The sequence below is a fragment of the Martes martes genome, assembly GCF_963455335.1.
Source record: "Martes martes genome assembly, chromosome: 3".
NCBI lineage: Eukaryota > Metazoa > Chordata > Mammalia > Carnivora > Mustelidae > Martes > Martes martes.
In genome coordinates, this window is record NC_137890.1 from 116,428,347 (window position 1) to 116,572,525 (window position 144,179).

A 144,179-nucleotide genomic window follows, 5' to 3' on the forward strand; every position below is an offset into this window, starting at 1 on the left:
CTTTGATACTTATAGCATCTTTTTCACTAGGTTAGCCAAACATGCCCAAAGTTTCATTTAACACATGACATTTAACACAGAGCCTTTTTTTTTTTTTTGGATTAAGGCTTTTCCTCGGACTTAAATTTATCCATAGTTTTAGCCACATTTTTCATAATTTTGACAACTTTAACAAGTATTCTTAACTTGATGTTTCTTCTTCTACTTGAGTTGGAGAAAATTGGAAGTCTCCTTTACCATTAAAAAAAAAAAAAAAAAGAAGCTTCATAAAGAGCATCTGAGTGGCTCGGTTGGTTAAGCATCTGCCTTCAGCTCAGGTCATGATCTCAGGATCCTGGGATTGATCCCCACATCGGGCTTCCTGCTCACGTGTGGAGTCTGCTTCTCTCTCTCCCTCTTCCCCTCCCCACTGCTCATTCTCTCTCTCAAATGAATAAATAAAATCTTAAAAAAACCCACAAAAATTCCTATGAGTACATTATTCTTATATATTAAATATTTAACTACAGAACTATGTGAATCAGAGTGCCTTGAAATCAGAGTGGATTTCAGCTATGAGAATTTGCTTATTCCTATATCGACTTTTAAAAAGATGGATAAAAGCTTTGATAAAAAATTTTACAGCAAACTCTTCTGTTATGTTATAAAAGACAGCTTAAAAACATATAAAACATATGTGGTTTTGATGACATCTGTAAGGATACTTTCAACTTAATACTTATCAATTTAAGCCCAGTGGTAGAATACTTCTGAAAATAGTTTTGAACTGGACTGCCAGTCATTTCTCATCAACTAACATTTTTGAAAAGCTCTGCATCTGTAAGTTTCATGATTTTGTGTGATCCTTGAGATCAAATAATTTGAGGTTATTATAAATGGACTAAATTACTAATTGAATCACTTCATTATCATTAGAATGTAGAAATTCCACCTTACAATCACATCTTTTTCTCTGGAGCTCCCTGATGACCTCACTAACTTTATTAAAATCCAATTTTGTAAAACAACATTTTCTCAAATTTTTCTACTTTAGCACTGGCTGCTGTCAAGAAAATTTTAGATAAAAGAGAAGATGTCACATTCTCCAAAAATTCATGAATCAGCATTTGGGTAGATAATGATGATGACTGACACTCTTTGCTGTTTTGGATTTTTTATTTTTATTTTTTTTATTTTCTAATTTAAAAAAAATTAATTTTTTATTAACATATAATGTATTATTAGTCCCAGGGGAACAGGTGTTTTGGATTTTTTAAACAAGATCTTTGGATTCCAGCAGCAAACATGCTGAAGTTGGATCCATATCACGAAGTAGCACATTAACTGATTTTGAAAAGTTTCTTTTGTCAGTGTACTAGCTATTCCTCTTGTTAAATTTTCAATACTTTTTATGTGCTTACAGATAGAGCCTTTATTTATATTCATGAAAAAATATTTGAGGACTTAGTGACCACTGACCAATAATTTACTTATTGATGGTAATTTATCCACAAAATAACTTTGTCTTTTCTGCAGATTTTCTTTCAAGTGACAGGAGTCATTTTATGCATTTTATACGCAGTAATTAATGTCTTCTAGATGGTGCTTTATCTATAGTTGGATCTTTTTGCTTGGGAGATATTTTATAAACTGATAAAACATTATCTGCAGATGGGAAAGTCTGATTTCTTATATCTGGTATACTTTAATTTGAACCTCCAAATATACCTTTAGCAGTGAACTAATCAGTTTCATAGCTGTGTTGTAGAATTCATTTGAGTGTTATCTCAATTTTCTAACTATTTTGGTGAAAATACCCTCCAAAAACTTAACAGGAAACATCCAAGGGCATTTGTTGGTGGTTGCTTAAGTGCTAACTAGTTACTTTGTATACTTTTTGTCTCTTTATCCTAATGACACACAGGTAATACTAATACCCTTCTCATACCAAAATGCTTATGAAAAGCATTCATTAAAACTTTCTCTTACCCAGTTCTCTATTGGACTTTCTTTTGATCTTAAAATTTTGCTCAATTTTATAAAAATCAACATATAGAACAGTATGTTATGCTTTTAAAACCATTTTATTTCCTAAGGAAAGTAAGCATGGTTATATCAGGTATAAAAACTTCAGTGCTCATCCTGGTGTGGTGGTGAGGAAGATTTGGAAATATTGGTGTTAGTTCGAGAAAACACCTTTGACAGAGCTGAAGATACCTTTGCCAGCATTTTAGATCCTTGTTTGGAAATACTAGTCTTGAGAGTTTCTGTGGATAAAGCAAAAAAGTAATATGGATATTTATTAGACATTCTAATTGAGAGAAGGTATATTACAGAATTGATGATTTAGAATTCAGAAAGACACATTTATACAATACTTTATGGGATTAAAAAAAAATAAATAAAACAGGGACGCCTGGGTGGCTCAGTGGGTTAAGCCTCTGCCTTTGGCTCAGGTCATGATCTCAGGGTCCTGGGATCAAGTCCCGCATCGGGCTCTCTGCTTGGCAGGGACCCTGCTTCCTCCTCTCTCTCTCTTCCTTGCCTCTCTGCCTACTTGTGATCTCTGTCAAATAAATAAATAAAATCTTAAAAAACAAACAAACAAACAGAAAACATTCACAAAGACTCTTTTGATTTGGCCCTGCTAACAGTCTTCTGGGGAAATAGGAAGGAAATAGGAAATAGGAAATTCTCCTTTTTTGAATACTGAATCTTGGCAAGGTCAAATACCTAGCATAAGGTCATATGAGTGGAAAATGGCCACACTGGGAATAGGATCCAGCTTTCTGACTCTGTATAGCATATACACCTACTGTATTCTGATGCTTCTTTAGTCAGGTATGCAAAGAATGTCTGTCTTTATCTAGCAGAACACTCTTAGAAAATGCCTGATGAGCTAAACTTACATGGGAAAATAACTTTCAACTCTGTGCAGTAAGAGTATCCATTTCAGAGTGCTTATGTGCAAGTACAAGTGCGTTAAAATTGGTATAATTTCTCACCTCCTTTGGGTGAATTTTCAGTTAGTTAACTTTAAGTGCTTTTTTTGATATGTGAGGTAACACTGTATAAATAATAAAATATTTTTCATTTAGATTCATTTTTCTACATGACTTATTGAACATATGGGGTCTTAAAGAATATCATATTTTAATTATCACAAAATGACATTTTTACATGTAGACATGTAAAGACAAAAGTGAACATTTATGTACTTTTTTGAAACTTTATGACGGGGCATAAAAACACACATGACAGTAAAAACCAATATTTTCTTAATTCTAATGCATGCCAAAGCTCATGACTATACCTCTTGCCGTTACTTAGAGATGTCTTTTTTGCAAGATAATATTCTATGGTTAAAGCTAAGATAACCTATAGTAAATTTAACTATGAAGAACAAAAAAGCATATTTAGGTTTTTAACCACATAGTTATTAATTATAATAATAGTATTATATATAACATACATAATATATACAAATTATATACATAATATACAATAATAATAATAATAATATAACTATTGTTTTAAAAAATAACCTAAGAATTTAAAAGGAAACAGCCAAAATCTGCAGTGGATAAGACACAAAAGCATGGATGAAAGAGAAAGATGTACATTCTGAAAAAGCAAGATAAATTTTTTACTAACATGATCGAGACATTGTTGCAAGACTTTGAAATTCTCATTGGAGAAGTTAAGGAGCTTCCATTCTTAAAAATTGGTATTCTTATTAAAAATTCAGATTCCTGGGCACCATTACTCAGAGACATTAACTTGGGCAGTCTAAGAGAGGGCCCAGGAATCTGCATTGTTAAAAAATACACTGGATGATTCTAATGCAAAGTAGTTCCTGGAAACACATTGAGGATACTGCCTCAAATATGCATCCATTCTAGATTCCTTGTACCTTGTTCAAGACCAATGGTGGCTAGTATCATAGGTTAATAACATACATGAAGCTCATCCCTACAGAGAGTAGTGAACCCTGTGTTTGTCCTTTAATAGTTCTTTTTGTAACAAAACTATAGACTATCTTTGATCATTATCCAACATGGGGCTCATTCTGATACAGTGGCAACAATATAGAATCGCATTATGGAGGCAAGCAAAAATGGAGGATCAAAGTCAGAAGATCTGTTTTGGGGCCTTAAAAGCTCTCCATCTGTTGACTGTGTAAACTCATGTGATTATTACCTCCATTTTCTGTTTTGTAAATTAGGGCTTTATGATTGACAGAGGGAGAGTAGTATGGTATAGGGGATATATAGACAAGTTTAGTTTTGTCTACAAAACATTTCACAAAGCTTTGAATGATCTGATAAAATTTAAAAGTCGGGAATTTTCACATAAAACTTTCATCTCCAGCTTCTTTTGAAAAAGGCTAAGACTTGAACTGGAAAAGCAAGCAACAGTATGTCAGTGATTGGATTATCATCTCCTCCTTTAGATGGGACACCCCATCTCCAGTGGATCCACACCCCTGCTCAACCTACTTCTCTTGTTTATAGTAACTGTCTGGCTCCCGTGGTATTTGAGTGTATAAATTATTGTCATATTGAATGTGCTTAAGCTTTGAAGTTGGGAAGATCTGTGTTTGAATCCCAGCTCTGCAGCTTATTAGCTATGAAGTGATCTTGAGTAACCTACTCTTGCTTTCCTCTTCAATGACTCTCACTTTCCTCTTTAATAAAATGGAGATAACTGGTACCTAATAAATGTTAGCTCCATTATTTGTTACTTTTGAGGTTAAAGTAAAAGAACTACATAATAAACATAAGAAACTGAGAATGGCCTATAACACATACATATACATAGTTAAGTATATTATTTCAATCTCATTACTCAATCTCAGGTGTCAGTAGTAGAAGGGAGAAACCAGTCATTCCAGGAGGAATGCTAAAGTATAGCACATTTTGTACCTGAAATGAATTCTTTTGAGGAATATGCACTGTCAGTAATATTCTTGTTTCCTTCAAAGATGGTGATAAACTGCCAAGACAAAGCAAATTATATAGTTAGTGTGTTTTGGACACTACACACTAGAGATACCTAGAAATCCCCCAAAGATGTAGTACAACCATTGCATAAATAGCATCTATGCTCTGAAGCCCTAAAATTATTCTCTGAGTCTTAGGCTCATAATTTTTGCCAATTAGGGCACCTAGGATTGACCCTTGTCATAGATGTGGACCTTAGCCACCATTAAATGATGACTAGGCATCTTACGTCACAAAAAAATACTGGCTCTGTCTGCCCCCTCAGTCTTTTGGGTGGATTGAAATAAACAACGAATTATAAATTCTTTTCTGATGCTAGAGATAATGGTAAGTGGGGAAGGAAAATGGATGTTCACTGTGTAACTCCAGTTTGCTGTTATGGAAATCTTAGGCGTTTTGGGGTCTGGAGCAATGAAGTGGCTATGGGGACCTAGTCAGTTAGGGAACATGGCTCAGATACTAGTTTTATTCTGTAGGCCTACATCACCTCTTTGAATGTAGCAGTAGCAATCTTCTCAGAAATGCATAAAATAAACTGAGGTAGGTTGCTGGGCTTCACTGTAAATATTTTATAATACTGGTTATTAAATAAGGGAATCGAAGAGAAATGAATCAAGGCCTAAATATATGAAACATAAAATGTGTTATGTATAGATTATGTAAAGGCCATCAGATATTATAAAGATTTTATTTATTTATTTGACAGAGGGACACAGCGAGAGAGGGAATAGAAGCAGGGGGAGTGGGAGAGGGAGAAGCAGGCTTCCCGCTGAGCAGGGAGCCTGATGTGAGGCTCAGTCCCAGGACTCTGGGATCATGACCTGAGCTGAAGGTAGATGCTTAACAACTGAGCCACCAAGGCGCCCCAAGACCATCAGATATTATAAGAGTTTTATCATAGTTCCTCCATGAGGACTTGAGGCAACTTATTTATTAATATATTTCTGGATGGCTGAGGAATAAAGTGGAGCCATGACTATGTAAAGCACTGATTCTCAGTATTGGCTTATAATAGTTACATGTGGAATTTTTTTTTCTTTTTTAATATGAATCCCTGGGTCCCACATCTCCAATTGAATTTAAATTTCTGAGGATGAGGCATATATCGATATCTTTAAAAAAAATGTCCACACGTGTGAGACTGACTTGAGAATCCCTAATCTAAAAGCAGAGGGCAGATGCCACCAAGTGTCTCAGATGAGTAAGTATATGTAAGTCCTGGTGGAAACATGAATCTTTGCATTAGGTTTAAGAGTATATGCCATTTCTTGATGGAACATTATTATTATCATTGCTTTAAGTTTCTTTCTGAAAATTCCAAAGTCTTGGCACTTGGCATCTCATGTCCTTTCCCTTAGAAGTTGTAGACATTGTCTTATTTCTTTACATGTTAAGTAATTTTGGATTCTGTTTTGGGCATTTAAAATAATTTATGAGATTCAAAGAACTGTTAGTATCCTCTGGAGACGGTTGAGTTTTTTGTCTGTTTTGTTTGTTTGTTTGTTTGTTTTTGGGTTTGTTTTTTTTTTGCTTAACTAGGTAGCTAACCCACTTAGATTCAGACCACATATCCTACCCTGTCTTCTATGGCAGTGTTTCCAATGTAAATTCAATTTCCAAAGCCTCAGCAGTATTTTTTTTTAATCTCTGTGTATGCACCACTATTAAAGCTATAGTTCAAGTTCTCAAAGCCTTTTGTTTATACAAGTTCATGTCAGTTCCATACATGCACAGCTCAGGAGAGACTTTTCAGCAGATTTTTAGGGGATCCTTTTTTGATGATTCTCTCTGATTTTTTTTTTTTTTTAATACCTCTAACACTCATAAGTCCCCTTTTCTGGTTCTATGGCTAAATGCTGTGACTACCCTCCCTGTGTGCTATCTCACACATCCCATAACTGCATCCCTGTCTAGGGTGAAATGACAAAAGACAGCAGAGAAAAAAGTAGATTTCCTTCTAATATTCTTCAGGTTACTGGAGACTTTTCCTATTCTGGTCAGAGGGAAGGATTTTCTGTGAGTTTTAAGTGCCTCAGCAGCCTCTGCTGCCATTGCTGTGTAGCTTCATGTCTGAAACTTGCCTTGAGGCAGAACCAAGGGAGGGGGGGAAAAGTGGGGAAAAAGTGAGCTTCTTCTACTTCCCAGTCCACAGGAACTTGTTCCTAATTTTCATAGGAGAGCAATGGTTTCTCCTGAAGATTTATTCTGCCTATTCTTTCTAAGTAATTCCAGGATTTGAACTGCTCTGGATCTAACTAAACTAGGAGATATGGGGGCAGGGGACAGCAGGAAACTCATAATGGTATTGGTGATTCTTTGAGTTTTTACTTCCTTCCTCAAACTTCAGCTATTATTTATTTTTCAGCATCCTCAGTAGTTGTCCAGTGTTTTTAGTTGTAAAACGAGAGAGATGAGGTAGAATGTGCTTACTCTACCTTACTTCGAACGGGGTTGGATATACCAATTTCAAAGATGTTTCACCATGGAAAAAGCTGCAAGTGAGAGAGGAAGGGCAAAGAGCCAAAAGGGTCCAGCTTAGTCAGGGATTCAGCCTGGCACAAGGAATAGTCTGTAATCAGCTTGTCAGTCCAGAGATTCTCTCTCTGTTATTTCCGAATGATTTTACTTAGAAAATATGGTCTAAACGCAGCCCGAGGTTGTCAAATAGATGTTTATATTCATAAATGAGCATTAGGTTGAATGAGGAACTAGCCCAGCATCTTCGGGATTTGGCATGAATAAGAATTGTAAGATTTGGTTCTGAAACTACTCTATTGGAAATTTCTAAAAAGGATTAAGGAAGACGAAATTTCCTGAGTTTATGGTGGAGAGTAGCTGGGCCATTTGGAAAGCTGCCTTTAAACAATCAGTCTTTAGGAACACAGAAAAATAGATGGAATCTGCACGAATTTTCTGCAAGCCCATTTCCTCTGTTTTTGAAGCTTCTAGTCCCTCCCTGCTTCCTCCAAGTTCCTCACTTGGAGTCTACCTGCCCTAGACAGGATGGAGTGACTCTCTGTAGGGTTTTCTTCAGAGACTGCAGTAACAGAGTTTAGGAACAGAATTGTATGTAGGTGCTAGGGAAGAACAGTGGCCTATTCTGTGCACATATGCAAGGAATAATTTAATTGTAAAGTGAGAATTTTGATTAGGGGATTTTTCCAGTACCATGCACGGGTCTCAGCCAGAGGGAGATACCTGAGCAGGAAGAAACTGTGCATAGGGGTACTCTTTCTGATGTTCCTCAGATCGTACCACCCAAGCCCAGATTTGACCTTGAAAACTGAGCTATATTCAACTGGACCCCATGTATACCATTTATAGTTTATTGAAAAATATTTACCTTGACACTGTTTGAACTCTCTGGTGTTTGCTCTTGAGAAGTTCCTGTTGGGAAGTGGAAAAAAAAAAAAAAAGGAAAAACAATATTTTTTTTGGAGGCATGAATAGTACTGAGACAAACCTGGTCTTATTATTTTTCACCAGAAAGTTCTAGAATTTAGGCAGGTAGAAAAAATTATTATTACTTTCAGTGTATAGACAGTGAGAATAACATGGAAATAGTTAAGATCCCTGGAATTCTGGGGCATGTCTTAGATCTTCCTTTTGGAATTATGAAAGATGAAATATGATTTGGTAGGAGAGGCAGCCTCCATAACTTCAGAGCCACATATTCATGCACAACTACTCAATCTCTATAGGCTTATTTGTTTACATGTAAAATGAGAGATTACCTCATAGATGATTCCAAGGGGCCTTCCAGCTCTAACAGTCTTAGATTCTACATAGCTAATTAAAAGCAGATAATTGGCACTAACAGGAAAATGCTGGTCTTATGAAATAATTTGAGTGAGAACCAGGAGAATTTTGAAGCAATACAAAGAGGAAATCTGGAGGAATTGCTACAGAACCAAAAGTTGCCCAAGTTCCAGGAGAGGTTAGGAAGCCTATAAAACAAATTTAGCCTAAGGAGTTAGAAATGATGAGAAAATTTTTACAAACACTGTCTACTAGGGAGGCAGAAAATCTGAGTCTGAGTTTTAGCTTCATTTCTTAGAGCTGTATGAACATTGGCAAATTGAATCTAACTTATTTGACTGTTTCCTCATTATGTAGAATGTGAATGAGACTGTCTTCCCTGGCTGTCTCACAAAAGGATGCAATGAGATATCTTATATAAAAATATTGTGCATTTTACAGAAATGTAATCATCAAGGGCCAGTATGTGGTCATTCTCTGCATTATCCTTTGGATCAATGTAGGTTTTGGGGAAAAAAGTTTTAGTAGAACTTCCATTAACTCAGATATGAGAGGGACTGATGATTGCACTTATCTGACAATATTGGTAAAATTTTATTGTTGGTTGATAATCTTTTTAAACTGCCTGACTCTATATTGCACATAATGAACTAACTGACTTTTGCTTTTAAATGACTGAGGGTATTGGGTTTACTTCCAGGGCTGTCATTCCAAATGCTAGGTTTTTAAGTTTCTAGGCTAAATGGCTATCAACTTCCCAGCATATACTAGGAATTTGTTTCGATGAAAAGTCAAAGAAAAAAACCCTGATATTTGAGGGTCTCAGGTATTCAGATTTAAGTTATTTTATTGTATATCTAAATGAAACAAAGAATCTAACTTTCTAGTCCTAATCTCTCCATTAAACTCCAATCTTAACTATCCTATTTCTTATATGATACCTCAACTTAAATATCTAATGGGTACCTCAAGCTCAGCATAACCAAAACAGAATTCTTGTGCCTCTCATTTGTTAGTCCCATTGTCCCTCTTATTTTACTAAATGCTCTTCCTATTATATTGCCTATTTTAGGTTCTTGGGAATATAGCTGTAGTCTTCATGGACCTCACATTCTAGAAGGAGAGAGTGAAAAAACAATTAATGATCTGTCAGATAATTATAAGTGCCAGTGAGAAAAATAAGCACAGGTGCAGAATAGTTAGTTCCATGGTGGGAATGAGGCTACAGTGTCAGAGTATGATCAAAGAAGACATCACTGGGCAGGTGAAATTTGAGCAAAGACCTGAAGGTGAGGGACTAGCAATGCAGATGTAGGGGGAGGAGTTCTTACACAAGGATCCGCAAGAGCAAACTCCCTCAATGCCTGGAATGTTTAAGGAACAGCAAGGCCCATGAGGCTGGAGCAGAGAGCCAAAGAGACAGAGATTGAGGAAGTTAGGTAAGGTGGGGGAGGTGATATCCAGATGATGTAGGGTTCTGCAAGCTATCGTGGTTTCTTTGGCTTTTGTCCCAGATGAGATGGGGAATACCTATCAATATCTGGAATTATCTTGTTTATGTCATTACCCTTTGATGCCCACCCCAGGTTACGGTGTAAATTCTATGAGATTAAGGACTTTGTCAGTGTTGTGGGATTCTGGAACACAAAGGAAATGCTCAGTAAATATTTGAATGAATGAATGAATAAGGATTGAACTGGGCAAGTGAAATATTACTGAAGGATGTAAAAATTAAGCATGATCATTGCACAAAATTGGAAAAGAAAACAATAACAACAGTACTGCTTTTATGGTCAGGAGACTTAGGATCCAGAGTTGGCGCTGCCTGAGACTCAGAGTAACCTAGGCAGAACTGCTTCATCATCCTTAGCTTGTGTTTCCTCACGAAAACATGAAGGGGTTTGTATAGAATGGTTTTTGTCTCACTCTAGTAGCCTGTGTTTCAATACTACCGGTATGATCAGTGATTATTGTGACATCTTCTGATTATGGTGTGTTTTTGGAATTCTGGCATATTTATTGCTATTCTAGGAATCATCTTAATTAAAGTAATTTCACTTCCAAGTTGAGACAATTTGTTTTTAAAGTAATTCCTTGAGTGGGTTGTGTGTCTGAAATAGCCAAGGGTAAACCTGTGGTTTGAGTTTTAAAGCCACTTTACAGTCAACATGTCACTCTACCTCTTGTACATATGGTCATTGTTGGAACCACATTGATCCTCTGAGGTTTCAAAAAATAGAGAACCAAAAAGTTCTTAAATGTTCTAAGGAGTAGGTACTATTTTAAAAATACTGAAGTCTATACTAGTCAGATATTAATGTGAGCAAACAAATTTAGGTCTAAAAACTCCCTTCCCCCCACACACTTTTTGTATATTTTGGTAGGACTAAGCACAAAGGAAGTATAAGAAATCATTAAATTCTAGTATAATGGGTTCTGGCTCAGATAAAAGCTATTGTATGGTGCATCCTTATTTTATGAATATTTTTCACAGGAGCATAGTAAATGTGAATTCATAACGTCACACCATTTTCTTGATCAAAATTATTAATAAAATCTTGATAGCAATTCAGCAAAGACAAACTAATTGGTTCAGTGATATAGTACTGGATTATTTTCCAAAAAATAGGTAAATTCCCAGGAAAAAAAAAGCTATCAACCTCAGGTCTGATAACTAAAAATATCATCAAAGCAGTAAACAAAAAGCAATAGCTGAAAAATTCATTAGAGCAGTAAAGCAGTTTTTTGAATGCTTTCTAATTTAAGAAAAATAATAAATCCAACCTTCTAATAATTTGTCACTTGAATCCGAGGTAAAATCTTCAGTCTCACTAAAACAAAAGAAAGAGAACATTTCATTTTCTGTGTATTTATTGAATGAAGAAATTACTGGTTAAGCAAAAGAACAATCTGTCAGTTATTCTTTGTATGGAAGTAAACCTGGAATAATTTATCACTCAGTTCCAAAATTAAATGAAAATGATTTCTAAATTGACTTTTCACTTTTAATTTTGGTTAAATATACATAACATAAAATTTGCCACCTTAACCATTTTTAAGTTCTGTACTTGAGGACATTCTCATTGTTGTGCAACCATCACCACTATCTATTCTCCAGAATTTGTCATCTTCCCCAACTGAGGGTAACTCCACATTATCCTCTCTCTCTCTGTTCCCAGGGGCCACTATTTTACTTTGTGCTTCCATGATTTGACTACCCTAGGTATCTCATGTAAGTGGAATCATGTAGTACTTGTTCTTTTGGAACTGGCTTATTTCATTTAGTATAATGTCTTCAAGGTTCATACGTGTAGCGTGTGTCACAATTTCCTTTTTAAGGCTTAATAATATTCTACTGAATGTATATATTACATTTTGCTTAACCATTCTCTTGAACGACTCTTGAATTGCTTCCAGGATTTAGCTGTTGTTAATAATGCTGCTTATGAATATGAGTATATGAATATCTGATTGTTTTCAAATCTTTTGGGTACATATCCAGAAGTGTAATTACTAGATCATATGGTAACTCTATTTTTTGACAAACTGTCATACTGTTTCCCATAGCAACTGCACCATTTTAAATACCCAACAGCAATGTACAAGGATTGCATTTCTTCACTTTCTTGCCAACATTTGTTATTTTCTGTTTCTGGTTGGTTTTGTTTTCTATTTTGATAACAGCTATTCTGATGGGTGTGAAATAACATCTTACTGTGGTTTTGGTTTGTACTTCCCTAATGATTAGTGATATTGTGTATCTTTTCATGTACTTATTGCCCATTTATATGTCTTCTTTGAAGAAATACCTATTCAAGTCCTTTACTCAATTTTTAGTCAGGGTTTTTTTTTTTTTTTATTTTGTTGTTACTGAGTTATAAGAGTTATTTATATATTCTGGGTAGTAATTCCTTATAGATATATGATTTGCAAGTATTTTCTCCCATTCTTTTCACTCTGCCCTTTGAAGCCAAGTGGCCTTGGCATGCTTATCAAAAATCATTTGGCCATATATGGGAGATTTATTTATAGGCCTTTATTTTATTTCATTTTTTATATATCTGTCTTTATGTCAGTACCATAGTGTTTTCATTACCATATCTTTGCAGTAAGTTTTAAAATCAGTAAGCCTAACTTTGTTCTTCCTTGTCAACATTGTTTTGGTTATTAAGAGTCCCTTGAAAAACTATAAATTTTAGAATAAATTTTTTCTATTTTTGTAAAAAATGCTATCAAATGTAATTCTTATAAAAATACTAATCTGTAGAATACTTTGTGTAATTATTGACATCTTAACAATAGTAAATCTTCTAATCCATGAACTTTTTAATTGCTTTTTAAATTTTTTAAATGTGAGTATAGTTGACATGCAATGTTACAATAGTTTCAGGTGTACAACCTAGTGATTTGACAAGTTTATGCATTATGCTGTGTTTACCACAAGTGTAACTACCATCTGACCCCATACAATGCTATTATAATATCATTGATTATATTCCTTATGCTGTGCCTTTTATTTCTGTGACTTAGTCATTCCATAACTGAAAGTGTATATTTCCCACTTATCTTTACTTCTTTCTCCTTTGGCAAGGATCAGTTTGTTCTCTGTATTATATTTATAGGTCTGATTCTGCTTTTTGTTCATTCATTTTTTTTTAGATTCCACTTATGAGTAAAATCATACGATATTTTTTCTTTCTCAGTCTTACTTCATGTAACATAATTTTCCCATTAATTTTTGTCTCCTTCAATTTCCTTCAGGTATGTTGTGTAGTTTTTAGTTTTCCCTTTTGGATTCTTTGTGGTTATTGTATAGAAATGCAGTTGATTTTTCTGTGTTGATTTTGTATCCAACAACTTCGATGAATTCATTTATTCTAAAATTTTTGTTTCTTTTTTGTGTGGCATCTTTAGGGATTTTCTACATATAAGATAATGTTATTTGTGAATAGAGGACATTATACTTTTTATCTTACAATTTAGGTGCCTTTTATTTTTGTTCAACTGCTCTGACCAGGACTTCCAGCATGTTGAATAGAAGTGGTAAGAGTGGGCAGTTATTTCTGATCTTAGAGAAAAATCCTATAGGCTTTCACTCTGAGTACAGTATTAGTTGTAGGTTTTCCATATATGGCTTTTATTATTTCGAGGTAATTTCTATTTTTAGTTTGTTGAGTTTTTATTATTTTGAAAAGATGTTGAGTGTTGTTAAATGGTTTTTCTGCATTAATTTAGATGAGAATGTGTGTGTATTTTCTTCATCTTGTTAATATGTTGTATTATATTTTTTATATATTGAACCTCCCTTGTACTCCTGGGATAATCCCACCTGAGTCATGGAATAAAATATTTTAATGGGCTGTTGAATTCTGTTTGCCAGTAATTTGCTGAAGATTTTTCCATCAACATTCATCAGGGATATTAATCTGCAGTTTACTTGCAGTGCCTTTTTCTGGCTTTTGGTATCTAAGTAATGCTGGCTCATGAGTTTGGAGATATTCCATCCTATCCAGTTTTTTTGGAAAGAGTTTGAGCAGGATTCATGTTAATTCTCCCTTAAATGTTTGCTGGAATTCACCAGTGAAACCATCTGGTCCTGAAATTTTCTTTGTTAGGTGTTTGATTACTGATTCAGTCTCCTTACCAGTTATAAGTCTGCTCAGATTTTCTATTTTTTTCATAACTCAATTTTGGTAGCCATGTGTTTCTGGGAATTTATCCATTTCATCTGAGTTATCCAAATTGTTGACATATAACTGTTCATAGTACTTTCTTCTAATCCTTTCATTTCTGTAAAATCTGTTGTGATGTTTCTGTTTCTCATTTATAGTTTTAGTTTTTTGAATCTTCTCTTTTTTCCATAGACAATCTTACAATAATTTTGTCAATTTTGCTGGTCTTTTTGAAGAATCAACTCAATGTTTCATTGGTTTTATTTATTATTTTTCTAATTTGTATTTTGTTTATCTCTGCTTATTATTATTTCCTTCCTTATACTAGTTTTGAGTTTGTTTTTCTTCTTTTAGTTATTTAAGGTATAAAGGTTAAGTTGTTGTTATAAGATTTTTTTTTTTTAAAGATTTTGTTTATTCATTTGACAGACAGAGATCACAAGTAGGCAGAGAGGCAGGCAGAGGGAGAGAGAGGGAAGGAGGTTCCCCACTGAGCAGAGAGCCCGATGTGGGGCTCAATTCCAGGACCCTGAAATCATGACCTGAGTCAAAGGCAGAGGCTTTAGCCCACTGAGCCACCCAGGGGCCCCTAAGATCTTTATTAAGAATTTACAGCTATAAATTTCCCTCTTAGTACTACTTTCACTGCACCCCATAAGTTTAAGTATATTTTCATTTTCATTTGTCTCAGATATTTTCTGATTTCCTCTGTGATTTGTTCTTTGACCCATTGGTTGTTTAGGAATACGTTAATTAAAAAAAAAAAGAATATGTTAATTTTTACATATCTGTGAATTTTTTCAGTTTTTTTTCTGGAAAATATGTTGTATTATATATTCAAATTTCATTCCATTGTGATTGGAAAGGATGCTAAGTATGAATTTAATATTTTAGAATTTATGAACCTTTGTTTTGTGATCTATATATGGTCTCTCCTGGAGAATGTTCCATGTACACTTGGGAAAAATATTCTGCTGTTGTTGGGTGGAGTGTGTTCTGTATAGGTTTTTTAGTTCCAATTGATCTATCATCTTGTTGAAGTCCTCCAGACATTCCATCTGGTTCTTCTGTCTACTACTGAAAGTAGTTTATTGAAGACCTCTCTTACTCTTGGAGAGCTAGAGCTGTCTGTTTCTCTCTTCAACTTTGTCGGTGTTTGCTTCATATATTTTGGAGCTTTCAAGTTTGTTCCATATGTGTTTATAATCGTTACATCTTCTTGGTGAATGAACCCTTTTGTCATTATAATAATGTTCTTTGTCTCTTGTTTTTCACTCAGAGTCTCTTTTCCTTGATATTAGTATAGCTAACTCTGTTCTCTTTGGTTTCTGTTTGCATAGGGTATCTTTTCCTATCCTTTCACTTTCAACCTATGTATGTCCTTCTATCTAAAGTGAGTCTCTTAAAGACAGTATATACAGATCTTTGAATTATGATGGGGTCACATCCTAATAAACCCATTATAAATTGTCTGTTCTGGGTCTGTTTTTTTGTTTGTTGGTTGCTTTTTGTTGGTTTGTTTTTTGTTTTCATTTTATTGCTTATTTTAAAAATCATTTTATTTTATTTCATCATGATAAGTGTACTCTTTAATCACCTTCTCATATTTCTCACATTCCCACAGCCTCTCATCTGATAATCATCAGTTTTCGTGCTCTATAGTTAAGAGTCTGCTTCTTGGTTTTGCCCCACCTTTGGTCATTTATTTCTTAAATTCCAGATATGAGTATGATAATATGATATTTGTCTTTTTCTGGCTGACTTATTTCACTCAGCATTATACTCTCTAGCTCTACTCATGTTATTGCATGAGTCTTTTTCTTTTTTCTTTCTTTTCTCTCTCTCTCTCTCTTTTTTTTAAGTAAGCTCTAGGACCAACATGGGGCTCAAACTCATGAACCCGAGATCAAGAGTTTCATGCTCTAATGATTGAGCTAGCCAGGTGCCCCTGATCATGTTACTGCAAATGGCAGGATTACTTTCAATTTTTATGTCTGAATAATATTCCACTGTGTGTGTGAGAGAGAGAGAGAGAGAGAGAGATCTCACCTCTTTTTTATCCACCCATCTATTGGTGGACACTTGGTGTGCTTCCACAGTTTGGCTACTGTAAATAATGCTGCAATAAACATATGGGTGCATATATCCCTTTGAATTAGTGTTTTTGTATTTTGGGGGTAAATACCCAGTAGTTCAATTCCTAGGTTGTAGAGTGGTTTTATTTTAATTTTTGATTAACCTACAAAAAGTTTTCCACAATGGCTACACCAGTTTGCCTTCCCACCAACAGTGCAAGAGAGTTCCTTTTTCCCCACATCCTCGCCAACACTTGTTTCTTGTTTTTTGTTTTTTGTTTATTTTTTTTTATTTTTTTTATTTTAGCCATTCTAACAGCTATGAGGTGATATTCTCATTGAGGTTTTGATTTTCATCTCCCTGATGATAAGTAATGTTGAGCATCTTTTCATGTGTCTGTTGGTCATCTGTATGTGTTCTTTAGAGAATATCTGTTCATGTCTTCTGCCCATTTTTAATTGAATTTTTGTGTTTTGGGTGTTGAGTTGTATCAGTTCCTTATATATTTTGCATACTAACCCTTTATCAGATATGTCATTTGCAAATATCTTCTCTCATTCAGTAGGTTGCCTTTTAGTTTTGTTGGTTTGTTCCTTGGCTGTGCAGAAACCTTTTATTTTTTTTAAATTTTTTTTAAATTTATTTATTTGTTAGAGAGAGAGCGAGTGAGCACAGGCAGACAGAGTGGTAGGCAGAGGCAGAGGGAGAAGAAGGCTCCCCGCGGAGCAAGGAGCCCGATGTGGGACTCGATCCCAGGATGCTGGGATCATGACCTGAGCCGAAGGCAGCTGCTTAACCAACTGAGCCACCCAGGCGTCCCAGAAACCTTTTATTTTGATGTAGTCCCAGTAGTTTACTTTTGCTTTTATTACCCCTGCCTCAGGAGACATATCTAGAAAAATATTGCTATGGCTGATGTCAGAGAGATTACTGCCTGTGCTCTCCTGAAGGATTTTTGTGGTTTCAGGTCTTTAATCCACTTTGAGTTTATTTTTGTGTATGATGAAAGAAAGAGGTCCACCCAGTTTGTTTCTCTCTCTCTCTTTCTTTCTTTCCTCTCTTTTTCTCTTTTTTTCTTTCCTCAGCTGTACAGTTTCTCCAGCACCATTTGTTGAAGACACTGTCTTTTTTCCCATTGGATATTCATTCCTCCTTTGTTAAGGATAAATTGATTGTATAATTGTGGATTTATTTTGGGGTTTTCTGCTGTATCCCATTGATGTATGTGTATATTTTTATGCCAGTAACATACTGTTTTAATTACCACCACTTTGTAATAGAACTTGAAATTTGGAATTGTGATATCTCCAGTTCTGTTTTTCTTTTTTAAGATTACTTTGGCTATTTTAGATCTTTTGTGGTGCCATACACATTTTAAGATTGTTTGTTCTAGTTCTGTTGAAAAAATGCTGTTGGTATTTTGATAGGGATTGCATTAAATTTGTAGATTGCTTTGGGTAGTATAGATAATTTAACGTTTGTTCTTTCAACCCACAATCATGGAATTTTTTCCATTTCTTTGCATTATTTTGAATTTCTTTCATCAGTGTTTCATAGTACTCAGAGTACAGGTCTTTCACCTCTTTGGGTAAATTTATTCCTAGATATAGTATTGTTTTTGAGGCAGTTATAAAAGGGATTGTTTTCTTTCTTTTCTTTTTTTTTTTAATATTTTATTTATTCATTTGAGAGAGAGACAAAGAGAGCACAAGCAGGGGTGGAGGCAGAGGGAGAGGGAGAAGCAGACTCCCTGCTGAGCTGGGAGCCCAATGTGGGTCTCAATCCCAGGAACTGGAGATCATGACCTGAGCAGAAGGCAGATGCTTAGCCATCTGAGCCACCCAGGCACACCTGGGATTGTTTTCTTAATTTCATTTTCTGCTGTTTCATTATTAGTGTTTAGGAATGCAACATATTTCTGTACATTAATTTTATATCCTGAAACTTTACTGAATTCATTTATCAATTCTAGCTGTTTTTTGGTGGAGCCTTGAGGGTTTACTATAGGTATTATCATGTCATCTGCAATGAGAGTTTTACTTCTTTCTTACCAGTTTTGGATAGCTCTTATTTCTTTTTCTTGTCTAATCGCTATGGCTAGGAGTTCTAGTACATTATTGAATAAAAGTGGTGGTGGTGGAAATCCTTGTGTTGTTTCTGACCTTAAGGGAAAGCCCTCAGTTTTTCACCATTGAGTATGATGTTTACTGTGGGATTTTCATATAAGGTCTTTATTATGCTGAGCTATGCTCCCTTTAGATCTACTTTGCAGAGGGTTTTTATCATGAATATATTTTGTACTCTGTCAAATGCTTGTTTTTCATCCATTGAAATGATTTTGTTGAATATTTTTGCATCCATATTCATGAGAGATATCTTCCTGCAGTTGTGTGTGTGTGTGTGTGTGTGTGTATGGTCTTTATCTGCTTTTAGTATCAGGGTTATACTGGCTTCATAGAATGAACTGGGAATTTTTTCTTCCTTTTGTATTTTCTTGAAATAGTTTGAGAAGAACAGGTACTAACTCTTCTTTAAATGTTCAGTAGAATTTGCCTGTGAAGCTGTCTGGTCTTAGACTTTTATTTTTGGGTTGTTTTGTTTTGTTTTGTTTTGTTTTTTAATTACTGGTTCAATTTCATTGCTGGCAATTGTTCTGTTCAAATTTTTCTATTTCTTCCTGCTTTAGTTCTGGTAGGTTATATGTTTCTAATATTATGTTTCTTCTAAGTTGTCTAATGTGTTGGCATATAAGTTTCCATAATATTCTGTTACCATTATTTGTATTTCTATGGTGTTGGTTGTTATTTATCCTCTTTCACTATCAATTTTATTTCTTTGGGTTCTCTCTCTCTCTCATTTTTGTTCTTTGTTTTTTCCTTGCTAGAGGTTTATGAATTTTGTTGATTTTTCCAAAGAACAATTTCCTGATTTCATTTGATTTGTTCTTTTTTTTCTTTTTTCAGTTTCTGTATCACTTATTTCTGCTCTACATTTTATTATTTCCTTCCTTCTGTTGTGCTCCAGGGTTTAAGTTTTGTTTGTTTGTTTGTTTGTTTGTTTTTTCAAACTCCTGTAGGTGTAAGTTTAGGTTGTTTATTTGAGATTTTCCTTATTTCTTAAGGTAGGCCTGTGTTGCTATAAACTTCCCTCTTAGAACAACTTTTGCTGCATGTCAGAGCTTTTGGACCATTGTTTTTGTTTTCATTTGTTTCCCATTTCCATGTAATTTTTAATTTCTTCTTTAAATTCTTGATTGACCCATTCATTGTTTGATAGAATATTATTTAACCTTCATGTATTTGTGGTCTTTCTAGATTTTTTCTTGGGGTTGATTTGTAGTTTGCAGTGGTGTCAGAGAAGATGCATGCTATTACTTCAATTTTTAAAAAAACATTGTTGAGGCTTGTTTTGTGGCCTAATGTGTGATCTATTCTGGAAAGTGTTCCATGTGCCCTTGAAAAGAGTGTATATTTTGCTGTATTGGAATGGAATGTTCTGAGTATGTGTATTAAATCCATCTGGTCCAGTATGTTATTCAAAGCCACGTTTCCTTGTTGATTTTTTGTTTGGATGATCTGTCCATCAATGTACGTGGGGTATTAAAATCCCTTACTATTACTATATTACTCTCAAGTATTTCTTTTATTTTCTTTTATGTTTATTATTAACAAAATTTTTCTTTTATGTTTGTTTTATGTATTTGGGTGCTTCCATATTGAATACATAAATATTTACAATTGTAATATCCTCTTGTTGGATTGCCCCCTTTATAATTATATAGTATCCTTCTTAGCCTCTTGTTACAGTCTTTGTTTTAAAGGCTTCTTTTTCAGATATAATTATTGCTACCCCAGCTTTTTTTTAAAATCATAAATGTTTCTCCATCCACTCACTTTCAGTCTGAAGGTGTCTTTTTGTCTTGAGTGTCTGTAGGCAGCATATGAGTTTTTAATCCATTCTGATACCCTATGTCTTTTGCTTGGAACATTTAGTCCAGTTACATTTAAAGTAATTATTGATAAGTATGTATTACCATTTTTTACTTGTTTCGTGGTTGTTTCTATAGATTTTCTCTGATCCTGGAGTGTCTGGGTGACTCAGTTGGTTAAGCATCTATCTTCGACTCAGGTCATGATCCCAGGGTCCTGGGTATGAGTCCTGCCTTGGGCTCTCTGCTCAATGGGGAGCCTACTTCTTTCTCTCCCTCTGCCTGCTGGTCCCCCTGCTTGAGCTGTCAAATAAATAAAATCTTAAAAAAAAAAAAAAACCCAGATTTTCTCTGATCCTTTCTTCTTTTGCTTTCTTTCATGGTTTGTTGGCTTTATTTAGTGATGTACTTGGATCCCCTTCTCTTCATTCTTTACATGTCTGTTACTGGTTTTTGATTTATGGTTATCATTAGTTTTACGTATAACATCTTATATAAAGAGGAGTGTATACTAAGTTGATGTTTGCTTAGGTTTAATTCCATATTTTTATGCCTCTCCCTCTCATGTTTTTGGTATAAGGTGTTATATTTTACATTTCTTTTTAATGAATCCCTTGATTGTATAGAAATATTTATTGTTACTGCTTTTGTGTTTTTTTACTTTTCCTACTCTCACTTATAGTCTTCCTTTCCACTCACAGAGTACTTTTTAATATTTCTGGTAGGGCTGGTTTAGCAGTCATGTCTTCCTTCAGTTTTTGTTTGAGAAACTCTGTTTGAGAAATCTCTTCTTCTGTTCTGAATGATAGTCTTGCTGGAAAAGTATTCTTGGATGCAAATGTTTTCTTTTCAGCATTCTGAATATATCATGCCACTTTCTTTTGGCTTGCAAGTTCCTGCTAAAAAGTCCACTGATAGCCTAATGGGGGTTTCCCCTTGTATGTAACTGTCTTCTTTTCTCTTGCTACTTTTAAAGTATTTTATCACAACTTTTGCCATACATTAGTAAGTGTCTTGGTGTGGACCTCCTTAGGTTGTACTTTTGAGGGGATCTCTGTGACTCTTGGATCTGGATATTTGTTTCTTTCCCCAAATTAGGGAAGTTTTCAGCTATTATTCCTTCAAATAAATTTTTCTGCTGCCTTATCTCTCTCCTTCTTCTGAGAGCCCTAGAATGTGGATGTTATTATGCTTGATGGAGTCACTGAGTTCCCTAAGACTATTCTCAATTTGCATATTTTTTCCTCTCCTTTTGTCAACTTGATTACTTTCCATTCTCTGTCTTCTAGGTCATTAATTTGTTCCTCTGTTTCACCTAGCCTGCTATTTATTCCATCAAGTGTATTTTTAACTTCATTTATTGTGTTCTTTTTTTTTTAAGATTTTATTTATTTATTTGACAGAGAGATCACAAATAGGCAGAGGCAGGCAGAGAGAGAGAAGGAAGCAGGCTCCCTGCTGAGCAGAGAGCATGATGCAGGGCTTGATCACAGGACCCTGGGATCATGACCTGAGCCAAAGGCAGAGGCTTAACCCACTGAGCCACTCAGGCACCCCCATTTATTGTGTTCTCGACCTCTGATTGGTTCTTTTTGATCTCTGTATTAAATATCTCACTGATGTCTGCCACTTTTTTTTTTTTTTTTTGAGAGAGAGAAAGAGAGAGCAAGTGAGAGAAGGGGGTGGGTACAGGGAGAGAGAATCTTAAACAGATTCCACACTGAGCATGGAGTCTGACACAGAGTTTGGTCTCATGACCCTGAGATCATGATCTGAGCTGAAATCAAGAGTCAGATTCCCAACCGAATGAGCCACCCAGGTGTCCCCAGTGTCCCCAGTTTTTTTTTTTTTTTTAGTCCAGTGAGTATCTTTGTCATCATTACTTTAAATTCTCTATCAGGCATATTATTTGTTTCCATTTAACTTTGGTTTCTTGCCATGGTTTGGTCCTATTCTTTCATTTGGCAGATGTTTTTCTGTCTCCTCATTTTGTGTCACTTTTTGTGTCTGTTTCTATGTGTTAGGAAAAGTTAGCTACTCAGTTGCTCTTAATGATAATAGCCTTATGAAGAAGATGTCCTGTAGTGCCCTGCAGCACAGTATTTCCTGCTCCCCAGGGCCTTGCACTTCAGGGAGTATTTCTTATGTGTGTTGTGTATGCTCTGCTGTTGAGTCTTGGTCTCTTTTTTCCTTAGTCCAATTGTTTGCAGAGGCTATCTTTGCCTATTGTGGGCAGCAAGGTGCAGTGGTCTGCTTACAAAATGAGACCTGCCTCCGCTCCTGCTGGAACTGAGGTCCTGCAAAATACTCAGGGGTCAGGTGATGTGGTGTTGACACGGTTTGAGCTGGTCTTCTGGGGGAGGTGCCTGCAGTACCAGTACTGAGGTGGGCATGACTGAGAAGGGTAAATCTGCTGAAGTATGTGTGTGTGTAGGGGGAAGGTAAGGAGTGTTGGTGCTGCACTGGTTCCCACAGGTGGCCATTGTTTATGCTGGGGATGAAGGGAGGGAAATGATACCTGCTGGCTCCTTTGCTACTGAAGGGGCCTCCCCATGATCCCTGTCTCTCTGGGCTGTACACTGATATGAACAGATCAGTCTTCCTCCTGTCTGTCCCCTGCATTTTTCAAACTGCTGGTTCTATGCTGTATCTGCATGGGCTGTTTGTCATGATATCTTTTTAAGGGCAGGGACTCCACTTCTTAACACCTCTGGGCTCTACCACAGCCAAGCCTACTGATTTTTTAAAATAATAGACTTTAAGTCCTACTGGTTTTAAGAACTCATGAAATTCAGCCCCTCTCACTTTCAAAGGCAAATATTATGTAGATTCAAGCTCCCTATTTGTGAGCTTCCCAGTGTGAAAAGTCTGTTTTTGACCTTTCTCTATGCCATTGGCTCCCTCCTTCCTGAGAAGGCCATTGTCCATTTTGTTCCCAGACCCCTTTTTACCCTTCCTACCCTTTTTGATGTGGCCTCTTCTTTGCCTTTAGTTGTGGAGTTTCTTGTCCCATTCTTCAGGTCATTTCCTGGGTTATTTACACTGGCATGGGTGTTAGCTGTTGTATCCAGGGGACAAGGTGAGCTTTGGGTCCTCCTTCTGCCAACTTCCCAGTTGAACTTCAAGGACTCCCTTTTGTCAGATCTTCTTTTAAATGTTTTATTTCCCAAGAATGCTTCCCATCATGCTTCTTTTCAGGGCCTTCAATATTCATTGTATTCTTTTGCCAGTAATCACTTGCTCTCAGGTGCATCTTGTAGTCCTCTGTGGTTTTCATGCACTGTGGGACCCATCAGCTGCCTTCTGTGATTTCCAGGCATAGTTCCAAACTATGCCACTGTCTCAGTCTATTTAGGTGAAACAGAAACATTTCCTCAGCCAGCCCACAGCTAGCAGAACAGTGCAAGCAAGTTCCAGTCTGCTTTTTCCATCCCAAGGGAGGGAACTGGGAATTGGGCCATTTCTTCCCAACTGTGTCTTGTCATGTTGCAGAGGGGATTGTGCAAAGGCAAGCAAAAATCTGGAATTTACTACCATTTTGAATGTGGCTTTACCTTGATTACACATTCACTTGATTACTGCAAATATTTGACTATTTTTCAGAGCTCATTTAAGGTTATTTGATTAGCCTGTAGTTTTTGTTTGTTTGTTTATTTCCCTGAGGAGACAAGGGCCTGTAGTTTCCTGGTCTGCCATCTTGCTCTAAAATGACTTTTATTTGATATCATCTATGCCCTCTGTCTTCATCATTGATATAAACAATAGAGAGGTGCTCACATTAATAATGTATTTTAAAATAACCATTATGCAGGAAAGAGAGGCAATGATGGGTATCCCCAAAATAATGTCAGAGTCAGTGTCAAAAAGAAACAACTCCATGCTATGTGGAAATAAATGTAACCAGGCAGATTTTTCTCTTTATACCCATTCCTTCTCCTATAATTGAAAATGTTACCTCTTCTGGGTTATGAATATATGAATATGAGAATATTCATAAACTTAACAATTTTAAAAAGTTTTAACTCTCCTAGATATAGTTATTAGATTTCAAGTCTACAGTATACTTTATTGTCTCTGTCATCTGTAATTGCCACACACTCCCGTCTTTGTTCCTATAGTTGTCCAAACCTGAATTATCTTCTTATATAAATGCTCTCTATACTTAGAGGCCCATATCAAACTCCATTGTTTTCCAGACTTCATCTCTGAATGCTCTACCTTACAATGCCCCCTTTCATCTTTGAATTCTTCTTACAGGCATTTATATACACTGGAACATTTAGCTACTGAAGAGAGTTGAGCAGGAACTCCTTGGCTTGATAGTGCAGGTATCATTGTGCCTATCTCCCAGGTTAAAAACCAAAACCCAAACCAAATACACTAGCAAATTCTTGATCCAATACACTGCTATACTATAAAAGATGTAGAAACCAGGTAACTGAAAATGAGGGATCAGGTAAAAAGGGGACTGCCTCAGGAATTCTCCACAGTGAGAAGGTATAGGAGGGAAGAATAAGGAGTGAGGTAAAGTCCAAGGCTGAATACTTGCCCAACCATAGTTTTACCAGGGACCCTATTCTTCCCACAAGTATTATTTTCATCTCAGATTTCTATTTTTGTATTGCTTTAATTTCATATACCTGGTAGATGAAATCAGATCTTCTTGGTTGTATGAAGATGAACTCATGATTCTATGTATGAAGTAATGTGTTGGTTCAGTACTAGGATTCTTTTTTTCTTCCTGGAGAAGTGAAAAACATGTGTTAGATAAAGTCGAGTTTGACATGTACTTTCTCACCTTACTGGCATACTTTGCACTCGAATCTACACCGTAATAAAAAAAAATTCTAGAGATTACTTAAAAGATGAATCTCTTAATTCTAATGAAAAGGTCTCTTTCCAAAAAAAATTTTTTTTTTTTTTTTTGGAAATGACTCAGTGCTGATGATCTATATTTTATATTGGAGTTTGAATAGTTTTTAATATAAATTTAAACAGTATTTGAAGAATATAGTTTTCCATTTCTGCACTTTACAAATATTTTAAATCCTATTTTACTGAGTACAAAAAGAAAAAGAACAGAGACATAACTCTGGTCAATTCAGAAGCTTTTCAAGTCAACCATCTTAATATGTACTCTGTTTGTTGGGAAGTCATGTGATTTCATGGCCATATTTTTTATGAGAATATCTTTATTGTGATTTTTCTTAAAATCCCAAAAAGCTACTATTATTGGAATTATTATTCATATAATCCATTTTGAGTTTTTTTTTTTTTTAAGATTTTATTTGAAAGAGAGAGAGAGAGCACGAGCAGATGGAGGGGCAGAGAGATGGAGAGAACCAGGATCCCTGCTGAGCAGAGAGCCCAACACAGGGCTCCATCCTAGGACTCTGAGATCATGACCTAAGTTGAAAGCAGACACTAAGCCCACTGAGCCACCCAGGTGTCCCTCCATCTTGAGTTTTGCAAATGTTATGCTATAATATTTCTTTAGTTATCTATGAAGCCAGCATTTCTGACTATGAGGCTCAAGAAAATTATTCTGAAGACTGCATCTGGTCATGAAATCACACATAGCTTCCCAACAGATAGATCAGAATATGCATTAAGATAATTTACTTGTTAAGCTTCTGAATTGAACAGAGTTGTATCTCTGTTCTTTTTCTCTTGTTCATCTCAGCTTTTGTCCATACCCAGGAATCATGTCAAGTGGATACTCAATAGAATTTTCTTACCAGGAAATCCTAAATCATAGACCCTTTCCAAAAACATGTTTTGGTACCAGTTTTTGGACAGGGCCATACCCCAATGATCACTGAAATCCAGACCATCATTTGAGGGGTATGATATTAGGGACAAGAGCTATACTCCATGATGATAGTGGAGCTTATGGGCTGGTTATAAGGGTGACATTTAAAATATTTTGATTAGCTTGTTAATTTTGGGCATGTTGTCTAAGTAACTAAATAATGTGGCTATGTAGCTTGCCCAAAGCACACATAGCTATTAAGTGAGAGTCAGGATTTAGACCCAGACAATCTAAATTTGTATGAATCTTTTTTAGATTGTCTGGATATTTACCAGCCAAAATACAAAGGAACTGAAATTTATTAAATTATAGATTTAAATAATTAGCTTGCATTTCTTTTCAATGGTTTCTATTTTATGTTCTCCTTGGGCTTCTAACTAATCTAGGTCTCTTTCTATTATCTGCTTTCCCTCCATTGAGTGTCATGGGTTCATCTGTTAATGATTTCTTTCATACCATAAATATTACTAGGCTTAGGAGGAGACTGGAACCATTTTAGTGTTCTTTTATGGCTAATTAAGATACATTCTCAGACAGAATTTCTGAAGATCTCTACTCTTTCCATTGATATCGGTCACTGACAGCTATGTTTCTCATTCACCTTATTCTGTGGCTTTTTCTCCTGAGAGCCTGTTTCAGTCATGGTTGCTGAGCATGTGGCCATGTCAATCTCAGCAATAGCTCTTTTAACTTTTCTTTCTTTTGGTTCTACTATATGATTTGAGGTTGCTTCAGTACTTTCAATATTTACACTGGATGTGGGCTGACAACATTTGCTTAGAGACAAAAACTTTTTCAGGCTACTTGTGCTTATTGTTGGCTTAGGAGAGACAACTTTGCTTTCTATTGGCTTCATGGCTTCTTTCACTTGGTCTTCAAATTGTTCTCTTAAGCATTCTTCTTGTACAATTTCTTTTAAAACAACTTCATCTTCAGACATTAGCTCCTCTTCTATGGTACTTGCTGAATCTTCTTGATCAATATCATGAGCTACTAACCGAATGATAAGATCTTTTTTGTTCTGAACATCTTTTAAAAGCTCTACCTTGGTGATATCAGGCTTTCTTATATTCTGAAATGAATTTCTGCAAACAGCCTGGAATTGAAGGTACATTGCATATTAAAAACAAATGCCTCAATCAATCTCCTGTGGTTCTATTAGAATTTAACTACTTTAATATGATTTATAGTTTCAGTTTAAGGAATATTATCTTCAACTATTTGTATATTAACAATGTTTTAAAAAGAAGAAACAAATGAAAGTTATGAAAAATATTTGTGGTGTCTAGCATTTCTTTTATATTCCAGAGATCATATTAATCTATCAGAACCTACTCCAAAGTGTAGAGGAACATCTAACACTGGTTTCTTTTCTTTTCTTTCTTTCTTTCTTTCTTTCTTTCTTTTTTTTTTTTTTTTTTTTTTTGCTTAAACTTAAATTAAATTAAACTTAAATTTTGTTGCTTCATAATTTACTTTTTTTTTCCATTGACCTTCAAAGTTTTGGGACAGAATAGACACTATAATCTATTTTTCTAAAATTCTAGATAGGCAATCATAGAGAATCCTAAATGTACATATAGTACATATAGTACATATAGTCAACCAAAAAAAAAAAAACAAGATATTGTCTGATCTTGGCTTTTAAAAATGATGAATAACCAGACTTGTGAAGGTCTTTGACTCCTTAATCCTTATTCTTCCACTCCTGAACCTTTGGTTATATTTTCCAAAAGAATTGTCAAAACAAGTCTTAATTTATTTTATTTACCCTTCTAGTCAAGTCTTACTTTCCATTTCCAATGTCTAAAGACAAATCAAAGAAAAGACAATTGTAGATAACAGAATTTCTCTAATTTCTGTTGTTTTTGATGATGCCACAGAACCTCCAAACTGACTTAATAATCATAAACCTCAACATCCTTTGTAATACTGCGAGCCAGTTTTTCAGACAATGGTGTCCTAAAAGAATATCTTCTGTGGAAAAATATAGAAACAGCTGTTTAAAGAAATTAAAACACAATCAATTTTGATTTTCTGTGTCAGTAAAGGGAATTAGTGGTTTAGAGAATCAAAAATCACCCCATGTGGTTTTGGAATTTATTACTGTACATAATTTTGATATGTATATGCCTAGTGTGTTGGGAATTTATACTACTCAAAACAGAAAACAAAGCCCTGTTACGGAGCCATCAAATGTGTAAGTTCTTTGATTCAATCTACCTTTCTTTTTTTTTTTTTTTTTAATTTTTTTATTTTAATAAACATATAATGTATTTTTATCCCCAGGGGTACAGGTCTGTGAATCGTCAGGTTTACACATTTCACAGCACTCATCATAGCCCATACCCTCCCCAATGTCCATTTCCCCACCACCCTCTCCCATCCCCCCTCCCCCCCGCAACCCTCAGTCTGTTTCTTGAAAAAATCATGTGTCTTAATAGAGTTCTCTGTATCTATTGCTTTAATGTACTTTTTTTTTTTTTAATTTTTAGGATGGCTTTTCTTCCCCTTAAAAAGATACAGGTGATTGTTTTGGTTTATTAAATATTCTCTTTCCTGCTTGGTGTGTTCTATAAATGACTTAAACAAAGAGAGGGAATGACTAAAAGTAAGATTTGTGACAGAAAATTCTACAGATAATTAAAAACCAATTTTGAGTAATGTTATTCTACAGTCTGTTCACACAAATTAAACCCCCAAGGGATTACTTGTATATAAATGAAGACTGCTAAATAATATGCTAATAGAATGATGAGAACACATATATAAGAACAAAATTAAGGGTGAAAAGGACTGTCCTCTGATCCAAAAAGTTTAGGGCAAAGAAGATTAAATTATGCCTCAGCTCATAATGATCTCAATATTTGAGTATGACAACATAAAGCACTAATTGACATATTTACCAGCCCTAAGACTTAGTTCAGTGTATTGCAGAACAGCACTGGAAAAAAATTCAAGTTTATGCTCCAGGGAGAAAAGGTCTATAAAACTTTGCTCTAGGCCACAGATTATTTCCCTAAGTACACTCAGTCTTCTAATGAGTGAACACCATCAATATAAGGGGATTTGACAAAAATCAAAATGTGTAGGTCAGTGTAAGTATATAGGCCAGACAATCCTTCTGTCCTCAGTGGTATAGTTTCCATGTAACAAGGACAAAGTTTTGATATTTTAAAGTCCTACTTAGTTTAATGTATTTGGGGCCCTAGTATAGAGCTTTAAGGCAGAGCTAGGTCCATAGCAAGAGGAAATTGGTTCATCAAAATGGCAGCATTAGGGTAGCTGCCCAAGGTCTAGAATACGGGTAAAAGGGGAAACTGGGCACTTTACTGAGAGTATAGAAAAATTTGAAGAAGCTAATATAATTGAAGTAAAATAATAAGAAACCAGTATAATCTAGGATTTTTAGTGGAATGTTTATTAATAAATGTTGCTAAAAGTAAAAAGTTTACCACTGTATAAGCTATAATTTTGAGAAATTAAACTATTTTAAACTTTTTTAGATAGTTTTTGAAACCTCATATATCCTGATATTCTATTAACTGGCCTTTTAAAACTGCTTTTGATATCCACAATAAAGAACTTACAGGAGCTATGCAGGATTGTGTCTCTTCTGAATTGGCAATTGAAGATTATAAATACCAGTCAGCCTTATTTACTGTTAAGGGTAGGTCCCTGCCTTTTTGTTCTTAAAAAAAAAAAAAACCACTCTGAACTGATTTTCATATGAAAATGAGCCCCTAAACTGATATGGCAAGTCCCAGTAAATTATATGACTATATGGATGAACCCATGCAACCAGTTCTCCTATAGGGCTTGACAGTAACAACAAAAATGCATTCCCATATGCCTGTTGGAGGAAGGGAATCACAGAACCACCATGTCTCACTATTTACTTATGTTTTTACTATTGCTTTTGCACTTACCTCAAAGGGTTTTACATCCAGTCGTCCCAACTTATTCAATGAGGAACGTCTTTCTCTCTTTATCTTTTCTACATTGGATGTGTCTGGTAAGGAGTAGCTTCTCCCATTTATTGATGCCTTTCTCAGTTCTGTTATACTATGTCCGGTTTTTCTTAAACACTCCATCTTGAGTTTCTCAAGAGGTTGAGTTTTTACAGAAATTACTGCTAAGTGTTCTGAGATAATTTCTGGATCTATTTTGATGGGTTTATTCCCAAAATGAGGAACTATTTTAATTGGAAAATTTCCAGTTGAATCTTGATATGACTCTTCTTCCTCTAACTCATGTGTTATATCAATAGCAGCATGCTTTTGGGCCTTTTGAATAATTCTATCAACATCTAGATTTCCAAAGAGATTAGCATTTGAATTCTTTCTGGTAACTGTATCTAATGGAAATTGTGAAACTCCACTAATAATTAAACTAGCCACTTTTCTAGAGAAAACAGTGTTTGTACATTTTATATCATCATAAAGTTCTTCCTGGGTTCCAGACTGTTGGAGTACATTACTATAAACAGAATCAATAACCTGAGAAATCATTTCTATACTTTCTGGATTTAAAAGGTGTTCTTCAGGATTAGCAGCAACAAGATTAATATTACTTTGGGAAATTTCAGCTGTCACAGATTTTGTCAGTTGAGATGCAATTTTATTTAACTCGGGCTTTGATAATTTTTTTGCATCTTTGCTTGAGGCACTTGGCAACTTTACTATCTTAGCCAAAAACAAGGCCAGTGCTTCCTCTAAAAACCTGGCATCTAACATAGAACCTTTTTTGGATGAAGACTTTTCCTGAGACTTAAATTCACCAGCAGTTTTGAGCACTTTTTCCATAATTTTGACAGCTTCCAGAACTAATCCTGAACTTGATACTTTGTCCTCTACTTGAGGTTGAAATTCAGAATTGGAAATTTCCTTCACCATTAAAAGACCTATTATATCAGAGAGGACATTACTTTTACCCATTAAATCTTTAAATACAGAAGTGTGTGAGCCAGAGTGCTTTAAAACACTGGCATAAACAGAATTAACTACTTTTTCAATAGTTTCATTGTTAGCTAAAGGTACAGTAGGCAATTCCTTGGCTGGTGATACAAGTTTAATCTTACTTTTGGAGATAAATTCTTGTATTGAATTTAATATTTTTGAGCTTATTTTTTGCATGTCAGTTTCTAGAGATTTGGTTCTTTCCTTATCCACTTTTGGAAACACAGATAAAAGCTTTGATAAAAATTTTACAGCAGTTTCTTCTATTATATTATAAGGCAGTATATGAACGTGTGATGGTTGAGGCTGGAGAGCATCAGGAGTTTGGATAACATCTTTAAGAATATTTTCAACAACACTGTCAACTTCTGCACACTGATGTGGAGTTAGCTCTCCAGAAAAATAGTTTTGCAATTGACTGCCAGTCACTTCTTTTAGGACTAAGTCAACTATGGTTTCTGAAAGGATTCTGCATCCGCTGGCTACACAATTTTGTATTATCTCTTGTGATCCATACTGTGACAAGAGATTATTATAAATAGAATGAATCACTAATTGAATAATTTCATCATCATTGGGATGTAAAGGTTCCACATATTGTATGGTCATATCTTTATCTTTGGAGATTGCTATTGTAACTGTATTTAATAATTTCATTTGAAGGAAATCCAGTTCTGTGAACCAATTGTACTCAGATGTTTCTACTTCAGTGTTGGATACTGTTGAAAAAATTTTGGCTAAAAGAGCAGAAATAACATTTTCCAAAAATTCATGAGGCAGCATGATAGTAGATGGTGATAATGGTTGATATTCTTTGCTGGCTGTTTGTACCACCTTTTGGACCTTCCTAACAACATCCTTAGATTCCAGAGGCAAACATGCTGAAACTGGAACCTCATCACAAAATATGAAATTAAGCTGATGTTGAAAAATTTCATTTATCACTGCACTGGTTAGTCTTCGTGCTAAATTTTCCCCATTATTTTTAATATTCTTACAGATCAAGTCTTGAGACTTATATTCCTTCAAAATATTGCACACAGAAGAATGGACAACTTTGTTGACCAATGTTTTATCAATTACTTGTATTTTATCTAGGAAGGGTATCTTATTTGATGACAGTGTTTCAGTCATTTTATGCGTAAGTGGCATTTTATCCACAGTTATTTTGTTAATGTTGGATGATGTTTCGTCTGTAGTTGTTTCTTTATGCCTGGGAAGTGCTTTAGGAACTGATGACACTTTATCAACAGATGGAAAAAACTGATTTCCCTTATGTGGCCTAAATACCTTAATTTGAGCATCTGAAAATTCCTTCAACAGTGACTCCATAAATTTCATAGCTATATCATAAAGTTCAGCTTGATTTTTACCATCATCACTTACATTTTGACATCTGTCACCTATTCGTGTTTCTGATGATGAAGAAAAGAGCAATTTGTTAACCATCTCGATGATAACATCTTCTAAAAATTTAGCAGGAACAATTCCAGGTTTACTTTTTGATGGGTATTGAAGACTGTCTGATTTACTAGGTTCATTTTTAATCTCCTTATTTTTCACATTTTCTGATTTTTTCCCTCTCTTACTCTCTTTCTCTTTTTCTTTCTCTCTCTCTATCTCTTTCCTTCTTTCTATACTCCTCACTTTCTCTTTTTCTTCTTTCTCTTTGATTGGAAGATTTTTGTTAATTGAGAGGGATGAATCTTTTGTTGAAACAGACTGTGTAAAATCTTGGCAAACTTCTTGAATTACATGTGATGTTGTATCATTTAGGGGAGTTTGAGGTTTTGAATAGTCTGCTGATTCTCGAGAAGGATATAATTCTAAAATATTGTCATAAATGTTTTCAATGACATTTTGAACGTATTCATAATCTGAGTACTGTTTCTCATTTATATCTGTTTGAGATGGAGGGTCTTTTTCATCCTCTTTTTTTGGCTTTTGGATAACTGTTTTCAAAAAATTTTCTATTGTGGTCTCTGTATTCTTCACTTTGGATGTCAGGGATAACTGAAAGGGCTTGTCTTCCTCCTTTGATGTATTTTCTCTTGTTTTGTCAATCTTATTTTCATTGTTTATTTCAAAATTTGGTCCAGGTATTTCCTCCTCATATACTGTAACATCAGTAACTACTGGAGATTGTGTGTGTACCTTATTACCTTGTCTCCTCTCATCCTTTGAAGCTGATATGCTTATCTTCTCAATTTCATTATTTTTAAGAGTTACCCTCAAATCTGGTTCCTGCCTGTCTTTATGTTTCACACTAGTAGTTGGGCAAGTGACTTCTGATACATTCTCGTACTTTATTGAAATTTCCATTTTATTTTCTGTCTCTTTATTTTCATTTATCACATTTGCATCTGGCACTGATAACATGTTATTCATGTTGCTTTTCATAATTGTAGTTAGAGAGGTAACTACTGGATCTTGGATGTCACCTTTTTTCATTGATGTCTCTTCAGTTTTGAAACTTTTCTTTCTACTTATTGTACTGCTATCTATTTCCAAAGTATCTGACACATTTTTCTGGCCTGTGGTTACAGAAGTGTGTTTATATGATTGTTTTGGTAAAGCAAGTTCATTCCCTTTCAAGCATGTGTTTGTCTGTGTAGAGGTTTGCTGCGGTAGGTGCTGAACCCTTTGGGTGATGTTATCTGGATTTAGAAATGAAAAGAAAGTGGAAGACCAGTCTCCTGAAAAAAGTGGTTGAATCTTGAAAGCAGAGATTGCCTTCTGAGCTAAAGCAACAATCATTTCTGCTACAACGTTACTTTTGTCATCCTTCTGAATATCACTAGAGCCATATTTTCCTATGAACTGATCATACACAAAATTGGATATCTTGTCAACTGTTTCTTTATCAATTGGTGGAAAAGAAAACATTTCCTCAGCATTTGGTAGAACTTTAATTTTATTTTTCCTAAATTCTCCTATCAGAGAATTTGCAAATTTTATAGCTAAGCTCACAATGTCTGGCTCTAGCATTTCTTTTTTCTTAGAATCTTCAGTAATACTTGGAAGAGAATAAAATTTATAAACAAGGTCAACGATTACATCTTCCAAAAATGTAGCTGAATATAGAGCAGGCTGTGTCTTTTCTTTACCGGGTTTACTAAGTACGGACTTTTGCCCATAATCAGATACATCACTGGAAGATTCTTCACTATGTAAAAATGGCTGCAGATGATGATCCATGATTTCCTTCATGATGAATCCAGCTATTTTACTGAGGAATGAGCCTCCTCTTTTGTCTGCACCTTTCTGTACTTCCGCTTGAAATTCAGATTTTTTCAAAATATTATTACATATAGAGTCAACCAAATTCTCAATCATTTCTAATTGCATAGTTTCTGCATTCTCCTCTGCTGTGGCAAGACGGATCTCATGTTCAGAAATTTCTTTGATAATTTCATCTGTCAGCTTTGAAGTTGCATCTACAAACTCATCATCTGAGGTGACTTCTTCCTCTTTTAGTTCACTTTCAGTGTCAGGTGAAGGGAAGATATGCACTAGCAGCTTGTAAATCATATCTTCCAGAAGAGAACGAGGCAGCACAGTAATACATGATGGCAAGGTATGGCTATCACTTGTGATTACATTGAGCACATTTCTGATGATATTATCAGCTTGGGGGGAAGAGTAGGAAGAAGACACTAATTCTCCTGAAACTAATGATTGCACCTGATAATCATAAATTTCCTCTAATAGCAAATAATATATTTTTCTTCCAAAATGAACAGTGTCACTTTGTATAGCCCTGTATACTTGAATCAGAGATTTATATTCATCTAAAATTTTTTCATAAATAAGGTTGACTGTTTTTTGAACAATTTCTTTATATCCTTCCGAAAAACGCATATCATCATCAAAGTTATCTGCAACTAAAATCTCTGATGTGGTAAACTCCTGAACAATTGAGTTTACTAAGGTTGTAACAATGCTGGCAATTTTGGTTTTTACTGTATCTGGGTTTTCAGCAGCCAAGAAATTATGTGAGAATGCATAAAGGAGTTTACATAAAAGCTCAGAAATTACTTCCTCCAAAAAGAAAGCTGAGTTCACAATGAAAGACAACTCTCTTTGTTTAGAATCTGCTACATTCTGTTTGTATGTTTGATCAACTGCAGATGAAACAAGAGTTTTATCTACAGATAAAAATGACTGAAGATGGTGGTTAAAGATTTCTTTTATTATAAAACTTGCTATTTTTGAAACAGGTATGTTACTTATACCTTTTTTATCTTTTTTAAGAGATTGGTATAAATTTGAATATGAAAGATCAGCATAAATGGAATCAACCATAGACTGGATATCTTTTTCTGAAATCATACTTTGTTCTTCATTTCCATGTTTAATAATACATATTGCATGTTTTGAAATTATTGACATAATTTCATTTATCAGTTTTATGACTGTATTACTTAGATCTGATTGAGAAGTAGTTGGGTGTTCTGTTCTGGAGGCCAGTGGACTCATCTGAGATATAAGCTGAGTGACAATTTTTTCCAAATGAGTATGTGATAACATGGTAGTATATATTGTTGATGTCTGCCTTTGAAATCTTGATTTGGTAATGTTACATTGAACCCTCTTCATCAAAACATTAGTATTGAGTTTGGAGTGTGACTTTAAAGGAAGCTTTCTTACAAGGTTTGGATGAATTTGGAAATCAAAAGTTTCAGCAAGGATGATTTTGGTTATCCTTGCAGCTAATGTCTTTGTGTCATTTAGAAAATCTTTGTCAGGTGTTATTTCCATCTCATATTCTTGCAGAAGTTTGCTGTACACCTTATCAATAATGTTCTTGACTCTCTCTCTCTCCACTGGAGGCAAACACAATTGTTCCTCAGCATTTTCTAGAATACTAACTTCAAAGTCTGAGAATTCCTCTGCTATCAAATGTATGAGTTTCTCAGCTTTATCAAACAGTTCATCTTCTGAATCTCTTACTGGTTTTGTTTGTACAATGCCTAATACCCTATGGACTATTTTGCTTAAAACCCCAGAGACTACATCTTCCAAAAAGGTTGAGGAATAAACAGTGGCATAAAACCACTGCTTTTTCTTATTGTCCAAATATGTGTATGATGAAGAAGGTAATAAATTTCCATCCACAAATGGCTTAAGATGGTGTTGACAGATATGTTTAATGATAAACCCTGCTATTCTATCAATAAAAATATCACTACTGCTTGTGATATTTTGCTCAAATGGTTCTTGAGACTCAGAGTTTTGTGAAATATTTTTGAATACTGAGTCAACGAGATGCTGAATATCATCTTCTGAATAAACAAACTTGGTTTCTTCTTCATTTTTGGAAAATCGAATTTCATGTTGGGAAATTTTCATTCTAATATCACTGATTATCTTTGAAGCAATTTCATTGAAATTCGCTCTGGATCTGTCTTTTGGAGTTTCCCTGTCTGGAACAATGCTAGATGCAGAAGGAAAGATTCTAGATAATAGTACTCTTATCATGTCTTCTAAAAACGTGTATGGAAGCAAAGTGTTATATGGAGATAAACTCTGACTTGGCTTGGTAGATTTACTGATGTTACCAAGAATGTCCTGAACAATATTATCAGCCATTGAAATTGAATGAGATGATGATGACAAATCGCCAGAAAAGAGTGGATGAAGAAGGTAATCTGAAATAGCTGCTATAATTAAATTGGTAATATTTTCCACAAAAATATCACTGTCTTTAGACTCTTTATCAACTTCAGGGTCTAGCCCATGCTGTTTTAAAACATTTCTATAAATTGAGGTGACAAGTTCATCCACAATATCTATATTTACAGAGGTGTAAGATTGTTCTTTGTCATCATATGGAAAGTGAATTTTAGCTTTGTTAAAATGGCTATTTATTGAGTTCACTATTTTTTGGGTCATATTTTCCAGTTCAATTTCAGTGTCATGCTTTGGACTAAAAATCTTTGATAAAAGTCTGGCAACAATTTCCCCTACAAATGTCTCAGGATAAATACTTAAGGGTGATGATGTCTGGAATCTGTGAGACTCTATGACTTCATTAAGAACCTGCTTAACCATATTTGATACTGCATCCAATGGAGTCTTTGGACGAGGCAAACCTTCTCCACACAAAAATGGCTGAAGATGATTTTCAATAATCTCTTGGATAATAAAACTGGCTATTCGATCAGTCATAATTGGGCTTCGGCTGACTATACTTTTCTGTATTGAAACAAGAGACTCAGACATTTGCACAATATTACTATAAACAGAATCCACCATCTTCTGGAGGTTTTTTCCAGTACATAGATACTGATTATCATATATAGTGAACCAAATTTTATGTTTTGAAATAGCTGATATAACCTTATTTATTATACAGGTAGACATTTCATTGAAATCAGAACTCATGAAATATTTGTTCCCCAAAGGGGAAGCCTTGTTGGGTGAAGGAACAAGTTGAGATAAAAGTCTTTGGATGATATCTTCCAAAAATGAGTGGGACAACATGGTGCTGTAGCTTGTTGAAGACCTAAACTGGGAAGTAAATTTTCTCATGTTATTTTGAAGTTTCTGCAATATAATTTCAGCTTGGAGAGGGTAATAGGAATTTGGAATGAGCTTTCCTCTGAAGCAAGATGGGAGTTGGTAGTCTAAAATCTCTGACAATATGCCATTAGTTATTTGTTCTGCTATTGAGGTATTGTCACATGCTTGATTATCATCACAGGTCACTTTCACTTTATATTGCTGTAAAACATCATAATAAACTGCATCAACAATTCTACTAATAGTTTCCTTATGGATTGGTGGAAAACACAGCCTTTCTTCAACATTCCGTAAAACGGTAACTTGTGCCTTATTAAACTCATTGACTACATTGTTGACAAATATTGTATTCATCTCATAAAGCCAGTCCTCTGTGATATTTTTGTTTTTGTCCCACAGTGAAGTAGAGAGATTAAAAAACAGTTCTGAAATTATTTCCTCCAAAAACGTGGCTGAGTATACACCTGTATTTATATCTCCTGGATAGATCTTATTATGGATGGGTATTGAATCCACATCTTTTGTTCCCTGTCTTTTGAGAGGTGACACAGAGGTGGAATTTACTGAACATTTCTTGCCAAATGGTGCTTTTACTTCGGAGCTAACCCCACTGGGATTATTCAGGGATCCTGTCAAAGCATTACCATCATAACTCATGAATCCTAAAAAGGCTTTACTTTGTCCTAATTCTGTTAATTCTGGCCCTTTTGCATTTATGAAACTAGACTGCATTCCTTTTCTTGTATACTTCAAAGACTTGTTTGCAAAAGGTGGGCTTTGGGGGAGTTGTACACTGTGACATAGTTTGTCCATCAATGATTTAACCAAGCTGTGGGAAATAACAGTAAGCGTAGAGTCTGATGATAATAAATCTTGATCCATTTCTGCCAGATTTTCTAAAAAATCTGACATATAATCTCCTTGAAATTGTTCACAGTCCATTTCTCCCTTACAGTAATCAAATTCTTCATCTTCTACACTTTGCAGTGTTTTTAAAAGTTTACATTCTTCTGCTGACATTTCATTGAAAAGAGGGCTATTATCAAGTAAAACAGTGTTTGTGCATTTTTCCAAAAGTGTTCTGATAAGTTTCTCACACACAATGTTGAGAAGAAAAACTGATTTGGGGGTAAGGCCTAAGTTATTTCCAAGTAGGCTATTACTTTGCTGATCATCTGAGGATGGAAAAAATATTCCTGCTTTTTTATCAGAATTCATGGCTTCACTTGGATGTTCATCTGGTAAAAATAAATCTAAAACAATATTAAAAACTTTATTGACTACTTCTTTGGATTCACGAGTTTTTAGGGTACCAATCAGATTGTCTAACTTACATGCCAGATAATTTAATTTACTTTTTTGAAGGAGATGATCAGTTTGGTAATTAGATGATTTCCAATCTCTGGAGCCTTTCTGTCTTTCCATGGTATTTGTTTCATTGCAAATGGTCACACTATTTCTTCTAAACATGGAAAATGATTTTTCTCTTCCATTACTTTCAAGATGATGGTTTATTCCTATTTCTTTGGACATTACATGAATCACTCCTGTTAAGAGATCCTGAAAGAGATTATCAAAGTCAGCAGAAGCTGCTCTTGGGCAGTAAATGTACTTTGTTTTTAAAGGAAACATTTGCTGTGCAATGTCAACCTCTATAATGTTACTGTTAAAAAGGATTTCAGTAACGATATCAGAAATACTTAAAGCAAGTTCTCCAATAGAAATTGACCTGCTTTCAAACATTTGAGAATCAATAGAAATAATCTTGTTAAATCCTACATTTTGGCTTTCCAGTATTTTCTCCCTTTCTCTACTATCTTTGGTGTTACCAGAAATGCTTGAAGTTAAATGGCAAATGATAGACTCAGTGAGATGTTCACAAAGTTGATTAAGTGAAGAATCATTGTAGATACTTCTCAGAGGCTGTTTTGATTCACATCTTTTCCTTGACAATGTAGAAATAATAGACACCTTCTCCTCACTGGAAACTGGAAAAAAAAATTACCACTTTTAGCATGCATAAAGAGAAATATGTAAAATTCAATATATTGATAATTATTTACATTTGAATTTCACCTATGGAATATCTCCCTAAAGAAAAAGAAAAACATAGTCAAGAAAGAAATTGGGTTTTATTCAGACATTTATTACCCACCTGTGGAATCTGAATTTTAGCCAGAAAATTGAGAAAATAACCCTAAAGAATTCAAGTCTCTCAGTTAAGTGCTGATATCTGTCTTGCTTAGATGGGTTAGGAGCTCTAAGAAGCTGGAGATCATGGAGCAGAAAACTGATTTCCAAGTTTGATGTTACAGTTTAGCTTGTCTGCAGTGATCTCTAGAGAGCTCATGTAATTATTTAAAATTTATTTTTTAGTGAAAATATTTAGTGTTAGGTTACCTGTTACTTTTTAAAAAAGAATTTATTCATTTATTTGTTTGGGTTGGGGGGAGGAGCAGAGAGGGAGGGACAAGAAGGCTCCACGCTGCACACAGAGCCAACAGGGGGCTCAATCCCACAACCGTGAGATCATGACCTGAGCCAGAACCAAGAGCCTGACACATAACCTGAGACTGAGCCACCCAGGCATCCCTCTATTACTTTTGGGGAGCTACAGAGATGTGTTGCAACAATGACTTGATTGAAATGAAAATGTGCTAAACTCCAGAAGGGTTAGGGATAGGTTGCAGTGTCAGTAGTATTTTAACCCTTAGATTTTAGTGTGTCACACCTCTATTCTTTTTTTCTATTCAAAAGAGTATTTATTGAAAATCATATACCTACCTGGGATGGCCAACTTCTTCAAGTGGCAGCCAGAGAAATACGCTATTTTTTTCTCAAAACTTCCTCAAAACTTAATCATCTGTTATACCTCTGCATGTAATATCAGGCAAAACTGTGGAGATGGGAAGCTTAGAGCTGAGCTTTGACTGCTAGGCAGGCTTTGGCTATGTTGAGATGAAGAAAGTGAGGAAAGAGTATTCCGAAAGGAATAAGGAGCAGGAGTAAAATCACTGGAAGGCCCTGAACGTGTCCAAAAATAGAGAATAGATTTGGTAGAGAAAAATAACAGTGGGATGAAATCATGGATCTTCTCTTGTTTTGTTTTTCTTTATAATTCTCTAAGTTTAGTTAGGCTGTGTTTGGAGCAAGTATATTTATGAGCTTGAAATTGCAGACACACAGCTATCCATCTTGAAAGAATGACAGTTTTAAGGATGGGAGATGAACCCCCATGCAGGTGGGTGTGACTGGTAGGATGTGTTTTCCTGTTTGAATGATTGGCAAGTGATGTATCTGAACTGGTATTATAGCAACTAGTTACTGGTAACTGGAATTATTGATCCAGTTCAGGGGTACTATGCATTATTGGAATATTGTCAGTAAAGAAATTGCCAATAATCAGCAGGTTTTGATATACAAAAAATGGCTCTTACATATGATTCAACCTCTTAGAAAAAGAATGAAAATGACTTTGTTAGGAGATGTTCAGATTTTAAAGAATTTAAGAATACTGGAATGCAAACAAAATAAATGTTAATACACTGTTCTTATACATTGTGACTAATAATGGCAAAGAGTTCAACTGTTCACCTTGAAAAGATGAATCACTAACCTTCAATCAATTACATGTATATTTGGCATGATCATAAAGAAGTCATGCATAAAAACTTTAAAAACTCTTTGGAGCTTCTATCTCACACTCAACCACAATCCTCTGTTTTAAAGTAATGCCATTTTCTCTCATCTGTAGTTATGGAAAACTGAACAGCAGACTTGTTCAGATTCAGATCATGTGAATGTCAAACTTTTTTTTTTTTCTGGTATCCTGATATGTTAAGAAGTAATTAAATACTCCATTTCCAATGCTATTGTCAGAAAAAAAAGAAAAAAGAAACCAGTAAGTTGCTTTAAAAATACCTGTTTTTTTCTGTTATGCCAACTTTTAAAGTAGGTTATTTCTTGCTTACCTCTAGTTTCAAAATTCTTGAAATATGTGACCAGAGATGTGGAGATATGTCTTGCTACCAAATGTATTTCCTTTGGACCCAGTTCATGATCAGCAAAAGCAATTACTTTAACTTCCTTCAGAGCCTTTCCATTTGGGGATCTCTTACTTTCCCATTTTTGCAATAAAGAAAAATCTTCCCTGCTGGCTTCAGGTTTTTTATTTTCTTCTTCAGGTATATAGCTTATTTTTTTATCCCCCATTCTAAGCAAACTTTTCTCCTCATTCTTTTGTCCTCCGGATATTACAGACAAAGGGTTTTGCTTTGATAGGAAAAATGGTTTCCTTGTTTCCTTGTTTTCATTAATGTGTGGTTGACTTGGAAAGCCATAGCTTGACAGCACAGTATTGACAATTTTTTCTGCAGCTAAACATATTTTGAGTGGAGAAACAGTTGTCTGAATTTGGTTTGGCTCAACTGGTTCTAGAGTTTCAAAATGAAATACTCTTGGATTTTCACCTTTTCCTATTTCTATGAATGACATGACTTGCTTTAATGCTGCTTCTGTGGACTCATTTGCTTTCTTAAACAGTTTTTGTAAGACACTGCCTTCAGGAAGAGAGTTATTTCCTTGCATTAATTGGTCAAAATGGCCAAAGTTTGATTCCCTTGGACTATAGTCTTGTACTTCATTTTTAAAGCATGATGGTACGTTTTCTGAATCAAGGCTTTCCATTGGCTCTGAGCTTTTAATTGTATCTTCTACAGAGGCTCTGGCATATGAGGGTAATTTTGATGAAGGCTTATACTTTTTTTTCATACTTTCCTCTGAGTAACACACAAAACCAGGTACACTGATTTGTGAAGGATTATTCCCAGAACTAACTTCCTTTAGCTTTGATGTTGGCATTTTCATATAAGTTGCCAATTCAACTTGATTAACAATATAGGTGTTTTCTGCTCCTTGGAACAAACTTTTCTTTGGAAGGTTATTGATATGAGTACACTGGTCCATCAGCGTGCCAATGATCTCACTTGCTATAACGGTCTCTTTCAATGTGCTAATTGAAGATGGTTCCACTTGGCTTATTTCTTTGTCTAGCTTGTTCTTAATTATACTGAGCATGTCACTCACAATATTAATAGCATATGTAACTAATTCTGAATGGAATGAGTGAATCTGTAGGATGGTGTTCTGTATGTTTTCTTTGGAAATAATAGTATTTGAATTGGATTCGTCAGGAAACTTTTTTAGTGGTTGTAATTTTGGCAACATCTTTTTGCGTAATAGTCCTTGTTGGAGAGGAAAAAAGTTTTCTATAGGCATTTTCACTATTTCAGAAAACTCATATTTAGAGATATATTTAAACTGCAAGTCTACAAATGACTCTAAAATATTTAAAACCCTTTCTACAATATCTTGAACAATTTGGTTGCTGGAGCCCAAAGAAATTTGGTCTACTGTCTTTGTGTTATATATTGGTACACTGCTGAGGATGTCCTTGACTGGCAAATCATATTTACTTTTAGTACTAATATATTCTTTCCTATTTCCTAGAGTTCCCTTCCTATCTGGGGAGGGTACCTGGGACAAAAAACATAGCTGCAATTTTTCAAATAGCATTTCAACAATTTCTCTTCCAAACATATTAATTTGTGCTTTTGTATCTTCAACTCTAGCAGAAGCTCCTTTGAAATGATTATAACACCTGCTTTCACAATCCTCAGGTTGATGCAAATTCAAAAGTGAAAGAGAATATTCTAATTCTTTTGCTTTTATTGGAATTTCAGTCAAAACATTTTCAGCTATCATCATTAGCTTACACTTTTCATTTTCCATATCATTTGATTCTGCTTGCCATTTGTCAAACATTTTTTTAAATATACCTTCTTTAGGAAAAATCTGTTCAAGCTGTGAAGAAACATTTTCCAGGTAAAAACATGCTTGTGGTTTGGCAAGATACTCTGCATCTGAATTCCCCTGTGAAAGTTTGAGATCACCCACATGTGAGAATTTGATTGGATAAGCCAAATTGTGGTTACTTGTAGCATATAATCCTTGCAAAACTGCATTAACTATTTTATTTGCTACCATGATTTGATCAGATGGTAAAGCTTTAACATTTGTCATTGCTCTAGTTTGCTTCACCTTTTCAAATTCTTTCACAGTTGTTTCCAGAATACTACTTACTATATCCTTGGCATACATTCTTAGTTCTGAATTGGGCAATCTCATTTCCAGTAAGTTTTTGGCATCTCCTGTTGATAGTGTGTGTGGCAGCCCAGTGGTAGTCTTGGACTGGCTGTCTCTTGGAGTCTTCTCTCCAGAACCTAACTTGGTCTTGCTTTTGACCTTAGCAGCACTAGGTCCTAGGTGTGGTTTTGTTTTAAATTTAGGCAAAGGAGTAACTTTTGATCTTGCTTTTAAACTTGTTTTAAAATCTGGTTTAGAGCTGCTCTTAGAGCTCACTTTAGAATTGTGTGACTTTACAGGTTGCAACTCATCAGAACAACTTTCAGGGGACAAAGTCTCTTCTAGATGAATTGAGGCAAATTTTATGATCTTATTAAGAACCATTTCGACTAAATCCTTCCCCAATTGCAGTGGTGAATACTGCAAAAATTTGTCTTCTAATAGAGAGACATTTTGACTGCCTGCATAAGAATAACCTTGTGGTGTCACATATTTGGGGGGATTACTTCCTTTTCCTGCTTGTTTAGTTTCTTTGATGCAGGTTGCTTTCTTAGACAAGGTATCTTTGTTGTCAGATGCTTCTACTTTTTTGTTACTTTCATTTAATGATGTAACAACTAGAGAGTACATTTTCCCCAAAACACTTTCAACTATGTCATTTGCTACCCTGTTAATCTGTGATTGAAAGAAGTTTTTTTGTGTTATGTCTGATGTTTTAATTTTAGAGTTAGATGTTAAATGGGGGATATCATTAAATGGAGGCAAATGGCCTATGATATCCATTATTCTTTGATGCAATTTAGTTAAAACTTCTTGCACTCCACTGAGCAATGCAGTCTTTTCTTTTTGTTTCGATTCTCCATTTCTCATAAATATTTCTTCTAAAACAGTTCTCTGGCTTTCTTTTTCCAATGTTATTTGGTTTTGTTCCAATGGATATTTTGAAAACGGAGATAATTTGTTTTTTTCCTGCTCTCTTTGTCCCAGCAATATTTCATTTGATGCTGTTAGTTGTGAAAATAATTTAGGATTGTCTTTTGAGTAAACACTTATTTCCTTTGCAGATCTTTTATCATATAAACTCTTTAAGATACTACTGACAATTCCACTCACAATGATATTTTCTTGGAATGAAATGTTGTTTGGATATGGATACATCTTTTGAATTTCTAAGTCTAAGTCATTTTTAATAAGCTTCAAAATGGCACTGGCAATGATATCCGCATATTCCTTAAGACTAGCTTGTGAGAGATGAATCATGGACCGAACATTTTCTTTGTAACTTGCAAAAGTGGAATCTGTGAGCTCTTGGCTGGGGATTGTTTTAGCGGATGTTTTCAGGGCATTCACATTTGATTCCTCTTGGCTTGATTCATGAAAGAGGCTATCTTCTTGTTTATAATTTTCCTGTTCCAGGCTAGCAATTGACTTTTCATTAGACTGGAAAGCAAGAGTAATTAATGAGTCTATTCTTTCTGTGGCAAAAGCTTCTAACCGATTGAAAATAGTTTTAGTAATGAAGTTAGCATTTTCCTCACATGGGTCAGGAGCAGGTTTTTTGGCATCTTCTTTCTCTGCTGTAGTTATCTGACAATCATCAGAGTAAGCTGATTTCAGATTTCTTGAGGATGGCAAATACTCTGTCTTTATTTCACTTTTTGACCCCATAAGAGGAGGCTGTTGACACTCTGCTTTTGAAAATATGTCACAAAAGGTCAGGGGCAATCTTGCAGATGTAGGATTTTTTGCATTTATGCTAAGCCGGACAGCAGAACTGAGATTATGAAGAACAATATCCACTATATCATTAGATATGAAAATGACATCTGATTTAGGAACTGAAAGTTTTGGAATAATTTTATTTGCATCCTTGATGAATATTTCAGAATTTTCTCTGGAATGTTTCCCAGTTATGCTACATTTCAGAGTGGGTGTGGCACATGATAGATTATTTTGATACAGTGTTTTTTCATAAATATCACATAAGATACCTTCAATGATATCTTGTATTTGAAACTGAAGTGCTTTTCTATATTCGGTCTTATTAAACAGTTTTTCAATAATACCTTCTTGTTGATCTAAATTAATCTCTTTCTCAGAATTGTTTTTGTCACATATGCCTTTTGATGATATGATACCTAATACTGTGTTAACAACTTGGCTTGCAATACTTTCAGAAACCACAATGTTATGAGTTGAGAAAGGACTCTCCCTTTCTTTATCTAACTCATGTTTGATTCCTTGTAAAATTTTTCTAGCCACTTCTGTTGCATACGTATTTAATTTAATCAAAGAGAGTTGGCACACTGCATTGGTCTTTTCTGATGTAACATGATCCACTGAGCAAGAGGACAAGTGATCATCAGAATACAAATCTTTGGCTGATAATGCTTTGCTTAATGCACTTTTATCCTGCTGAAAAGGTAAAGCCGTTGGAACGGTGAAGCTGATCTGGGGACAGAAGAGAGATTTTACTTTGGAAGTAGCAAAAGTCTCTAAATTTGTTAATATTGCCTGTACAATATCTTCAACTACATTTACTTTGGTCTGTTTGTCAACACTGAATCTGGTGTGTTCTTGTAAAGAAACATTTGCTCTAAAGGTGATGGTTTTATACCTATTTTCACTTGTATTTCTTTCCGGCATAGCAGCTGAGTAAAGTTTATGAAATACTGTTCTAACAACATCATCTGCCACTACAATTACGTCTGCTTCAGATACTAAAGGGCCTATGATTTCATCTATAAATTGAACAGATGTTTGAGGAATTGGCCTATCAACATTGTGAATGATGCTGTTTAAATGAGAGTGGGAGAGAGAAAGCACATTTAGTTGGTTGACCAAAGCATTTTGAAAAATTTCATTCAAAATATTTCTTATAATGGGAACAATTGGAGATTTCTGTGGTTCTTTGAGTTTAACTTCGATTTTGTTTAATGTTCTTTCTAGAACCCATTGTTTAAGAGAATCTGATTTAGCTTCTTCTCTTAGTAATGTTCTCTCCCCAATGAATTCTTTCTCTGTATGTGAGACATCTTCTAGAAATGAATCTGATTCAGCTCCTCCAGGAAGAAAATTTCCATAGGATGGCCTGTATCGATAAGTTTCAATGCTCCCCTCTTCAGATTCAGTTTCATTAAACATATCTGAGGATACTGCATCTAAAATTAAATTGACTATATTCTTAAGCATTTGTTTCTCAGGTGGCGGGGTATTTATACTTGTCCTCAAATCTAATGAGTTCATATTTAATTCTGTTTGAATAGCTTTCAAAATAGTACTTGATATCTTCTTTGCATTCATGTATAAAGCAGACTGCAGTAGTTCCTCATGTGTGTCTGTGAAAATACTGGGACTTTCATATTCCAAGTTTGTCTTATTGTTTTCTTCATTTCCATTGTTAATAGAACCGAGAGTTTCTAAATTTCCATTAGCGAACCCTTCCAGTTTAGCAAAAACCACATTTAGAATATCTGAAGCTAGAGCTTTCAGTTCATTTGAATGTATTTCTTTTGTGCTCCCTGTTTTGGAAGACACAAGAGCAATAGTTTTTTTTTTATTTTTTGTCACATCTTTATTACCCTCCTGAATCATCCTGGAAATGATGCTGGAGATTATGTCAGTGCATTTGGCTATTTCCTCAATAATTGAAGCAAATGATAGGTTGTCGATATCAAAAGACTCTGAGACAGCTTTAAATCCAGAACTTGCAAAACTGGTATCCATATCAACACTACATAATTTTGCAAGGATGTATTCCAAAATTGTTTTGGAAATGAGCTGAATATTAGACTGCAATGGAGTAGCCATTTCGGGATTTTCATTCTCTTCTCTGTTTAGTTTACTATTAGGTGGCTGATGGTGTGGATGGGCTCCTATGAGCTTAAGTAACATTTCATATAGTGTTTCCCCAATACTGTCTAACACTTGCAATCTAGAATTGTCTTTGACATCTTTTCCATTTACAACACTATGGAGAGCACATGGAGTAGCCAAATATTTGTAAAAAGATTTTTTATCCTGCCTATTTGGCAAAATATTTTGTTTATCAATACTGTCAAATCCATATGAAGTTGCAGGCTTGGGCTTATCTGAAGGGAGTGATATATTGCTTTGATCAGAATGTCCACTTGATAACAGTTCACAAATACAAGTTAATAATGGAGATTCCATAATTGAGACAAGAGATTCTAATTTATCAGTATCAGCAAAAAATCCTTTACCTGTAAGGGATTTGGTATGGTCTCTTTCCCTATGATTTAGGTTTCTCTTACTGAGTTCTAGTTCATTCTGGATAGCACGCAAAACAATGTTTACCACTTTAGTTGTGTAAGTACTAAGTTGAGATTGTAAGGAAGATTTCTCCACAACTGAAGGTTTGAAGCCCATTTGCAATTTTGGACAAATGAATAACTTCAGCCTTTTAAAAACTGTATTAATGATCTTATCAGTAATGTCATCTATAGATTGAGGTTCACTTTTTTCAGATTCTGACACAGAAGGTTTTGCAGGATCTACATTGAATGAAGATAAATATTTCACTTTCTTTTCACTGTCAAACCATACTTTTAATGACTTTTTATTTGGTGTTTCTTTGACCATGTGTGGAGTATCAGAAATACCTAGAGAAGTTTGAACTGATGATGAAATGGAACTTTTGGTTGTATTGGGAATGCAGCTTGAAGCCTTATGAAGTATATTTAACACGGCATCTGTTATTTCTTGAGACACTGCACTAATTTCTGACACAGAGAACATCTGGTCCATCCATTCTTGATGTGATAGTCGTTGAGATTTTTCTGAAACAAGAACTGAAGCTTCTTTGCCAGTTTTATTGTCTAAGGGACCAGGAGGAACAGAAGATAGGTCCTTAAGCATATCTGTTAAAATACTTTTAACTATGTTTTCTGAAGCTTTTTGTATGTGATGCTTTTGATCTCGGCTGAAAATCAAGATGTCTGTATTCAAACAGGGTTTTTCCTTTAAAAATTCTTTATTATTAAAAGTTGGTAGCTCAGTTTTTAATCCCTCATCACAAAATGCAACTTTGCTTCGTTGAGAAGCAACATTTGTAGGTGGTTTGCTATTTCTTTTATATTCAAAACTGTTGTTTCCTTTTGTAAACCAATTCTCAGGAACTTGTTTCTGTGATTTTGGCTTTTCATCTTTGAAAGATGAATCAAGCACATTTTTCACAATTTTGTCTATTTCTTCATTATCATCTTCAGAATAAAGGACCATGCCAGGAACATTAATAGGTGGAAACAATCTTCTAGATTTAGGACCAATAGATAATCTAGTGCCAGTAAGTCTGTACTTTTCTTCAGTGTCAGGAAGACTTCTTGGTCTAGAGTGTCTGCATTTTTGAATATCTGCCTTTACTCGCTCCTGATGTAGCTGAGTGAAGATATCATCAAGAAGCTGAAGGAACACTACTGTTTCTTCAGATGCAGTAAGTCTCTCATTATTAAGTTCAGTTTGTACATATTCTAGTATAGTGCTGATTGCTTCCTCTATATATCCAACCAAAGAGGACTGGGAAAAAATATTTGATATTAAATTTTGTATTTGATCTTTAACAATTAAATTAGCTGCATCAGGTTCAGGACTATGTTTCATTTTGTTGTCTCTTTCGAGGGACATGTATGTTGGGTCTGTCATAGGTTGCTGATCAGAAAGTTTAATTGCATCTTCAAGATGTGGAAGTTCACTTTTTTTACAAGATGCAAGAGTCATCAGCTTTTCTAAAATGGCATGTACCATATCCTCAGCAATATCACACATGGGTTCCAAATTATAAGGTTGTGAAGCCTTTACAGATTTTCTATTTGATGGACTGAGATATTTTCTACTGGGTGGCAAGCTTGGTTTAATGTCAACTGACAAGTCTTCTTGTGAAAATATCTCAACACATTTTTTCTCAACTGCAGACTGTAGCTTCTCAAGCATATTCTCCACAATCTCTGAAGCTGCTGAGCAGATATCAACATTGGAAAGCAAATCTCTTTTTTCAGGTTCATTTTGCTCAACAAAAACTTCAGCAGTAACAGAAGAAATAGAAGGAATAGCCTGCGTTAAATCAGACATTATTTCTTGAAAAATACTTTCTAAAATCAATTCAGTTTCCCCTTTCAAGTGACATTTAAAGTTAACAAAAACATTTTTCAAATTCTTCATTTCATTCATGGCTTTTGCTTTTTGATCAGGAAACGGTGCACTCTCTAAGCCATCTGTTTCAGTGGTGGCATCCTTAGATTTTTTTGTGCTCGTTTCAAATGATGCTAAAAGGTGACTATCAGATTTACAAGTTCTGAGCTTAGGATATGCAGATGTCATACTGGTTTTATTATATTTGAGTTCAGATGATATAGATTGTCCTTCCACATGATATGTTTTACCGACAGTTGTTCTTTCTACATGGGCAGAAGGTGGTTTTAAAGGTGTGGTTGGTCGCTTTATTGATAGGTCAACTGTAAACATACAGGGTTCTCCCTGAAATGTTTTAGTTGTAGCAGATGTGTAGCTTCCATATGTAAACTCTTCACTGCATGTGCTACAGAAACTTGAACTGTCTGATGAGAGGATAGATTCATCAGACACTGGATATGCTTTAGTTCGCAACCTTTCTTCATATTTTGTGATGGCTGGGTATAATATACTGGTCACTGTAGCTACAACCCAGGTCATTATATTCTGAATTATACTATTCAGTTCTTCAGAAGTTATCTGGAAAAGAGGCAAGCAGGAATGAAGAGAAAATCATGTAACAACTTATTCCATTCTGGGACAGAGGGTAACATTTAATTTTTTTTATATCAAAGAGTACCTAGCAGGATACCATCATGGTTATAAAAAGAACATAGTAAAGAATTTATTTAGATTTTCAGATTACTTTCAAGTTGGCTTACTCTGTACTATAGTAAAATATTTTTTTATAAGTTTCTATTTGATTCACATTCCCTCCAAGTTTTTTGTTGTTTTCCCCCAACATTTGTTGTTGAGATAAATGACTTTATGGTAAAAATAGAAAAAAAAATCACAAAATTGCTGCCTCCCAAATAACATACGAGTTTTGGCAAGAAAAAACAGTGTCTACAATCCAATGGTATTATTTAACAATATCCCAGATTATTTATTACAAAGTATTTTTCAAAACAGGTGTGGTCAAAACATTTGGGTGCTTTCAGAGACATCTGTCTAGCTAAGATATAAGGATTAAAAATAAGCCATTTCTTCCCATTCTCTGCTGCAGAGGTGACCCTGTGATTTGTATATATGGAAATGAGTTCAGCTAACTATTAAAAGTTATTTGATAGGCAAGAGAAAAGTTAATGCCTATGGAGATGACTGGCTTTGTATTCAACAAAAGAGTAGCAGAGCAAGCTGTTTTAGATAAGAAGGCTGAGAAAAGATGGTACAATGAAGGAACAAACTAGTTAAGATAGAAGGAAAGGGCTCCCCCTAGACTGGGGTCTGAAAGAGCCAGGAGAAGAACAAGGGTAGGGAAATTGAATTCCTTTTTGAGCCAGAAATAGAAACCTGGGGACCAGATTTGGAAAACCATTTTCTTAGTAGTCAGTGGTAATGTCACAGCTTAAAATGGACCAAAAGTAGAAACAATGCTTCTGTAGAATTTTATAAACCACTTCTTATTTACTGAAAATGAATTTTAGGCTTGCAAAAATCCTTTTGCCTATCATAAGTGAGTAGTCTGTTTTTAAATTGTTATTACTCTTAAGACATAAAGGCTGTAAATTTGAGTAGTTGGCAGCAAAGACTGGAAGGCTGGTACATAGACACCAGGTTAAAGAGTGTGATTCCTATACTGGGGCTGTTCATAACCAAAGTATTACCTTAGATTAACATGGAAATATACACAGTTCAGGCAAACATTCAAAGAAAACTTAACACCTGTGTAACATACTCTTGTCTGACACATTTAAGAGTGTTTGGAGGCACCTTAGGAAAAGCAATTCTATCTTTCTGTAATTCATGAGTCTCCTAATGTAATTTTTACTTTACTGTACTGTGCTAGTGGTTTGAAAACACATTTTGGATGGCAGCATATGTTGTAAAATACTTGTTTTATATAATGGCATCCTAAATCAGATTTTAACAGAAAAAAACAATTGTTCTAATCTACTCTAGCACATATAAACTAAGACATTCAATATATATTATTTTTCTTATTACCAGAGATACTAAAAAAAATCTACATTGTTACTCCTAGGCTAGTTGTCAAAGTTTCCAACTTTGATATGAAAGAGAGATATTCCTAAAGTTTTCTATGTATTGAAATTTAGTAATTAGAACCTAGTTTTCAGTTGCTTCCCATTTTAATATTAAACTGAGAAATATTCCCTTGAATCAGAGCTTTTATATTTGCTACACATTCTATGACTTGAGTAAGAGTCAGTGTGAAAAAGTTTATCAGAGTATGTGTTGTTCTCTAATAACTTTGTCTTTCCTGACTGGTCTGAGTAGTTTCAGCGTTGGGCTTTTTAAGTTGAACCATCTTATCTGCCTCTTCCAAGGCTCAGCTCATAGGTGACCAGGTGCTTTTTTATGTGACCAGGTGACCAGTTGAACTTTTTTAGTGACTTAGGTGGCCAGGTCACTTCTCATTAAAATGGCTAGAGCCAGACCCAGGCATTCCAGCTCACCAGCCAAGTCTGCAAAGCTGTGTCACCTAATGGCTTCCCATGATAAAATTAGTCTGTGGTATTTGATGCTGTTATGATGGCTAGGTCCTTTAATGTCATTCCATACACTTCAGTGCCCATGAGACTTCTTCCTGAAGGGCCAATGTTATCTTTTGATAAGAACTTTAAATCACTGCAAAATTTAAGAATTAATTGAAAGCAAACTTTAAAGAAAAAAAAAGGTCAAAGAGATAGACCAATATCGATAGGTGATTACTCATTATTTGATTCAAAGTTTTTAAATATGTTGCTTTATCAATTGATTTTATGATACATACTTTCTCTTGCAAGCAGTTTTGTAGGAGGTTCTGTTCTCTGTAAAGTTAAGAAAGGTTGAGCATTTAGTTATTACCTAGGGTGAAGAATTCACATAGTTTTTTCCAAAATTTCTAATCATTGAATCATCTGTTTCTTCTCCTTATATCTCAGCATTTTCTACAGAAATTCAAAAGGTGGAATAAACTTTTTTTTGTCCCCCCCCCCCTCAATTTATCCTGCTCCTTTGATAACCACATACTTTTTGCTTAGAAGAATAGAATTGTGGCTGCTGCATAAAAAATATATCTATCTGAAAGTCTGCTTCTGAGCCACCTTTGCCACGCCTGCTTTGTGCTTCTCTGGGGGACAACACTGAATTGGAGGTAGAGAGTGGGTTAGTCCTTTCTGTCTGGTAAAAGGCAACATGAAGTAAAGTATTTGACCAGAGCTTTCTGATAATCCTTTACTTACTCTTTTAAATCCCATGGTCCCACCTACCCTTTCACCAAACAGAAGGAAGGGAATATGTGAATGATTATTCAGTAACTGTGGGTTAAAACAATAGGTTCCTAGCCATACGCAGTACTAATTTAAAGGGAGACCTTTTCTTCATATGAAAATATTCTGTCATGTGTTCTATTTAGAATTATTTATCAACACACACTAATGAAATAAAAAAATTCTGAATTGTAACAAATAATGAAAATTATAGAAAAAATAAATAGTTAATAAAACCAGATCAAAGACCAAATGATACTTTCATAAATTTCAACATGGGCTCTTTTCTTATAATCAGATATACAATACTCTCATATATTTCAATTCTTTTCCTGCTTCCTTAAAAGAAAATTGACATTCTTTTTTCATTTTTGTAGGCCTGTGGTATACATTATAACATTCAGTTTTTCCTAAAGTCTAAAATTCAATCACGAGAAGCAGCAAGACTGAGAATTACATCCTAAATCTTGGGAGGAAAACAAAACAAAACAAAACTAAATAAAAAAAAACAAACAAACACCTTCACTGGTTTCAGCTCAGAAATTGGACATATTTAGACTAAAACTTTTTGCAGTATGGAACCTGGAGCATGAAAGCTGATATCAGTGACATGTTTTCTATCTTTTGGCCTTCTTTATTTTTTCAGGATCGGGTTTCTCAGGTCAACCTAAGCATAATTTTCTTTTTTTAGTCATCCTGCAATCTAACTCTCCCAGATTCATTTTTCTATTCTCCTCACATTATACTGTAGGTACCAAACAGAACTCATGGAATCCAACCTATTAACTGATAACTGTTCCCAACAGGCTCTCTGCCCCAAAGGCATGCATATAGATCCAAAAAGCAAAGACCTAAGAATAAAATTGACCAAATAACAGAAAGCTTTAATGAAGACCACTTTGAACAATTATAATAACCAGATAAAGTATGACATCAGTGAAAAAGACAGAATAAGGATCTCTGAAAACTTATTCCTCCATAAAAGCAATGGGAAAACCAGCAAAAAAAAAAAAAAAAGTTTTTTTAAAATAATTTCATTGTAAATGTTTTTATAGTCTTTTTTTTTCAGTTTTCAGAACTCTGAAAATTTACCAAAGACTTTTAGCATTCCAGAGAATGTTTATTCAAGAAAAATAGTTGATCTAGATAAAAACAGTGAGCTTTGTGGTGTTTTAAGTTGCTCTATTTCTATCCCCTTTCTCCAGCTCCATGGTATCCTTGAAAAACAACACCTTCCAGTCACAGGGACATGGCTTTGTTCATTGTGGTATCTGCTTAACACTTAGCATTATGTTTTGAACATAGAAGTTTCTTAATAAGTGTTCGATAAATTCTCATTTAAAGTCTTTTGGATCTAGGCCTACTTTCTAATACAAAATGAAGCCTTCATGCAGGTCACTAATGGACTTCTAGAACTGGTTCCTGGTTTCTTGCCTTCAGTTTTTCTTATATATTCTGACAGATTGTCTATCATGAATGCCAATATGACCACTACATTCCCCCTCCAAACTATCGGAGTGCTACCCATTAAGTAAACTACAAATTCCTGACCACAATCTGCACAGCTGCAGACTTACTGCCTCTTCACTCTGTTACTCTTTATGTCTTCCATCCCAGTAATATGAACTTACTCATTATCTTATTGCAGTATATAATTACAGCAACTCCATTTACCCTTACTGCTATGGTATTTGCTTTGTCTTCATTCTTTTGGTCCTGAATTTCCATGTCTATTTTATAAACCTGTCTGTATTCCTTTTATATTAACATTAGAAAAAGATAGAACTAAATAATAGAGGAAAGAGAGGGAAGATGAGGGGGACAGTAGATCAGATGTGATGATTCTTCATAGAGTCTTATGAAATCTGGAGTTAAATCAGAACAAGAGGAATGTGATATGTGTATGATGGCCAGAGCTAGACTGGAAAGTATTGTTAGTTGTGCTTTATTTGTACTCTGACCTGTGGTTGGGATGGGTTCATTAAGCTAAATGTATCTTACTCCTGTTAGTTTGGGAGGGACTGGTGAAAGAGCCCCAGACCATGCCTAGAGTAAATAATCTTAGCTGAGCCAAGATTATTAATGAAAGAGTAGCCAAAATATTTACTATGAATTGACTCTGTAGGTCTGTAATCTTGGGTGGGAGAAAATGAAGAGGCAGGAATTAAGACTTCATTAGGAGCCTCTTCTAACCTGTTTAAGAAAGAGGCAAGTATTTATACTAATATTTATATTATATGTATTTATTCAATAAGTAAAATAAATATAGTCATTATTTACACGTGATTGTCATTCCTCCACTTTGTGCTTTAAACTGAACTTGTCAGTTTTCTTCCTTCTGCATCTATTACAATGCTACATATCCTATGTCAGTTAAATTGACAGCATCAAGATACTTCCTCCAAGAAAGTTTGATCTGAATATTTTGATACCCTTTATCACCATACATCACTTAACTTTGGCCTACCATTTTCATAGGGATTCAGGGTTTCTAAAATATATCCTGAACATTATTTGGCATATTATCTTTTTAAAAAGGTCATGATATTGGGTCTAAAATAATAGGTTTCTTTTTTTTTTCCCCTAGAGTTGAGAAAACCATACCTAACCACCATAATAGGTGGCCACTGAGGTTTGAGGAATGAAAATCCCTGTGGCCCCCCCAAATTTTTTCTCCAGAGACTTGCAATTTCCATCATCAGAGGATTTGGGATTGTATTGGAAATACCCTTTAGGAGAAGAATAATTGATTATGTCATCAGTATTTGCAGTAAACTAATTTACCATTCTTGGGAAGCCAATAATCTCAAAAGGCCTAATAAATGATAAATGTTTCAAAGGAGATAAAAGCAAAGGAACAAGGTCCAGATGCTGGGAAACTCCTGAAGAGGAGGGATTATTGTTGGATATATTCAGACGTGGTATGAAGACTATGAAGTGAAGGGGGAAGATAGAACCACAGTGGGGATAAGCAAACAGAGAGGAGGAAAACATTCTCTTTGTCTGCTTTACAATTTAAGCTTAGTGCTGAGAGTTTGCAAAAGACAGAAGTCTCACTAAATCCAAGTAGAACTACTAGAGGATTCCATGTAATCATTTGCTTTTGAATAGCACTCATATAATTATTAAAATATTAATTTATATTTACACATTAATTTTCTTAGATACTTACGTATTTGAGAAAGCATGAGAAGGGAGAGTACCCTGGGCTGTGGCATGAACCCGAGGTCCTATTTATTAGAAAAATAAAATTATAATTAGTTTATATACTTCCCCAGCAACTTGTAAAGTGGAAATTAATATCCTCTAGTAGATCTTTATTCTTTGGTGCTATCTTGTTTAAAGGCCTCCAGAGATTCTCCACAATGAAGCCTAAATTCCTTCGGAAGGCATAAAATATACCATATAATCTGATGTTCTCACCTCTGCAGTGTCTACTCTGGCTAGTCTCTATCCATTCATATATATTCTATGGTCCATAGACACAGAATGACATAATTTGTTAAATATATCATGTTTTTCATGCCACTGGGCCTTTGTTTTTGCCATTTCCTTAGTCTGGAGCATCCTAGTCCTTCTTTGTAATTTCTCTTCTTTTAGGCTTCACTCAGCTTGTATTAATTCCACTAGAAAGCTTTGCCTAAGTAAATAAATATCCTTCTTTAGTGCTCCTGAAGCATTCTACACATGTTTCTATTATAAAACCCATTATGTTATATCATAATTAAATGTTTACTCTTCTGTGTTCCTATGACATGAATTTACCACTATATCCTCAGCACTTAACACAAAGTATCCAGTTACATTTGTTTGTAGAATCCATTATTTAATTAATATGTTTCTAAACATTTATTGATTGATTTGCTGCCATTAATCTCCTCCTACTTGGATATTTTCTAACTTTATATATAATCCAGCAAGATTCTATTGCTGAGTTTTGGGAAATACTTGGGATTGAAGTGATATGGGAAGTCTTTCTGCAGTACATCTCTACAGGCATACTGAATTGGTGTATGTCAATTATGCAAAACCAAAAATGAATAAAAGTTTTAGACAAAAAGATTGCCCTAAATTCAGAAAGTAGTTTTAGTAATTAGAATTAGTTCAAAGTTAAGTTTAGATGGTAACTCTTGTATCTTCCAGCAAATGAGTAACAAATAGGTACTAATGATGTGTATAAAAAGTCTTAAACCCCGTGAACATTTTGAGTTTGTTTTTTTGTTTTTGTTTTTGTTTTTGTTTTTTTGTAGATACGTTTTTGTGTACGGTTTGGTAGAAGTAACTGGAATTAAGAGTGCACAGATCTGAGAAATTAAGTGTGAAGACAATACTATTTTAAAAGCAAAGTAATAAATAACAAGGTTTTCTGTTTCCATTAATATGCTAGAGTAAATATCTAAAATATTTGCCTAGAATTCTATATAAATCATTAAAACCACCCTCTTAAAAGCAGCTAAGCTTTTAAACATATTAAGAGAAATCTTTCAGAGTAAAAAATTTGGAATAACACAAATCTAGAGTGGTAAGCAACTTTTGCAGCTGATGCTTGCTCTATGAGCATTGGCAATACCTACAAACAAAATGGGGAGTCAGAACTGAGTAGGAGCCTCTAAAAATATACTGGATGCCAAAAAGCTATACATTGGTTGAAGAGTTGTCTTAACAAAAAAGAAAAACAAACAAACAAACAAAACTCATGTTACAGAGGTAGCAGCACAAATAAACTATGTCTTGGCTTCAGCTGTGGATAAAGGAAGAAGAGGAAAAAAATTAAAATATCTCTTAAGAGATAATCTGTGATTATGAATTCCTATATGACTTTGAGGTTCAAATCTACTGCATAGTCATAAAACTCCAAGTGAGAAATTATTTTAAAATGAACCTGTATTTATACCTCTTGGGTGCCTAGCAGAAGCATATGGAAAAATTTTAAACAGCTTTATAGAAGTTTAATTGGTATTCAAAGAGCTCTACATATTTAACGGATTGAATTTGAGTTTCTATAGAACAACACATACTATTGAAATATAGAATTCTCAATGATACATTTCTGTCAAAAATGAGCTCACAGATAACAGTAATGCCCCCTACACACACACACACACACACACACACACACACAAATACAAAGAAACAAATCCCCATGGCTGTTAACAGAGGGGGAAAAAAGCATTAAAATTAGACATCAGTGATTTCAGATATTTGAATTACCAGATATAGAATATTCAAAAAGTACATCTTATATGCTTAAATATTTAAAGAAGGGATTGGAAAACACAGGAATAGAACAAGAACTTATCAAAAAAGTCCAGTTAAATTTGAAAAATAATTGTTCAGGAATTGTGTGTGTGTGTATGTGTGTATGCATGCATATATATAATGTTTAATCAGAGAAATTTCAAAATACATTGAATTGATAAAATAGTAAATTAGATAAGCTAAAGAAAGAATTGGAGATTTGGAGGACAAATTTGAATAAATTAACCAGAATGCAGCACAGAGAAATGGAAAATACGATAGTTGTTCAAAGATATAGAAGAAAAAAGATCTAAATATACATAACTGAAGTTTTAGAAGAAAGAAGATAATAAAAAATAATAAAGAAAGTCTGAAAATGGACTCTCAACTATATGGTCAATTAATCTTCAACAGATCAGGAAGAAATATCCAATGGGGGGGGCAGTCTCTTCAATAAATAGTGCTGGGAGAATTGGACAGCTATATACAGAAGAATGAAACTCAACCGTTCTCTTACATGATACACAAAGATAAACTCAAAATGGATGAGAGACCTCAATGTGAGACAGGAATCCATCAAAATCATAGAGGAGAACATAGACAGTAACCTTTTTGACACCAGCTGCTGCAACTTCTTTCATGATACATCTCCAAAGGCAAGGGAAACAAGAGCAAAAATGAACTTTTGGGACTTCATCAAAATAAAAATCTTCTGCACAGCAAAGGAAACAGTCTACAAAATCAAGAGGTAACCCATGGAAAATTTGCAAGTGACATTATAGATAAAGGGCTGGTATCTAAGATCTATAAAGAACTTCTCAAACTCAACACCCCAAAAACAAATACTCAAGTAAAAAAATGGGCAGAAGACATGAACAGACACTTCTCCATCGAAGACATACAAATGGCTAACAGACACATGAAAAAATGTTCAACATCATGAGCCATCAAGGAAATTAAAATCAAAACCACATTGAGATACCACCTTACATGAGTTAGAATGGCAAAAATTAACAAGGAAGGAAACAACAAACGTTGGTGAGGATGTGGAGAAAAGGGAACCCTCTTACACTGTTGGTGAGAATGCACGTTGGTACTGCCACTTTGGAAAACAGAATAGAGGTTCCTCAAGAAGTTAAAAATAGAGCTACCCTATGACCCAGCAATTGGACTATTGGAGATTTACCCCAAAGATACAGATTAGGTGAAAAGAAGGGGCACATGCACCCCAATGTTCATAGCAGCAATATCTATAATAGCCAAACTGTGGAAGGAGATGAGATGCCCTTTGACAGATGAATGGATAAAGAAGATGTGATTCATATATACAATGGAATATTACTTAGCCATCAGAAAGGATGAATACCTACCATTTGCATCAACATGGATGGAACTGGAGGGGATCATGCTAAGTGAAATAAATCAAGCAAAGAAAGATAATTATAGGGTTTCACTCGTATATGGAACAGAAGGAATAGCCTGGAGGACATTAGGGGAAGGAAGAGAAAACTGAAGGTGGGAAGACTCATAGGGGGAGATGAATCATGAGAGACTATGGACTCTGGGAAACAATTTGAGGGTTTCAGAGGGAGGAGGGATGGGATACACCTTCATACCCAGTGATGGGTATTAAGAAGGGCAGGTGTTGCAATGAACACTGAGTGTTATATGCAAATAATGAATCATGGAATACTATATCAAAAACTAATGATGTACTGTATGATGACTTACACAACATAAGAAAAAAATAAGCTTAACACTGAAAGAAAGCAAGAAAGGAGAAATTAAAGGAAAATATAAAAAAAGTAGAACAAAGCAAAAGCACCAATAAGGCAGTAAAAATCTTCCAAAGGTTGTGATTAACATAAATGCAAATGGTTTAAATTCAAATAAAAGTCAAATTCCAAGACTCAATAAAAATAAAACAAGATGATACAGATGTAGAGTGTTTACAAAAGCCACATCTATACATAAAAAGATACTAAGACTGAAAGCTGACATAGCTATATTAGTATCAGATCTAGTAAATTTGAGACAAAAAGCATCACTTATGATAAAGCTCATACATAATAACAAAAAGCTCAATTTTACACCTAAAACTAATATTACACAGTATGGTAACTAACTGAAATTTAAATAAAAAAATGAAAAAGCCCTCAATTCACCAGGATAGTCCTGTATGTGCCTGCTAACCTAGGTCAAGAAATAAAATTTTAAAATGGACAGAACTACATGGGGGAATTGATAAACTAATCATTCCCAATGATTTTTAGAACAGGGTAGATAAAAATAAGTGTGTATATATATATATATATATATATATGTGCATATATATATATATGATATATAAGATATATGAACTACACAATTCAACAGCTTGATTGAATGGGAATATTTAGAACATGGCACCACCAAATTAATAATATTTATAATTTTCAAACACACAGAACACGTAAAAAATTAATCATGTGTGCTAAGCCAATAAAGCAATTCTGCAGATATTTCAAAAATCTGGTGCCATAAAAGCCATGGTGTCAGTCCACAAAGCAATTAAATTGGAAATGAATAACAAAAAGGAAACTAGAAATCCAATATACTTGAAATTTTAAAACTCATTTGAAAATACAAAGTAACAAAAAATTGGAATTTAGATATGATCTAACAAAAAAAGGAAAATATTGCACATTAAATTTTGTAGTACATTTCAAAATCTCTTACATATCACCACACACTATTCTAAGCACTTTTACAAATACTAATGTATTGAATTGCTATAGGAATCATATGGATGATGTATTATTATTACTGTTCATGTAACAGCACTCCAGCCAGTCTTAAAGGTTAACTTGCTTCAAATCAACCCACTCCTTGCTTACTGACCTAAGGTCCTTGATCTGTAACAGAACTAATTACTAATTTACTTTTTTTGAGATATGCAGACCACTGGCCTTGGGAATGAAGGACCAGAGCATTCCCAGGCAACAGAGGCCAGAAACCTGTTTGAAGCCACCTGGACTCTGATTAGCCCAAAAATCTTTCAGCAAAATATTCTTCTTTTTTAAGGTCACACAGTGACTTTACTGACCTCCCTTTGTGCATCTGTAGACCTTGCCCTTCTTTGCAGAAGGAACAGAGTGGTCTTGCACAACCCCTGGGTACCAGGAAACCAGACCTTCTTGCACAACATCCACCCTGGACACCCAAGAAATAGAACTTCTTGCACAGCTTCTGAGCTCTGAAATAACTGTAGCTGGCATCACTGAGTCTGCAGGTAATCAAAAAATGTCACAGACTACTGCACTCCCTTAACTGATTAAACCCCTTTAAAAATCTTATGGCCAAGCAGAAACCTCTGACAAGAGTTGGCTTACTGCAGTTTTCTGGCCTCCTGAATGAAGCTCAAAGATTCCTTTCCAATCAAAACTCATCTCTCGATTGGCCTTTCCAGAGATGGGCAGTGAATTCGGGGTAGGTAACATTCTCATTTTATAGTTGGAAAAACCGAAGAACAGAGAAATTAAATAACTTGGCCAGACATAAATTTTTAGTGTTGGAGAGTGGATTCAATTTAAGTAGTCTTGCCCGAATATATGTTCCTCCCTATTATGCTGTACTACCTTCTGATAATCTGATCCATGTGGATAGGATACATGATAAGTTTATGACAAGAAATTTGAAATTTAGATGAATAAATTTATAAGAAAAGTGTAGTGGTGAAAACAAACTTAAAAAGAAACAAAATATATAGTTTCAAATCTAATTGAATCTGCAGCTTTAAATTTTTTCTCACTAAGAGAGCCAGGACCAGGTTAAATATTTTGCCAGTGATTTGTACCAAACATTCAAGGAATATTCAGCACCATACTAGGCATAAAGCAGGAGCTCAATAAATATTAGTTGAAAAGTGAATTAAGAGATTGCATAACTTACTAATAGCTGTTACTGATGTTTACCTGATTCACAGAAGTAGCTTGATCTCTTGTTTGTTCTTTCATTCCAATCAGCATTTATCTCCTTCTACATAATCCAAACAACAAAACAAACATCCTCAAGGGAGTTTTTCCCCCAGCATTTGAACATCAACTATTTCTTATATATTTAAAATACAGAAATTTAAGATTTTGAGAACTTCTCTTAAATGTCAGTTTTTAAGAAACGCACACATTTTGTGATATTTATATTAAATCTATTTACAGAAGTTAAAAGTTCACAGTTGTATCATGGGAGGTCCACAAGACCACCTACACATTTGGTGATTTGCTAAGGCTCATGGGACTCAGAATATAGTTGTACTTGCATCTAAGATTTATTACATTAAAAGGATACACTATAGGATAAGGAAGGGGAAAAGACACAGGTTGAGTCTAGAAAAATCCATGCATAGTTTTTCTTATGCTCTCCCCTCCTGTGAGAGAACACACTTAAGAGGACATGCTTTTCTCCAACAATTAAAAAAAAATGCAGTAACATGTACAGTGTTTCTGCCCAAAGAAATCAATTAGAAAGTTAGCACTCAGTCTTTATTGAGTCTTTATTGAAGACTGGTCATAAGGACACCCTCCGCCTTAATGTATATCAAAATTCTAACCTCCTAAAAAGAAATCAGATGGTCAGCAAAAATCACATTATTTGCAATAGAATGCACCATCCATTCGGGTAGGGAAAGTTCTGTATCACTTAGGGACTGTTAGAAAAGCTAACCTACCCAACACTAGACAAAGGGCAATCTTGAAAGCGGGCCCTTCTAAAGACAGCAGTCTCAAGCCTGCTGTGTTAACTCTTTCCTGCACGGTAGTATTCGCCGGCATCCTAAAATAAACTATCTGTGGAATGCACTCATTAGAAAGTAAGCTAATCAACTCAGTGGAACAAAAAAATAGGTGTGTTTTTAAGCAAAGCTACAATAGGAGACAAGTTTAAGTAGAGCTGGAGCACAGAACAGGTTCTCTGAATATAGAGGAATGTCATTCCCTAGACTTGTTCAAGAACTCAACATGTTCAGGGAGGTAAATCCAGTGACATAAATAGGCTTCTTTTTTGCGCCCCAGGTCTGAGAGCTGAACATAGGCTGCTAGAAATACATTTTCTGACAGTGGTAGACTGTGTACATGTTGGAAGCAGAGTGTAATACTTCGTATAATAAAATGGCCACGTTGTTCCTCATAATAAATTAGGAACTTCTGGACATTTGGTACTCTTTTGAGATCAAGATAGGTGGAAAATTTAATAATAAACACATTGAACAAAAAAGGTCAGCAATAAAATTTAAATACTGTTTTTACAGGAGTTTTTGTTTGTTTATTTGTTTTTTAGTAAAGGACATAGCTTTTGCAATCTGTTGGGCAGATTGAGGATTTTAAATATTGAAGTTGTTAAGAATTTGTGTTTACTCTTAGCATACTTAAAATGGATAATGACATAGAACACTGAGCTATAGAATATTTATAATAAAACTGTACTATAGAGAAGCATATTATGGTAAACACATATCTTAGAAGTTATATGTAATGTAGTTTGTCAATTATTATGCATTAGAAGAAACAGAAAATGATGCCACTTCCTACCCAAGTCAAGTAGAATTCATTTGGAAAGAACTTAATAAATTGCCATTTTCAAATCATGTTAACTATTTAGCACAGTTAAACAGTTAACACTTTGCTACTAATGGAATGGATGATGTGGTTTTGACTCCTATAATAAGTAGGCAACTCACAGAGGAAAAAAAAAATCTAATTTATATCAGAAGACATACCCTGAATCTTTGGGGTTAACTTTCCAATAGCAGGAATCTGATGGCTGGTCAAGAGCCAAGAGGACTGATAGCATGATTGTCTCTGACCAGTCCATCAGGACTAGTCAAAGCCCAATCAAAGGCCACATTAATACATCCTCTGAAGGCTGCAGGTATGTACTGTGTGAATTATATTTAGAAAAATTATCTGAGGCCTATTAAAATTTTGTTATAATATGACTAATTTCAGGGAGTGAAGCAGTTTGGTATGGTCCCTTCATGATTGAAAATTTTTATACCATCCTTATTCATTTTTATACAATTTTTAATCATTTATTCTACTTGCATTTAGAGCAAGAGAAATATTATATACCTCATCTTTTGGAGGATCCAAGTAAGACTGTGAAGTTCTTGGATAATTTCTTGTGGCTGAAGTTTGAGGTGAAATAACTGAATTTTGAGCTGAGGTGAATACAGCTCCTAGAGAAAGAAGAGATAATTTTACATATGAGAAGATCATATTTCTGGAGCAAGGTTGAATGCTAATGAATATATCTGATCCAGTGCTCTCTGCTGAGCCACCACAATCACTAAATTACCACAATTAGGGATATATTTGAGTTAAGGAAGTATCTCCAAGAATAACATGACCTTTTTAAGTGTTCATTGGCTGCAAATTTCCAATGGTTCACCATTGCCTTTAGAGACAAGTCTGAAATCCTTAACCTCTAATCCTAATTTATTTAACATTATGCCAGCTTAATGCCTATAATTAAACACAGACCACTGCCAGAATTAATTGTTTCCATTTCATTCAGTCTGCAACGGAAGACCAGTCACTACTTGGATAGGGGAAGAACCAAAGCTGTGTTTTAGGGAAGAATGCTTTCACAGTAAAATTTATAGTGGATTAAAGAGAGGAGGAAGAGAATGGAGGAAGGTTACTGAAAAAATCAAGAATGAAGGAAACAAGGGTAGAAGCTGTGGGAATGAAAAAAAATAGAAAAGGGCAAAAGAAAAGGAGATAGATTAGACAGAAAGTGGCAACTTTGGGATGCAAATACAAAAAAAGAGAGTCAAAGATAACTCACAGCTTGTGCCTGGGTGAAAACAGAAGAAAGATGAGGAAGATGATGACTTGGATATTCTATTGAATTTGAGGCAATCATTGGCCACTGGATGGAGGTGTCTAATATTTTCTGTATATATATGTAGGATATGTATGGAAGTACTTTTAATGACTTCCTGAAATCTAACAAGGCACAGAAAAATTTAGGTAATGTGTAGTCCACTGAAGGGGATATGAGAAATAAGATGTATTATCTATGAAGAATTGATGGCAGTGGAGTACAGGGACCTTCCTGGAAATAGTTCTCTGTGCTGTACCTTACTGAATCAAGTATATCAGTAATGTGCTGTAGCATGATAAACAGCCACAGCAGGGACTCTAACTTTTCCACAGTTCACAAAATACAAAAGCTATACTCGTCAAACAATCACTGAAATATATGAGCCAATTATAATATCTATATTCATAAATAATTTTATACCATGCCTTACTTTCCAAAATAACCACAGTTTTTATAATCAGGTAGAACAATTTGAAAAACTATATGATAAAACCATGATTATGAACTTAAAATAACAAGTATGACTATTTTTCATTTTACCTCTATCATCAAAATTACTTGATTTTCTGGTTACTCCGTCTTTCTATATGGTAAAGAGAAAAACATTCATTAGCAACTGTACTACTTCTTTTTTTTTTTTTAAGATTTTATTTATTTATTTATTTATTTGTCAGAGAGAGTGAGCACAGGCAGGCAGAGAGGCAGAGGGAGAAGCAGGCTCCCTGCCGAGCAAGGATCCCGATGAGGACTCGATCCCAGGACACTGGGATCATGACCTGAGCTGAAGGCAGCTGCTTAACCAACTGAGCCACCCAGGCATCCCTAGCAACTGTACTTCTAAAAGAAATTTTGCCTCTGTCAATCAACCAAGTTTATAAAAATTTTCTCCCATTTATCCCCTAACTTTCACATGAAAATTGTCTCAAGGAAAATATATATTAACAACCTTCTAGATTATCTTCTATAGGGAATCTCAAATTTAATTAGTTTAAAATTGAGTTCATTATGTAGCAATGTACAATTGTTCCTTTTCTAGTATTCCATACTTTGCTTAAAGGTGTAGTAATCCATTCAGTGGTTGGTTCTAAAAAGTTTAGAGTCATCAATCTGTCTAAGGGAAATAAATATAACCCATTCCAATCCAGCCTATAGCTTAGCAAACATATTTCTCAAAATTTTGGCCAAAATTTTATTTTGATTTTGAGAACATCATTTCATTGTGATATTTTTTCTGTGTCTGTCTGTCCCATCAGGCAATAGGTCCTCAAGGGGAGTGATTATGTTTTATTCATCTTTTTACCGTATGTGTCCCAATTTCCTCATTTTCCCTTCCTTCTGGTTCAGCACAGGGCTTGGTCAACAATAGATGTTCAATAAATTTTGGATATTATTATTGCAATTGCTAAATGTTTGAATTAGTTTCTGCTAAATTACACAGTGACTCAATATTCTGAAGGAGAGATTTGGCCTCATGAATAGATCATAATATCCTTAGCCAATCAGTATCATGCTAGTGAAGGAGATAGGTCATAGAAGTGAAAAATTAATTAGATAAATAATCACCATTCAACAGATTGAGACAATATTATACCTTTTGTTCTGTACCATTAACTTGCTCTTCTAAATGGCCAGCTGAAGTTGCTGGTTTTTTGACAACAGTCTTTGAACTACTTAAAGACTGATAAATAACATTTGCTGCAGGTCCTGAAAGTAAATGAGAGAGAGACACCATAGTTTTTTTTAAACAACCTATTGAAGCGTAATTGAAATACAACAAACCACACTTATTTAAATTGAATTTTTTTTAAAATATGTCTATAACTTTGAGACTATCACTGCAATCAAAATAACTTTTACAATACCATTAAAATTTTTTTCATCCCTTGAGAAGTGTTTTATTATACGGATAAATCACAGTTTTTTATCCACTTACCTACTATTTGGGTTGTTTCCATTTTGGCCTTTCACAAATAAACCCTTATGAGCTTTCATGTACAAGTCAACTGTGTGGACATTAGTTTTCATTTCTCTTGGGTAAATACCTAGTAATGGAATGACTGGATCATATGGTAGGTATCGGTTTAACTTTCAAGAAACACCACACTGTTTTCCAAAATGGCAATACCTTTTACCTATCATTCAGAGGTGCATCAGAATTTCAATTCTTTCACATTCTTGCCCACATTTATAAGCAGAAGAAAGAAAAATAGTAAAGATCAAAGTGAAAATGAAAGAAATAGAAAAAAGAGAGAAAATAATGAACCTAATAGCTGATTCTTTGAAAACATCAATAAAAGTGATAAGCCAGATTGACCAGGAAAAAGAGAAGACAAATTTTCAGCATCAGGAAGATTAGAGATAACAGCACAACAAAAATCTATAGAGAATACTAAAAATAATAATAAAGGAATATTATGAAAAATGTATGGCAGTTAAGTTTAACAACATATACAAGTGACTGATTCCTTAAAAAATACAAACTAATCTCATTCATGAATAGTTGATATAAAGAACTACATATCTACAAAGGAAATTGAATATGTTAAAAACATGTCCAGAAAGAAAGCTCCAGGCTCCAATGAGTTCATTTCTGAAGTATACCTAAGATCTAAGGAAGAAATCATATAAATTCCATACAAACTCTTCCAGAAAATTGAAGAGGAATGAACTTCTTTCCCAACTCATACTTTGAGATTAAGATCACTTTGATACCAAAATCACTAAAAGGTATTACAGGAAAAGAAAATCTCAGTCAATTCCCCCATTAACAAAGATACAAAAATTATAAATAAAATAAATTGAATCTAACAATATATGATAAAGATAATACATAATGAATGAGGTTAATCCATTACTCATTAAAAATAAGCCAAAGTGATTCACAACATTAAAACATAAAAAAGAAAATTTAGATGGTTATCTCAAAAGATATAGGGAAAAATATGATAAAGTTCAATACCCATTCATGATCAAACCTCTTTGTGAACTAAGAATATGAGGATATGTCCTTCTTCTGATAAAAGTTATCTTCAAATCTCTAAAGATGATACTCTAATTTATATTGATCACTTTCCCTTAAGTTTTTGGAACAAGATTAAGTTGTACACAATCATCATTTTATTCAACACTATCGTGGAGGTGCTAGCCAGTGAGAAAAAGAAAACGAAAAGTGAGTCCAAAGAAATCCCAGCAGAATATGTTGTAGAAACTAGAAAGCCCAGTCTAAAATTTATATAGAGATATAAAGGCCCTACAATAAGCAAGTCAGCCTAGAAGAACCATGAATGTTAGAGAACTCAAATTGCCAAATTTCAAGACTTATTATAAAGTTACAGTAATTAAGAGAACACTGTATCCAATAAGAACAAATAAATAAATAAAACAGGAGAATTTCCACAAACAGGTCTGTCTGTATATCTATCATCTATATATGTTCACTTTATCTTTGCAAAAACGCCAGTAAAACTCAATGATATTGAAGTAATTGAATGTGCACAAGATAAGGTTGAATAATCCTGTCTTCCCAGATAGCAAGGAAGCTATCAAAAATCATTAGGGTTATGTCACAAAGGACTCAAGAATTATCTTAAATGGAGATCCCACTCACCAAAGCTATCAAACTTTCAGCATGAATAAGCACAGTAAGAGAACTGTATTGAAGCATTTTCAATTTATTTAAATCTATAAATTCATAATGACATAAGACAAAACTGGTTGCTCATTGTTGGTGGATGCTACTGAAACAATTAACTATTTTGAAAACTGATAAATGGTGGTAAAATATTAAGCATCAATCTGCTTTTCTGAAGTATCCTGTACACCACATTGTAGCGAAGTAGTAATTAAGAGGAAGTTTATTTTATATAAGTATTATAGTTAATCTATGAAGAAGGAATGATAGAATTAAAATATCCCAACTTTGCAACCCGTAATTAGTTCATGGATCTAGGCCTTGAACATAAATAGCTGCTAACATTACAAAGAGAAAGAAAAGGAGATATTATATGCTGCCTGATGGAAAGACTAACCACTATCTATGAATCAGTCTTGTTAGAGAAACAGAACCTGTGAATGGCTGCATAAGAAGACCCTGACCTTACCTCCTCCCTTGGACACACTAAATCTCCAGCTACATCTAGAACAATTCTTTCTGAAAAAGAGATAAAAAGGCCACATTTGGTTGAGAGGAGAGGCAGAGACGTAGTCTAGCTGAGAATCCCACCCCTAGTGTAGCAACCCACTGGTTAGAAGGATTTCACAAATATGGAGCACATCCCTGAGTTTGAGCTCTGTAACCTTGGGACCTGCACTGGAAATATGAGCCTCCAAGCATTGTCTTCAAAAGTCAACATGGCTTATCTTATGTCTAGGAGATTCAAAGGACACTGAGAAACTGAAACTCTGTTCCTAAAGGGCTTGTGCACAGACTACTTACCCTGAGATCCAGCACAAAAGCAGCAGGCTGAAAATGCATTTAGACCGTATGTGAAGGAGATCCACTGACTATTCTTAAACCAATTGCTGGACAGGCAGAGGTCTATTCCAACTCTTTCCAGGGAAGGAGGTGCTGGTTGGTGCCATTTTTATACTCTCCTACATTTCTAAGTGCTAGCAAATGCCAAATGCTATTTTTTTTAATTCTCTTAACCCTGTTAGCACTGCTTCTATGGCCCTGCCCCATGAAAGCCAGTGGGTGGACTTGCCTGCCCCAATGATCCCCTGTGGCCCTGCCAAAGCCAGCAACTACACATAGTTCACAGGGGACACCCTTTGAATGCCTGTCTCTGGTGGCCAAGGGGCCCTCTGTTTTGGATTCCTACGGGACTGAAGCAAACAGAGAGTTCTTGGCAGGATGCTGCACAGACAATAGGTGAAACACACCCCCAGTCTTCTTTTGACCACTCCTTTAAGACTGGAAGAAAGAGATGTTTTGTCTCATACATAGAAGCAAAGAATCAATCAAACTGAGGAAATGGGAATGTGTTCCAAATTAAAGACAAGAAAAGCCCCCAAAGAAAACTTTAATGAAACAGATAAGTAATTTACCTGATAAAGAGTTCAAGATAATAGTCACGGTTCAAGATGCTCACAGATCTTGGGAAAAGAAGGGATGAACACAGAGAGATCAACAAAGAGAGAGAAAAATAAGAAAGTGTCAAACGTAAGTCATAGAGTTGAAGAATGCAATATCTGAAATGAAAAGGACACTATAGGGATTCAACAGCAGACTGGATGAAACAGAAGGAAGGGTTAGTGATCTGGAATACAGGGCAGTGGAACTCACCCAAACAGAGCAGTAAAAAGAAAAAACAAATATTTAAAAAGATAGATTAAAGGATCTATGGTAGTTTTTACTGGGATGCCAATTAGGCAAAAAAAAAGAGAAACAACAGGAATCCAAATTGGAAAGGAAGAAGTAAAACTGTCACTATTTGTGAATGACACCATTTTATATTTTAAAAAGGTATTATACTAAGTGAGACAAATCAGATAAAGGCAAATGCCATACGATTTCACTTATATGTGGAATCTAAAAAATAAAACAGATAAGTGAAACCAAACTCACAGATGCAGAGAACACAATGGTGGTTGCCAGAGAGGTCATGGTTGGGGTTGAGGAATGGGAGAAGTGGGTCAAGAGATACAAACGTCCAGTCATTAAGTAAGTCATGGGAATGTAATATACAGCACAGTGGCTATAGTCAACAATATTGTATTGCATATTATGTAACTTTACATCGTGACGGGGGAAACTAGACTTATTTTGGGATCATTTTACAATATATACAAACATCAAATCATTTTGTACAGCTGAAGCTAAGATAATGTTATATGTCACTTATACCTCATAAAAAAAACCCTGAGAGTGTATAGAATTTTTAAATTCTTTAAAAAGATTTTATTTATTTATTTGACAGAGAGAGAGAGAGATCATAAGTAGGCCGAGTGGCAGGCAGAGAGAGAGGGAGAAGCAGGCTCCCCGTTGAGCAGAGAGCCAGATTCAGGGTTCAATCCCAGGACCCTGAGGTTATGACCTGAGCTGAAGGCAGACACTTAATGACTGAGCCACCCAGGTGCCCCAAAAGTGTATAGATTTAATTAATACTTTACAGGAATTACAGAAAAAAAAATACATTGTTTACATACAGATACAATCAGCAAAAGTCCAGTCTGTGAGGAACTTACAGGACAAGCAACTCAGTTTCTTCAACAAATGAATTTTAAAAAAGGAGGCAGGGACAGGGTGCCTGCGTGGCTCAGTGGGTTAAGCCTCTGCCTTCGGCTCAGGTCATGATCTCAGCATCCTGGGATCAAGCCCCACATCAGGCTTTCTGGTCAGCGGGGAGCCTGCTTCCCCCTCTCTCCCTCTGCCTGCCTCTCTGCCTACTTGGGATCTCAAATAAATAAATAAATAAATCTTTAAAAAAAAAAAAAGGAAGTAGGGAGGGAGAGAGAGGGGTATATGGAAGGAGAATCTATTAGGTTACATAACAAATTATTACAATGCATGTCAATGGACATTCAAACTAACATCAAAATATTTTTGTGACATTTATGAGATCACTGGAAAGTTGAATTGGGATTAAATATTTTAGTATATTAAAGGATTATTTGTACCATGTGATAATGGTTTTGTTGCTTTACATTAAAAAAATCCTTATCTTTTAGATACATATTTACATATTGATGGGCTGTGCTTTGCAAAAACAAGGCAGTGAAGAGAGGTTGAGTGTGTAGACAAAAAATTATTCATGAGTCGTTGTTGAAGCTGATGGTAGACACATTAAGGGTACTGCTGGGTTTTATTTATTTTTGAAATGTTTAATAAGAAAAGCTAAAAAAGTCATTAACAAGACTGGAAATATTTGCTATAAATAAGACAGAAAATTAACATCAGCCTTATTGAATTCAGAACTTCTGTCATCAAAAGATAAAAGGAAAGAATAGAAAAATTAGAAATTAGAAGTTATTTATTATACTATATATATGTATATAATAGACAAATGTCTAGTATGGCTTTAACTGTCTTTAAAATCCATAGGAAAAAGAAAACCCAGTAGAAAAATGGACAAAAGATTTGAAAAGATAACTTCTCAGAAGGGAAAATATGACCCAGAAATCCTATATTTAGGCTTATACCCCCTAAAGAATCTCCTCTCTGTGAGTACCATGAGATTTTACACACACACACACACACGCGTGCGCGCGCACACACACACACACGCGCGTGCGCGCGCACACACACACACACACACGGATGTTCAGTGCAACATTGTCCGAATAATAGATACTTACATCAACAGAAAAACAAATGTATAAATTGTGGTATATTCACATAATGGGATAAGATCAATAGCTAAATGAAATAAAATGTCAGGTAGCACGGAGATAAAACTTCTGAAATGCTGAGTGTAAAAAGCAAGTCACATAAGACTGGATACAACAGCATATAAGATACATTAAAATATTTTAACAGTATCTATGTCTGTATTTATATATGTAGTTTGTAGTAAATATATTTTAAAAATAATGATTAGACAATTACCAGATTTGCACCAGATTTGTAATTCTTTCTGTGGGAGAAGGAAATCTGCTTTAAAGAAATTTGGCAAAAGATATAAACTTACAGCTTAAGGAAATTTAGTGAACCTTAAAACAGAAAAAAAAAAGAAAAGAAAAGAAGAAATCCACACCAAGACATATCATAATGAAGTTGCTAAAAACTATTTCCCACCCCCCAAAATCTTAACCACCAGAGAAAAATGTCACCTTACTTACAGAGGATCAACAATTCAAATATGGCTCATATCTCATCAGAACCATGGAAACACAATGATTTCAAGTTCTGGAAAAAAAATGTCAATGTACAATTCTATATCAAATGCAAACACTATCATTCAGGAATGAAGGTAAATTAAAGACATTCTTAGATGAAGGGAAAATAAGGTGATTCAGTGCTAGAGAACCTGTTCTAAAAGAGATCCTAAGGGAAATTCTATAGACTGAAAAAAATGATACTGGAAAGAAACCTGGGATATCAGAAGTTAAAGGGAATTGAAAATGGTAACTATCTGAGTGAATATAATAGGCTAGTCTTCTACTTAGTTATTTAAAATTTATTATATTGTCTGAGTGGGTGTTTCATGTATGTAGATGTAATACGAGGACAACTGTAACAAAGAGAAGAGGGGTAAGGAGCCATATATAATGGCAAAATTTCCACATTCCACTTAAAGGGTTAAATATCTATTAATAGTTGATTGTGAAAAGCTAAGTACATTGTTAACTGGACCAACCACTAAAAAAAAATCTGTATAAGGAGGCATAGTAAAACAATAGTCATGGACAGGGGCGCCTGGATAGCTCAGTCAGTTGAGCATCCTAATCTTGATTTCAGCTCAGGTCATGATCTCAGGGTGGTGAGATCAAGCTCCACATCTGGCTTGGGACTCAGCAGGGAGTATGCTGGCAGATTCCCTCCTTCCCTCTCCCTTTGCCCCTCCCCTGGCTCACACTCACTCTCTCCAAAATAAATAAATCTTCTAAAAAAATAGTCACGGACAATTGGAAAACAAATTTTAAAAATGTCATGTATAATAGTACCAAAGAAATGAAGTACTTACATATAAATATAACACAACATAAATATGTATATATATAAATATATATATAAATAGAACACAACAAGATTTCTATGCTGAAAACTATAAAAAAACAACAGAAATCAAGTACAACCTAAAGAAACAGAAAGAGATATGATATTGTCTAAAGATTAAAGACCAAAGCCTTCAAGGATTTCTGTTCTCTTCAAAATGATCTGTAGATTGATCTAATGTACTTCATTCAAAAATCCCAGGATATTTTTTGCAGACAAGCTGATCATAAAATTTATATGCAAAATGGAAATGAATTAAAATAGTTCTTAAAATTTGATGGAAAAGATAGTAGAATTATAGTACCTGATTTTAAGACAGTAAAAAGCTACAATAATTAAGATAGCACAGTACTGACAAAGAGATAGATGCATAAATTGATTAGTGGAACAAAATGAAAAGGCAAATAACTGAGAGAAAATATTTGCAAATCACATATCTGAAAAAGACGTGTATTCATAATATATAAATAACTCCTTAAACTCAACAGTAAGGAAACCACCCAATTAAAAATGAGCAAAAATTAAAAATGAGCAAAAAGTTTCAACAGATAGTTTACCAAGCAGAATTTATGAAAGGCAAACAAATGTGAGAAGATGGTCATCATCGTTAGACATTAAGGAAATGCAAATGAGTATCACAATGAGATACCACTACATGTACTAGAATGACTAAAATAAAAAATTGCTAGGACACCTGGGTGGTGTCTTTTGGGTGGCTTCTCTCTCTACCTCCTGCTCCCCCTGCTTGTGTGCCCTCTTTCTCTCTCTGCCAAATAAATAAAATCTTTTTTAAAAACTGCTGACAATACCGATGGTTGCAGGACTGCATAGCAAATGGATCTGTCATGCATTACTAGTGGGAATGCAAAATATTTTTTATAAGTTTTTTTTAAAGATTTTATTTATTTATTTGACGGACAGAGATCCCAAGTAGGCAGAGAGGCAGGCAGAGGGAGAGGAGGAAGCAGGCTCCCTGCTGAGCAGAGAGCCCGATGCGGGGCTCGATCCCAGGACCCTGAGATCATGACCTGAGCCGAAGGCAGAGGCTTTAACCCACTGAGCCATCCAAGTGCCCTGGGAATGCAAAATATTATAGGCATTCTGGAAAGCAGTTGGATAGCTCTTTATAAATATAAACATAAGTTTACCATATGACTTGACAATCCCTTGTTTAGACAAAAAGCTGACTATAAATACTTCTGATTTTTCTATTCATAAACACCCAAACCTGGAAATAACCAAAATTTCTTTCAACTAAAATGAATGTATACACAAATTCTAGTGCATACATACAATGGAGTACTACTCAGAGATACAAAAGGAGTAAACTATCAATACATGCAATAACTTGAATAAATTTCAAACACTGAGTGAACAAAGACATTATGAAATGTCTACTTTAAGATTCTATTTATAAGACCTGCTCCAAAGACAAAAGAACTATAGCGATGAAGAATAATCAGTGGGTACCTAGCGTTGTTAGTGGGAGGAAGGAAGGTGTGACAGCAAAAGGAAATTTATAGGTTTGATCCCTGAACAATTGTCACAGACTGGTATCCTGGTAAGGCTGAAAACAATATTTTCCATCTACCATCCTCTCCTAATAACATTAGAATTTTTGCCATCAACAGGACCAGTCTGTGTTGCATGAAACACTAGAGTTTTAGAAGATTATTCTGTGTGAGGTAACTGCTGTAGAAACTGAGAATTTAGTTTTATTGTCTATATTTAGTAGAGGTGGGGCTGGTGTTGTCAGAATTTTGTATGTTGCAATAACTACAGTGTCTTAAAAAAAATCGTTGAACTTTAAAAATAGGACCCATGAAGCTTAGTATTGAATTAACTCTAACTCAGTGGTCCTGAGTGGAAGACAGCTTCCACTAAAGCAACCTTGTCACTCCCCGGTTTCTAAGTCTTGATGAGACTGATCACATTACATTATCAGGGAGGAAAGACTTTGGACTTTTTTTCTTTAGATTTGAACTGATAAGGCCAAAGGAACTTTAGCTTTTTTTTTTTGTGAAGTTCAAATATTTATTTATGTATTTAAATTATTTTTATTAGCATATAATGTATATTTGCCCCAGGGGTACAGGTCTGTGAATCATCAGGCTTGCACATTACACAGCACTCACCATAGCACATACCCTCCCCAACGTTCATAACACAACCACTCTATCCCTACCTCCCCACCCCCCAGCAACCCTATTTGTTTGCTGAGATTAAGAGTCTCTTTTGGTTTGTCTCCCTCCTGATCCCGTCTGGAATTTTAGCTTTTATACTTTAATTTTTCCCTGGAAACTTGATAGTGGGAGGAGGTTCATATTGTTCAACTTTTAATAGTCTCATATTTTTGATAGTGTATTATTTGGAGGAGTTTTATGTTGTAATTTGGGTTCCTGGTTTTATCCATGACCCTACTAGGCAATATCAAGTAACACAGTATGAGATAAATAATAAATAGGGTTCACAGTGGTTTTGGAGTTAATTTCTGACCCACTTAAGAGTTTTCTAAAATCATTTTCAGTGTTATTAAAACTATTTTGCAATTTGGTAGATTTCATATACTGCTTCTTTAACAGGAATAGACTCTTCATTTGATTTTTCTAAAATGATGAAATAATGTTAAGTTTAGAACACTAAATCAGTAACTAGAGATCAGATTCTGAAAGCAATAGAGATTGTGTCATTAAGGTACGCATCACTCTAAATCAGTTATTTGACAACAAAAAACAGATATAAGTGTTGAAAGCATTTAAGCAAAAGATTCTATCCAAGCTCAGTCTTTCTCCAAATTACCACTTAGTATTTCTTATCAAAATATGCAATTACCATATGCTTCTTTACTTGCTCTCTGGTCACCAACAGTGTAAATTAAGTTTATATTATCGTAAGTCTTCTTTTTCTTCTTTGGAGAATAAGCTAAAGAAATGTAATAAAACATTTATTTTTAATAATAGTGATGACAGAATTACCCAAGATAGACTATTTCTTCATGCCCAAGGGGAAGTGAGCCTTATGCTAATTTGTATATGGCACTGTGGGGAAATACTGGAGAAAATGGAGAGATGTGAAATGGGAAGACAATTACTCTTGAAACATTATCCTTCAGTTTTATTACTATCATTATATATATATTATTAATTATATTATATTATTAATATATATTATATATATTATATATATATATATATATATATATACAATTACTCTTAAACATTATCCACAGTTAAAAGATATACTTGGAGGGACAGAATTTTCTTCTCGTAGAGAGAAAAGTGACACACAGACCAACTGTAACATATCATTTCCTGCTTGGGGGAGATGCATACCAACATAGCTACTGGCTTAAGACCCACTAGTCCACAGTGACTCTTGTAGTTTTTGGGTGTGCCTTCCAGCCTGGCATAAGCAACTGCATACATATTCTTCCTTTGTGATAAAGGTAATTTTATTTCCTGTTTCTAACCATTTACGGAGGGCAAAAGCTCCTCACATCAAGTGTACTCAATTACACTTTCATCAAAGAAGTTTTCATTAGAGATGTAAAATGTGAGAGTGATCTGTCTCCCCATTGGGGAGAATTCACCTAATATTCCCCTCTTCTCATTCTCTCTGTCTCTCTGGAAACTGTCAACTTAGTGGAAGATGACAATGTTACTTGGAAGTATAATTCAATTTCATTTGTAAAATAGATATTCTTCTGTCACCTTGGTAATATAAATTAAATTCACTTACATCTTCTTCAGAAGAGAGGTTCTGAGGTAACAAATGTCTAAAATGTCTACTTGAAACTCTTTTCCTACTAAGTGAGAAAGTTAACAGTTGAAGATGTAGGGATGTATATTGTTACTAAAGTGTTGTTGTTTTTTTTTTAAACATTTTCTTTAATTGAGAGAGGAGGGGGCAGGAGAGAGAATCTGAAGCAGACTCTACACTGAGCACAGCTTGATCCCACAACCAGGAGATCATGACCTGAGCTGAAATCAAAAGTCAGACACTTAACTGAGCCACCCAGAGGCCGCTAAAATCAAAAGTCAGACACTTAACTGACTGAGCCACCCAGAGGCCGCTAAAGTGGTTTCTTTTCTGAAGCAAGAGATTGTTGTCATTATTTCAATGAACTGAATAGGTTGAATTAGTCCATTTAGCATATATATATTTTATACACACACACACACACACAGTACTCTTTGTTCTGTGAACACAAAAGTGGGAGTTAGAATATTATGGATGATTATGACAGCGGAAAGTATGTAATGAGTATATAGAGACTGATACAAAGTACTATAAAGGATTTAAAGGAAAAGGAATTTCTTTTTTTTTTTTTTTTTTTTTTTTAGATTTCAATCATTTATTTGACAGAGAGACAACAGGCAGGGGGTTGGCAGGCGGAGGGAGAAGCAGCCTTCCTGCTGAGCAGAGACCCAGTGTGGGGCTGGATCCCAGACCCCCGGGATCATGACCTGAGCTGAAGGCAGACACTTAACCAGCTAAGCCAGCCAGGAGCCCCAGAGAAGGATCTTCCAGTTAGGGTTATTAAGAAAGACTTTGTGGAGTGTCATTTATTGTGGAGCTAAACGAACTGTGGGATAGGGTTAGATGGACAGTGAGCGCAGCACTCCAGGCTAAGAAAATTGGACAAAGAGAGGCACAGAAGTAAGAAAAGGTACTTGTGTTTTAGGAATAGTCAGTAGTCTCATTTGATTGGACAATGAAATAAATTGACTGCTTATTATGGGCTAGTGCTTTTGAGATTTTTATGAGAATTTAGGAATATTTTTTTCTTTTCTTTTTTTAAAGATTTTATTTATTTATTTGACAGATAGAGATCACAAGAAGGCTGAGAGGCAGGCAGAGAGAGAGAGAGAGAGAGGAGAGAGGAGGAAGCAGGCCCCCTGCTGAGCAGAGAGCCCGATGTGGGGCTCGATCCCAGGACCCTGGGATCATGACCCGGGCCGAAGGCAGAGGCTTTAACCCACTGAGCCACCCAGGCACCCTAGTAATATTATTTTCGTTTTCAGATGATGAAACTTAGCTCACAGAGGTTAAGTAATTTGTCCAAGCTATTTACATGGCTAGATAATGGGAAAGCAGGGCTTGGGATTCAGCAGTCCGGCTCCAGAGCCTAAGCACCTCAGCCCTAGGTCGTAGCTACCTTCTTCAAGGAGGTAGTGTGAAATGAAGTGTAAAAGTTAGGTTTGGATTGGGCTCTCATGGTGATGAACGGTTGACTCAAAAGTCTGAACTTCATTTAAGAGGTAATGGGGATCTTTACATTTTGGGGCTGGAGGAAAGCCTCAGGACAGATTTAAAGTTTAATTAGTAGCAACATGAAAAATGGATTTGAAGTAGGTAGAAAAAAGAGCCGATGGAAAATAGTTAGTAATCTACTGGAGAAACACGAGGAGGCTCTCGCCTAGAAACAGGATTGATGGGATAGAGATAGGATTGATGGGATGGAAGATGATCTTATTCTATCCAAATACTACATAGTCATGATAACTAAAGCAAGTCTACATTTTTGCATTCTGGCTATGAAATTGTAATTAATATCATTAATTTATTTAATTTAATAAACTCACTATATTTTATAATGTTATAAATAAAAGAAAGCTGGTAGAGATTGGGCATGGCAAACTCATGACTGGATGTCCCTCCTTTAAACTCTTCATTTCCTTCTTTTTTCTTTTCTTCCTTACTTTCCCTTCTTCTCTACTTCCTCCTTTCCTTATTCCCCAACCTCCTGCCCCCAACCCCCAACCATTTTCTTCTGGTATTGCCCTTTCTGGCTGGCAGCATAGTAGATTACCATGTTATTATATAATAGCAGTTATCTTACACACAAGTTTATAAAGTTTCATTTATATGTTTTATGCTAAAAAGTCTATTATTTTATGCTAAAAATACACTTTTTTTTAAGCATATGTAAGTTGGTTAGAACTGCAGTATAGGCAAGCTTGTTTACTGAACCACTTGATAAGATTATTTTACTTTGTTTTAATTTTTACATATATGTCTGCTTTTCAGCTTGAACCCTAATAGAGAAATGCCTAGAACTGTACCTAGCACAAAGCAGATAGCAATTGTAAGCAAACAGAATTTTATAAAAAGATTTTTATGTAAATATATAAATAAGCATTTTCTACATAGCTCTATCAGCTTTTAATATTCTTACATTCACAATACGTTCCACCTTGTCCTCTGTAATGAAGTGTGTCATTTCTCATCTCTTCTCCTTTAAAGCCGTTTTCTTGCATTTTTTGTAAATGATAAGCCATTTTTTTCTCTAGAAGGGCTTGTTTCTAAAATATTAATATATATATACATAAAAGTTAACATCAGTTTCCTGTTTAAAAATGAAAGACAAATATTTAAAGTGTGAGAATTTATATTAGAAATCGAAATTCACTCCTGCCTTGTGACTTGTAAAGTTACATGGTACAAATTTAGGAGGGCAGTGAGGGGTAAATTTCCATCTGTGATCAAACATGAATACTTAGATACAGTTACCTAAGGTACACCTTCAGGGAACTGGTCCCATCACAGATGAGGTAGGGTCTCTCTCTCTCTTTTTTTTTTTTTTTTTTTAAGATTTTATTTATTTATTTGACAGACAGAGATCACAAGTAGGCAGAGAGGCAGGCAGAGAGAGAGGAGGAAGCAGACTCCCTGCTGAGCAGAGAGCCCGATGTGGGACTCGATCCCAGGACCCTGGGACAATGACCCGAGCCGAAGGCAGAGGCTTTAACCCACTGAGCCACCCAGGCGCCCCGAGGTAGGGTCTCTTAATCATAGCTATCCTGCAGAGCTTAGGGAATTTCTAAATCATCTTCAATGGGAGGGATTCCCGAGTAACTTAACCAAAAACACCCAGGCCTACCAGAGATACATGTAATACATGAAATGTGTCTTCCCTTTGTGAATCTCTGGGCTAATGTTGACCCTAGATGTCTCAGAAGGGAAATGACTGTGCAGAGAAAGAACCTTAGAGATCCTCAAAGGTTCGCTAGAGTATTAGCAACAGATGGATCAGTACAGGTGTGTGAGGAAACTAAGCAGGGCCATAGAAAGGACAGTACTAAAGCATTAGGGAGAAGAGTGCTTGGCATCTGTCTCTCATGCCTATTTTCACTAGCCACTCTGGAAGAACTTTGTCAGTCACAGGACATTGTGTGGATTTCTAAAACAGGTCTTGTCTCAGTGGCGGGGAGTAACTAGTGTCAGATTCAACATGGCCCTGGACCTTCTTAACAAATCTCAAAAAGTAAGACCTATAACAATCAAACTGTTTCCAAAGAAATTATCTACATTCAAGGAAAAAGCTAAAGGATATTTAAAAGAATATGAAAATGTTCAGCAACCAAAATGTAAAATTCACAATATCTGGCATCCAGCCAAAAAATACCAAGCATAAAAAGAAGCAAAGAAATATAACCCATAAAATGAGTGATCAATCAGTCAAAACTGACCCATAATGACACAAATGTTAGAATTAAAGATAAGACTATTAAAACATAAGAAAAGACATAGAAGGTATAAAAAGGAACAGAATCAATTTTTTAAATGTATGAGGTGAATAATACGAGATATGCATTAATAGTAGTATAGACATTGCAGAAGAAGAGATTAATTAATGCACAGTCAGGAAAAGAAGCCATCCAAAAGGAAACAATGAGAAAAAAAAGTTACAAAATCAAGGGTATCAGTGAGGTGTGGAACAACATCAAGCAGCCTAATATGCCTATAGAGAAGAGAGAAAGGGCAAAAGAAATAAGAAATAATGTCCATTATCATTTTTTCTACACTATGTTATAACAGAGGTTATAGTCAGGGCAATCAGGCAAAATAAATGAAAAATGCATCCACCTTCAAAGGGAAGAAATAAAACCACCTTTATTTGAAGACAAGATAATCATTTATGTAGAATATCAATTGGCATCTAGAAATAAATTCCTAGAATAAGTGATTTTATCGATGAAAAATACAAAATGAATATAAAAATATGCCTTTCTATATACTAACATCAAATAATCAGAATTTGAAATAATTGGTAAAAATACCAATTATAATAACATAAAAATTATGAAATACCTAGAGATGAACCTATCAGAAGATTTTTAATACCTGTAAACTGCAAACATTAAGGAAGTCTAAATAAATGGAGAGAGATATTTGGTTCATGAGTTGGAACACTCAATATTATCAAGACATCAACTGTACCCAAATTGACAAAAGAATCAACATAATTCTAATCAAAATCTTGGCAAGATTTCTTTGTAGAAACTGAAATGCTGATTCTAAAATTTATATTGAAATGTAAAGGGCTTAGATTAGCCAATACAACTTTAAATAGAACAGACTTAGAAGGTCAGCACTACTAATTTAAAGAACTGTTAAAGGTATAGTAATCCAGACAGTATAATAGACAAATAGGTCAAAGAACAGAGAAAAGTCCAGAAATCAGTCTATACAACTGATTTTTGATAAAGATGCAAAGGCAAAATCTTTTAAAGATTTTGATAACTGTAATTTAAGCACATACTTTGGAGTAAATATATATATAAACATAGAAACAACATGTCAATGTGAGAAAGATTAACCTCTTGTATTAAAACACAATCCAAAAGAAACAATTTAGAATAACTCCACTGGAAATATCTAGAATTCAAATAGCTCTGCCAATAACCTGGCTCAGGCAGCCTGTGGTGCTACCATGCCTAACATCAGTGGTCACGTCTAATGGGCTCTCCCAGTGCCAGAACTTGTCCCATTGCACTAGTTGCCACTAAAATTGGCCAGGAATCCTTGAATAGTAATTGGTATCAGAGACCTGATAAAAAAGAGGAGACCTGGGACATTCTGTTGCTCTCCAAACCAGATACTTCCAGAGATGTCTGGAAGAAAAAAAAAATCAACATGGAGAGAACACTCACTGAAAAAAGGGGTAAATATTGGAAAATAAAAATTGCGGTAAAGTGGAATAAGCCGAGCTCACCATACCAGCACTGACAATACTAAAAGGCATATGTAACAAAATTAGACTAAAAGCTTATCATACATCTTTCAATTCAAAATAAAAAAATTTCTATGTAGTGGTATATATCAATATAACCGAAGTATGTGTATCTTATGCCACATCTGGGTTTGTCAACAATAAGCTCCTGAAATTACTTAGAATTTTAGACAAACATTAACTGATATGGATAGTTAATGTTATTTTATTAAATAAAAAACAATCTACAAAACACCCTATAAGGTATAACAACATAATTTATTTATTGTAATAAATTTTTCACAGAAATATTACACAATGTGTGTGTATGCCACATAATAGGGTGATGCTGGGATTACAAATATTTTTTTTCTTTCCCTTTATATGGTTTACACTCTACAATCATAAAATATTATGTAGTATTTAAAATTAAAAACAGTTATTCTAAAAAAAATTAGCTGGTGGGGAAATATTGAGAACTTTTTCCAAGAAATTCTGAGCATCAGAAAAATCAGTTTATCATTTTTTTCTAGAGGAATTACAAATGTCGTTTATGGTGTGAGATAAAGTTAAAAGCAGTTGTATCAAATAGGGCAGTACTTTTCAGATTATTGTCAGAATATAATAGGACAAAATATAGTGAACTTCATAACTTTCAGTTTTGTGTAATGCATATCATTTGGGGTAACTGGCTGTTTGTTACCTCACAAACTGTACTACCAAATATCAAAGCTGGCAGAAGCTTCTTTTTTTTTTTTTAAACTCACTACAAATATTTAGTGATTCTTTATTTTTTAAATATTTTATTTATTTATTTGAGAGAGAGTATGAGCGAGCAGAAGGTAAGAGAGAGAAGCAGACTCCCCATGGAGCTGGGAGCCCAATGCGGGACTCGATCCTGGGACTCCAGGATCATGACCTGAGCTGAAGGCAGTTGCTTAACCAACTGAGCCACCCAGGTGCCCGCTGGCAAAAGCTTCTTATACGGCCCCAGTTAGAGGTTAAAGCCACCCTACCTTCCTGTCACTCTCTTCTCTGCTTCTACGCCGTTGTTCCTCTATCCTAGCTTCTCTTTTAACATCTTCTCCAATCCTTGTCAGAAGTAACATCTCTTTATTCTTCCATTCCTAGAGAGTGCAAATGTTACTGTACTCAGTACCTGTTCACAATAAACCTTTGAATTCTTTCCACCACCAACAAGCAAATTAGAACAAGTAAGGGGCCTAACAGAAATCTGGTCAAGCATAACATTGGCTTTAGGATGGGGTTTTCTTACAGACTCCTATTACGAATGCAGGCATGGTTATTTTTTACTAAAGCTAAATTTAAAGAATTTTCCACCCTCTAATGAGGACTTTTGGGGAGTTAAAGTGTCTAGTGACTTTCACAATCATCTCTTTAATAGTAGATATTGGCTCAGATAAATAGTTTGTGGTGTCAGCCTCATTATTTTATGTAACAACTTGTACATTACAGCTGGGAAAAAAGATTAATGTGGATAAATGATTCAGACCTGAAATTATTTCCAAGTATGAATGAGAAGTAAATTCATTATAAATGAGACAACTGTATACAATTTTTCTCTAAATATTTTAAATTTGTTATCTCACCTCTTCAATTTTTCTACGAAGACTAAGTTTTCTCCTTGTGTATTCTCTCTGTCGTCTTTCTTCTCTATCCATCCGAAGTAGGCGTTGCTCTTCTGCTGTGTGCTCAAGTTGTTCTAATTCCCTATTTATCATATCCAAATATCTAAGTAGAAGTGCAAATACAAGTAAAGGTGAATTGCTTCTTTCCCTTATAATGGCATCATCTCCGCTTTGATACTCCCAAACCACCTTCTTGCTTGCTTTTTATTATTATTTTTTAAAATATTTTATTTATTTATTTGACAGGGAGAGATCACAAGTAGGCAGAGAGGCAGGCAGAAAGAGGGGAAGGGAAGCAGGCTCCCTGCTGAGCAGAGAGCTGGAATCAGGGCTGGATCCCAGGACCCCGGGATCATGACCTGAGCCTAAGGCAGAGGCTTTAACCCAGTGAGCCACCCAGGCACCCCTGCTTTTTATTTCTTAAACTACAGGAATTTTTACAGTTTTTCTATCAGCTCTGATCATGGACCTTCAAGCCAGCCTGACCCACCAACTCACCATACTTTACTCCTTATACAAATCTCCCTATTATGTAAGTATCTCTTATTATCGCACGACCAATGATAAAATGTGGAGCAAATTTATTAAAAACATTTTGCACAGTAAGTATTCATAGCTTTATATATTTAGGAATATGGGTTTGCAAAGAAAGCTAAAATAACTGAAACACTGACTTCAAATCTGGAAAAACACCAAAAAACAAAAAACAGATCTGAGTTTCCTAAGAAAAAGACATGTACTAGGTCTGTTGTAATTTACCAGGCCTTGAACGAATAGTCTGGGTCTCTGGTATGCCAATCTGTTTTATGGAACTACCATGAAATAAAAATATGGAATATTAAAAAGTCAGGCACTGCAGCCCAATCTCTCACTTTAATGAAGGAGGAAAAAGACCAATAATATCCCTTCACTTCCTGAGAAATGGTCTTGATCACAGAATGGTAATGATTGAATGTTAGTAGGTAATATCCAAGGACCTTAAGACAGTTTAGAGATGATGCATATTTGTATTGGCATTAGATAAAGTTTCATTTTTTGACTTTTCACTAATTTATTCAAACTTAATGCTGTCAGTCCTTGAAGATGATCATAAGAAGCTACTGTAGAAGCATGTGCTAAAGATAATTTTCCTCCATCTCCTACAATAGGAAGGACTTTGGATCTGATTTTGCTTTACCAGTTATCAGCTTAGATTACCTTTTGGACTCACAGCAACCCTGTCTTCTCTGGCAGAAATTTCTCTTTACAGCTTTGCCACCATAATTTCCCAATTCCCATACCTCTTGGTCTCCTTTCCTCTCCATAGTGGGAACGGTAGTGGAGTTAAGTAGTGTCTAGTTCTCAAAAAATCCTATCTTCAATTCTTTCTAGTATCTTCCTACATATTTTGGTCCACAACATATAAATGCAATACACATTAACTTCAATCTCACCTGTGCCTTATTAATCTTTCCTGATCCTTAATAGATTGGGTACCTTCCTGTAACAAAAAATTTTGGAACCGTGCAACATCAGAACGTCTAGGTATTTGACTGTTTTCCTGTAGTCTATTTACTTGCTTTGCAAGCATTTCCTATAAAAAAAAATTGTGTTATCATATATACACATAAACATAAATGTATGTAAATTTGACTATGTATATATAAAATCTTCTTTTCACATTCCCAGAAATAAAACTGTCTTATTACATGCTTAGTAAAATTCCTGTACTTCGTGATAGCTAATTCTGTTTAGCTATTATAGACAAGACAGCCAACCCAAAATAAAGATCTTTCTCTGAAAATAAATGATAAATATTTCATCTTATTTTTCTATCCATTCTGAAAAAATTAAATGATAATAAGGAAGGAGGGGAGGAGAATCTCTAGACATAAGGGGGAAACTGGGTAAAATATAGAAAATAGTGTAAGAAAGTCATTATTTCCTACAACTCTCTCTCTTTTTTAAGATTTATTTATTTATTCCAGAGAGAGAAAGAGCACTAGAGCACAAGTGGGAGGAGGGAAAGAAGGAGGGAATCCTCAATCAGACACCATGCTGAATGTGGAGACCACGGCAGGGCTTAATCCCACCCATGGGATCGTAACCTGAGCCAAAACCAAGAGTCAGATGCTCAACTGACTGAGCCACCTAGGTGCCCCTCTACAACTCTCTTAACCTTTGAACATAAATTTGTAAACATACACACACAACACATTTCTCATTTTTATCCAACTCTCTTGACCCTAAAACCTGAGTTTACTCATGCACGTGTGCATATGTGCACACACTGTCAAAAATTGAAAGGAAGTCACTGTCTATACCCACTCTACAGCAGATCATTCCACGTCACATTTAAGAACATTTTTTATTGAATGAACACAGCTGCACGTGTGTGGGTACGCATGCACAGTGTACATATTCTTCCAGTCACCAATAGGACATTGTAATTATTCATACTCCTTCTTTTTTGTTACAAAAGCTGTTTTGGGGGGCTCCAGCTGAAGAATCTTGCTGCCACAATAGACTCTTCCTATTGCTCTTAGCTCAGGTAGAAATGACACATCTGAGTAGTAATTTAACTGCTAAATTACCCAAACTACTGTCGGCTTATTAATAGATGACTTGGTCCCTTTTCTTTTCTTGGCTTAATACAGTAATCTCAAAATATTATTTATTCCTCTTCTAAATTTTCATTTTGAAAAAGTAGTTTGTCAAAATTAAAGGTAAAAATATTATGTGAAAATATTTTGAATACAAATAATGCTTTCTTCAAAGCCCTATGTAGAGAAACCAAATTTAAGTGTTTAACTTACTTGATCTCTTATATAGTTTCTTTCAAAGTCTAACTTTAAACTGGTAAGATACTGCCTGTACTTATTCAATTCTCTCAAGGTACACACAATCTAAAAAAAAACAAAACAGCAGTAATGACAAAAATATATAAATACAAATATTTAAAAATCATAGCAATTACTTTCTTTTTATTTATTTATTTTTAAAAATATTTTATTTATTTATTTGACAGACAGAGATCACAAGTAGGCAGAGAGGCAGGCAGAGAGTGAGAGGAGGAAGCAGGCTCCCTGCTGAGCAGAGAATCTGATGCAGGGCTCAATCCCAGGACCCTGAGATCATGACCTGAGTGGAAGGCAGAGGCTTAACCCACTGAGCCACCCAGGCACCCTGCAATTACTTTCTGAGGAAAAATAGTAATAGCATACCATTTGACAATATTTTTGTATTAAGAGTAATAAATTGCTAACGATTTTGTAAGCAGTAACTCTTTACAACTTTTAATCAACAGGAAATTTCTAACCAGTTATCATTACTTTATTAATATGCATTATGCCATGCTAGGGGATTTAGTACACACAACTGAGTTATTAGAAGAAATGTAAACAATGAATCATGCAACACTACATCAAAAACTAATGATGTACTGTATGGTGACTAACATAACATAATAAAAAAAATACCAATGTAATAATAATGTTCTACCCCAATAAGAATATAGTTCATCAAGATTCTACCTATTACTAGTTTCCTATTTTATCTCAAGTTTTTAAAAAGCTTAGGGGACATAATCCCTGACAAACATACAATGACCTTAGAGACAGAGAAAGAAGACTATTATACATCTGGGAAAATTACCTTTATATCCTCAAATTATTTGGTTATCATCTTTTGATATTATAAAGAAAAAAGATGAGGGAAGAAGTAGTTTCATTTAGAAAAAATCTATTGTCTGTTTTCCTTTAACTCAAATACTGAGTAATTTATAAAATTTCCCATTAAGTATTTCTCATGACCAAGTTAGAGGTGATACAGACCCCCCAGTGAGCTACAGAAGCAAGCTTTATCAAATCTTGGAGGTTTATAATGACTAAAAATAATTAATCTTCAACCCACTTTATTATTGCTGGTGATATAGCCACCTTTCTTTAATCTTCTCAGGATATCTTTGCGCTTATAGTATGCTCTTAAATGTGGATCATGAAGACTTTTATATTGGTTTTCCAAAAGTCGACAATAAGGATCAGTCAGGTTAAAACCGTAAGAAGGTTGAAAAAGCTGCAAACACAGATTTTAAAATATTATAAAGGTAAAACTAATGAATTTCACTTTTAAATGTTAATCTATTGAAATGACTAGATTGTTCACTGAAAATAAAGCACGCAAGAAGAATTTGAAGTGGGGAAGAAACAGCAACAGAAAGATTTGCATTAGGCAACATGAATTTATATTATCCTAACTTATTTTTCCCCACTGACCTGAGTTGTTCTAAAAACCTACCTTCGCTCAATTAATTCCTCCCAGATCACTATCAGTCCCTGGCTCTTGGGTCAGAGAAGAAAGAAGGAAAAGAAAGGAAATAGGAAGAAATTTGCTTTAATGTATAAAGAGAGTGAAGGTTATGATTCTTCCTTTTCCTTTTCCCACTTCCAGGTCAAGGTACTCCCTAGATTTAAAAGGATAAAGGGATAATAGTAATTATGATTATTATATATCAATAATCTGAAAATAAAGAAAATAAGAAAGTCTTTCACCAAGATTCATGGAAACAACTTTAGCCAAAAAAGTAGCAGTAAAACTTAGATATTAAATATAATGAATAAAGGTTATTATGTATTAGGGTCTTATTTAAGGCAAGAAACCCAGTGGTCTCTGAGAGTGGTATAGTCAGGGGGAAAAAAAAAAAATCAAGGTCTGTATTATAAAGTTCAACATATTAAGGAACCAATTATAAAAGATATTGATAAGGATTGAGGTTTCTTCATATGTGTAAAGACCACATACAACTTTATACAGTAGTCATTAGCCTGCAAACGAAGGAGAATATCAGCTAATAGTCATGTTTATCTATCTGTTACATTAGAGGAAACAGCTGAATTATCTCATCCATTTGTAAATTAAAACATTACCAAAGTGAGGTGGGTTTGTGTGGGGTGTGTGTGTGTGTGTGTGTGTGTTTCAGCCCATTTTCCAATTGCAGGATGGTGATAATGGGTTTTGGGGAACTTCTGAAAGGGAAAAAGTGGAGGATGAAGTAGGTGTGGAAGCTGTCCTAATATTTTGTGTTCTTCCTTTTCTTTTTTCTTTCTTTTCACTTTCCTTTAATTTTTCCTGGCCAGAAAAGTGTAAGTTAGTCTAAAGTACAGTCAAAACAGTACTCGGCTCAAGGGAAAGCCAATTGGAATGTGTGGAAGACGTGGCAAACCCTAAAGCACTTGCCCTGCTGGCAGCTATTCAGTTCCCCTGATAAGCCCCTCCGCATTGTTCACCAATCCAGGTCTGGCTGCAGGTACCAGTTTGTGACCTCTGTGTTCAGTCTGGCAGGAGCCACCTCTGTCAGATTCTGAACACTAAGGAGCCTGGCTGGGTGGGACCCTTGAAAGAACTCCCTCAAGCTATAGGTGGGAGGATGGTTCATATGTGGGCAAAGGGGCAGACTGCAGGAATATGATAGGATGCTAGCTTTCCTTTTCCATTTAAAAGCTTCCTTGATAAGTTTCTGACTTCTTGCTTAATGCAAGGCTTCAATCTCTTCCAAGGATGTACATCGTAAAACAGAATTCCCTCATTACTAATGCTTCCCTGAGAAGGCAAAGAGAAGAATCTCTTAGGACAGTGTCTTGAATTCAGTAAGACCAGGTATAAAGCCCATACCTTTCTTGCAAGGGGAACAATCAACAATCATGACTCAAGAATGGATTGATTTTTTTTTTTTTTAAATGTTGACATTTAGCTGTCAATATCTCTTAGCTGTTGAACTTTAGCTGTGAGGGCATTATGTTTCTCAGGACCAAACTTGGGCTACTGATGTGTAAACAAGGAACACCTTTTTTTTTTTTTTTTGACAGACAGAGATCACAAGTAGGCAGAGGGGCAGGCAGAGAGAGAGAGAGAGGAGGAAGCAGGCTCTCTGCTCGGCAGGGAGCCCAATGCGGGACTCGATCCCATAACCCTGAGATCATGACCTGAGCCGAAGGCAGAGGCTTAACCCACTGAGCCACCCAGGCGCCCAAGGAACACCTTTTAGACATATCCATTCATTAGATCCAGGCTGTGCATCCCATTGTCAATTAAAGTGGTTGGTTTCTCTTTTAAAAAAAACTTTAAAGTGTAAACATAAACCATCTCTTTTTTGAGATTTACTGAAAGAAAAAGAAGGACTTCACAAAATCAGTCTTCAGGGAGATAGTCTGGTGCTTGATTAGGATTACATGAAGATGGTTTAGGGGGGAATAAATGTGATAAAAAATAGAGAGAACATTTTTTAAAAAAGTAGTTGACAAGTAAATTAATATTTGACAGAAATGGTAATTCAACAAACAATATATTTGACTAAGCAGACAAAAGACAGGGCTAAGTTTATACCCTGAAGAGATTTCAAGCATGGTTTAGGAAAGCTAGTTTGTTTGGATGTGACTTAGCCAAACAGTGTGAGGTGACCTATTTTTTGTTAGCTTGCTCTATTGTAATAAAACAAGGGGGAATTATATATTTCTCAGAAACAAAACTTTAAGTAATCATATTTATTAGGCAAGTATCAAATACCAAGGGACCCTACTAATTTCTGATGACATCATAGATAGAAGGAGGGCAGAAGTGTCACTCGGAATTCTTTCTTGTAAAATTCTTTGCACTATTGATCAAAACAACCACTTAAAAACAGAATGTGTTGAACCTCCTTCAGCATTAGCACTGAGTCAAAGGCTGGGGATGTTTAAGGGTTGAGGTAATGCTGAGGACTAAAAACACGGAAGTTTGAGGTAGGCACACTATACCCTAGTGTGATTTACATTATAAAATTATAATTATAAAATTATAGTGTTGAGTAAAATTACACAAACCACGGGTAATGCAAATTTTAAGGAAATATAAGCTAACTGGGAGCTGTAGTAGTTCAGAAAGAATCTTGAAAGGTGGTTCAGATTCACAGATTGGGCAGAAGAAGAGACAATATGTCAGGTTTGGAAAGCAAGATGAAGAAAGGCACAGAAATATTAACGTGGTATGTCTCTTATGTGGCGTAAGAGACCCCAGGTGGAAGAAGCTGAGGCTCTCGATTAGAGAAAAGGCTGGATGAGGAGGTTGGGGCAAATCATGGAGTCATTAGTTAAATACTAAACATGTTAACTTATTTCAATGTCACTGTTTTCTCACTGAATGTATGAAATAGAATGCAGTCATAATAAAATCATAGAAAAGTGTTCTGTAATGCAGGTTTTGTCCAAGTTATTTTTGGTTGGAAATCATAACACAATTAAATGCCCAACTAGCACCAATAAGCTTTTACCTTTCAGCCAAATATTTTTTTTTAACAAAATCTCACTAAATAGGTATAAATACAGTTATTGTAAGGGAAAGTTAATGTGGTTCTGTAAGTTATGAATTAAGACAGAACTAAGAATCTAAACTTTCTAGCCCAAGATACTGTGCAAACTATACTAGATGAAGTTGCTTGGTATCCATCCTAGGTTAGGTAAGGGGCTGGTTATTTTTTTCTTGTGTATGGTAGTGCAAATTCCCCTAAAGGGCTTTGTATGATGTAGTGCCTCAATCTAACAGCAAGTAGGAAAGAGCAAAAACCAACATAAGACCATTAAAAATTACTTTACCTTTTCACTTAACTTCGTAGTATAGTATAAAGTTTTGCTTCCTGGGATCAGAGGCAGCTTAACCCCAAGAGGCAGATCCAGTAGTTGACCCGCTCCGACCCCTGGTAAGTGGGTTTTGTGCACGCCCTGTCAGATGCAATTGGAGAGTTTGGCCTTTCCTTTTAGTATTAGGTATTAGGCCAATCTACTCCTACTCCAGTCAAGAGTTATACAGTCAGGGTCGAAGGCTCCCGCCCTCCCAGACAGCCCTGAAGACCTCCTCCCGCTTCCCGGTCACCCGCCTCGCCGCTGCGCCACGGCCAGTTGCGGCCAGAGCAGCCCGAGAGCACTGCCACCCGCCGCCCGCACGAGGGCACCAGAAGCGGGCGGTTAGGGACCGCGCGACAGGTCTGCGGCTCTCCCTGCCCCGGCCCTAGAGGGCGGGAAGCCTGGCGTAGCACCACGACGCCAGGCTAGCTGCCACTCACGTCTCCGCAGTGCTGGCTGTCCGCGGCCAGGCTACTGGTGGCCGTCTTGGTGGCAGCGACGTTGGCAGCCTTGGAACAGGCGCTGAGGTACAGCTCCATCGCCGGCCTGGGCCCTTCTTTCCCCCTCCGCCCACCCCTGTCTCCTTCCCTCGCACCCCTTTCCCCGTCGTCGTCCCTCCGTTGCGACTGGACCCGGAATGGCCAGTACCCCGCATCCGCGAGGCCTCACCCTCGCGGCGTTCCAGCCTCCGAACTTGGGGGCCCCAGAAAGGTGGTGCCCTCCCGAGGGCTGGTCCCCAGTGCTTGGGCCTGCAGCGCCCCGGATTTGGGGAAATCAGCCCTAGGGGCCTGGTCTGCGAGGGCCACAGTCGCAATATTATTTCTCTCAGAAACCAGCTCCTCTCAGTCGTACAAACCCCAAATCCGAACTTTGAAACCTTTGCGGGAGGGTAGCTGGCTAATTTCTCCTGCTCTCCAAGGGGCTATGGTTTGGCCCGGGTGGGGGCCGGGGGAGGGGGAGAGGCAAAAAAATTATTAAAAATTCAGAAGTGATGGTAGAGCCCATTCTAGGGACAAAGGCCTCGTTTTCTATATGTGCCCGTTATAGAAATTGTGATCACACCCATCCCCAGGCTCCCACCTCCTCTTTCCACTCCAGGTCCCCATAACTGTACTTTGGTTTCCTTTGGGGGCTCTGCCTTTCTCCTGGCCTCCTCCCTCCTGTAGTTTTCCTCTTTCCTTTCTAGCTCTCTTCTCTTTCTCCTACTCCCTCTTCTCTGCCTCCCTTGCTTTTTCCTAGATCCCTCTTTCTCCTTCCTGTCAGCCGTCCAGCCAGAATTTATAAAATGCCTGACTCCTTGGAGACAGTCATTGAAAGGGGGCACTGGGAATATGGCAGTGAGTAAAATTTGGCCCCTTCCTTCAAGGAGCCAACTAGACTGTGAGTACTTTGAGGGCACTGAATGTATCTGATTTGTCAACAATGTGGACTGAGATTCTTAATATCACTCAACCCATTGTTGTTGTTTCTTATTTCTGGGCCATTTAGTAGTAGTACCTACTATTTACTGAGAATTTACTAACTCCAGATACTGTGCTAACCACTCACCACATTGAATCTTTGAAACAGCCTTGCCAATAATGACCTCTGTTTTCCAAAGGTTAAAGAAGAATGATAGTTATTATTAAATCATGGCCCCAGAGACAGTTTCTTAGTGCACTAGTTTTATATCTGTTCTGTTTGTTTTAATGGCACTCATATGCATGGGACTCCCAAATTTAAAACTGGGATATAGTCCTTGGGATATAGTCCACTGCCGGCATTCTCACAGTCATCTCAAATTCAGTGTACTCAAATTTCAACCTACCTGCCACTAAAACAGTACAAAACTAAGGTCCTATTCTTGCATTTCCTATCTCAATGACAATCAGGATCTACCCAAGCTGGAAACTGTGATACAATACTGGATACTTCCTTTTTCCGTTATTCCCCCACATTCAGTTGATCTCTTTGTCCTACTGATTTTATCACTGAAATTAATTGGTCCTTTCCTCACCGTCTGTACACTACTCCCCCAGTTAAGCGGTTCATTTTTTTGTCTGTGTGATCACCACAGCCTTATTTCTGCCACCTTTTACCCAACAGTCCATCTTTTATCGAAATATTTTCTGATGCCATCTCTCTCCCTTTTAGTAAATCCCTGGTTGCCATAAGACAACACAAAGCATATAACAGCCTCCAAGACTTGGTCCCTGTATTAGTTTTCTCTTGCTGCTGTAACAAATTGCCACAACCTTAGTGGCTTAAAACAGCACAAAGGTATTATCTTACAATAATTGATGTCAGCAGTCTGAAATGAATCCCATTTTGCTGGAATCAAGGTGTTGACAAGGCTGCATTCTTCTGGAGGCTGTAGGACACAATCTGTATCCTTCCTTTTTATGGCTTCTAGAAGCTTCCCTGTTCTCCACTTCAAATCCAGCATGTAGTGTTTTCAGATCTCTCTCTCTCTCTGGCTGTGTATGTATAAAGAAGTATTGGTTGTATTCTTGGAGATGACAGAGGAGGATGTGTTTGAAATTTTATAAACTTTGGGTTCTTTTCAGAGACAATCTTGCCCTTTCCTTCATAACAAACCATTCACAAAATTTAATGGCTTTAAATAATGATTATTTCTCACAACCTTGGGTTTGCTGACATTTCTTTCAGTCAGAGTTGACTCAGCTTGAGCTGGATCACCTAGGATGGTTTTAGCCACGTGTCCAGGGCCTCAGCTGGGATGGCTGTAGTGGTTGGGATTGCTGAAACACTCTCTACAGATGTTCTTTTCATATTCTAGGTGTTTAGATCATGCTTTTTTTACATGGACGTCTTGGGGTTTCCAGCATCAAGAGGGGATGAGCATTAGTGTGCTTTGGTGCTTTTCAAATCTTCACTAGTATAACATTTTCTAAGGATGCCAATGATTGGTATCCTGAGGCAGTATGAGCTCATCTTGACCAGATTACATCTGCAAATTCTCTATTTCTAAGTAATAGTCATAGTCAAGTTTGGAGTGGACTAAATTTTCAGGGAGGGCACCATTCAACCAAGTACAAAAAGTTACAGAACATCCTGCAAATGGAGGAAGTTTGATATATTGATATGTCAAAAGGCTTTATTAGGATATTGATTAGACAGAGGGCTCAAAATAAGAATCTGTCTAGAAATAACAAAAATTATAGATATCAGAGTCATCATGATGTATATAGGTTTCTAAATGATTCCAAAACTTAGGTAGAATAAAATTATCTAACCTCCCATAATTGATTCAGTAAAGGTAGGCAAAAAGAATAAATAAGTATCACCCTCATATGCTTTCTGAAGTGGTCTGTTTCTGCCAGGTAAAAGCTTACTTAGCTTCTGACTAGTTACTGCCTCTGATTAAACATTACTTCTTATATTGCCGACAAAACTGACTCAAATATTAAAGTAACCCATCCTCTCAAGATACATAACTTATCAAATGTTAACTGTTTTCCTGTATTTCTGTAAAGTATCTTATTTACTAATGTTTTAGATTTTTTAAGTAATTATTATCTTTTTGAAAGAAAAAATGAAAATTTATGTTAAAAAATCTATTAAGAGAAGTTTTGCCCCTATCATTATTAATACAGCACTGCCTTTACAGCAGAACAAATTAGCCCCTGATTTTTTTATTGCCTGGCTCTTATCTCTCATTACTTGATGACTCTCTTTGGGTCTTATGCTCCCAATAAGACTCTATCTAGGTGCTTTTGATGGGAGTTACATTTTTTGGATCCCCTGGGTCAACAGTGCCCAGTGCTTATTAGGCACTCAGGCTGATTTCCTGATTATCTTTTAGTCATTGCTAAATAGTGTGTGCACATGCACCCACACCCACATACAAACACACACACACACACACACACACACACACACACAAAACATCTGGCAAGGACCGCACAATATCTTTTAATTTTATAAGGTATATCTCTTTGCTAGTATTTCACCCATTTAAATATTTTATATTTGCATTATTTTAGAAAATATCATATTTATCTTGATGAAAAGCTGACACTGAATACAGATTCCTGATTTGTTAAATGGTGCAGACTATGCAGAAAGAAGGGGACCAAATTAAATATTGGTTGGGATATTTATTCATATATCCTCAATATATATGTTTTTGGTGGCAGCACAAATAAATCATTATGAAATATTAAATAAAAAGTAATGAATATTAATATTAATATTATTTTATTTAAAATATTAAATAAAAGTAATGAAATTTGTATAATGTTAATTATATAATTAATAACATTAATACATTAATAACATTAGTATATAATGTTATTTTATAGGACTGTTAAATGAGTTAAGTTGATAAAAGCACTTAGCAAAATGCATGGTCTATAGAAATGCTCAATCAATGACAGTTTTATTATTAGCATCATTTTGACTGAGTAGCATTAATAGGGAAATTATTAATTAATTTAAAGATATCCCCCAGTTTTATTGAGAAATAATTGTATAAGTTACTTAACTTACTGTATAAGTTGAAGGCATACAGTATGATGGTTTGATTGGGTTGAAATGATTACCACAGTAGGTTCAGCTAACGTCCATCTTCTCATATAGATATAATAAATAAAAAAAAAAAGAATAAAGGAGAAAAAATTTCTCCTTGTGATAAGAACTCTTAGGAAAATTATCTTAACAACTTTTCTATATAGTGTTAGCTGTGTGTTCTCTGGCAATGTTAGCCATAGTCATCATGTGGTACATTACATCCTTAGTATTTATTTATCTTAAAACTGGAAGTTTGTACCTTTTGACTACCTTTCTCTAATTCCGTTTCCCCTTATCCCTATCTCTGGTAACTACAAGGCTGATCTCTTTTTCTGAGTTTTGTGTTTTTTGTTTTATTTGTTTGTTTTAGATCCCACATATAAGAGAGATCATACAGTATTTGTCTTGATCTGTCTGACTTATTTCACTAAGCATAATGCCTTCAAGGTATATTCATGCTATTGCAAATGATAGCATTTTCATTTTTTTTCTGACTACGTAATATTCCTCTGTGTGTGTGTGAGAGAGAGAGAGACAGAGAAAGAGAGAGAGAGAGAGAGAGATCCATTCATCCATTGATCCACTGATGGACATTTAGGATGTTTCCATGTCTTGGCTATTGTAAATTATACTGCAGTACATATGGCGGTGCAGATATTTGAGTTAGTTTTTTTGTTACCTTTGGATATATTTCCAGAAGAATGGCTGGATCATAGGTAGTTCTGTTTTTGATTATTTGAGGATCTTGCATATTGTTTTTCCATAGTGGCTATACTAATTTACAATTCCACCATCAGTGTACAGGGTTCTTTTTTCTCCATATCCATACCAGCATTTGTTATTCCTTGTCTTTTTGTTAACAGCCATTTTCACAGATGTGATTTTATATCTCATTGTGGTCCTAATTTGCATTTCCCTTATGGCAGTGATATTGAGCATCTTTTCATGTACCTCTTGGCCTTTTGTGTCTTCTTTGGAGAGATGTCTATTCAGGTCCTCTGCCCATTTTTAAATTGGGTTATTTGGTTTTTTTGCTGCTTGGTTATAGGTATTCTTTGTATTTTGGATATTAACCCTTTAACAGATAATACTGTTTGCAAATATTTTTTTCCATTCTGTAGGTTGTTATTGATGCTTTCTTTTCTTATGCAGAAACTTTTTAGTTTGATGTAGCCCCACTTTATTTTTTATTTTGTTGCTTATTCTTCGGGTGTCATAGCCAAAATATCATTACTAAGATCCATGTCAAGGAGCTTTGTTTCTTTATTTTTTCCCTAGGACTTTCATGGTTTCAGGTCTTCCATTTTGAGTTAATTTTTATGAGTGTGTAAGATATGGGTTTGAGTTTTATTCATGTACTTGTGAGTATCCAGTTATTCCAGGACCATTTATGGAAAAGACTGTCTTTTCTCCATTGAGTATTGTTGGCTTCCTTGTCAAGCATTAGTTGACCTTATATGTTTGGATTTATTTCTGGGCCCTCAGTTCTCTTCTGATGGCCTATTTGTTTTTATTCCAGTACAATACTGTTTTGATGACTATGGCTTTATACTATAGCTTGAAATCAGGAAGTGTTATACTTCCTGCTTTGTTCTTCTTTTTCAGGATTTCTGTAGCTATTTGGAGTCTTTTGTGGTTTCATATAATTTTTAAAAGAGTTTTTTTTCTACTTTAAAAAAATGCTGTTAGAATCTTGATAAGGCTTGTATTGAATCTACATATGGCTTTCAGTAGTATTGACATTTTAATAGCATTAATTCTTCCAATCAACGAACATGGGATACCTTTTCATTTATTTATGTCTTCTATTTTTTATCAATGTATTATAGTTTTTCCAGTGTAGAGATCTTTTATTCTTTACTTAAATTATCTCCTAATTATTTTATTGTTTTTGTTGCTACTGTAAATGATATTAGTTGCTTAATTACTTTTTCAGAAATTTCATTGTTAGTATATAGAAATGCTCTAATTTTTATGTATTAATTTTGTATAATGCAAATTTATTGACTTCATTGATTAGACATAACACTTTTTGGTGGAGTCTTTAGAATTTTCTATATATAAAATCATGTCACCTGCAAATAGAGACATTTATGCTTCTTTCTTTCCAATTCTGATACCTTTTCTTTTCTGATTGCTTTAGCTATGACTTCCGGTACCATGATGAATAGGAATGGTGAGAGTGGACATCCTTGTCTTGTTCCTGATCTTAGAGGAGAAGCTTTCATCCTTCTGCCATTGAGTATAATGTTAGCTGTGGTCTTGTCATAGATAACATTTATTATGTCAGGTATATTCCTTCAATGCCTAATTTGTTGAGTTTTTATCATGAATGGATATTGAATTTTGTTGAATGATTTTTAGGTGTTTATTGAGGCGATCATTTGGTTCTTTTATTTCATTCTGTCAATGTGATGTGTCACACTGATTGATTTGCATATGTTGAATCATACATGCATCCTAGGGATAAATCCCACTTGATGATGGTGAATGAGGGCGTGATTAATTTTAATAGTGGGCAATCTGCCCCGCTCAGTGTAGTACGAGGCACAGTACCCTGTCTTCTAGCTTAAAATCATAGAGACATTGAGAGACTGGACTTTTTGATTATTAAGATTTTTTCTTTTCATTTTAATTATTGGAATATATTGCCCTCACAATCTTAATCACTGTTACTAATGGGATTATGATGTATACATTTGGTGTTTTGGGGGAAAATTTTTTGAAATTGTTGGAAAGTTTTATTCAGTAAAATAAATATTTTTACTCTATTAGACAAGTAACTGAAATTTGTTTTTAAAATATCAGCCCTGGGGAGGAGTCAAGATGGCGGAGAAGTAGCAGGCTGAGACGACATCGGGTAGCAGGAGATCAGCTAGATAGCTTATCTAACCATTGTGAACACCTACAAATCCAACGGGAAATCGAAGAGAAGAAGAGCAACAATCCCAGAAACAGAAAATCGATCACTTTCTGAAAGGTAGGACCTGCGGAGAAGTGAATCCAAAGCGACGGGGAGAGAGACCCCGGGGGGAGGGGCCGGCACCCGGCAAGCGGCGGAGCGACGGAGCACAAAATCGGGACTTTTAAAAGTCGGCTCCACTGGGAGACATCGCTCCAGAGGCTAAACTGGGGGGAAACCCAGGCGGGGTCAGCATAACCCCAGGACCCGCGGGGTCACAGAAGGACTGGGGGTGTCTGAGTGCCGCAGAGCTCGCAGGTATTAGAGCGGGGAAGCCGGCTATAGCGACAAAGCCGAGGAGTGAGCTCTAAGCCCAGGGTTACCTTGTGCCGGTCGCAGGCTGGGTGGGCTCGGAGCGCGGCCGGAGGCCACGGAGACAAAAGCGGCCCGGCGCTTTTTTCCTCGAGGCGCGACCGCAAGCCAGGGAGGCGGGGCTGTTGGGCGCTTTGCTCTGAGAACGCACTGAGGAGCGGAACCCCAAGCTCTCGGCTCCTCCGGGGCGAGAGATTGGGAGGCCGCCATCTTCATTCCCGTCCTCCGGAACTCTACGGAAAGCGCTCAGGGAACAAAAGCTCCCAAAAGCAAACCCGAGCGGATTCCTTAGCCCGGCCCCTGGCAAGGGCGGTGCAATTCCGCCTGCGGCAAGGACACTTGAGAATCACTACAACAGGCCCCTCCCCCAGAAGATCAACAAGAAACCGATCCAAAACCAACTTCAGTCACCAAGAACAGCGGAATTCCACAGCAGGAGAAAGCAAATCCTACCTGGACAAAATGACAAGGCGGAAAAACTCACCTCAAAAAAAAGAACAAGAGGCCGTACCGAAGGCTGGAGACCTAATCAATACAGACATAGGTAGCATGACAGATCTAGAGTTCAGAATGACAATTCTCAAGGTTCTAGCTGGGCTCGAAAAAGGCATAGAAGATATTAGAGAAACCCTCTCCGGAGAGATAAAAGCCCTTTCTGGAGAAATAAAAGAACTAAAATCTAACCAAGTTGAAATCAAAAAAGCTATTCATGAGGTGCAATCAAAAATGGAAGCTCTCACTGCCAGGATAAATGAGGCAGAAGAAAGAATTAGTGACATAGAAGACCAAATGACAGAGAATAAAGAAGCTGAGCAAAAGAGAGACAAACAACTACTGGAACACGAGGAGAGGATTCGAGAGATAAGTGACACCATAAGACGACACAACATTAGAATAATTGGGATTCCAGAAGAAGAAGAAAGAGAGAGGGGAGCAGAAGGTATATTGGAGACAATTATTGGAGAGAATTTCCCTAATATGGCAAAGGGCACAAACATCAGAATCCAGGAGATGCTAAGAACGCCCCTCAAAATCAATAAAAATAGGTCCACACCTCGTCACCTGATAGTAAAATTAACAAGTCTTAGCGACAAAGAGAAAATCCTGAAAGCAGCCCGGGAAAAGAAGTCTGTAACATACAAGGGTAAAAACATTAGATTGGCAGCGGACCTATCCACAGAGACCTGGCAGGCCAGAAAGAACTGGCATGATATATTCAGAGCACTAAACGAGAAAAACATGCAGGCAAGAATACTATATCCGGCTAGGCTATCATTGAAAATAGAAGGAGAGATAAAGAGCTTCCAGGACAAACAAAAGCTGAAAGAATTTGCAAACACCAAACCAGCTCTACAGGAAATATTGAAAGGGGTCCTCTAAGCAAAGAGAGACCCTAAAAGTAGTAGATCAGAAAGAAACAGAAACAATATACAGTAACAATCACCTTACAGGCAATACAATGGCACTAAATTCGTATCTTTCAATAGTTACCCTGAATGTTAATGGGCTAAATGCCCCAATCAAAAGACACAGGGTATCAGAATGGATAAAAAAACAAAACCCATCAATATGCTGCCTACAAGAAACTCATTTTAGACCCGAAGACACCTCCAGATTTAAAGTGAGGGGGTGGAAAACAATGTACCATGCTAATGGACATCAGAAGAAAGCTGGGGTGGCAATCCTTATATCAGATCAATTAGATTTTAAGCCAAAGACTATAATAAGAGATGAGGAAGGACACTATATCATACTCAAAGGGTCTGTCCAACAAGAAGATCTAACAATCTTAAATATCTATGCCCCTAACATGGGAGCAGCCAACTATATAAACCAATTAGTAACAAAATCAAAGAAATACATCGACAGTAATACAATAATAGCAGGGGACTTTAACACTCCCCTCACTGAAATGGACAGGTCATCTAAGCAAAAGATCAACAAGGAAATAAAGGCCTTAAATGACACACTGGACCAGATGGACATCACAGATATCTTCAGAACATTCCATCCCAAAGCAACAGAATATACATTCTTCTCTAGTGCACATGGAACATTCTCCAGAATAGACCACATCCTGGGTCATAAATCAGGTCTCAATCGGTACCAAAAGATCGAGATCATTCCCTGCATATTTTCAGACCACAATGCTCTGAAGCTCGAACTCAATCACAAGAGGAAATTTGGAAAGAACGCAAATACATGGAGACTAAACAGCATCCTTCTAAAAAATGAATGGGTCAACCAGGAAATTAAAGAAGAATTGAAAAAATTCATGGAAACAAATGATAATGAAAACACAACAGTTCAAAATCTGTGGGACACAACAAAGGCAGTCCTGAGAGGAAAATATATAGCAGTGCAAGCCTTTCTCAAGAAACAAGAAAGGTCTCAAATACACAACCTAACCCTACACCTAAAGGAGCTGGAGAGAGAACAACAAAGAAAGCCTAAACCCAGCAGGAGAAGAGAAATCATAAAGATCAGAGCAGAAATCAATGAAATAGAAACTAAAAAAACAATAGAACAAATCAACAAAACTAGGAGCTGGTTCTTTGAAAGAATTAATAAGATTGATAAGCCCCTGGCCAGACTTATCAAAAAGAAAAGAGAAAGGACGCAAATAAATAAAATCATGAATGAAAGAGGAGAGATCACAACCAACACCAAAGAAATACAAACAATTATAAGAACATACTACGAGCAACTCTATGGCAACAAATTTGACAACCTGGAAGAAATGGGTACATTTCTAGAGATGTATAAACTACCACAACTGAACCAGGAAGAAATAGATAACCTGAACAGACCCATAACCAGTAAGGAGATTGAAACAGTCATCAAAAATCTCCAAACAAACAAAAGTCCAGGACCAGACGGCTTCCCAGGGGAATTCTACCAAACATTTAAAGAAGAATTAATTCCTATTCTCCTGAAACTGTTCCAAAAAATAGAAATGGAAGGAAAACTTCCAAACTCATTCTATGAGGCCAGCATCACCTTGATCCCAAAACCAGACAAGGATCCCACCAAAAAAGAGAATTACAGACCAATATCCTTGATGAACACAGATGCGAAAATTCTCACCAAAATACTGGCCAATAGGATCCAACAGTACATTAAAAGGTTTATTCACCACGACCAAGTGGGATTTATTCCAGGGCTGCAAGGTTGGTTCAACATCCGCAAATCCATCAATGTGATACAATACATTAATAAAAGAAAGAGTAAGAACCATATGATACTCTCAATAGATGCTGAAAAAGCGTTTGACAAAGTGCAGCATCCCTTCCTGATTAAAACTCTTCAAAGTGTAGGGATAGAAGGCACATACCTCAATATTATCAAAGCCATCTATGAAAAACCCACCGCAAATATCATTCTCAATGGAGAAAAACTGAAAGCTTTTCCGCTAAGGTCAGGAACACGGCAGGGATGTCCGTTATCACCACTGCTGTTCAATATAGTACTAGAAGTCCTAGCCTCAGCAATCAGACAACAAAAAGAAATTAAAGGCATCCAAATCGGCAAAGAAGAAGTCAAACTATCACTCTTTGCAGATGATATGATACTATATGTGGAAAACCCAAAAGGCTCCACTCCAAAACTGCTAGAACTTATACAGGAATTCAGTAAAGTGTCAGGATATAAAGTCAATGCACAGAAATCAGTCGCATTTCTTTACACTAACAACAAGACAGAAGAAAGAGAAATTGAGGAGTCAGTCCCATTTACAATCGCACCCAAAACCATAAGATACCTAGGAATAAATCTAACCAAAGAGGCAAAGAATCTATACTCAGAAAACTATAAAGTACTCATGAAAGAAATTGAGGAAGACACAAAGAAATGGAAAAATATTCCATGCTCATGGATTGGAAGAACAAATATTGTGAAAATGTCTATTCTACCTAAAGCAATCTACACATTTAATGCAATCCCTATCAAAATCCCATCCATTTTTTTTAAAGAAATAGAACAAATAATCCTAAAATTTATATGGAACCAGAAAAGACCTCGAATAGCCAAAGGAATATTGAAAAAGAAAGCCAAAGTCGGTGGCATCACAATTCCAGACTTCAAGCTCTATTACAAAGCTGTCATCATCAAGACAGTATGGTACTGGCACAAAAACAGACATATAGACCAATGGAACAGAATAGAGAGCCCAGAAATAGACCCTCAACTCTATGGTCAACTAATCTTCGACAAAGCAGGAAAGAATATCCAATGGAAAAAAGACAGCCTCTTCAACAAATGGTGCTGGGAAAATTGGACAGCCACATGTAGAAAAATGAAATTGGACTATTTCCTTACACCACACACGAAAATAGACTCAAAGTGGATGAAGGACCTCAATGTGCGAAAGGAATCTATCAAAATCCTTGAGGACAATGCAGGCAGCAACCTCTTTGACCTCAACCGCAGCAACTTCTTCCTAGGAACATCGCCAAAGGCAACGGAAGCAAGGGCAAAAATGAACTATTGGGATTTCATCAAGATCAAAAGCTTTTGCACAGCAAAGGAAACAGTTAACAAAACCAAAAGACAACTGACAGAATGGGAGAAGATATTTGCAAACGACATATCAGATAAAGGGCTTGTATCCAAAATCTATAAAGAGCTTATCAAACTCAATACCCAAAGAACAAATAATCCAGTCAAGAAATGGGCAGAGGACATGAACAGACATTTCTGCAAGGAAGACATCCAGATGGCCAACAGACACATGAAAAAATGCTCCACATCACTCGGCATCAGGGAAATACAAATCAAAACCACAATGAGAGTGCTCGCTTCGGCAGCACATATACTAAAACCACAATGAGATACCTCACCTCACACCACCACCTCACACCAGTCAGAATGGCTAAAATTAACAAGTCAAGAAATGACAGATGCTGGCGAGGATGCGGAGAGAGGGGAACCCTCCTACACTGTTGGTGGGAATGCAAGCTGGTGCAACCACTCTGGAAAACAGTGTGGAGGTTCCTCAAAAAACTGAAAATAGAGCTACCCTACGACCCAGCAATTGCACTCCTGGGTATATATCCTAAAGATACAAACGTGGTGCTCCGAAGGGGCACGTGCACCCGAATGTTTATAGCAGCAATGTCCACAATTGCCAAACTGTGGAAAGCGCCTAGATGTCCATCAACAGATGAATGGATAAAGAAGAAGTGGTATATATACACAATGGAATACTATGCAGCCATCAAAAGACATGAAATCTTGCCATTTGCGACGACGTGGATGGAACTAGAGGGTATCATGCTTAGCGAAATAAGTCAATCGGAGAAATATAACTATCATATGATCTCTTTGATATAGGAAGTGGAGATGCAAGGTGGGGGGGTTTGGGGGGAGGTAGGAAAAGAAAAAATGAAAAGATGGGATTGGGAGGGAGACAAACCATAAAAGACTCAATCTCAAGAAACAGACTGAGGGCTGCGGGGGAGAAGGGGGACGGGAGAGGGTGGTGGGGAAATGGACATTGGGGAGGGTATGGGCTATGATGAGTGCTGTGAAATGTGTAAACCAGACGATTCACAGACCTGTACCCCTGGGGATAAAAATACATTATATGTTTATTAAAATAAAAAAATTAAAAAAAAAATATCAGCCCTGGCCAACAGTTTGACTACAGTCTTCTGAGAGACCTTGTACTAGATGTAAACAGTTAAACTATGCCCAGATTTCTGTAGCATAGGAACTATGAGATACAAAGTGTCTGATGTTTTAAGCTGTTAAATTTGGGAACAATTTGTTACATAACAATAGATAACTAATGCTCACAGTGTACCGTTCATTGTGTTAGGTAGTTAGCAAGGTGTGTATCATGAAAACCTTTCATCAACATTGTAAGATAGTTATTACAATCTCCATTTTACAAAGAGGAAATTTGGGCTTGGAAAAATTAATTTGCCTGTCATCATAAAACTTTGAAATTGGCTTTGTTCTGAGGAATTCTTAATCAGTAAGCAATTATTTTTCTCCTCATCATTTTTTAAATAATTTCTTACATCTTAAATATTATGTATTTCTCACATTGGACTTCACTAGTATAAAACTAGGGAGAATAATAGAAAACCAACGATAAAACCACCACATGGTACTAACTTCATTATCTATACCGTGTACCGTTATGACTATGACAGAACTTGAATAAGACATGAGGGGCAGGATTAATGTACCAATTTCTCTTCTTAATTCTATCTCAGTTGTTAAAGATATAAGCTCTAAACTCCATACTACAGTAATTCACTATGATCCCATACATCTGTTAATCAAAATCTGTGTTTACTTTTATCTATTTTAGTCATTTTCTGTTCTTAATGCAGATGAATGTAAATTCACCACATTCTGGATTAGATTAAATTCTAATTTCTTTCTTGGCTCTTAAGATTTATCCACTGCTCTTCTCATTCCAATGTGAATATATTTGATAATATGTTCAAGGTAGCTTCTCATATGAAAAGAAAGAAGTTGAGTTACAGGTCTGTAATACAATCTCTTCTTTTACGGGGGTGCTCCAGGGAATGAAAGACTGCAAGTAACCTGAGCTAAATTCCCCTTATAAACATACTGATGACAATCCTACTGGCCCAGAAACAACAGAGGTTTTTGCTAACAAAAGAGACTTTATATGGAATTCTTTTAGCAGGATGTGCCTAATTGTCTAGAATTGTTAATGATAAACTGTAATATATGGAGTTGTGGATAATGCCTGGTTGAAAATGTTGCATAATCAATACAACCCTCTCAATATGAAATATAAGTGTCTTATAAGCTGAGTGGGTTATGAAAGTAAAGTAAGTAACTGCAAACCTCCTAAAAACCTCATCTATTAACATGTGCTTCTGATGCGATATGATAGAACTTGGGGGGAACTACACTAGGTGTCCTGGACCTCTTGGTTCCACCTGTGCCTATAATTACCTGTATGCTTGGAATTATTAGTAAAACTTGATTTTCAGTAAGATGTTTGAATCCTGTAAGTCTGAGTTATCAGTCTGACCCCTTACATTATCTTAAGTGTAGGACATATTGATTTCTATGAAAGTCCTCAAATTTCACCCTTCTAATAATTGATTTAATCATTTAGGTGTCCCTCAGAAGCACAGGAGGCAGAATTTTATAATGGTAAAGTAATAACATGTATGGGTAAAAATCAAAACAATGTAAAGTAAAATAATTTACCCTTATTGCCAGATGCTAATTCTTTCAACCTAGAATCAAACAACAGTAGTCTGCGAATCATTATATATATATGTGTAGGGGCCAAGGGAAGCTCCTCTGCTCAATGGGCCACTTTGGCATCTACATTATTTTGAGTTAAAAGCAATTGAGACACAGCAGATTCAGGAAAAGCTCTTTACCTCCCCCTCAGCTGTCTGCACCAGGAAGAAAGCTATTAACAGAGATTCCTCTTTACCTAAGAAACTTTATCTGAATAATAGTCAACCTTTGGTTTCTAAGCATCTCCTTTTACCTTCCTAATGATCCTTCTCACCTTTAAATTTTCAGGCCCCTACCCTCTTTTTAGTTCATATAAGCATCATGTTGCCCCGCTTTGGGATTTCATATTTGTGTGGATTCCGCATACATATGCTACTAAATTTGATTTTCCCCTATTAATATGTTTCATGTCAATTTGATTCTTAGTCCACTAGAAGGATTTTGAAGGGCGGGGGAAATTCTTCCTCCCCAACATATACAAACTTATATTATCAAGCATTTAGTGTTTAGAGTTCCACATGTTCCATGTTTAAGTGATATATTTTGAAGATCATTCCATTTGAGTACACTGATTTAATTTTTTAATTTAATTTAAATATTTTGACAAATGTTTATTTTTGTAAGCCTAAAAGTGATTCTTTGAAAGAGTAAAGAAACTTGACCAAGAGACAGTATAAAAACATTGGTACTTGAATGTTGAATGTCACCGTATTTGTGAAATTATTAGTTTCAGGGTAGTGTGAGCTTTTAATGTTAAGTCATACTAAACTCTTAAGTCGAATTAAGCAGACCAAGCATTAGCATTGTAACCATAACTTTCTGATGTTGGCGAAAATAAAATTGATGACTTGAAATTAAATCATGCCAAGGTTTTGATACACTTGTCTTAAGATGTTAATGACACACTTCAAAAACAGATAAGAAGTGTCCAGATTCTCAGATGTTTGCTGCATGAGTTTTGTTTAGTTGTATTTTTTTTTTTTTTTCCAGTGAATGTCTGGCACATTGCAGCCTTCAAACATGTGGTTATCTTTGTTGTATTGGCATATTCAGTGACTTGACTTGTACATTCAACAGTAGCATTTGAGCAAGTTTTGTCAGCAAGCAATATTTTCAGTAAATAAATAAGGTTTCAAAAATCACATATGAACAGATTTAAACTTGCTGAACATAAAGATTGAACTTCAGTCACTGTAGTTTTAGTAATTGCTTATTGTGTTAGTTTAGATGCTAGCACTGCAGGTGCTGTGCATATTCTGATTCTATTAAGTTGAACTGCAAAAAGTCCTATTTAATGCTGTAATTACTATAGTTTTTTAAATTAGTCTCCTATTTATGAGTTTTTAGATTTTTTCTGTCACAAAAATTCTATGAGCATCCTTTTACATAGATTTCTGGATTAAAGGTGTGTTGATTTCACCTATATGTCTTATAGATAGTGTTGTTTCCTTCAAAGCAGTTACACTGATTTATCCTCCCACAAATAGAGACTTGATAAGGTGTATGCCTGCTGTTAGTGTCTTCTTTTTATCCTGGATAAACCTTTCTCATAGATTGTGGTTTCAAGAAATGGCTAAGATTAGTTTTTCTAATGTTGTTTCAGAAACAATAGAGATTCTTTCCTCTCTGGGTTTTTTGTTTGTTTGTTTGTTTGTTTAAAGTCTGCTGACTTTAAGCAAAATCACTGGATAATTTTCTGTTATTTTAAAACTTACATAAGCTTATGGGATAAGTAAAATGAAAGTAGTGGCCAAGTTGCATATTATGGACTAACTTGCAAAATAATGTAAAAATTGTTTTTCAAAAAATCAATGCAAAATTTAGTAATTTTAATAAACATATGTATATATTTGGCCTAAAATGTATTCCAAATTAAAAATAACCCTGAACTTGTCAGCCTGACTATGCATAAAAGAGTTAATGCAGTAGACCTGAGATTGGTATTTTTTAAAAAACTCTGCTTGAAAGGTTCCCTCTTGACTGGGATTGGGGAACTTGGCAGTTGACTGTTCAAGAACTGATAACACTGATTCACTGTGCCTAGACTGCTTATAAAACCAATGTGGTTTATGCATGCTTTCTGTGTGAGAGTCTGGAAATTTGGTATGTATTAGGCAGCAGGTGCTTATATGATCAACCACCAAAAAACTTTGGGCATTGTTACAGGTTGAAGTGTGACCATCTAAAATTCATATGTGGAAATCCTAACCATCAGTGGCTCAGAATTGACTGTATTTGGAGAGAGGGTCTTTAAGGAGCTAATTAAGTTAAAGTGAGGTCATTAAGTTGGATGTTAATCTAATACAACTGTTATTTTTATGGGAAGAAGATATTAGGACACAGACACAGAAGGAAGACCGTGTGAAGACATGGGTATGTCTCAGAAAATGAAATTTCTTTAGGGAAGATTTTTGTCTGTCTTCTTCAGTGTACTCTTCAATAATTATAACAGTGCCCAGTAATTATTATTAAGGAGAAAAAAACTCAAATAGTATGTATTCAACAAATAATACTTCAGTAAATGAATGAATCATTTATCTTTTTTTTTCCTTCATCACTTCTTAAATAGACATTGCCAATGTTTACTTCAGAATATCTCTGTTTTGTTCCTTCTTTTTTTTTTTTTTTTAGTCATTGATCTCTGAGCAGTGATCCTTCTAATTGACATGGTCTCCTTTTAGATAGCATCCCACATTTTTAACTCCTGAATTACTGTCTTCCTATATAATGTTAAGAACATAAGCTATAGAACAGTAAAAATCTGGGTCATGGCCTGTCATTCTTTTCTCTCGTTCATTATTTCAAGAGGAGGTACATCATTAAATCTGTAGTAATAACTTTGTTGCATACTTTCTTTGAATCAGAATATTTTAATCATGTTTGTTCAGCATTCATGGGTGGATGGTTATAAAAGCTATCAGTATCTGCAGATTAAGGTACTGGGCTTATTGGTGGGCATAAATGTGGCTATTTTGTTAAATGAGGGAACAAAAACTTGGTGACTTGTGAAATTAACTCTGGATCAAGGCAATGTTTTTAAATATAAAGTGAAGGAGAAAAGAATAGAAAATAGTGTGTTTCAGATTTAATCGGAGTATCACTTTATGAAAATTTGTTTTAATTATAGAAATAAAACAACGTATTTTGCTTACATAAATATATAAGCTGTATAATGTGTGTATTATGAATTTAAGGAAGGAGTGTTTGAAAGTGACACAAGATAATTGATTTTGAACATTTATATTTCAATAAAAGACTCTAAAAAGAAAGAAAACCCTTCAAAATATTAGAACAGAAAATGTTATTAGACATTATTTAAATGAATACTTTTATTTTACAAGTAAGGATAAATGGGATTGGTAAAGTGAAATCTTCCAAAATTACAAATTAGATTAGTGGGAGCTTTAAGTTATAAGTCAAGTCTTCTGTCAATTTACTATCAAATCACAGAGCTTAAGAGAATATAATACTTTTTGCTGTCTAAGCATGTAACTTTGGATCTGTTCTAATCATTAGGCTGAAACTGGCATTAAGTTAATGTTAGTTTTTTTCCCAATAAACACATTTTTATAGTGAGTGCAATCACCATGGAAATGTGGTTTTTTTCAGTTTTTTTTTTTTAAGAATAAATGTTCATTTAAATAAAGTGCCTCTAATTGTGGTTATATATCTTTATTTTTGAATCCTTCTGATATTGAATTAAGAGGAATTTGTTTTTTGTTACATGGAATAATTTTCACCTTTTGATGTAGTTGTTATTACAAGTATTCAGAATAAGTGCCAATTAAAAATATTACTACTTCCTTCTCATCTTCTGCTAGCTGCTCATTTATATTAGCTTGGCAGGGTTATTTCAGGAAGCAGCTTATCAGTTATGGGACTTTTTTGTTTGTTTGTTTGGATGGTTAGCTCTTTCACATAATTAGTGAACAGTCTGAGAAATGTTTTATGTTTAGTATTATTTCAAAAGTAATGAAGGGGGGAAAAAATGACCTTAGAAGACATTCTATAGAAAAAAAAAACTTGCATTTCTCTTCTCCCTTATTTAAGTCTTTCTGTCTGAATTCTACCTTGTCTGATGTTAGCAGTTCACTCCTTAAATGTCATCATTAGTGTTTGTATATCCTTGTCATTGCCTATCTATTTTTGAATTATTTTAGATATGTGTCCTACATTCAGAAAACAGTTGGGTTTGTGTGTGTGTTGGGGAGGGGGACAGTTTAAAACTTTCTTTTAAAAAATTTAATAGATTAATCCATTTTTACTTATTAATGTGAATAATATGTACATTTTAATCAGTCAAATTAGTTTATGCTCTATTTACTAAAATTCTTTAGATGACTTGGTCTCTGTTGCTAAACCTTATTAAAGGCCTTTACTGCTTTGTAAATATTGTTTCTTAATTTCTTTGATATCTTTACACAAATAGTAATAGTAAAATTAGTTTCAATTATGGACTCATAAAGATGTCCTGTTTTCATTCTGGCCCAGGAAGTGCATATTGAAAAGGGAATAATGCCCTTTCAAAATTCTGGCCAAATTTAAAAGACCATTAGAGGCATTGTTTCTTGCTAAGATCTTGAAGGTACAGAAAATAAAATTTTTTAAATGAGAAAGAGAAAAAAATTCAGAGGAAGTTTGCCATTTATGGATTGAATATTCCATGTGCCCTCGTTTACATAGGTACTTCATTTCAAGTATGATTTTATTAGTCTCTGATGGATCAAAATATTGGAAACATGTTTCAGATTTGTTCTCATTTTAAATTTATTGTGTTTGCCTTGGGTAACCTTGGTAATCATTGAAACTGTTAGTTCTGTAGGTACTTAATTATGTAGAAACAATTATGTCTTAAAAAGCAATCCTTACAATGGAAGATTTTAGGGTGTTGGATAATAGCTTATTAAACTTATTTCCCCAGATATGTTTTTTTCTTGTTTAGTTGTAGGAAGCATAAAGAAATTGATTTGCTTAAATTAGCTTTTAATGTTCAGATGCTTGCACCATGTTTTATCGAAAATGTGCAGTTTAAAAACTTTCTTTACATATAATTTCATCTCACAAATGGTTTAGTTTTGTAATAAAGTGTATTTGCTTTGCAACACCGTGTAGATTGTAAATATACCTTTATATGATGATTATTGGTATTATAAAAATAGTGACAATTATTTTATAATTTCTCTGAGTTGGTAATATTAAACAATGTAATTGAAATGTGAAGGAAGTATGTTTTATATTATTTATCTTATTAAATAAATGTGAACTCTTAGTGATGTGCCATTGAATTAAACATTTAGAAGAAGCTTAGTGTCAAATTAACGGCAAAATTTTGTGTGTTACTCCAGCATAGCAATGTTACCATAAATTGAATTATCTAAATCTTTCACATTATTGATTTTTATCCTCTTTCATTCTCTCCTTTCCTGTCTCCTCCCTCTCCCACTCATTCTCTTTCCTTATTTCTTCCTTTCATTGCTTCATTGTTGTAGAATACCCAGATAGTAGTAGTTTGTGGTTTGTAGCTTTTTTGTTGAAATATGCTTGCTAAGAAGATATTTTCACTAAGTCATTAGGCCAAAATGAATGCAAGAGGATATCAACAGTTTCGCATTTCACAAAACTAAGTAAATCTTAGTTACAGTTATAGTTGGCTGTTTGCAAAAGATAGATTGATAAAGGAAACCAACTCACTTTTTGTTTTAAGGATTTTATTTATTTATTTGACAGAGCGAGAGAGAGCACAAGCTGAGGGAGCAGCAGGTTGAGGAAGAAGGAGAAGTAGGGATAGGAAGAAGCAGGCTCCCTGTTGAGCAAGGAGCCCATGCAGGACTGGATCCCAGGACCCTGGGATCATGACCTGAGCCAAAGGCAGACTCCCGACTGAGCCACCCAGGTGCCACCCCAAGTCACTTTTATAAGTAAGAAGATTGTTGCATTATTAAATGTAGACAATAATGAAAGCTAAAGTTGGCATATAGAATACAGAAAATATTCTTTCCCTGCTACCATTCATACATTGTTAAGCTGTATATCTTTAAATTATTTTGAAGTACTTAAATAATCTGTCAATAAGTTATCCTGTTTTCTTTTTCTTAATAAAAAATACACGAATGTGGCACTAAAGTTAGAAAACTTTAATATGTGAAATATCAAAGTGGTTTCTCAGTAGGCAATACTGAGCCACTAAAATTTTATGGGAGTGAGGGATTTAATAAAATGAATTAGAGCTTACACAAAAGCAGGATGAGCTAGTTATGAACATCTGGAATGCTCCAGATCAGTGAAACAATAACTAACAACTTTAGCGTAAAGCACTGGAGCATGAGGAAAAGCTAGTATTCAAAAGGAAATCCAAAAATGAGATATGCTTAGCCAAAAGATGGAGACAGGAAGAGGCATTTCATGGAGAGTTTTGCAAAGTCTGCCACAATGGGACCTTGTGAGCCTATAAAGTCATCTGCTGAGTTACTCTGATTAAAGCATCATAACTGATCTCTGAAAATAATGGCTTTTTCTTCACTTCTGCCTTCCGTAGTTCACATATACAGATTACTTGCATTGCAAATTCTAACCTAGAGCCACTTAGGGAAGCTTCCAGAAATAGTAATTCTTATCCTTACCAAAATTTCTGATAGGGACAAGTGCTAAGAGATAATCTAGCACAGTTATGTTTTCTTTATATTTGATCAAATAAGCATTTTGCCTTATTTCTAGGAAAAATGCAGTATGTACTTATAAAAAATGAAATAAAAATAGTCAAATAATAAGTGATCAGAACTTTAATATGATACTGTGCTAGTAATTCCTTTCCAGGTTTTCCTCTGTATTTGTATTTGTATCTTGGGTATAAAAGTCAGTCCAAATTGCAGTCTTTCTTTGAGTATGAATAGGGTAATCTTAAAATTTTAAGATGCAAAATTTTTTAAAACATGTTTTCTTAGTTAAATGTTGAGCATAGTATATTAACATCAATTCTCATTTCACATTTTTGATTCTCATTTTCAAAAGAATTACAACAGCTTCTTTAACTTATTAAAAAAGATAGAAGATTTCTGCTGACTTAGTGCTGTCAGTCTTTGCTGAACTACAAATTACAGTGAAGCTGACCAAACTGTGCAGAAGCTGGGTCTTGATTTTTTATTCTCATTTAATGTTTTCTATTGAAGCATACTCTCTATCTAGTAAAATTCACAAATATTAGGCATATGTCTTTGAGTTTTACAAAATTAACTCAACCTGTGTAACTGTCACCTACATCAAGATGTAGAATGTTATCAGCCCACCAAAAGACTATCAATGATGTCTCCAAGAAAAATATTCTGACATCTGTCACTATTGATGAAATTTGAATGTTTTATATATTACATAAGTGGAGTGTAACAGTATGTATCATTTGTGCTTGGCTTATTTTATTCAATATTGTGTTTGTAAAATTAATCCCTGTTGTTACATATACGAGTATTTCATTGAATGGTATTTCACTGTATGAATATAGCAAACTGTACTTTTCCATTTTATTATTGATGAGCATTTGGGTTCTTTCTAGTTTAGAGATATTACAGATAATGATCCTATAAAAATTATGGCACACGCTCTTTGATGCACATATATATTCCTGGTATGGAATTGGTGAGCAACAGCATGAGTATTTTCAGCCTTAGGAAATATTGCAAACTATTTTCCTAGGTGGATTTCTAATCTGCACTCCCACCAGTAGCATAAAAAGTTCTAGTTCCCTACATCCTCACCCAAAATTGGTATAATCAGTTGTTCTATTTTAGGTTTCTGGTAGACATGCATTGGTATCTGATTTTCATTTCATGATGATTTTTTCACATGCTTTTGGCCATTTATGTATATTCTTTTGTGAGGAGTTTGTTCAGGTTTTTTGAATTTTTACTGGGATATCTGCCTGTTAATTATTGATTTTTAGCAGTTCTTCGTGTAACTGGATATGTATTTTCTTGTTTTCTTGTATTGCAATTATCTTCTGTCAGTTGTAGCTTGATTTTCACTCATAGGTGTCTTTTGATAAATAGAGTCTTTTAGTTTTTGACATTAAATTTATCCAGCTTTCCTTTAATACCTTTCTTCTTATATACTTACTCAGAGGTTTGTTGCCTATCCTAGGGTCTTGAAGATATTTGCCTTTGTTAGCTTCTAAAAGCTTTTTATTTTCACTTTCAAATTTATGTCTATAATCTACGTGGAATTGATGTTTGTGTGTGGTTGGGGGTGAAAACTCTATTTTTTTCACATAGATTCCAACTGATCCAGCACCGCTGATTGAAAAGATCACCTTTTCTCATTTCATGCAGAGGCCCTTTGGTATAAATCAGGTGACAAGACAAAAATCAGTGTGTTGCTTGTCTGTTTGATTTAGCTATTTGTCTATCTTTGCACCTTTACCACACACTCTTAATAACTGTAGACTTATCTGGTATTGTACAACTTCCAGATTTGTTTTTTTCTTCAAAACAATCTTAGCTATATTAGCTCTTTGCATTTATATATAAATTTTAGAGTTAGCTTTTACATTTCTATAAAAATAAAAAAATGTACTGTAATTTTTAAATTTTTTAAAATTAAATTTTATTTTGTTTTCAGTGTTCCAGAATTCATCATTTATGCACCACACCCAGTGCTCCATGCAATACATGCCCTCCTTAATACCCACCACCAGCCTCACCCAACCCCCACTCCCCTCCCCTCCAAAACCCTCAGTTTGTTTCCCAGAGTCCACAGTCTCTCTTGGTTTGTCTCCTCCTCCAATGTCCCCCAACTCACTTTTTTTCTCTATCTCTTAATATCCTCCGTGTTATTCCTTATGCTCCACAAGTAAGTGAAATCGTATGATAATTGACTTTCTCTGCTTGACTTATTTTACGCAACATAATCTCCTCCAGTCCCATCCCTGTTGATACAAAAGTTGGGTATTCATCCTTTCTGATGGAGGCATAATACTCCAATGTATATATAGACCATATCTTCTTTATTCATTCATCTGTTGAAGGGCATCTTGGCTCTTTCCACAGTTTGGTGACAGTGGCCATTGCTGCTATGAACATTGGGGTACAGATGGCCCTTCTTTTCGCTCCATCTTTATCTTTGGGGTAAATACCCAGTAGTGCAATTGCAGGGCAATATGGTAGCTCTATTTTTAATTTCTTAAGGAATCTCCACACTGTTTTCCAAAGTGGCTGCACCAGCTTGCATTCCCACCAACAGTGTGAGAGGGTTCCCCTTTCTCCACATCCTCTCCAACACTTGTTGTTTAACTCTCTTGATTTTGGCCATTCTGACTGGTGTAAGGTGGCATCTCAATGTGGTTTTGATTTGAATCTCCCTGATGGCTAATGATGATGAACATTTTTCATGTGTCTGTTAGCCATGTGTGTGTCTTCTTTGGAGAAGTGTCTGTTCATGTCTTCTGCTCATTTTTTGTTGTGATTATCTGTTTTGTGTGTGTTGAGTTTGAGGAGTTCTTTATAGATCTTGGATATCAGCCCTTTGTCTGTAGTGTCATATGCGAATATCTCCTCCCATTCTGTGGAGGTTACTGCCTATGTTCTCTTCTAGGATTTTGATAGATTCCTGCCTCATGTTGAGGTCTTTTATCCATTTCGAGTTTATCTTTGTGTATGGTGTAAGAGGATGGCTGAGTTTCAATCTTCTACACATAGCTGTCCAAGTTTCCCAGCACCATTTATTGAAGAGATTGTTTTTTTTTCCACTGTATATTTTTTCCTGCTTTTTCGAAAATCATTTGACCATAGTGTTGAGGGTCCATATCTGGGCTCTCTACTCTGTTTCACTCGTCTATGTGTCTGTTTTTGTGCCAGTACCATGCTGTCTTGGTGATCACAGCTTTGTAGTAAAGCTTGAAATCAGGCAACGTGATGCCCCCAGTTTTGTTTTTCTTTTTCAACATTTCCTTTGCAATTTGGGGTCTCTTCTGGTTACATGCAAATTTTAGGATTGTTTGTTCCAGCTCTTTGAAAAATGCTGGTGGAATTTTGATCAGGATGGCATTGAAAGTATAGAAGCAAAGAAGAAGTCAAACTCTTTCTCTTTGCAGATGACATGATACTTTATATGGAAAGCCCAAAAGACTCCACCCCCAAACTACTAGAACTCATACAGCAATTCAGTAATGTGGCAGGATATAAAATCAATGTACAGAAATCAGTTGATTTCTTATACACTAACACTGAAAATATAGAAAAGAAAATTAGAGAATCAATTTCATTTACTATAGCACCAAGAACCATAAGATACCTGGGAATAAATCTAATCAAAGAGGTAAGGGATCTATACTCGAGGAACTACAGAACACTTGTGAAAGAAATTGAAGAAGATGGAAGAGCATTCCATGCTCATAAATTGGAAGACTAAACATTGTACTATAATTTTGGTTGGAATTGCATTGAAGCTATAGATCAAGTTGAAGAAAATGGCTATCTTACGGTATTGTCTTTTACTCCCTGTAAACAGTTTTCCATTTAAGGATATTTACAAGTATTTCTCTCAATTTACTAAGTTGCTTTTTCATTTTTCTGATGTTATTTATACTTTTTAAATTTTGAAATACTCTCCACCTCACAAGAAATTCAAGGTTCCCCAATTGTTTCCAGTATTTTCCATTTTACATTTATTCTCTCTCTCTCTCTCTTTCCACACACACCTGTAAGTTCCCAGATATTCGCCCCCATTAGATTTTTCTCAATCAATTGATAGTAATTTGAAAGCATGATATATCATTATTGCTAAATACTTAAGTGTATAATTACTTAAAATGCAAGGACATTCTCTGTATAAATATCACAGTAATCAAAATCAGAAATTTAACACTAGTATTAACACTGATAGTACCTTCTAATCCAAATATCTCATTCAAATTTTGCCAATTGTCCAAAGATGCCATTATGGCAAAACAAAACAAGCAAATAAATAAATTCTAATCCAGGCCTCAGGATCTGGGATCTAATCCAGGATTCCAGGATCTGGGATCATGTGTTAAAGAAGTCATGTCTACTTTGAGTCCTTCACTACTTTGACTAAGTAATAATTCCTTAGTCATTACTTGTCTTTTGAGTTCTTGATATAATTTTAGGCTAAAGACAGTTATTTTGTAGAATTTTCCTCATTTTGTTTTGTATACTTTCTTGTGGTTAAATTCAGGTTAAGTATATTTGACTAGAATACCACAAATGCTGTATGTATTATTCTCAGTATATCTTATCAGATGATGAAGTTAATTTGTCCTACTACTTGTGCTTTTAACTTAGTTATCTGGTGAAGGTAGTATTTCCGGTTTTCTCTAATAAAAAGCATCTGTTGATAGGAACAGTGAAGTGTGAGTTCTCATACTACCACAATATATATGACTTCCTAGGTTGCACTTAAATAGTAAGGATTCTGCCACTCCCAAGAATTTTTCTTTGCCTTTCTTATGAGGATTGTGTACCTCTTCATTTACTGTCCTTCCTGAATGGTCCAGAGATCCTACAAAAAAAAGAGACTAGGAATTTGCTTAATAAGCATTGTTAGTATATACTTTTTAAAATTAGCATATAATGTATTATTTGTTTCAGGAGTACAGGTCTGTGATTCATCAGTCTTACACAATTCACAGCAATCCCCATAGCACATACCCTCCCCAGTGTCCAACCCAGCCACCCATTCCTCCCACCCTCTCCATTCTAAACAGTCAGTTTATTTCCTGAGATTGAGTCTCCTGTGGTTTGTCTCCCTCTCTGGTTTTGTCTAGTTTCATTTTTTCCCTCCCTTCCCCTATGATCCTCTGTCTTCTCAAATTCCTCATATCAGTGAGATCATACAATAACTGTCCTTCACTGATTGACGTACTTCACTTAGCATAATACCCTCTAGTTCCAGCCATATTATTGCAAATGGCAAGATTTCATTTTTTGATGGCTCCATAATATTCCCTTGTGTATATACACCACATCTTCTTTATCCATTCATCTGTTGATGGACATCTAGGCTCTTTCCATAGTTTGGTATTGTGGACATTGCTGCTATAAACATTGGGGTGCACATGCCCCTTTGGATCACTACATTTGTATCTTTGGGGTAAATACCCAGTAATGCAATTGCCAGATTGTACAGTAGCTCTATGTCAACTTTTTGAGGAACCTCCAAACCGTTTTCCAGAGGTGCTGCACCAGCTTGCATTCCCACCAACAATGTGGGAGGGTCCCCCTTTCTCTGCATCCTTGCCAACATATGTCATTCCCTGACTTACTACTTCTAGTCATTCTGACTAGTGTGAGGTGGTGTCTTATTGAGGTTTTGATTTGTATCTCCCTGATGCTGAGTGATGTGGAACACTTTTTCATGTGTCTGTTGGCCACTTGGATGTTTTCTTTGTCAAAATGTCTGTTTGTGTCTTCTGCCCATTTCTTGACTGGATTATTTGTTCTTTGGGTGTTGAGTTTGATAAGTGCTTTATAGATTTTGGATACTAGGCTTTCATCTGATATGTCATTTGCAAATATCTTCTCCCATTATGTTGGTTGTCTTTTGGTTTGGTTTACTATTTCCTTGGCTGTGCAAAAGCTTTTTATCTTGAAGTCCCAGTCGTTCAATTTTGCCCTTGCTTCCCTTGCCTTTGGCGATGATTCTAGGAAGAAGTTATTGTGGCTAAGGTTGAAGAGGTTGCTGCCTCTGTTCTTTTCAAGGATTTGGTGGATTCCTGTCTCACATTGAGGTCTTTGATCCATTTTGAGACTCTTTTTGTGTGTGGTGTAAGGAAAGGGTCCAGTTTCATTCTTCTGCATGTGGTGGTCCAATTTTCCCAACACCATTTTTGAAGAGACTGTCTTTTTTCCATTGGATATTCTTTCCTGCTTTGTCGAAGATTAGTTAACTATAGAGTTGAGAGTCCATTTCTGGGGCTCTCTATTCTGTTCCATTGATCTGTGTGTCTGTTTTTGTGCCAGTACTGTACTGTCTTGATGATTACAGCTTTGTAATAGAGCTTGAAGTCCGGAATTGTGATGCCATCAGCTTTGCTTTTCTTTTTCTACATTCCTCTGGCTATTTGGAGTCTTTTCTGTTTCCATACAAATTTTAGGATTATTTGTGCCAGCTCTGTGAAAAAAGTTGATGGTATTTTGACAGGTATTGCATTAAATGTGTAGATTGCTCTAAGTAGCATAGACATTTTCACAATTATTTGTTCTTTTAATCCATGAGCATGGAATGTTTTACCATTTCTTTGTGTCTTAATCTCTTTCATGAGTGTTTTATAGTTTTGCCGAGTACAAATTCTTTGCCTCTTTGGTGAGATTTATTCCTAGGAATCTTATGGTTTTGGGTGCAGTTGTAAATGGGATCAACTCCTTAATTTCTCTTTCTTCTGTCTTGTTGGTGTATAGAAATGCATCTGATTTCTGTGCATTGATTTTATATCCTGAAACTTTACTAAATTCCTGTTTGAGTTCTGGTAATTTTGGGGTGGCGTCTTTTGGATTTTCCACATAAAGTATCATATCATCTGCAAAGAGTGAGAGTTTGACTTCTTTGTTGATTCAGATGCCTTTTATTTCTTTGCGTTGTCTAATTGTCAAGGCTAGGCCTTCTAGTACTATGTTGAATAGCAGTTGTGATGGTGGACATCCCTGCCATGTTCCTGACCTTAGGGGAAAAGCTCTCAGTTTTTCCCCATTGAGAATGATATTTCCTGTGCATTTTTTGTAGGTGGCTTTTATGATTTTGAGGTATGTACCCTCTATCCCTGCACCGTGAAGAAGGAATGCTATATTTTTCAAATGGTTTTTCTGCATCTATTGAGAGTATCATCAGTATATACTTTAAAATTGTATTTAATATTTGAAAGTTTTACATAAATGTTGGAAAAGTAAACTTAGCATATTCTACTACAAAACTCAGGTAGGCAGGACTTTGTTTAATCAGTAATTATTTATTGAGATTCTAATGTTTGCAGACCTTACTAAATAGTCTACATATAATGAATACTAAGACACATTCTCCTTTTCAAGGAACTTATTTTCAAAGGGAGACATTTTAGCTAGGCACTTAAAATATAGTGAGTGCTCTTCGTGAATACTATGTGGGGTTATAGAAGAGTCTTGACAAAGCACTGGGGAAAAGGGAGATCTTAGCCAGAGAAGACATCTAAACATTTGAAACAGATCAGTATTGAGAGAAATCAAAGTAATGAGGAGATATACAGAATTCAAAATAATTGTATTTCATAGAAAAAGATGAGCTCATTGAAGAGTTTTAAGGAAGATAATATGATCAACTCTTGAGTTTTAGAAAGATTAGTCACACAGTGCCTTGTCTGATAGTATGTAGCTAAATAAATAGTAGATTCAATGAATGAGTGAAAGAATGCAGTACAGAGATGAATTTCAAGAGTTCAGTTATAAGAAACAGGTAGCCTATAGTTCACACGTTGTTGTAATAAGCTAGCTATACCAAGCTAGAGATCATGGGGTTAGTTGAATATTGTCTTGATGATGGAGAAAAGGTATAGATTCTAGAAATAATGAAGAAGTAGAATAAAGAATACTTTGTGATTTATTTGATTAGCATAAGGGTAGACAAAGCAAAGAGAGCAGTTAAGACCACATCCAAATTTGTGGCTTAAACAAGTTACAGAGAATAGAAATATGAGGGAAGAGAAGATATGAGCATCAGTGAAGAGAAATTCCAATGATACTTTCATTAAAACTTAACGTCTGTGGGAGTTTTTATAGGATAAAAACATTTTTATTTTATAATATTCAAGTTTTAATTAATGCCTAACATTTTAAAACAAGCAAGGAATATATATTTATACTATATTTATAATTCAGATTATAGTGTGCTGGTTTTACATATTAACAACAAGGTTCTTCCATGGATTTAAGAGTACAGCTCTCCAAATATGTAATTATGTTTGACTCTATATATGACATAGTTCTAAGTGGGTAAATGTGAGGGCAGACCTTGTCTTAGGTAATATATACAAACAGTCTCTATTTATGAATGCTGTAATTTAACCAGCTAGTAAAACAATAAAACTAGTAGATTTTTCACAAGAAGTTGATTTTTTGAAGTAAGTTTTACACTTCTAAAAAGTTAGATCAAAGAAAATTCTAACTATTATGTTCTCTAAACAAAAATGCTGCTTCAATCTGTGCAATATATAATCCCATTGTAAATACTTGGTGACTAACTATGGACATGCAAAATCACATTTGGAACACTCCATTTATATTATTGACACCATCTTATAGAACCAATATAGGGACCTGATCTTAAGTTGGGTCCTTGGGTTTTCAGAGACAGTTTAATACCAAATGAATACCATTTTTTTCTTAAACTGATCCCTGATTCTTTTGGAGAACAAGTATTTTTTCAGTACCCAGGCTGGTGGCAGATAGAACCTTATGTCTGAATCATTATGTTTTGATTTATTTTGCTTTTTAAAGAGAAATTTTCTGAGATACCCAGCCATGAGATCTTTGTTTCCTTTTCAATGTTGAATTTATATAGGTAACTAACTAACAAAAGAAATAATCCAAATCAGTTAAAAATTGGTTTCCACGTATTTTGAGCATGAGATATTTTTAATACCTAACTATTTCAATGATTTATCATGCTAGACTTCAAATTTTTGGACTGAGTTGATTGATGGAACATATTATGAATAATAGGTATATAGATTCAGTTGTTCTTTAAACATGCTATATATTTTAATAGAACAGATGATTCAGCAGTGACATCAGCATCATGCCTGCATAAGTCATTCCCTTTATCTCTCTCCTTCAAATTTACAACCGTAGGACACACATAACCCAACAAAAGTTTCTGTGCACACCCAGATGCTGAAGAGACCCATAGATCTATACATATGAATGTGGGTGGATTAGACATCATGGAGGCAGCATAGCCAGGGAAGCAGTGACTGTACTGGTGTCTGCAAACCAGGAGCACCTGGTGTCTGTTCCAGGCGCACCAGTCGTACCTCTGACCCTGGCAACAGAAACAGTACCCACAACTCTTGACTATCCCAGCAGTGGCAGTGGCACTGAGGACCCTAGCAACATAAGCAATGACCTTGGTGCCAGTGGCCCGTCTTGCAGAGGGAGTGGAAAGGGGAAAGTGCACACTTCCAAATACAGTCACAATACAAGCTTAGATAAGAGAAACTAAAAACTTGTGCTGTGTTGTCATCTGCTAGAAAATAAAAGAAAGGCCTCTAGTTCCCAACCTGTAGAACTATTAAAATCGAACAAAACTTTATGTAAATAAGAAATGCAGTGGCAGAGGCATGTCTCATCAGGTGCCATAAAAAATTACAGTAATGCAGTATTATGAAAAGAAAATGACTATTGTGGACATTGCTACTATGAACATTGAGGTGCATGTGTCCCTTCTTTTCATTACATCTGTATCTTTGGGGTAAATACCTAATAAAGCAATTGCTGGGTTGTAGGGTAGCTCTATTTTTAAAATCTTGAGGAACCTCTATACTGTTTTCCAGAGGGGCTGTACAGCTTGCATTCCCACTGTGTAAGAGGGTTCCCCTTTCTCCACATCCTTGCTGACATTTGTTGTTTCCTGTTTAGTTAATTTTTGCCATTCTAATTGGTATAAGGTAGTATTTCATTGTGGTTTTGATTTGTATTTACCTGATGGCTAATAATGTTGAGCACTTTTTTCATGTGTCTGTGGAAGGAGCCAGGATGCCCTTAAACAGATCAATGGGTAAAGAAGATGTGGTACATATATAGAATGGAATATTATTCAGTCATCAAAAGGATGGATACCCACCATTTGCATCAACATGGTTGAAACTGGAGGGGATTACGCTAAGTGAAGTAAGTCAAGCTTACTTCATGGTTTCACTCATATGTGGAACATAAGCAGTAGCACGGAGGACCATAGGGGAAGGAAGGGAAATCTGAACGGGGAGAAATCAGAGAAAAAACCATGAGAGACTATGGACCCCAGGTAACAGGGTGATGGGTATTAAGGAGGGCACATGTTGTGATTAGCACTGGGTGTTACACATAACTAATGAATTATTGGACGCTACATCAAAAACTAATGATGTACTATACAGTAGCTAACTGAACATAATAATTTTTAAAAAAGAAAGAAAATGACAATTCTTCAGCAACCCAAATCAAATTTATAGGAGAGTGGGATCTAACTGACAGAGAATTCAAAATAGATGTTATGAAGAATTTCAGTGAGGTACAAGAAAACACAAAGGCAAGTTGATGAGCTCAGGAATAAAATTAATGAACAGAAGGAGTACCTTACCAAAGATACTGAAAATTTTTAAAAAGAACCAAACAAATTCTGGAACTAAGAACTCAATAAATGAAATGAAGAATGCATTAGAAAGCATTGGAAATAGAGAAGATCAGATGGAAGAGAGAATAAGTGATCTAGAAGATAGGAATCTTGAAACGATTTAGGTGGAAGAGGAGAGAAAACTAAGATTTAAAATAAAGAAAAGACTTTATAAGAGCTATCAGATTCCATTAGGAAAGTCACATAGGAATAGTGGGTATACCAGAAGAAGAAGGAGAAAGAGGCAGAGAGGTTTTTAAAGAAATAATAGCTGAGAACTTTCCAAACGGGTGCAGATAATTAACCATGCAAGTCCGTGAAGCTAATAGGTCACTTTACTATCTCAATACAAAAAGACCCTCTCCAACACACATTATCACATAAAGCTGTCAAAAGTCAATGATTGAAAAAAAAAATCTTAAAGGCAACCAGAGAAAAAAGAAAGTAAACTACAAAGGAATTCCCATTAAACCATCAGCAGATTTCTCAATAGAAACTCTACAGACTAGGAGTGAGTGGAATGACATATTTAAAGTATTGAAAGATAAAAATTGCCAGCCAAAAATACTCTATCCAGCAAAGTTATCTGTCAGATAAGATGATGGAGAAATAAAGTCTTTCCCAGGCAAACAAAAGCTGAGGGAGTTCAGCACCAGTAGACCTGCCTTAGAAGAAATGTTGGAAGAAGCTCTTCTACCCGAACCAAAAAGACAAAAGTACACAAAACTTTGAGTAAGGTGGTAAGTAGACATAAACAGAAAAGTGTAACTCTATTTTGGAAGAGGGTGTTAAACACTTAATTATAGTATAAAGGTTAAAGGAAAAAAGGCATTAAAAATAAGTATAACTATTGGGGCACCTGGGTGGCTCGGTGGGTTAAAGCCTCTGCTTTCGGCTCAGGTCATGGTCCCAGGGTCCTGGGATCAAGCCCCACATCGGGCTCTCTGCTCTGCAGGGAGCCTGCTTCCCTCTCTGTCTGCCTGCCTCTCTGCCTACTTGTGATCTCTGTCTGTCGAATAAATAAAATCTTAAAAAAAAATAAGTATAGCTATTACAATTGGTAACAGATTCAGCATAGAAAGGATAATTTGTAACAACAAAAATATAAAAAGGTAGAAGGAAAATGACAGAACCTGTATAGGCAAATGAAGACATTGTGATTAGAAAAAAATACTATCTTATCTATGAGGCATTTTATACAGACCTTATGGTGACCACAAAGCAAAAATGGAACATTCTCCAGGATAGGTCCTAATGAATATTAGTCCATAAAACTAATCTTAGCAAATTTAAAAAGATTAAAATCATACTAGCTATCTTCTCTGACCACAGTGGTATGATATTAGAAATCAACAGAATGAAAGTGAATAGATCTTCAAATCTATGGGAAAGTAAACAACATACTTCTAAACAACTAATGGATAAGAGAAGAAATCAAAAGGGAAATAAAATTATCTTGAAATAAAAGAAAATGAAAATACAACATGTCAAACTTTGTGACATGCAGCAAAAACAGTTCTGCGAAGGAATTTTATAGGAATTTTGGTATAATGAGATTAGAAAAATATCAAATAAATCTCCTAACTTTATATCTCAAAGAAATAGAAAAAGAGGAACAAATTAAGCTTAACCTGTTAACTTATGGATGAATGGATAAAGAAGGTATGTTATACACAATAGGATATTATCGAACCATGAAAAAACAGGGAAATCCTATCATTTGTGACAACATGGAAGGACCTTGAGCATATCGTGCTAATAAGCAAGATAAGTGAGACAGAGAAAGACAAATATGGTATGACATCATTTATTTGTGGAATCTAAAAAAGTCCAACTTGTAAAAAATAGTAAAATGATGGTTACTAGGGGATGGAGTGTGAGGGGATTAAATTAATGGTGTTTAAGGGTATAAGCCATAGAGATCTGATGCACAGTGTGATTAATATAGACAATAACATTGTACTATAATGATACAATGTGATAAACATTACTTCAATGGCAATCAAATTACAATATATAAATGTATTAAAGTAACATGCTGTATTCCTTGAATTTACAATATGTAACATGTCAAAATTATTTAAAAAACAAAACAAAACAAAAAACCCACCAAAAAACCACACCAACTAATAACCTAAACTATATACACATTTAGGATGACGGGGGAGAAGTTAAGATGGCAGATGAGTAAGGGATCCTAAGTTCGTCTCATCCCTTGAATACAGCTAGATGTCAAATCATTCTGAGCACCTAAGAAATCAATCAGTGGTCTGAGAACACAAATGCTGCAAATCTAGAAGTAGAAAAGCAACCACTTTTTCGAAGGTAGGAGGTGTGGAGATTTGAATCCAGGCTGATATACATGTGGATACAGAGGCTACTGCAAAGTACTGTAAGCAGTGGAGTGCAAAAATCAGAACTTTTTAGAAGTCTGCTATAGGCTTAAAAGTACTCAGGTGGCAGAGCAGGGTAGAATTCCAGGTGTGACAGGTGGTCTCAGGATCTCCAGGATCATAAGAGAAATTGGGGTGCCTGCATGTGGCAGAGTTTCCAGGCATAAGAGTGGGGAGGCTGGCTGAAAACAGTGAGTCTAGGTGCTGTCTTTCTGCTTTGTGTTGCCATAAACTTCGAACCACTGCATAGTTGTGCAACTGCTTTCGTGGCAGGAGTCTAGCAAAAGGCAGAAGCATGTCAAGACCCCTGCTTGAGTAGCATGGATCCCACCACAGGAGTTTTAGAGTTTTGAATTTGGAGTTTTCAAACTCAGTACCATACCTGAGATAAAAATTCTCGGTCACAGGCAGGGAAATACAAAGTTCTGATGGGAACCAAAGAGACAAGAGTGATAACTGCATTTCTGTGAGGGCTTACTGAAGAGTGTGGGGCATGAACTTTCAGCTTTGGGACTAGAGCATTGTCACCACCATATTCATCCCACCGTCAGTGCTGAAAGCCTTCAGGGAACAAAACAGCACCACTTAGTGGAATTCAGAGCTGCTTACACTGCATGTAACCTGGCAAGGGATGCACACTTGCAATAGGGCAAGTGCACGTGAGAATCAGTGCAACAAGCCCTTTCCCCAGAAGACCAGTAGGAACAACTGGCTAGCACTGAGTTTACTAATCATAGAGGACTGCAAAGTTTCAGCTTCTGGGGGAAAACAGTACATAGCATTCTTTCTTTTTATTCCTTAGTCTTTAAGTGTTATGTTTTCAATTATTTAAATTTTTTTTAATTTTTAAAGTTTTATTCATATATTAACTTAATTCAATTTGTATTTTCATATATATGCTATATATATTTATTTTTTGTTTCCTTTCATTGTATTGTGTTTTATTATATATATATTTGGTCTGCTAGTTACAAGAAATAAATCTTTTATATTTCTTCAACAAATAATATTGGGAAAATTGGACAGCCACATGCAGAAGAATGAAACTGGACCATTTTCTTACATGTGCACAAAAAGAAATTCAGAATGGATGAAAGCCTACGTGTAAGACTAGAAACAATCAAAATCCTAGAGGAGAACACAAACAGCAAGCGCTTTTACCTAGGTCACAACCACTTCTTGGTAGACATATCTCCAAAGCAAGGGAAATAGGAGCAAAATGAACTATTGGGACTTCATCAAGATAAAAAGCTTTTTGCATAGCAAAGGAAAAAGTCAGCAAAACTAAAAGGCAACCTACGGAATGGGAGAAGATATTTGCAAATGTCTTATCAGATAAAGGGCTTGTATCCAAAATTTATAGAGAACTTACCAAACTCAACACCCAGAAAACAAACAAACAAACAAAATCCATTTAAGAAAGGGGCAAATGAGATAAACAGATATTTCTCCAAGAATACATACAAATAGCCAACAGATACATGAAAACATGCTCAACGTCACTCGACATCACAATGAGATACCACCTCACACCTGTCAGAATTGCTAAAATGAGTAACTCAGGAAACAACAAATATTGGTGAAGGTGCAGAGAAAGGGGAACCCTCTTACACTGCTGGTGGGAATGCAAACTGGTGCAGCCACTCTGGAAGACAGTATGGAGGTTCTGCAAAAGGTTAAAAATGGAATACCCTATGACCCAGCAATTGCACTACCAGGTGTTTATACAAAGGATACAAATATAGTGATTTTAAGGGACACATGCATCCCAAATGTTTATAGCAGAAATGTCCAAAATAACTAAAATATGGAATGAACCCAGATGTCCATTGACAGATGAATGGATAAAGAAATATTATATATATGTGTGTGTGTGTGTGTGTGTGTGTGTGTATAAAATATAATATTACTCAGCAATCAAAAAGAATGAAATCTTGCCATTTGCAGCAACATAGCTGGAGCGAGAGATTATTATGCTAAGCAAAATAAGTCAGAGAAAGACAAATACCATATGATTTCACTCAAGTGGAATTTAAACAACAAAACAATTAAACAACAAAACAGATGAACATATGGGAATAGAATGAAAAATAAAATATGAAAAATAGAAAGGCAAAGAATAAGAGATGCTTAACTCTAGGAACAAAATGATAGTTGCTGGAGGGGAGACGTGTGGGGGTTGATGTAACTGGGTGATGGGCATTAGGAGCATACTTGATATAATGAGCAATGAATCACTGAATTCTACCCCTGAAACTAACAACATAGTATATTAACTAAATTGAATTTAAATAAAGAATTTAAAAAAAGTTAAGATGACAGAATATATATAACCAGTTAAATTCAGATTTAGAGATTATAGAATGCTCTTATTTATATCTTTAGAAATGTAATATTTCTATTAAATCTTCTATCCAAACCAAAAAATGCATTGTTATTTCATATTTTCTTTTTTTTTAAAGATTTTATTTATTTATTTGACAGAGAGACACACAGTGAGAGAGGGAACAAAAGCAGGGAGAAGTAGGCTTCCAGCTGAGCAGGGAGTCCGATGTAGGGCTTGATCCCAGGACTCTGGGATCATGACTTGAGCCAAAGGCAGATGCTTAATGACTGAGCCACCCAGGGACCCCATTTCATATTTTCAAACCGAGATATATTTCATTTTTGTATGTAGGCACTAGATTATATATGCATGTCTGTTGTGTGTCTCTGTATAGAAACAGCTTGAAGTACAACGTAAACTCCTTGAGATTAAGTTCATTTAGGGAAACAGGACATAACTGTGTGAGAAATAGAAATAATGCCACAAATGAAAGGTCACAAATGGCACATGATTAATTCTAAGTGAATGATGTCTCATAATATCATAAGCGAGCATATGTAAAGGCTTTATGAAAGTAGGCTGAAGCAAAAAGAATGATTGGATTTCACTAAGCAGAAGGACTTTTTTTCAGACTGATATTAAATTTAATGTGATTTTTAATGTTTAAAATAGCAGTAGAATAATTCAAAAGAATAATTGCATTTTTAAGTTAAATTTATTGCAAAATACGTGACAAAGTTGTATACTTGTGAAATAATCACAGGAAGTCTGAGATTCATATTATTTAAGTTAAATAATATTTAAGTTCATTATTTCTAAAATCTGGATTAGACATGTCTTTATTAATTCACAAGATATAAAACCCATTTGATATGAAAATGAAAGAAATTGACACTTGAAGTTGATTTTAATCGGCATGTTAGACAAAGGTTCATCAAATATTAACCTGGGTAAAATTTAAGGCATATTTATTCTTGGTGCCATATTGTGTACAAATGAATAAAATCCTTTCTTTTTTTACTTTTTTATTTTGTATGTGGACATTATTCTATATGTTTACTTATTTTATGAACCCATTTTGTGTCAGAAGTGTATCTTAAAGTTCCAACTTACATCGATTAAAAAAATACTAAATTACTGTGAAAACTTTTCAAGTTGACAGTTACAAAGAGAATATATTTACTTATTCTGCTTAAGTCCTATTTGCATATCACATATTTGCATATTTTGCTATCAAAGCCATGTGGAAAAATTCAGTAGGTAGGTTAAGCTTAGGCAGTAGCAGATATTTAGGGTTCATGTCTCTAACAAAATATTTAGTACATTGTAGACATATGTTAATGTTCATTTTTCCCAGTTCCTTTTTCTGCATCTTATCTCCTTTTTTTAATGTCATACTTGTCTAAATGTAAGAGTCATACAAATGGCTCAGTCATTTTGGTGTCTGACTCTTGTTTTCTGCTCATGTCATGATCTCAGTGTTGTGAGATTGAGCCCTGCATGGGGCTCAGCTTGGAGTCTGCTAGACCTTCTGTGTCCCTCCCCCTCTACCCCCCCCATGTGCTCACACATGCACTCTCTTCCTCTGTATCTCTGAAGTAAATATCTAAAAAAAAAAAAGAGTTCTAGAGATAAATGCTACTACTGAAATAGTGGACTGATAGAATGGTTGCTTATAACAGATACAGGATAAAGGTCCTGAATTCATTTGATAGTGGTTCAGTAATATAGTTAAATGAAAGAAAAAGGTCCATAAAAATACTTCTAGATAGGCTAGTCTCCTTACTAATTAGCTGATATTTGTGACACTTTAAATTCTAGGGTTTTAGTTGATGCTAAAAGTAGCTTATACATATTCTGCCAGAATTTGTTGTTTGGCTTGGAGGAATGAGCATCTAAGACACTAGTCCTTACACAGGTAAGTTATTAGTAACTTTGGGGGGAAACAAAACACTACTTTAGTGCTCAATAACTTAAAAAAAGTAGGTAATTTTTTTTTTTCGGTGGGAGGAGGCAAACCTTAGGAGAATCAATCAAAATTGAATAATTCCCCCATAGTTCTAAAAGTGGCAGCACCAGATTCCAAAAGTTTAAAGGAAAATGTGAAATCTTTCAAGCTGGAGGAACTCAATGAAGGAACCCCAGTAAACCAGAGCTACTGGGAAGTGGGGGAAGGAGTCACCAGAAAAAAAGAAAGCCAGGAGAAAACTCCTGTGTTTCCTAAACACAGTCCATTTCTCTGAATGATCCCTGAACAAGGCATATGAAGGTCAAATTGAAAACAACTTGCAACCAACAATTAAGAAACTGAACAGAAATCCAAGCTGCCATTCAGTGCAGGTAAGATGAATCAGCAGTTTAAGTCAAACAAGCTAAAACAAAAACCTTTGTATCCTAGGCAAGATGACAGAATCTAGGATGTACCTAATGTGCTATTTGTAATGCTTAGAACAAAATCAAATGATTCAGTCAGGAAAATGTAATCTACTATCAAAAAACTATCAACACATGGTAAATGCTAATTAACTCAGATGTTGCAACTGTCAGACCAAGACTTTAAAACAACTATTTTGACTATGTTCATTGAAGTAAAGGAAAATATATTAACAATGAAAGAAAATATAGCAAGTATCAGCAGAAATAGCAAAAAAAAAAAAAAATCCAGTGGAAATATTAGATCTGAAAATACAGAAATGAGGAGCTCCAAATCCTATGTATAAATTTGGAAAAAAATCTCTGACTGACTTTGAAACCATGCATACCTGTAGCAGACTCAAAGCAGCACAAATCAACTTGATTCTTTATTAAGGAAATGCAATTTAAAACTCCAATGAGATCTGCTACACATCTATCAAAATGTCTACAGTTAAAATGACTGCCAACATTAAATGTCAGCAAGAATGTGAAATAACCAGACCTATTTGATTTTTGATAGGCATAGCCGGCCTGTATAGAGTTGGTTGAATATAAAATGGTGAAACATCTTTGGAAGATAATGTGGAAGTTTTTCTTTTCTTTTTTAAGTAAAAATAAACTACTTTTTGACCTAGCAGTCCCCACCTGGGTATTTATTCAAAAGAAATGAAACTTATTTTTAAAATATAGGTGTAGATAAATGTTAATAGCAGCTCTGTTTCATAATAGCCAAAACCATGGAAACAGCCCAGGTGTCCTACAATAGGACAATTGCTAAAAAAATGTGGTATATTCACACAATGGAATGCTACTCAGCAATGAGAGGGAACAAACTAATGATAATACACAACAGCAGGGTCAATCTCAAGAACGTTTTGTTGAGTGAAATAAGCTTTCTGTAAAGAATGTATACTGAATGATTCCAATTACGTGAATTTGTAGAACAAGTAAAACTAATGCTTATGGAGGAAAAAATTGTGGCAATGCAAACATTTGAAGGAATGTGGGTGAGAACTGAGTGGGAAGGGAAATAAAGGAATTTTCTGTCTGATGATAGCATTCTCTATTTTGAAAAGGATTTGGGTTACACAGGAATATTCACTTATTAAAACTCAGCCAATGTACACTTAAGATTCATGCATTTTATTGCATGTGAATATTATATCAAAAAAGCTTGAGCAAATATTGAACTCTGTTCATACTCCAGTATTCATACTCTCTCAGTATTCAGAGGTAAGTATGATACTTGCATTCACTTTGAAATGCATGAAGGAAAAGATAAAATGAATTATGGGAAACCTAGTTAGAATAAAGAGCCACAAATAGCCAAATGGTAAGAAAATTATAAGAAGAAAACCCGTGAATATTTGATTTAAAACTTTATTTTAGTTTGATGCAGTTTGTTATGTCAGCTCCCAATAGAAAAAAGAGAAAGTTGTTGTTCAGACTGATGGAGAATGATAAATGACAAATCAAATAATAACCAAATATTACACATTTTGAATAATTTATAAGATATATCAACTTTTTCTCAGCAGAACTTTAGAATATTAAGAATATCTATGTAAAAAAAAAAAAGAATATCTATGTAGAAGTCAAGATAGTGTTTTTAAAATTCTCATGATATAGCATGTGGGCAGAGTAAATAAATTCTTGATATAGATCAAGGATTTTACAGTTCAGATGTGAGGTAGGATTCTGAAATGGACAATATATGATTGTCTGGAGGAAAAAGAATCAGAAATTGAATTATCTGGATTCCAATTTCATATCAACTTGAGGTTTCATGAAGAAAGAGAATGCAATACCACTATTGAGTATATGCATGTCCTCAGATGGAAGGCAGGAACATTTAGTAGACCTTTGGAAATTTTGACAGGAGAATAATATTTATGTGGAAGGGATTCCTTTGTTTGCCTTGGAAAGCAAAAGCTACTGATACAGATAAAAGGAGATTCTATTACTTTGATTGTATGGAGGAACCCAGAAAGAATTTACTAAAATAAACATTTGAGTATACTAATTGCATCCTGGATTTCCAGTGTCCCCTCTCTTTACTACCCATACTTTTGTCCAGGGAGGCATATGTTCCTTTAAATATATTCACCTCCTCAGACTGTCTTGCAGCTAGTGTGGCCATGTATTACAGTTCTTGATGAAAAGATGTAAAATCAGTAGATCTGAGTTTCTGGGAAGAATTTGGCTTCATCCTGTTGTTTTCTTTATACCTGAAACATCGATAGACTGTTCAGAATACTCTTCTTGGATCATGAGGAAAAAAAGTCACAGAGTTCAAATGCTGAAAGATAGAAGGATTTTTTTTTTTTTTGACAGCTAAATGAGCTCTGGACTCATTTATCCAGACTTCTAATTGTGTGAGAAAAATTGTCTTGTTTGTTAAAGCTTCTGTAAGCAGGTCTCTCTCTCTCTCTTTTCTTTTTTAAACTAAATCCAATGTTAAATTGATAGAGAAAGGATGACCAAATATCCAGAAGTAAATTCTCAAACAACAAAGAAGAATATAAAGCCTGAATTCCAGAGACTCAGGAAAACAGTGATAGTATTCAAAGAATCAACACAAAACAGAAACAAAAATATGAGTTATGTTTAAATGGAAATTAGTTTTAATGTAATACCTCAGAAATAACCTTCAAATTTACCTCTTACATCTAGAGAGTTATAGCAAAATACTTATTGTATAGAAATGCAAACCTAAAAAAATAAAAAAGAATATTTGAGCATAGGATAGGCATACATAGGATTTAAATGAGCTTTATGTAACAGATGGTTCAGAGTTAACATAAAGGACTATTTCAGTCGAGAAGGAAATTCCCTTTACAGCTATAGGAGCTTAATCCTGACTTTTTGAGAAGTGAGGTGGGGTAGAGATTTTAGCTGATACAGACCAAAAAAATTATAAAAGATTTTGGAAACTGAGATAACTGAACATATCTTGAAAGAAGAAGTAACACTAAGGCTCAAGGAAGAACCTGTCTTAGGACATATCTTTCTGGGACTCACTGTTTGCTCTGATTTTCTATTTGCCCCATCTATTTAAAAAAATACTTTAGAGTTCCATGCTATCTCCTCTATGGATTCATATCTGTATCTCTTTGATATATTTTTAGTCACTGCTCTGAAGCATCTTTATTCTTCCACAGTCTACCCACAAATACTACTAAACAACTTTATATAGCATAGTGTAAGAATACTATAAGCGTATAAGACTGTGAATGAGTAAAGATGCATATTGATCTTTGATATATACTTAGAAGCAGTATTGCTGGGTCAAATGGTATATTTCATGTTTAGCTTTTTGAAGAATTGTCAAAGTGTTTTACATAGAGGCTATACCATTTCATATTTCCACCAGTGCTGTATGAAGCTTTCAGTTTCTGCACTTCCTTGCCAAAACTTGTCTTTTGTTTTAGTTTTTTCATAGTAGGTATCCTAGTGGGTATGAAGTTGTATTTCATTGTGGTTTTGAAATATTCCTAATGACTAATGATGATGAATATTTTTCATATGCTTATTGGCCTTTGGTTTATCTTCTTTGTTTAGTTCCCCTGCTTTTTAGGTTAAAGGTTTTATTTATTTATTTTTTAGAACAAATTTAGGTGTATAGAGCAGAAAAGTTGAGCAGAAAATAGAGAATTCCCAAATACATTCTCATTCCATTATTAACATCTTTCATCACTGTGGTACATTTGTTAACATAGTTGAGCCAAAGTTGATACATTATTATTAACCGAAGTACATAATTTACATTAGGGTTCACTCTTAAATTTTCTATCATTTTTAACCTATGTATAACATGTATCCACCACTATAGTCTCAGAGGGAATAGATTTGGTGACCTAAAAATCCCTGTAATTCACATTTTTATCCCCCCTTTACTTCCTCCCTCCTTTTTCTGTCCCTTCTTCCCTCCCTCTAAACCCCTGAAAACCACTGATTTTATTGTATTCTTGGTTTTGCCTTTTCCAGATGTCTTATGGTTGGAAATGTATGTGGACTTTTCAGATTGGCTCGTTTCACTTAACAATATCCATTTAAGATTTTCCCATGACTTTTTGTGGCTCAATAACTCATTTCTTTTTAGTGCTGAATACTATTCCATTTTCTGAATATACTACAGTTTGTTTATTCATTCACCTATTGGAGTTCATCTTGGTTGCTTCCAAGTTTTGAAAATCATCAAAAAAGCTGCTATAAACATTTGTGTGCAGGCTTTTGTGAAGATATAAATTTTCAGTTCATTTGGGTAAATACCAAGCAACACAACTGCTGGATCATGTGGTTAATAGAGTGTTTGATTTTGTAGGACACTGCCAAAATGTCTTTCAAGTGGCTATACAATCTTGCATTTTCAATAGTAATGAATAGAAGTTCCTGTTGCTCCACATCCTCACTAAGATTTGAGGTCAGTTTTAGATTTTAATCATTCTAATCATTGATTAGATTTTAATCATTCTTATCATTCAATCAATTTAATCATTCTAATACACGTATAGTGGAATTTAATTTTTTAAATTTGCAATTCCCAAATGATATGTGATTCTGGACATCTATTCATATGTATATCTACCATTTGTATATCTTTTTGGTTCAAATCTTTTGTTCATTTTTTAATTGAGTTATTTGTTTTCTTATTGATGAGCTTTAAAAAATTTTTTTTATATTATTAAGTTCTTTGCATATTTTGGATAGTAGTCTTTTATCAGCTATGTGTTTAATGAATATTTTTTCCAGTCTGTGGCCTGTTTTCTCATTCTCTTAACAGTCTTTCACAGTGGAGAAGTATTTAATTTTATTAAATTTCAGTGTATCAATTTTTTGTTTTTCATGGATCATACTTTGGGCTGTACCTAAGAAGTTATCACCAGACCCCATGTTAGCTACATTTTCTCCTATTTTCTAGGAGTTTTGTAGCTTTGCATTTTACATTTATGTCTGTGATCCATTTGAGTTAATTTTTGGAAAAGTTTAAAGTTTAGATTCTTGCTTTTCTTTTTGGGTTTTGCTTGTTTTATTTTGGGATTTTTTTTTTTTTTTTTTTTTTTTGCATATGGTTGTCCAGATGTTCCAGCTCCATTTATTGAAAAGACTATTCTTAGTTAAATTGCTATTGCTTCTTTGTCAAAAAGCTGTTGACCTCTGGAGTTGTCTTTATAATTTCCTTCTCTATGATACTTCATTTTGGGTAATTTTTTTTTTTTTTTTTTTTTTTTTTTTGTGGTTGAACTAGATTTCTTGTAAAGATTCGGTAAATCAGGAAAAAAAAAGAAAACTGATTTTTGAATATATTATTTTATTAGTAAGCCAGGTTCTCAAATTTATTTGTTTCCCTAGGTAAATTACTTGAAGGAAATGTCCAGAATTTGCACTTGAAGGAAAGGACACTAAAAGAGAATTCACAAAAATTTTTTTAAAGGTGCTTTTCCCTTATTAATCCTAATATTATAGGAGTACCTTCAGAATAGAATTTCAAGCTCAGTTTATTAAAATATTATGAGATTAATAGCCTTGCTAGAATGTACAACTACTGTCAAAATTGCAATAGCAATGTTAATATCCAATATTACAATTTCACAAGTTAAATGAAGAAATAATTGGAAATTAATACAGCTCATTATTAAATAGGAAGTTGTCATAGTAAGTCATTCTTTTATTTCTGCAAATTTAAATAATTAAGAATTATACCCTGATGCCAGTAGATCCAAAGCAACAATCTCTTAATAATATATAGTATCTATAATAATCTTTTAAAGGTAGAGAAATATGCAGAATTAATATTTTTTTCTTATAGTCTCACTTCTCATCTTCTCGTTCGTGATAGTTTAGTTCCCAGAATATTATTTTGTTATAAATTATGAGCAAGGTTATTATGCATAATTGTCTAGAAAATATATATTTCTCTTTATGTCTAAATTATCCCTGAATGTAATGTTACCATGGAACTGGTTCTGAAATATCATGAAATTTTAATGACAGTTTCAATTTATCATGACATATTAAAAAGTAAATATTCACAAATTTTTAAAGAATGAAATGAATTTTACTTGACAGTTTTGAAAATACATTTAATAAGTGCATACCTGAGCACATTTCTCATATATTAATGCTTGATTCTATTGTACAAGATGCCTCAACTTTAAGAAAAATAATTACTAGCAAAATGTACTCATATCTAAAAATTACAATTGTGTAGGAGTGAAAAATATATATAATAAAATCCATAAATATAAACATGATAAACCCACTTTATTGATTAAATCTGTATGGTTATTAGGAAAATAATTTATTTTGTGGTTAATACATTTTAATTATAGATTAAAATAATACAGAAAGAAATGTCTGTAGCTATAGTGTGTGAAATTATGTAAGCAGGAGTAATACAAGAAACTCTGAGGCTCAGAAAACAAGAAAACATGGTGGTATGAACTTAAACTATAGCATTGTAAAGGAGAAAAATAGGTGGATTTGAATGATACAGAGGTGTCACTCACTGATTAATTAAATGTTGAAGTTAGGAGAAGGAAGCCATCAAAAATAACTTCCATATTTCTGGCTTATACAACTAATTTGTTCATAAAAGAGATAACTGAGAAGAAAGAGCACTTTGGACAAAGTGTATGCTAGCAGTAGATAAGGAAAGGGAAAATAAAAGAATTAATGAATGGTGATGTACATTGACAACATTTAAAGAGAATACAAAGTTCTAAATGTCTATATAATTGTTGAATTGTTGACTGTAAATGGCAAAGTAAAGAAGCTATTATTTTTGATAAAGAAAATGCATAATGTGAACTAAGATATTTTACTATTATTCATCAGCAGTGAACTTTCCAGTATATATCATAAAAGTCTGGGAAGTAGCTAGAGAATATTTGTGGGATTGGCCAATAGATTTTCTTTCATTTATGATATTGCTGATCAGCAGAATTTAGTTTCAAGTTGACTTAAATAATTTAAAAGGTTTTCTTCTCAAATTTAGTAAAGCTTAAGGGCACCTGGGTGGCTCAGTTCGTTGAGCATCTGACTCTTAGTTTTGGCTCAGGTTGTGATCTCACGGGACATGATATTGAGCCCAACATAGGTTGCATGCTTGGTGGGGAATCTGCTTGAGATTCTCTCTCTCCCTCTCCCACTGCCCCTCCCACCCTTTCTAAAATAATAAATAAATCTTTTACAAAATTTAGTAAAGCTTCAAAACAATCTATATTTGAGAAGAATGAAACACATAAAGACAAAAAGCAAAAGAACCTAAAACCAGAAAGACTAAAGCAAGATATCAAAAGCAAGTCTGAATATACCACTTAATATGTGTGTAATTGAATGAGATCTCCTATATGGGGATGGGAGGGGGTGGAGTCGGGGTGAAGATGGAGAAACCAAGATTCTTAGGTTTAAAAAAACTGTGTGGGGACAGAAGGTATTTGGGAAATCTCTGTACCTTCCCCTGAATTTTGTTGTGAACCTTAAAGGCTTTGAATAATAGTTGTAATAAAAAAATACATAACATGCAATTTTTAATGTGGCATGCATAAATTAAACTAACCATTTACTTTTAAAAGAAGACTTGTCCCAAGGAAAATTTAGAAAGATCTCTTAGTGTTGGACAAAGAAAGAATCATCTCATAAATATGTCAAATTGAACATTCATTGAATTCCCATAGAGAGGGTGCCTGGGTGGCTCAGTTGGTTGAGCAACTGCCTGCGGCTCAGGTCATGAATGAGTCCCACACCGAACTCCCAGCTTCACAGGGAGTCTGCTTCTCCCTCTGATCTTCTCTCTCACGCTCTCTCTCACTGTCTCTATCTCAAATAAATAAATAAAATCTTAAAAAAAAATTCCACAGAGAGTTTAACAGAATCCAAAATTTTAGGAGAAAACCCTATATGGTCAGTATAGTGACTTTTCTTCTGGATTTATTTGATCTATTTTGGTAAAAACTTGGAATAAGATCAAATGAATCAGCAAGATGGTAATAGCCCAAAGCCAGATGACAGGTAAAGCCAAGGAGTCTGCACCATCATTTCCTAACCCTGCAGTTTCCTTCTGGAAGTGATGCCAAGATAGAGGATGTAAATATATAGATTCTTAATATTTAAATTATTCACATTGATTTTAACCCATGCCACTTCAGAGACCTACAGGGCTGTGATATCCTATAAATGCTTTAACTGCATTTTCATTGTAGTATAATCTACTTAAAACCCAGGTCCACGACATCCTGGTTTTATTCTTTCTTCATTATGCACTACCCTCCAGAACTCTCCCTAATTCTTTCGTCAAGTGGAGCCAGGTAAATCTTATGTTAGTGCCCTTATTTATTTATTTATGTATTTATTTTTGCCCATTGTGTTTCTCATCATATAGAAAGAGAAAAAAATTGATAAAACCTTGAAATAATTATAATTAATAATAAAATACTATGTATTATTATGGAGGGCAAAATCTTTCTAATAGACACAACAAAGACAGAAACTAAAAAAATAAGACACATTTATATAAATTAAAAAATGAATGGTCAAGACAAGCCATCAAAAATTAATATTAAAAACAAATGTGTATCTGATTCAAGCTGGCAGAATACAAATTTACCCTTTCTCCTCAATAAAATCTAAGTGAAGTGAGAGTTGATATATACAAAATACTAATAATAAAAGTATAAATCCATTTCAAAATAAGAAATAGTGCCATCAACAGAAGAGAAACATTGACATATTTCTAGAGGAGAGAGTGGATGATTATTGAATGAGACCCCTGAAAAGAATGTGTAATTCTGATTTTACATAGAAGAGAATGCAGTAGAGAATCCAAATGCAGTGATGGACTATTGGAGAAGAACTCATGGTAATGAATTAAAGGCCTCTCTTTGAAAGTGTATATGTTCTGTGTACAAGGAACAACAGGCTGTAACATTTGCCCTTAGCTAAAACCAAGAAATACTTTCTAAATAGCCATTTCACAGAAGGGTACTAGTGTGAGAATTGGAGAGCAGACAGAGGTTAAGGCAATTTTCAATCTCCAAATTAGTCAAAGAGGAAAAAAAAAGAAAAGGATTTCATGTCACTCATCTTTGAAATAAATATTAAGTATGCTAGTCCTAGAATAGCATTACTATTATTATTATTTGAAGGGTCTTACACATCTCCCTAATAACATACCCTCAGTAGAAGGCTGCCTGTACTCAGAACTTGTCCATTTTTCAGCTTGGATTTATTCCTTGAATTATGCAAAGAAAGTTGCAACCTCCCATCATTGTAATTTGTTTGCAACCCTCCACCATTGCAGAAGAATAAAATGCCAATACTGATACTAAACAACATAGTCCTTCATTTGTAAATATTGAAAACTAGAATTGAGGATTAACAGATATTTGAATATAGTCAGCAACAGAAAGAGAAAGATCAGAACATAAAAATTGAGCCACAGATTCCAAAACATACAGAGGTAATGTAAAGAATGGGAGAGAATTTTTAAAATGTAATTAATATTTTCTAACAGGATCAAGAGTACTGCATATCAATTTTTTAAGAAACTGAAATATAACCAAGACAACAAAAGGGTTAAATAATAGAATATTGTCACATGAAAAATTATAACATATGGTTCTTAAAATATTTTATAACTACTATTATAATTTATTTAATAAAACAAGAAATTTAACAAAAGTACATGTTCATTCCATGTATTATCAGAACACTAAGTAATAGTTTGAATTTATTAAGCAATAATATTTGAGAAAATAATCAAATAACAGCATCATAATGTGAGTGATATAGATGATAAGAGAACATGTTATGATGATAGGACATAGGCAGCACGCTTCAGTGGAAAGAGGATTACACTAGAAATTACGAGTCCCAGGTTGTAATTTTAGCCTTGCTTCATATTTATGGTATTATTTAGACAGCAATTTTCCATCATAGGTGACAGTTTTTCTCTTCTATAAATTCAGTTTCCTCATGTCTCAGTTTCTATATTTTTATCATAACAATTCACAATGTTATTTCAGTTACCTATAATGTATTTGAATACAGAAATTTTATTTATCTAGATATCTAAGAGAGTTTTATTTTTTGCTTCTGTGAATATTTTATGGCTGTTTTGTTTTGCTTTGTTTTTGTTTTAGTTTTCTCCATCTTTGTGTATTCTTCCAGTGTGGCAGCTGTAGTTTACATTTTTGTAGTTCATAATTCTTTCTGGTTACTGTGCCATATTTACTATGGGGCAGCAGCCAGCTCTTCTGCATCCACAGCTCTCACAGGGCTGGTGGACTAGAAAGAATGGGTGAAGAGCCTGATTGCAGCCCTGGCACACTAAGACAAGTAAGCTTTCCATATTCTTTTGTTTGTTTAACAAATCATGTAGGACAAATTAAAGCAGCAGGCCAAACATGCTTTGCACTCCTCTAGGGTGCAGTCCTCATATTCACGCATGGGCACATGCTCCATTGTGACCCTTTGCAGTTTGTCTAATGACTTATCATTTTCCTTATCCTATATGCCAGATGTGCTCTAAGCATTTATGACCAAAACTCAAATTCCCTTCAGAAGATAAACAAACTCATGCACTCTCAAACACTCCAATTTTCAATATTCATTTTCTGCCTTAATACAGGGGAGGATAGAAGAGTGAATTTTCATCCCCAAATTGATTTCAAACTATTATAATTATTTCTTATGGGAAGGTGAATTCAATGAGTACAGAGTGTTTCTCTTATTGTTACTTATATGTAGAAGGCATTTAATAAGTATTTGTTATGAATTAACAAGCTGACAGACTCAGAATTCACATAATCATTTTGAATTAATTTTTTACTTAAGCAATTGATAATCATGTCCTTAAATAGTGATATCTATGGCTCATCAAATAGTTTCTGGGAGAAAGGAATGAATCCATGAAAACAATGAAATCATTTTTTCCATTGTCTACAGAAATAACATAATAAAAAAATCTGCCTTTGGTTATGGAGAACATTTTATTTCAATACTTAATTTCTATAAACTATTATGTTTTTAAAAATGACACTGATTTAGCTACTTATTGCCATTAAAATATTAATTTAAAACTTATGAAGTAAAATTGGCTTATCGGAATAATTTATTAGGTATTTGCATGAAAGAAAAGTTTTTCTCTCTGTTTAGACAATGGATATTCTATGCTATCTTATTTTAGCATTACATATAAAATAACTTGAGAGCTGATTGTGAATCAAATGGAATAAATTCTCTTTCCTTTAAAGTCAGTTTGAGGTAACCTATCTAGAATAGACTCCTTTTTTCTTTATTGTACTCTGTCTGAAAGTCAGTGGTACTTAAATTTTAGTGTGCCTAAGAATCAGCTTGGAATCTTGCTAAATATGTAACTTCCCATAGACTTAGATAGGTCTCTCATGTCATTATTGAGGCCTTGATCTATTATTCCATCAAAATGAATTAATTGTATTTCTCTAGAAATATTTTTACCGTTTTCTCATCAGCATTGCTTACTCACAAAGATAAAAACTTCAACTTGTCTTTTATATGAGAGAAAATCTATCCCACAATGGCTTTAAAATATATTTTGAAATCTGTCATGACAACTCAGTTCCTGCCTGATGGAACCAGAAAGGGTAGCTACATAGGTATTAAAAATCCATACATTCATACCTTCTCCACGATCTAAATTTGATTCAAAACTAGACCATCTTCTTGCATCTGTTTTTCTGAGTTTATTTATTCTTTTTCTTTCTGGCACTTATTCTTTCTAGTTATTTTTCTATCAAGTACATATTGAATATTTTATGCTTTATTTAACTTGTCTTTTTGCTTTTAGGCAAAATGTGACTTGCCCTTATGAACTTCATATAATATTGTGCTTTTTCTATTGTTATTATTACTAGATGTGCATCTTTTTCAAGAAAAATGAAGTAATTATGCTAAGATATTTTCCCTTTCCTAGATATTACCTCTCAATTCAGTAGATCCATATTGGGTACTTGTAATCTTTATTTCTTAAGATATAGGTAGGTAATATATAACTCATGGACATCTAAAGCTTTCCACTGTTGAGTCTGCATTATGGTAATTCAAGCATGTATTCTTTATAGAGCTTCTTGTCACATAGGACTTGTACAGGTATCCTGGTGCTTCTCCATTTATTTTATCCAACTTGTCTTTATTATATATTCATCCTCATTTAAAGCAATCTCTGTGTAGTTTTATATTCAGAAACTATTGATTCATTTTTACTTTTTTCCCTTTAGATATGTTTCTTAATATATTATAGTTTATATTTTAATATAAACTATTTAATATTTAATATATTTAACATGTATGTTTATC

General features: G+C 35.0%; 1 protein-coding gene across 1 annotated transcript; it reads right to left on the reverse strand.

The window, feature by feature from the left end:
- Window positions 1–2,109: 2,109 nt before the first annotated feature.
- Window positions 2,110–92,883, reverse strand: FSIP2 (fibrous sheath interacting protein 2; the record flags this gene model as incomplete). Its single annotated transcript, XM_080799173.1, has 23 exons — window positions 2,110–2,246; window positions 4,905–4,974; window positions 8,326–8,369; window positions 11,526–11,572; window positions 25,058–25,158; window positions 26,831–27,325; window positions 30,159–39,700; window positions 41,684–50,582; window positions 52,837–52,873; window positions 56,487–56,544; window positions 62,506–62,569; window positions 64,657–64,763; window positions 65,954–65,996; window positions 67,005–67,117; window positions 76,902–76,991; window positions 80,248–80,374; window positions 84,081–84,191; window positions 84,675–84,816; window positions 86,147–86,286; window positions 87,509–87,598; window positions 88,605–88,766; window positions 92,318–92,443; window positions 92,785–92,883. The coding sequence occupies 23 exons, from the start codon at window positions 92,881–92,883 to the stop codon at window positions 2,110–2,112; spliced, it is 20,844 nt and encodes a 6,947-aa protein (XP_080655299.1).
- Between the last annotated feature and the right edge of the window lie 51,296 nt (window positions 92,884–144,179).